This window comes from Manacus candei, unplaced genomic scaffold, assembly GCF_025592945.1.
Source record: "Manacus candei isolate 608988 ecotype Guabito, Panama unplaced genomic scaffold, ASM2559294v1 h1tg000023l, whole genome shotgun sequence".
Lineage (NCBI taxonomy): Eukaryota > Metazoa > Chordata > Aves > Passeriformes > Pipridae > Manacus > Manacus candei.
In genome coordinates, this window is record NW_026138071.1 from 13,671,549 (window position 1) to 13,815,000 (window position 143,452).

General features: G+C 38.0%; 2 protein-coding genes across 9 annotated transcripts; both read right to left on the reverse strand.

Annotated features, from left to right (window-relative positions):
• Positions 1-223: 223 nt before the first annotated feature.
• On the reverse strand, positions 224-47,323 carry ATF2 (activating transcription factor 2). Of its 8 annotated transcripts, none has more exons than XM_051787435.1 (14): positions 47,240-47,323; positions 43,442-43,474; positions 38,053-38,121; positions 37,357-37,426; positions 34,959-35,055; positions 33,136-33,254; positions 31,435-31,563; positions 25,897-26,075; positions 25,467-25,581; positions 25,202-25,288; positions 17,349-17,498; positions 15,299-15,505; positions 9,522-9,627; positions 224-2,892 (listed from the first exon to the last, which is right to left on the reverse strand). In XM_051787435.1, exons 4-14 carry the CDS (start codon positions 37,402-37,404, stop codon positions 2,666-2,668), a joined length of 1,464 nt encoding a protein of 487 aa, XP_051643395.1. In that variant the 5' UTR covers positions 37,405-37,426; positions 38,053-38,121; positions 43,442-43,474; positions 47,240-47,323; the 3' UTR covers positions 224-2,665. The 8 variants fall into 8 exon arrangements, with proteins under 8 accessions (XP_051643395.1, XP_051643394.1, XP_051643398.1 ...); XM_051787434.1 differs by lacking the exon at positions 47,240-47,323 and adding an exon at positions 46,963-47,214; XM_051787438.1 differs by lacking the exon at positions 47,240-47,323 and adding an exon at positions 46,722-46,910.
• A 4,029-nt stretch (positions 47,324-51,352) lies between these two features.
• Positions 51,353-54,774, reverse strand: ATP5MC3 (ATP synthase membrane subunit c locus 3). The gene is made up of 5 exons (XM_051787525.1): positions 54,660-54,774; positions 54,503-54,580; positions 53,450-53,527; positions 52,904-53,097; positions 51,353-51,594 (listed from the first exon to the last, which is right to left on the reverse strand). The coding sequence occupies exons 2-5, from the start codon at positions 54,539-54,541 to the stop codon at positions 51,480-51,482; spliced, it is 426 nt and encodes a 141-aa protein (XP_051643485.1). The 5' UTR covers positions 54,542-54,580; positions 54,660-54,774; the 3' UTR covers positions 51,353-51,479.
• Positions 54,775-143,452: the final 88,678 nt, after the last annotated feature.

Sequence of the window (143,452 nt, forward strand, 5' to 3'; positions counted from 1 at the left end):
TATGAACTCATTTGTCTGTGGATTACCCTGGGCTCCTGGAACTAATGATACAAGGTTTACTCCTCAGAAGCTGCTGGAGCTCAACTACAGAGCAGTGGAATTTGCCTTATTTTCTATAGAAATGTACATGTTCTTGTTTACATAACATTACTCTGACATTATAGTAATGACTTCCAGAAAAACGCTGATTATTGCAAGGGTGAAGAAATAAGTCTGAAGACAGTGCTGCCTTTTAGAACAATTATAATTTCATTAAAATAGGAACATAACTTAAAGATAGATTTTATTCTCTTTGATGATTTACTCATGCAAACTGCACATAAAAGAAAACAGTACAGTTTGTGAAACATGTCAAATGTAAAGACCCAAAATGCTAAGTACAGAAGTAGTGTGACATACGTCTCAAAACGGAATCCATGGTAGTACGGCTAATACCTTTTCTCTATTTGCTGAACACAGATTTTAATGGTTCTTTTTCCAGCCCCACTGTTAAATCCATTAACTGTTTACATATCTCCTATACACTTATGGAGACTTATTTTACAAGCGCAACAGTTTTGTTATAAAAAAACTCCACTTATATGATTTAAAAGCCTTTGTGTTTAGGAGAGCAAATTATAGTATAATCAACGAGGCCTTATCTAGTCCACCAAAATTACAATGAAAAGTGACTGTAGAGCTTTCTTGCAGAATTCACATTTTGTGCCTATGCAATTAATTTCGTTCTCACAAGAGTTCCATTGAATTTCCCCATCCTGGAAACATTCAATAACTGTTACAGCTTTTTATGTTGAAATTGGGAAAGTAAGACTGTTAAACACATGAGGTTTTCAACACAACTTTCTTAGATTTAAAATACAAAATATTTAGAATCCCTATTATTTTCATGCTTAAAGCCCTGCAATGATACATATACGACTTAGATACTTCTTTGTCCAGCTTTCATTATAGTATGGTTGTATATATATTGCAGAAATTATGATTTTCCTGTGGATCAATTACATTTTTAGACTTAAAACTGAACCAAACAGAAACTTGATGGCACTGACACTTAAAAACACATGGTATAGTGTGGAGAAGGAAGAGCAAATGAACTACACAACCCATTATAAATGCATTAAATCTTTGTTATATACATAATGGAATCCTGCTTTACTGCCAGTTGCTACTATGCATCTGTTTTTGCTATTATACAAAGTTTTCCGACCTGAAAGCACACATCTACTTTTTTTAAAACAACTTAATCTATTGTAAAATATTAAACTGTATTTTGACATGAGTACAGAATCAAAATAGATAATGGCACATTTAAAAAACTCAGTATCCTGCAGATGATTGGATAATGAGAAAAAGTGTACCTACAATCATCTCATCAGAAACAAACTACATCATGGAATGTTAGTTATCCAAGTTCGCACAGTAAATAACATTTTAAAACTGCAATCACCTATCAGCCAGCATCACATTGAAGGCATCTTTAAACATTCAAGCAAAAGACTGCTGGCATTAACTACTGAACCATTCTCACGCACACACCACACACACCACATTATAATTACATTGTTTCCAAGATACGGTAGATACTGATTTTTTTTTTCCACAAGAAAGGTATCAAAATTTTTGCTACTAAAAGATGACAGTGCTTACACAAGAATTAAGTACAAGTTAGCTTGCAAATACAAGACAATGACAAAAAAAAGTCGAGTTGTCTGAAGAAGGATTTTAGGCTTTTCTGGCATCCAAAACCTTGAGTAAACTCCTTAGTCTGCGACTCAAAAATCCACAAAATATCAACCTACTTTGGAATACTATGTATTCCATATCTGATAACCCTGTATTTTACAATATGCTTACTGATTTCAGCCCAGCATCAAGGGGTGGTTATAGATATCTATTCTGACTAGAGAAATAAAGCTCTTCTCCCACCAGAATGGAAGTGTTGGAGTGGAAAAAAAAACACCTGACATCAATTTAAACTTAAAAAAAAAAAAATCAAATCTATTTAGTAATGATCCTCATCTAGGATTGGTATGTGCATAAGAGTACTGTATCTCATATACTGTACTGGCCCTATTAAAATTAAGAACCCCAACAGTTAAAAGCCAACCAAAATGCTATACATAAAACAACCCAAATGTTTTTCTCCCAATGTTCTTCCTCTCATAATGTGCAAAACAACAAAAAGGCAAAAAGACTAAAAGCAAATTTACTGTAACTGTCTTTCTCTTGCCTAGTGCTTTATGACCTTGCTAACGTTACAAAGTCAATAGGGACTATGCAGAACTTTGGTATAAAAATGTCACATAATATTACTATCACAGTCTTGGGGATGACCTTCAGTAATTCACCCCAATGTTTGTTGAAATAATACCAAATTAAAAATGAAATAAACCACATTGTACTGTACACACACTTTACACATTAAGCACAAAAAATAACTAGTAAAACTAATACTTAAAAAAAAAAAAAGTCTTTTGCCAAGAGACTAGAACTGCTGTTCTGTCTCATCTCCACCTGCCAATCGTTAAAGCCTAATTTAAGTTGGATTTTTAAAAACGAGTAATTTTAAGCTACAATTTCTCCTAGATGGAGACTGGTCTTTTGTTGGTTTCCCTTTAAAGTCACAGGTGTGTATCTAAGAAACTGATGCAACGCAAGTTTTTAATCAACTTCCTGAAGGCTGCGACTGGGAGGGAGGCGCCATGACGATCTGGGAAAGCACGGGCTCCGTGCTCTGGTCCGCCATCTGGGTGAGAACAGAGGTGGCCACCGCTTCAGCCTTGGAAGTGGAGCTTACGCCGTTGGAAGTGCTGACAGAACTGTGCTGAATAGCTTCTGTGTGTGGACTGCTTGGCACTGATATGTCTTCCGAGCTGTCATCTTTCTCTGCAGCTGAAGAAGAAAAACGAATTGATTTTGTCTCCTGGAATGCACACCACCCCATCCCAGTAACAGCAATCAGTCCCTAAATGATTAAAATTCATGGTGTAACGCAGCACAAATGGCAAAACAATCTTATTTTCGTTTTTTAAAAAAGAAATACCACTTTGTAAGCAAAAAAACAGACTGCAGTATGGACTATTCAGGAAACCAGAACTGATTTTCACATCTTCAAAGCCATGATTAAAATTGTCTGATTTCTTCCTAGTTAATCAGCTGGTGGGTACCATGCCTAATTCTAATGATGCATGTTCACATCAATAAGCAATATTCACAGACTAAAAATGCTACCAGACCTCTCCCCTCTATATGAATTTGCTTTAGATTTTTAATATATGCTATTTACTGCATCTCCTTTCAGTATTCAGTAATGAATACTCGTGATCATGAATAAGACATCTGAAAAAATACTATTTAGAGCACTATATTAATTGGACAATACTTCGACAAGTTTTCAACCCACATTCTTCTAAGGAATGAAGTTCCGTATCTTCTTTAGTATACAAATGCCTCTCAACAGGGTTTAAAATTGTTAAAAACGGTTTTAAAAATATCTTCAGAATATCTCAGGTGTTCTCCACAAAACTGAGGTGAATTAGCCAGAGAGTTACACCATTTTTTCCCATGACAGAGATTAAGCAGGTTAAAAAATAATTTTCACTGTGCAAAATCAGAATTTCCGAAATGAACATAATTTTAAATGTCCTTCTTGCACAGACCTCCTAGTCATTCTAAAATCATTCTTTTTTCCAGAGTTGCAAATGTTTGCCAAGGCATTATGCAAACACTGTCAAGCAAAAAGCTGAGCTGAAGACTAAAAAAAAACAAAAAAAGAAAATAAGCCTACTGTTTTTTACTCAAAATTAGAAATACGAATGCTGAATTTCACTGTAACTTTTTTGTACCACTTTGTGTTACCTAATGTTTTCAAATATTTTTAAAAACAGTTTTACATGCCAGCTAAAAGCAGTACCCAGATGGAATACTGGAAGTGCCTTTTAAACCACTACTGACTATGGTGATATACACAGAGCCAGAAGCAGGCATGAACCATTGCTTTTGACTAAACAATGGAACAAAGCTTGACTTTCTCTAGTCTTGTCTTTGCAAACCCTTTCAAATTTGTTTGAGATTGGCCTATGAATTTAGAAGTGTCCCAGGGGAAGAGAAAGGTTGGGAAAGGATGACATGAGAAGACGAGCAGTGCTGTCATACCCTTGTTTCCACAGAAAGTCAGGCTAACAGCAGCAACAGAACACTAAGCATCAACAAACAATAGTGAAATGAAGTTCATGTTGGACTTAGGTTTATATAACATATCAGCTATGGGTAAGAAAATTTGCTACATTAGCAAGTCAAGACCCCAATATAAAGATCTTTTAGCAGCCCCATGCATACTATTAACACACTTCTCTTCAAAGCTTAAAATCAATTCTATTACTGACCACTGCTAGAAAATAACAATAAGGTCAAAAAAGATGGGTAAGCAAGAAAACTGCTATATTTCTTTCTAACAAATACTGCCTACACAATCAAAGTGGCAATTTCTCTTACAACTCTACTACAAGAGCATGGACATAATTGTTTGGAAGTTATAATGTTCTTACCCACAAGGCCAACTATTTTATAGATACCGCACTTTTTCAAAAACAGATCTTTCAAGCATTAAAGGAGAGAGGGACACATGACACTGAGCTAGATCTGCTGACAATTACCACATATCCAAAGGTTTCATAATAACTGTATACAGCAAGAGGAAGAAAATTAGGACATTTCAGAAAGACATTTGTGATCCTTAGCAGAGTTTGTCCGTTCAAGAACAGAAAGAACATGAACAAGTGTCAATTCAGTTAACAGTATTCAACAGGATTTCATCTTTGCTGTACCTCTATCAAGACGTACAAGATCTCATGTAAAAACAAGAAGGAGTAAACTTTGCTAAAAATAGAAACTCTAGTGTCACTTCCCCGAGTAGCATATTCTTCCCCTCAGACGGAATGAAATGGTAGCAAGTAGGATGACGTATCAAATACAGTCTCCCTGCTGTAACACCTGCTCCTCCTCTCCAGAGCTGCTGTTATTTTCCTATGAATCTCCATCTTCCTATCAAGCTTCTTGTGCTGATCCCCAATTTCCTTGTTGTCCAAATTCTCCTTATACCCAAGAAAAAGGGTTAGTTTTAAATGCTATGAGCCAGAGATAGGGAGGAAGTTAAAACAGATCATGAGATAGAGAGGAAGTTAAAATAGATCATGATCTTTCAGCCGGAGAAGGAAGGTCTTCCATTGTCATGTCTCCCTTAACATGTATGTTCTTAACTCAAAAGAAATTTCTGTAATAATATCACAATGGTAAAGAACATGAGAGAGATTTGATTTTCTCACTTTGATGGGCTCAGGAAGACCCTATATGCGCTGGAAGAAACAGTTATGAGTATACTTACGATCACCAATAGAAGTGTTCATTTCATTGAGCAGATAAACATACTGTGCTGAAGACACAAAAATACATGATTCAGGTATTTTCAGATGCCAGGGGCTAGAGAGAGGGAGCTTACAGCAGACAGGTCATTATATAAGACACAGACCTAACACTAGTTCATGGTAATAAATTGGACTGGAAGCATAAACCCTTGTAATAACTACAAACCAATATTTAGAAATGAGGTGCCACCCTAAAGAATAGCTATTTGGATTTTCTTTAATGTCCTTCCTAAGGTAGCCCTAACTTTACAGGAATAGTGGCCAAAAGCTGAATAAAAACTCCATTTGAGAAATGAAAACCAAACAAGAAAATCACTCAATGAATATAGAAGATACTTAAAAGTCACCTCATTACAGAGGTGACTTGTTTTTTTTAAGCCTGAAGACTGAGAATAAAGAGCAAAGGTTTTTAGAAGAATACAGGAAAGTCATACTTAAATTTTGATTTCTTCCTTTTTTCTTAGTGGACCAGAGAATTGCCAGACAAAGGACTGTGGTTTCAAGAGTGCAACTGATACATACCAGAATCATACTATAGCTAACAATGTAAAAAAAACTGCCAAGGCATTTTAGCTTTTTTCATGGCTCCCCCAGCTTTGCCTCAAATCAAGGAAAATACACAGTCCAAATTAGAAATTAATCTACAGAAATAACGTTTGCTGTATATTAGAAAGTTGAAAATTTACAGAGCTACATCACTTGACCTTTCCTCAAGGCCAGATAGTTCCTAGACAGGCTGTGTCATGAGAGGTGAGCCATTTTGGAAATGGAATGCAACATGGACTAGATGAGCTATAGAAAAGAATTAAAAAACAACAAAAAAGCAGAGATTTTTGAGGATGCACTAAAAAGTACTCTTTTAGAGTACTCAAACTATTTGCTTCTTAGCACTGCTTACCAACAGCTTTCATTCAGGCAAAGCAAACAAAGAAGGATTTCAGTCTTCAGAAGAAAAAACCCACCAAAACCAAAATGAGAGTGAGTACACAAGCACTGACATGCGATTCTGAACTCCTTCAGTCCCCTGATAATCACTAGAAAGGAAGCCTCATGGTAATTCTTATTAGGCCTTTCAAGGACTATAGAGGGACTTAAGCCTAGTAATGCTCATTTCCAGCGAGTTGGCCTTTGTGAATGTCCCCTGCAGTCACTGAAGAGCTGTTGCTTATCCAGAACAGGCTGCAGGAGCGTAGTGGTTTGAGAGGTTCAAATCATTCCAGTCCTGAAACTGGTTAGTCACCTTCTGCCATTTCTTTAAAACTAACTACAGAAAGAGCACAAACCCTCTCATTTAACATCACCTACACTGCAGCCTCTATTTATCTTCATTTATATTCCGTTTAGAACAAATGCTCTCAAATATTATGATGTCCTTGTCAAAAATATGAAAAAATACCTAAAAATCCTCTTACTTTCTTTTTTTTTTAAAACTTTGATTTTCACAATACATTTGCTTTTCACAAGTTTTCCCCTTTCTCCTACTATAAGTCCAGAAAAATCCTGAGAAAATATAGGGTGTACTGCAGAAGACTTCTAGAAACTATCTAGTATGGAAAAGATAACATGAAAAATAAATGAACAGCATCTGGATTTCTTCTATACACAGCACTTTCCCTGCCACAGCTTAAGATACATTTGGAACCAACAGCATCCTTCACTGGGAAATAAAAAAATTTAAGCTGGCTGAAAACTCAAACATTGCAACAGAAATTCATCCATACTGACTCAAAGTGCAATAATGATTTTTCTGGTTTCTCTGTCCTGATGACACCCTCTTTTGAAGCAGGAACAAGACTTTAAATAAAGAAAATATGATCCCAAGAACAATCTTAAAAAGAAAGAGGTACCTGCAGTTTTGTGCTTTTCATTTGGCTTGTGAAAAAATTGCCCGGAAAATTGAAAAGATCTTAAAAGGTATGCAAAATCAAGTGCCAAAATACCCTGAAGTGTGATAGATTATTTGTGCCTATTTAAATGCATAAAAATAACATGAAAACCATAAAATTGTGGACTTAGCTGTTAAAACAGCTGTGGTCTACATGGCCTAAACTATCATTTTTTCAGCAGTGCACAATACTCAGCACTGCAGGAGTTCTGTAAGCTGAGGTCTTCAATTCTTCCACAGAAACAAGACTATTAAACCACTCACTACATTTTTGAAGCAATTCAACTTTGATTACTTGATGAATATAATATGTTTATTTATAGGAACACCATTTTCATGAACATATTGACTGAAACAATGTTTTCCTCTCATAAATTGTACTGTGGGTATGTCACTTAGCCAACATGCCTTCCTAACATTCACACAGAGATAATGTGACAAAATCCTTTCAGAGGGATGGCATTACAACTATCATTCATGTTAAATTTTTACTTTCAAGAGACTTTTCAAGAAAGTAAGTGAGCTACACTTCCAATCTCCTTGCTAACTATTATTTTTTTCTAAAATTTGCTTTTGCCACTAATTAGTATTTTAGGCCTAATTCATTTTGCATTCTTCAGTAAATCAGAAGCATTATAGTCCTTTTCTGAGGGCAGAAAACCAGCATTCCTAAAGAGGCCATTTGCTAACTCTTCAACAAAGAAATCCTTACCATGTAACCAGTTTGTCAATTTATGACTTACGATTAAATATTTTTTATGGCAATTCAGGAACATGCACCCTCAAACCCATCAAAATTTAAGAAACCTACAGGGTTTTTTTGTTTGGTTTTGGTTTTTTTAAAAACCTTGCATGCATAATGCTATCTCCCTAGTAGCTTCCCTATGAAATTATCTCGTTCTGTCAGACGGGAGCCATAATGGCCTCATCCCTACAGCAATCATTGTTAATATAAATCCCAAACATATTTCTATACTGTTCCAATTTACTCCAAGATGCTATTTTCTGTCTTGTCAAAATGACTGGAGATCAAAGGACCAAGATTTATAAGCTCAAAACTGACAAAATCAGTATTCTAAATATATATGGCAATACAGAGTTGCTAAATCTCCTGAATCTTTTAAATTAAAAAATATTGCCCATTCTGATGAAATTGCTTACAATGACTACAAGTAAAGATGGTGGCCATTAAGTTTTATCGCAAGCACCTGAGGATCTGTTTGCATGCAATACAAAATGTTCCTTTATTCTCCTGAATTACTGACACTGGCAAATTAAAATGAAGTGGCTACATATGGCAGAAACAATCTTCACATTTACAAATATCTTGAAATATCACTAAATCATAAAAACGAAAGCTGTGGGTTATATATTATGAATGTTGCCTAATGCATTCCCAGCTCAGTTATTTGTAACAAATTTGTGTACAATGGACAAAATTGGCCATTTATTCTACAGCAGCAGCAGCTGGTTCTGGCACTGTGTATCACAGCCAAAAAGGAAGTTACAAGTCAGGAAAGCATAATTAACCTTTAAAATGCTGGAAGGATGAAAAACCAAAAGAACAATTTAAGGTAAAAATACGAATTAGAAAAAAACTGGTACTGAAAGTCTCAGTATTCCCGTCAATATTAGAACTCCTTTTAAAAACACCCTGTTTATAGAACAGCAGTCACTTAATGTGGAAATCAGAACAATCTAGAAGACATAGTACAGTAGGAGCCATGAACCTGCATCTGATTATTTTAATGGCTTGACTGATCCTGGATGTTGTGGTAAATGAGGACAGCTGTTATAGTACCTCTACTGAAATCTCATTATGATGAAGGAAAAAAACCCACAAGGACCTTTCACTGTACTAAGCTAAGATAATGTATAAAAGATGGTTTATCATGTGCTCTTAATACTTTAATTATATTTTCCAAAGCAGGTGTAGTAACCGATAGTCCTTAAATGCTAATTATCATATGCATTTATTAAGCCAACATAAAACCTTCAACGTTATGCAACAATTCAATTTCGACTTAAAAATACATTTCTAAATATCACATATTAATTTCTGTCTTCCAATAACCTTTGAGATTAAAAAAAAATCTCTAATGTAATATATGTAATATTAGAACTGCACTTCTCAATTTTAATGCTCATTCAGTTCACTTTGGCAGTATTTCATTGATGCAGCCTCAGGCTATAGGTAATGGAACATTACTCACTATGATAGCCAGATTTCTTCTGCATGGCAGTTACAGGGCAATCTTTATGAGCCAGAAGAAGCTGTTTCAGCTGTGCCACTTCATTTCTCAGCAGGGTGACTTCGTTCTAAAGGAGAAGAAAGTTATATACTTTACCAGGCTCAAACTACACACGTTTTGAAGGTAAGCATTAAGTTTTATAGGATTTTCAGTTGTTCATTTAGGGGTAGCTAAAATACAAGAAGTTTCCATTTGGCATATACTACAAAAATGTATGCATTTCTTTTATCTCAGAGAATGTAAATATTAGCTGAAACTTGGCTAACTTTATTATTTTCTACAACTAGGAAATGCTTTTTTGAAGAAAAATACAACGTATGTTTTTCAGTTTGCAGATGCAGAGTTTACATATAGTTTCATTCACATGATCCAGTTACTGAGAGGCTCTTCTGGAAGGTTTTGTGATGAATTCTAATCAGAGCAAACCTACATTTAGCTACACACATCTTAACAGATGTCACAGCCAACATTAAGAAAGGGGAAAAAAATATAAAATAAAATCCAAAAAGCCAATGCAGAATAATTTTTAGTGACTATATTTATACTTGGACTTCAAAAAAGAAAATCTCACGTAGTGGAAAATAATTTAGCAAATATTTGCTGATCTCCAGACCGATTTTTTCCTTTGGCAGCCATACATAAATGTGTTGTACGAAGGAATCATTGATAATAATGACAAAATCCTGAGATGTCTGCTTATGCCACTAAAGTGTAGTGTGACCTAGGAGACAGCACCTGCAAAATCTAGTGACTGGGTTCAGACTGTGCCTTTCCACTACTGGGTGACCTTGAGCAAGGTCATTTTACTGCTTTGTGCTTCACTTTCCCCATTTGTAAAATGGAAGACAGCAACACTTACCTTCCCTGTAAAGCAGTTTGGTGTCTGTAGATGAGAAGTGCTACATAACTGCATTACATGTGACAATCTAAATTAGGAATGGTATGGCATTTTGATAGAACCATTTTCACTTTAAATAGTAGAAAAATATTATTAATCAAGTTATCTGTAATGCTTTGTGATCCCCATATCTTGACACAATATGTGTTTTTCATGGGTTACTGTATTTTAAATATAAATCTTTTCCACTGACACTTGAAGTTACTTCAAGTATAAGAACCTTTGCACATTAGCATAATATACCACACACGTGACATAATTGTTTGGTAAAAGCTTATGTTTATGCATTTAGGAGCAAGTTAAAATAAAAGCAAACACAGGAAAACTGGATTGCAACTAAAATTATCTGGAAAAATAAACCACAAGAAAGTCAACTTATTTACTTGTAAGCTAGAAATAAGGCAATGCAGTCAGAAATGAGATGAATTACAAGTAAAACAATTCCAAAGAAAAACAATTTTTTCAGAACAGAACTTACTAGGTTTCATTACGCTAAGTAACTAAAATAGCAGATTGTTAAAAGCTCTTCTTTGTATTCTCTCCCTCCATTTAGAAGACAACAAATTTCTAGCCTTTATCCTTACAAAATCCTGTTAAACTATTAAGGACTCCTTTTCTATTCAGTCATTTCACTGTGTAAAATATCTCTTTTAGAAACTTTATATTAAAAGCAAAAGCTGAGAGATGCCAAAAATCTGATTTCACAAACATTTTTAACAAAAGAAAAATGTGACTGCAAACAAAAAAGGTTGTAACTAAAGAAACCAAACCAAAAGCCCCAAAATTCTCTACCAGCTGGCATTATGCATCCTGAAACCTTAGGCTGTTAAGAAAGGCCTCCAGCTCTCAGTCTCCCTTTAGTTCACCATGTTACTTACTGAGGAGACACAAACCTGGATGCAAGCAGGGAGCTGCACAGAACTGACATAGCTGGGGGGAAGAAAAAGCCTGTATTGATGTAGTTTAGAGACAACTTCTTGATAATCTACAGAAGTAGCAACATCCAAGACTATGAAATATACTTCTGTTTAGTTCAAAGGAACTTTGGCAAAAGAAGTGATCAAATCAGGAAAAGGCTTCCAGAAATTTTCTATCTCGTCTTTCACATTTTAAGGAGGAATTTTATACAGAAAAAGCACATTTAAGTATGAAGTTGCAGTTTATCTGTGTAAGTAAAATAATGTCTATGAAAAATTTTACAAGTTTATAGATTAATGTCAGCTGTATTAAAAATATTAAGAATGCTGCTAGCAAAAATACAAAGAGCAAATATATTATCTTGCATTAAAGCAGACTTGAAAAATTGGAACAGCATTCCCATATAAAAAAAAAGGTTGAGGTAATCTCAATAACACTGCTAGCTGTGTATTCCATAATATGAACACTTGTGCCAAGAATGCTATATGCAATGCACAAATCACTGCTAAACTAGAACTGAGTTATGTTTGCTAGACAAGTGGGACATGGAATGTCACAGAAAGGCAATCTATGGTTGCCATTTATATGGCACCACTTCTAACTGGTCAAGAGGGGCTGTTGAAACCAATTCCTATACACGTTGTAGTTACTTATCTTGTATGTGACAATGGAAAGTCTTTTTCATCTTGTTCGAAACACATTAACGTTAACGTGTGGTGGTCATTTAACATGTGGTTAACCTGTTGAAAACAGGCTAACAAGCAACACATGAATAAACACTTAAACAGTTGGTATGAAGAAAGATTATTTCAAGTTTTCATACTAGAAAGGTCCTCCTCTTTAATGAGTCTTTGAATCAAGTGTAGGCATCAACATTTCTTTAAATAAGCATGAAATACACCACACATGCTGTCTAGAAGAATTTGTACGTTCCCACATTTCAAAATGTGCTAACTTTAAAAAGCAGGTTTCTGGAGGAAAGCATATTGACTTTTACCTGCACTCCATCTTTCAAAAGATGCTCTCCCTTTTATATTCTTATGAAGATATACCACACAGTGTACAACACGTTCTTCCATATCGGCCTCTTTCTCCTTGCATCCAAAATGCATATGTAGTGGTGGAACCAGATTAACCCTTACTCAGCAAGGTGTGGGACAGTATTTGTGATATATATTTACCAGAATTACCATCAGAGGCAGGTAGATGTGACTTCTGGGGATAGGGGATTGTCTGTGGCTGAGTTAAACAACGCTCTTGCTGCTTCTTTTTGGACAACTTCCTATATGGGAAAGGATCTTTACTCACGGGCATACTTTCACAATTCAGCCTTCCTAAAGCAGCTTCTGCAGCATCAGTACAAACCATCACTTGATTGCTGCTCATTGAGAACCCACAGTGAAACTGTGAGGAAGACAGCCTATTCTTCTTCTAATACTGTGTCCTCTAAGATTCTTAAAGCAACAGGGACCAAACACAGTCCATATAATGCACTTTGGCATCTGATCCTGCAATACTGCTGAGTGGCCGCTGTGGACACACCGTCAATACCTTCTTAATACATTATACAGCACCCCATACCCTGCAGGATTGTGCAAGGCATACAAGCTAAACCAGGTGATGAACAAAATTTAAGATTAATAAACCACTCAACACATTAGTAGAACACTCAGTCAACAAAAATCAAACAGTAAATAAACTTTAAATGGTTGGAAGCATGAAATATTTACATAGCAGAGCCTAAAATAAAAACAGCCTGCCTAACCTATGTATGTTACTAGCGTGATGTAATTGATGGAAATTTTCCCTTAAGCAAAAATTTGAAAAATACTGCTTAAAAAGGAAATTACCTTCAAACATTTAAAAGAACTTGGCAGACGTTGATCTACAGAACAAAATACATACGTCAACTAAGTAAACCTCTTCAAAATCCATATGTACTGTTAGCAAGCTTTCAGCCTTAAAAACCTTCCCATTGACATCAGAAGCTTTAACACAGACATTACAAGAATGCTACTGTGTTGAAAGGAGTCAGAATTGTTATATGAAGCAATGCAGTGCAGTCATTTCGGTAGGAACCTGCTTTTGGAAATGCGACGTCTTGGTAAATTCAGCTGAGCAGGCCACTTAGATATTAAACAAAATATGAACTACTAACCCAAACACTCAGTCTATAAAACTGCACTAAGGCAAAATTCCAAACTTATTAAATTTTCTATTAAATATAAAGTAAGTAATCATGGGTCATAACTGCCCACTGTGCTGATCAGCTGTGTTAGCCTGTCAAGTGAAGAATTATTATGGAAATACAGGATTGATTAATGTTTTCACATAAAGTACAATTTAATTATTTCTCTGACATTCAATTTTCTTTACAAGTCATTCTGTTCTTTACAGTTAACAGTTTTGCTTTGGTTAGATCATAAGAAAACCTTCCTTGAATTCACTATTACTGAGTTAACTCTTGGAAGCCTTTTGGTACTTAGGTAATTTTTTGTTATAAAAATTGGTACATATAAGTGATAAGTTCACGTGATACAAAATATTACTTTCACTAAAAAACTGAACTATGGCCAATTTTTTTCATTCTCCTTCACTTGTTTCTTAGATTACTTAAGCTACAGTGCTACGTATAATTTTGTAATTATTGGATTTAACTGAGGATTGTGACTGCATTAAAGGAACAGTCTAAAAACTGTGAACAGATATGAGAACATATATTTGCAAGAAATTTAACTAATGCTGGTGCAGTGTCATGATTCTTGGAACACAGGAAACCATTTCATGTTGTGTGCTTAGGGAGGAATTTTTTTACATTTTAGGGTCTGGGATGCTGAGTATTTTTAAAGACATGAAGATGACTCATACACTGTAATTTTGATTACATGATAAAAAGTAATCTCAACATTCCCTACTTTCTTGTTAGTAAAACTATGATGTTTTCTTTACCAAACAGCATGTAAGAGGAGCTCCCATAGGAAAGAGAAGATATGTGAATTTGACTCAGTGGACAGCTCGGATGAAGAAAAAGAAGTGAAAGTTTAACATATGAAAATACATTTCACTACATTTTCTAAATGAATGCTTCATTTAGGAAATGACATAATTTTTCCTTTCAGGAATTTTCAAAATGAAGCTTTTAGACTTTTTATTTTGAAAACAATACTTTGTGCCAATTCTTCTGTGCTGCTGGAAAACATTAGGAAAGTATGCTTTAACATTTAAGAGTAGTTTAAATAAAAGGGTCATGGATTGTTCTGTAGGAGAAAAAGTGTGCCCACGTGACAACCTTCCAAGATTGACAACCTCAGATGAGGTGGAAAAATGAGTAGTAGCATACACTAGCCTGCCCTCTTACAGCATACTTCCATCTCTATAGGATTTATGCACACTGGGAGGGCAGTGTGGTGAAATTTGCACTGCCACTGCCTGTGTTGTACCTGTTCTGTGGACAAAAGAGGCCTTCAGTTTCCAGTGATGTCAATCTGGCACCTTTCACGAGCACTACATTCACTTTAAAGGAAAAAAAGTGAAGTTTAAAAGAACCACAGGAAATAAACTGAAAACTTATTTAAATAACTCAGGTTGTGAAACAAATTAAGAGCAAGATGTGTTCAAGTAAGACTATTACATTGCTAATAAGCCTTTACTCCAACACATCTTGTCATCTTTGTTTAGTATCATAGTCTGAAAGTTATTTAAAATGGAACACAGGATAAAAGGGTATGATCCTAAAGTTCACACGTTGTGAAACAGGAGTATACTCTTATACTCTAATTTTACTGCTATATGCAATTAGTGCTGAATTTTCAAGTCTGATCTGAGCCATAGTTACAAAATCATTTCTATTTCAGATTTCATGCAAAGTTTTAAGTTCCATTGAGAAAACTTAACTCATTTTGACTTGAAATAAAAAGTATACCTGTAACTGGCCATTTAGTGAGCTCAGGTCCTCGGCTTTTTTCTCCAATGACTGCACCCAGACTTTCCGTTTCTGTCGGCACCTGGAAGCAGCAGCCCGGTTTCTCTCCAGAAACTTTCTCCTTTTCTCATCAGGGTCTTCATTGGCAGCTCTTCTTCGCCGACCACCTGTATTTGGTGTTTGTGGCGTAGGCTGAGCTGGTGATGCCTGAAAACAGTAGAAAGTATTAATTAAGTTATCAGTATAATACCTCTCATGACTTAACCTACAGCATTGGTATAAACAGTCATCACATCTTGAGAAAAGCATTCAGCACATTTCTAAATACGTTTCTTCTATGGAAAGTTATGTCCATTTAACTCTACAGCTATGGTTGTAAAACTTCTACCGTATTTACACTCCTGATCATGTTACATTAACATATTACGCCCAAAATAGCTTTCAAATTACATTTAGTAGGAAATACATTTTCTATTTTTGACTCTTCTAAAATACTCTTCCCACAAACCTCGTCACAACTCAATTGCTAAAGCCCACCACACAGAAGCTGTTTGACAAATGCTGCCAGTGCCGAGACTCACTGATCCCTGAATCTCCAGATAGCAATTTCCTACTTGTTGATGTGTTCCCCATCACTGAATACCAATTTCCCTTAATCCACCCACATATTATGACAGGATCAAAAAATTTCAATACTTTAAATTATACATTATGCTCATTTCACAGCTGTATACAGAACCTAAATAAAGATTTAACAAAACATGATAAGAATATAATGGATCTTAAAATCCTTTAATGAGATAAGATAGACAGAACATAACTGTCTACATGACATATTCACAGGTGTACCTGCGCATTCAGTCTAGCACAGTAAGAAAGTTTTTCTTTTTAAATTAAAAACCCCAAATATGTATCAGTTGGCATATCAATTTGGCATAAATTCTAGACAGCTAATAATAAAAAAATCTAGGAACTCAAATCTGCCTTTTAAGAATGAAACACTTGCAATTTTTTATTAATACTAATTGTGAAATAACCATAAAATAATCAAACAGCAAGATTTCCACCTTGAAAATTCTGCTATGTGATATTACAAAAATATTCTTTTAAAAACTGACGGAAGTATGGGGAACAGCAGCCATAAAAAGGAAATCATTTTATGATGGGTCATCCTTTTCCTTCTTTTGTTCCAAATATATTTCTTTTGATACATTATCTGACTTTACTGGCCAGTCTAAGAATGTGAGGCTTTCACTGCAGACACAGGTCCTTCTGGTTCTGGATCCAGTGTGTGACTTTTATAAAATCAGTATTATGCTACAAATTCTGAAAATAACTCTTAGAGATTTTTTAAAGCATTCTGAAAACACATTTCAACTGTTTTTTTTAGACATAGAACAGCTGCAATCCTCCAGGATTCACCCAGGGAAGTCTGTCTTTCCTCCAGTAGCAATCCCACTTCCAGTCTGACTCAGAGGTCTTGCCTTTTACTCCCCTGTTCTCATCTAACATCCCAAAAGCACAGCACACTATACCTAAAATCAGAGCCCCTCTTTCAGAACCTGAGATGACACAGTACACTTAATCATAGAGCTGAAACTCTTCATGTGCCAGCCCAGAAAGGATCTTTCAAATAAATTAACAAAGTTGATACCTGATGGAATTTAAAAATTTCTAAGAGCATTTAAACATACAACATGTGCAACAGAAATACAAAATAAAGCCCCTTTTTTCCCCTCGTATATATATTGACCAGCTGTACAAATTTCAGCTACCACAGAATCTCCTGTTAATGAATTCCAGAAAGCAGGACTTAGTCCTAAATTTAAGAAGATAGATAATATTTATTTTGAAATGATCGTCTTGGATAACAGATTTTAGAAGCATTTAAGAACATGTAAGAACTATAAACACTTTACTGCTACAGAACTACTGACTCCAAGAGGAGTACATTAACATTTATTTCACAAATCAAGAGTAAAGAAAAAATATATTTATTTGCAAAATAAAGAGAGGGCGTAAGAAGTACATGTCCACTCTGTTGCCATACCGGTGTTTCAGTTGTTGAAGTTGCAGGCTGTTGTAGTGACTGTGGTCGTGGTTCCTCTGACTGAGTCCTAACCAACCCACTCGGATGTCCCTTGGCAGTATCTCCATTTGTTACCTGAGGGTGCTGCTGGGTCAAGGCTGCTTTCAATCTCTGAAAGCAGAAAAAAAAGAAGAGGGGGAAAAAAAAGAAATATTCTATCATGCTAACTTAAGCAAATAATTTTTTATACTAGTAGTTACTTCCATTTCGGAAACAAGAGTTCCACCTCTTAAACAGTTGTTTCTTTTTATAGGCTTTCAACAGTGATCTAGGCATATACCTACTAATAGGTAACAATTTTTGGCAAGCATGACAATAGCAATAAGGCTTACATAGGATCCCAGAAAGAAGGGGATTGTAAGCTGTATGGAGAAGTAAAGAGAAAGCCTCCTTCTTGATGAACTGTGCCCAAAAGTAGATTTCTGGAAGGTCATTAACAAACACTAGCTGAGACTGGTAGCGCACAAAGGTGTGCTACCACAGTAGTTACATGTGTAACCACCACACATGAAGGAAAATAAGTAAAAACCAGAATGTAAACGTCTTTCCATTTTAAAAATTCTGGTATTCTCTATCCATTTAAAATAGCTCGTTATGCCTCCACTTTTTCATGGTCTTTACAAATACTCACCTCTGAAATCCTTCCTATGGTAATTAGATGAAAGCCAAGATGTTTGCTGAAACATCTTAAAAATGCACAAAATACTTGTGCAGGTTATATGTAAAAACTATTTATGTAGAAATATGTGAGGTAACTCTTATGGCATGCTATTTTACAGTAAAAAACTGCTAAAAGGTTTGATGTTCTTCCTTTATTGTACACAGCCACTACAAAAACCAGAAAGTTTCCCAGAATGAAGAAGGCAGTTTCAGAAAAGTACACAAACCAAATTTACTGCAATTTCCCCAGAGCTCAGCTTTAACAACAAAAATTTAGGATAGCTGCAAGCATTAGGGCAGGGCTACAAAAATTTTCAAGATAACGTGTTCATAACTTTTTAGTATATGTACAGCATTCTGAAAGCCCATAGGTATTTAACACTCAAGAATTAATTTGTACTTTCCTAATTCTTCTTGGAAAACAAGTTAACCAAAAAGTTTAAGTTCCTGTCTCCAGCAAGGCCTAAGTGTTTTCTAATTGTCTAATAAAATTGCTAAAACCAAACCCTATGATCTTCCTGCAACAACTGCAAAGTTGACTCCTCTCCCTCCTTCAACTAATCCTGGTTTCTAAATGGTAAATTTTTCTAAGCAACAACCAGAACTACCAGGGAAACATCACTTCCAAGTCAGTTTGTAAAAATATTTTTAGAAGAAAGTAGCAAGTTTTTGACATTAATATGACAATATTCTTTCTAAAAGTTATTAACATACGATTTTTCCCAATATATTTTCATTTATGACCTGAATTACTCTAGAAATATTTCTTGTATTATAACTTACTGTTAGGACGTGACAAACTTTCACCAGTCATCATCAAGAGAGTAGTGACAGTAGGAATCAGTTGTAACAAATCAGTTACAACGTGTCTACTTTAACTTCTGAGGTTTTAAAGGGTATGCTCTCTTTTATTTCAAGCCTTCATATTAGGAAATTTTTCAACGTTACTGTTTCAAAAATACTTGCATTGGGTTTGCACAGCAAGATTTTGGAGGGAGTGGGGAAACCTGATGACAACCAAGGTTTTTTGGTATTATCTGGTTATAGGCAAACTAAAACTGGTATTTTCAGATAGCTTAATAGCTTCTAAAGTCTTGATTAGGAAGATTTTATTGTTCATGTATATCCTTGAAAACAAATCCTCACCACATCTGTCAAAATTTGGTAGGACCAGATCATTCCATCAAGAGCTCACAGAAACAAGATAATATACTCCAGAAACAATTTGTGAAAAACTCAGATCCATATTTCATATCTGCCACAAAAGCTCATCAGAGTAATAACCCTCCTTCTCCTGGGTGTTATCCCACCATCTGCTGCTCTATTACTTATCTTTATTTTGCAACTAATTAACAGCATAATCTTCTAAATTCAGCAAGTTAATTATCATTATTGTGGTCTTTGCAGCATCATCAGTCCTTATGAAGTCTTGTCTCTCCACCTCCAGAGAACATATGAAAATGAAGTAGGTTGTGAGAGGGTCTGTTTCTTTAGAGTAGGCTCATTAGGTGTTTGCTGATTAGCTCGGCATGCAGAGAGACAGGTCAGAAGAATTCTGCTGAACACAAGGTCCCATGCCGGGCTCCAGCAAGTTAATGTTGGTTTCTGAACATTTGCCAAGCTGCCCTCTGTCACTTCTCAGTAGAAACCTCCTGCAGAAAGTCTACTGGTTGCCCACTGAGCACAAGGAATTTCTCAGATTGTGACAAAAGGTTTTATATGCAAAGAAGGAGACTGAGGAAAACATCCAGTGTTAAAGCAACTTTTAAGTTCTTCAGAAACTTCTGCAATACACGCAGAAGGGTCTGAACATTAAGTCTGCACTCACAAGCTGTACACTCAAAAAAGGATGTTTTACAGTTGCAATTCAAGGCTCATGTTTCATACACCAAAAGCATACAATTACAGATCTTCTCACAAGATCAGAAGCAATTCTGCAACATTTAGAATCATGCATCCTTATCTTAGTGACAAAGTTTTTTTGGTTTGTTGGTTTTGGTTTTTTAAAGGCAGCTATTGCATCTACTTGTAAGCCTCTCTAAAATACCATAAAACTGACTTATACATTTGATTTTATTTAAGTATGTGAAAGTTTCTTTAGCATAACAAACATGGAGTCATTTCAGAAAAACTGACAATTTATATTAAGTGTGCCACAGAAATCTGAAACTCATTTTCACTTCTACTGAATGTCATTCTCAGTACAAGATGGAAGGGTATTTTCAAAAGAATAGCAGTAAAAGACAGCTTGTGTCTGAATAAAATCTCTAGTCATTTTTCACTTTCACAACTAGTAGGAGAAAGAGGATCCAAGAACATTCCAAACTTAACAGTGTCTTTCACAGGTGTGACTGGACCAGCTATATTCACTACAATAACTTCAGTACTGGGGCAATAAAATTAAAACACAATCTAATTTCATGTGATTCTTCCACAGCACTGAAACACACATAGCACTGTACATGTTTCTGTGGTGAAGCAGACACTAAGATTGTGCTTAATGCACTCTTCTACTAAATGTCAGCTGTTTCAGTCAAGAGCCTCTTGCAGTAATGTCACCAATCTAAGGATTTGGCTCACTGCATAGCCAATTTTTAAATTTCTGTCTGTCATCGTTTTATGATTTTTTTTTTAATGACTTTTTTTTCCTCTCAGTCATTAGTCCTTGCAGTTGACATATATTTTTCTATCTGCTATTTCACTCAGTGAACCTGTTCCCAAATGCAACTGTCCGTCTATGGAATTTGCATAATCATTTAGTGTCAAGCAACTTAAATAGTAACCAGAGAAAAGAACTATTTCAGAAAAAAAAGAACCAAGTTCTAGAGGTGACATCTCAGTAACTCGCTTTACATGAATAACCAAAATTGCCATGCTGAAGGAGTTTGATACTTCAGATTGAAAACTTTATCAAATACAGAAATAAATATACAGTTTGATTATTAAGTTTGGACACTCTAATCTTAAAACACTTACAAAAGCTGTAAGAGAGTCCATTTACCAAAAGGAAAAAGTCTCCAAAAGCTGCCCACAGTGGGAAAAATTACTCAGCAAGTATCTTAGTTCCCTTATCCTTAAAGGGTTTTAAGACTTACAACAGCTGGAGAAAAATTTTAACTGTGCTCTAGGAAGGCATCCCATGCCCATTACCAAAGACGTCTTCTACCAGTTATTTTCATTTCTAAAAGCTAAAGCTTAAAATATCAATTTGTTTTACTAAGGTTCGGTCATGAATTTATAAAAAGAATATACACTGCTCCTTGTACAATTTGGAACATGCAGCTCATAAAAAACCAACAGGTATTCATAAAAATAGAGAAAAATGTGTTGTTTTCATGTTAATAAAAATCAATAAATTATCCGAATTCATATTTAAATAATTAAGTTTCATAGCATTAGGAAATAATGGCACTACAATCTCTAATTTGACTTTAATTGGTTCCCAACTTCACTTAAAAAAAAAAAGTTACACAACAGTAGGCTTTTGTAAACAGGTAAGAGAGAAATAAATGACTGCGATAAGGAATGAAATCAGAGCATGAAGTGCTTTTCTTACTACAAAACTGCATTAGCTCCTTGAAATGTCATGCAAGACATGAACTGCAGAAATACCTTCTGCAAAGGAAGGCCCAAAGCACAAAAGCCTTTCTGGCCACCTGGGCTCACTGATGGCTCATATTCAGCTGGCTGCTGACCAGCATCCCCAGGTTCTTTTCCAAAAATCAGCTTTCCAGACACTTTGCTCCCAGCCTGTAATGCTGCCTGGGGTTGTTATGATCCAAGTGCTCATACAACTGTCCTCGGCTCATGCATCCAACCTGTCCAGATCCCTCCACAAGGCAGAGCCTGCAGATCAACACTCTTGCCCACACTGGTATCGTGTGCAAACTGACTGAGGGAGGGCTCAACCCCTTCATTCCGATTGTTGATAAAGATATTGAGCAAAACTGGCCCCAACACTGAGCCCTGGGGAACACCACTTGTAACTGGCCACCAACTGGATTTAACTCCATTCACCACCACTTTCTGGGCTCAGCCATCCAGCTATTTTTTTTACCCAGCAAAGAATATGCCTGTCTAAGCCATGGGCAGTCAGTTTCCCCAGGAGAATGCTGTGGCAAACAGGGTCAAAGGCTTCAGAAAAGTCCAGATAGACAACACGGACAGCCTTTTCCTTGTCCACTAAGTAAGTCACCTTATCACAGAAGCCAAGCAGGTCAGTGAAGCACAACCTGCCTTCCACAGATCCAAGCTGGCTGGGTCTGATCCCCTGGTTTTCCTGTATGTGCCATGGGATGGCACTCAAAATCATCTGCTCCATGACCTTCCCCAACACAGAGGTCAAGATGACAGGCCTTTAGTTCCCAGGATCCTCCTTCTGGCCCTTCTTGAAGATGAGCATCACATTTATATTACATTACTCTGGTCACCTGGGACCTCCCCAGTTAGCCAGGACTACCGGTAAAAGATTTAAAGAGGCTTGGCAAGCTTTTTCACTAGATCCCTAGTTGCATAACCTCACAACACCCATGTAGTCCTCCTGAGTTGCCTGCTCCTTCTTCCACAGGTCATAAACTTTGCCTTTTTTCCTGAGTTCCAGCCAAAGCTCTCTGTTCAGCCAGGCCAGTCTTCTTCTCTGCTGGCTCACTGTTCATCACAAGGGGATGGTCTGCTCCTGTACTTTTGAAATTTTCTTCTCAAAGGATGTCCTGAACTCCTTTGCCCTTCAGAATTGCCTCCCAACACGAGGGAGAAATGTGGCTATGGTAGGCAAAGAGATAGAGAACATGTTCCAGTGTTCTGCTAACTTAACCACACTAATAAATCCACAAATTGCAGTATACCATTAATGCACAAAACACACACTGTTCATTTATTAAATTTGTAACAGCTTGTATTTCAACACTATATGTGAACTATTAATGAAATAAAAAACAAACTGTAAAACTAAATATTAAGTCTTCTGTTGGCTTAACCAGGAACACAAGTGAAAAATAAACCTGGTTACCATACCTTTGCAGAATTGAGTATGTAGTAAGTAAAATTATTTTCAAGAGATACATGAAAAAGAAGGGGGTTGATATCACAAAGACTTAAATTTTAAAAATTAAATGGAACTTTGCATTTAATAAACCATCACATATCTGCCAACAATACATCACATGGCACAGAGACTTAATCTTCCTGTTTGGAAGCTCTTCTACATAAACATTAAGTTTCTCATTAAATTGCTTTTACTTTCAGAGTGATAAGAAATTAAGTTTTTTATTTTTTGCGAATAGGCACTATATAAAAGTAAATGAGCATAAGAAATACACATAATTCTGATATTCTTGAATTCTACTCATGCTTGATATTAAGTGACAAGAAAGGAGAGAAGAAATACTGCAAATACCCTTTTTACAGTCTCTCTTTAGAAAAAAAAAGATAAGCAATCACTGAAGTGCATATATTAGCTAAATTGTAATGAGAAGGCTAATGAGACTGTTAAAATTTAAGTCTAATGATTTTTGTTTTTCTTTGCATTTGAGTGATTGCTTCTTTCAACTTGACATCAAAGTCTTTGCCACATCCATGTATTTCCTTTCTGCCCTTAAAAGCTTTTTAAGAGTAAATCGCTCAGTAATACTCTTAAAAACCTAATTTCTTGCCCATCTGAAAAATTATTTGGAACCGATTCCTCCTGGATTTCACAAAGCAGAATTCAGAGTATAAGTTTCCTAACTCTAAGACATGCAGTTTCTGAGAAAACAGTTCTTGTTTTCACTTTCTTACATTCTTCTTTCCTGGATTTAAGGTAAACTCATTTCATCAGAACTGGTTACATTTAGATATCTCCTCAAATATTAAAAGATTCCTTTTCCCATTCCCAGGGGGACAAGGATGCAGAGAAATACACCTTCTTCCTTTCTGTCCCTCTCTATACTCTTTCAAAAGTCCTCAGGTTCAACAGAGGAGGAAACTGAAGGAAGACCTGACAGCATCAGGCCCAGTCAGTGCACCAGTAACCACCTCTTCTCAACAGCTTCAGTACCTGGTAAATGTGGTCTAGTGTGCCCACTCTACTGGAATCCCATTACTTCACACAGCAGAATAACCAGTATTCCCAGACTCACTGTTTTTCATATTGTGGATTGAGAAGAGAAAATGGGTAAGGAAAGACAGCCCACAGATTTAGGACAATAGAAATGAGGTATCAAAGAATGTTCAGGGCATCCTCACACTTACCAATATTAATGTAGAAAAATATATTTTATCTAGCAGGTGTTCCTGATTCTTTTTTTGCACAAAGTAAGAGTTGAAGGAAGACAAACACTATTTCAGAGGACAGATACTGTTTATGAAGGCATCTTGTAAATATGTAACTGGTTAATTATTGTTTAATAATAGGTTTTCTACTGCTTTAGAACAGCTGGAATAAATAAACAGACAAGATAGCAAAAAAAGAGAAGCAACTACCTAACGTTGCAGAAAATTTTTCAAGAAATTGATTAATTCAAACTACCATCATAAATGGATCACTACTATTAAGAAAAACAAACAAACAAAAACCAACAAAGACAAAACCTCCAAAATTTCTTTTGCTTGTTTTACTAATGATTTTTCCAAATAATCCTCAACCCCCCCAAAATACCCAACACAACAGAAACAACCTCCACACAGAACAATTTGTTAACTATGTCAGTAATACGTATCTAATTACAAAACTCTTGCCAGGTGGATTATATTCAGTTAAGATTCTGAAAACATTTTTAAAAAAACTTTTTTTTCCCTAGTTTTTTAAGCAATATCATGTTCTTTGGGAGGAAACGTACTCTGCTTTTCTGAAGGAAATGTTCACTGTTAAGATGCTACTAATCTTGTCTTTCTTCCAACTAATATTTCCCATCCTCGGATACAAGGAGCAAGAAGGAGTTTAGTTAAAATCTAATGAATTTAAAAGAATGTTTAAAAACAAAATCAACAGAACTAACATAGGCTGAAATTGGAAACAGCAGTAAAATAAATGCAGCTGTTATTATTCTGCTTTTATTAAACCTGTACTTGCAGAATTTAGACTAACAAAAGAAAACTAAAGCTGTTTTAAAAAGCAACAGAATTTAATTAATTTCTGAAGTTATTCTTCTTGAGGAATAATGGAGTTTTTCACTTACCAATTTAGCCTCAGACTGCACTGGCTGTGGGGAGGAAGGCCCTGGGATTCCTGGGATACTAGGCACCATGGTGACAGGTCTAACAAGCTGACCAGATAAAGTATAAAAATGAAGAAAACCTGAGTATGTTATCATAACAGAGAGCATATGACAACACTACCCTCTGAAGCCAAAACAGCTATCAAGGTGCTTATAACTAAGTTCTATGCTGCACTTATGCAAATCTGCTCCACTTTCAAATTAATATAGCATCATGCTTACTTACTGGAACGGCAGCAGGGACATGCACATTAGAATTTGTGATAGATGCAGGAATAGCAACAGGCATGGTTTGTCCATTAGGAAGATGTAACAGCAGAGGAAAAGGACCTGGAACTGGACTGAAAAAGGAATGAACTATATAAAAGAAAACTTATCCAGAGAAGAGAACAAGTTTACACATTATTTTAAATTGGTTTGTTTCTTTACAGGTGTAATGTAATATTCATTTGGAGATCAAAAATATGAACTTAGTGATGTGGAGAACATGGCATTATATCTCACATGTAGTGAAAGTTACATGTTTCATGTGTAGTAAAGCACCACATTACACCAAAGCATCTCAAATTCATACATTAACTGCAGAAACAGTAACAAAGTAAACAAGATTTTCAAATTCTGCAAGAAAACATTTTACTAAGATTTATGTAACTTACACTATTGGTCTATTAGATGATGGAGCCTGGGTAATAACAGTACTAGAAGTTGGTGATGGTATTGCCTGTTGAATAATAACACTCGAGTCAGAACTCGTAAGCAGTACATTAGGAACTTGTAGTGATGCTGGACGAACTATTGTTGATGTAGGCTGTGCAGTCTGCTGCAGTGACACTTCCTGAGAAAAAATAAAGGTTAATCAGTTTGTAAATTACAGTTAGAGACCACTAATTCCGACTGTTAAATGAACAGCAGCTTGAAGGAACAAATGAGAATTTCAGTAACATTATGCAAGTAGAATCAGTTATACAATTAAAAACATTCAAAAAAACCCTTCTAGATGAATCATTTAAACCATCAAAGTAAAATTTGTTCCAACGACAGTGATTTTAGCTTTATGACAAACCTGGAAATTTATGCTAAGGCTGCTATTACTTATAATTCAGTTTTGATCAGATTTTAATTTTTTTTTCCAACAAACCCATGGTGCTATCAACACCATCATGTTTACCCACACTCAAAATAAGGAAAACTTTTTATGGTGTCCTTATGTACATTTCAGTTTCAGTCCATTGTTCTGGCTTCAAACAAGAGAAACAAGAGTTTTATGGTTCAGTAACAACGAAAAAAAAAAATCTGGTTTTTTTTTAAGCTTTTATCCTTAACCCATGAAGCTCTCTTAACTAGAGTGATAAAAATACTTGGAGTGTTACATTCAGAACTCTGCAAAAATATATAAGTATCCTGATGCAGAAAAAATTTCGTGGGCACAGGACTTAAACATTTTTAGGTGCAAATAAAGAGTAGACAGAAATTACCATAGTTCTTAGTTTAGCAATCAGGTAAAGTACATTATCAATTGAATGTTGTACTTGCATTTGCTATTTCTGAAAAGCTAGAAGGCCTTATTGTAACCAAAGCCTTCCTTCTCAGAAAACCCTTGATATTGTCAGACTTCAAATTTACCTTCAGACTGGCTTTTTACAAGTTATTTATTCTTTTGACAATAGCTACTGCAATCAATGACACATAAAATCACATTCTTAAGACCAGCAGACTTTTGCTCTGCTGTTTCATAGAATTTCATAGAATCAGCTGGGTTGGAAGGAACCTCCGAGATCATCAAGTCCAACCCTTGATCCACTACCGCTGCGGTTGCTAGACCATGGCCCTGAGTGCCACATCCAGTCTTGTCTTAAAAACCTTCAGGAATGGAGAATCCACCACTTCCCTGGGCAGCTCATTCCAATGTCTGATTACCCTCTCTGTAAAGAAATTCTTTCTAATATCTAACCTAAACCTCCCCTGGCACAGCTGAAGAAAATGTTAAACCGTAATTCAATGAAAACATCTCATACCTGTGTCATACAGGTTGCACTGATTATTATTTCCTCTGAATTAAGCTAAAGTTTTGAAAATTCATCCACAAAGCTTTAAGTACTAAGGTCTTAGCTCTCTTAACAGATTGCTTTTCTTTTTGTACATTAATGTAAAATGTGTGTCCTCCTCTGAGCAATTTGTAGAACTGTAAGTTTGCTGGCAAACTGAGGCCTTCACAAAGGAAAGGACTTTCAATGAAATTTTCTCCCTCCAACAGCTGGATTTGTCATCAGGATTCACTAGTTCATTCAGTCTTTTCCCCATGGGACCTAAAAGACTATTCACAGCGAATGAAGTGTTTTTGGAGTCTAACAGTGAGCTGAGTTGAGGAAAGCAGGAATTTTTTTCTTTAGTATCAATCTGAGATATAATATTGGAACACAGTACCTAGAATTACAGATAAGCATTCAGTAAAGAGAAGAAAACATCCAGTACAGAATGGCAGAAACAGAAAAACCCAGAGCCCAATGCATACTCTTAGGACAAGATTAAATACTCCTTTGCAAATCAGGAATTTGGTAGAACAGCTGTGCAGCTCTTACTCAACAAGAAGAGTCCCAGTGAAAACATAAATGAGACTAAACTGTTTGACTGTGGGACATTAGAGGAAGGCATAAGGGGAAAACACTTGCCCTGATAATCTTTTGGCAATGTCCAATTCAGAAATTAGCATTGTGTCATTCTTCACTGGTTTCAGCTTACCCTATCCTGCCTGCTGTTACCCTTTCCTGCCACTATTACCTCTCTCATTACTGTGAGCAAGGAGCCACTAAAAAGTCCGTTCCTATTGTAGGATCTTGACAGAGGAACACCCATATTTGCCTCTTACAGCCAGCTGAGGTCTTTTCCTTGTTCCTTCTTTCATCTGAAACATCTTCATACATGGTAACCACATATATAAAAAAAGTACATGCGTCGTTATAAGTGCAGTTATATGAACACTCCAGAATAAATAGCTAACACAAAGAAATTCTGAATTCCATAAAAGAGAAGAAAAGGACAGTTGGTCAAAAGCAGCCATGGAGCCATGTAAACACAAACACTGTCAACAACAGCAATGCCATAACAGCCCCTTCTGTATAGGTTTGTCCCAGTGGTTTCTCTAAGTACCTCTGTATGTGGATGGTGAAACAGCTATCAAAATAGAGAAGGTCAAGAAAAGAAGTGCCAAGAGGCAGCATGTGCAAGTCTCTCAACAACAGATAAGCTCCAGAGAAAACCATCCTTGTAGCAATTAATGAACTCAGAACACCAGCTGAATCTGTATGCTAGCATGAACATGCTGTGCAATTCAGACAACATCCAAAATTACGGTGGCTCTTATATGCAAATCAGGACTACAGGACTGTATATACACTTGATAAAGAATGGACACTTGGAAGAACTTCCACAGAATCATAGAATGGTTGAAGCTGGAAGTGCCTGTTAAAGATCATTCCAGTCCAACCCTTCTGCCATGGCTATGAATATCTTCCAGTAGATCAGGTTGGTCAGAGCCCCAGCCAACCTGATCCTGAGCGCTTTCTGAAGACCTACCTAGAAGTCACTGGCATGTCAGCAAAACCTTCTACCTCTCAGCAAGCAGCTGGGATTGGTCTCTCAACTGTTGCTGCAACCAGGTAACAATGTACGAGTGAGCAAGTAAGTTATGGCAGTCTGTGAATAATTCTTTGTTTTTCGTAACAGTAACTTAATTAATGAAGTCATGAGACTAAGTCAAAGTGATCTCTACCTTTAGCCACCCATGTAAAATAGATTAAGCCTATTCAAAGGTATTAGAAAGTTACTGAAAGGACTTCTCCAACTCCTTTATTCTTGAAACTAAAGCTCACTGTATTGGAAAATACTTCACAGAACAGGATAGCTACTTAAATGTTTTCAGATGTACATATTTGAAAGTATTTTCTATTTAAAAGCAAATATCATGCAACAACTTTCTAATGCTATCAGTAAACACATGGAATTCTTTATACAGAAATGCAGAGGGCCAGAACTAATACATTACTACTAATTGACTATTACTGTAAGAAAACTGGTTTTCAAATAAATAAATTAGGCAATTAACTACCTGAAAACAACTAAGCAATTTTTAAAACTCTGTTGAGGGTCACCCTTTACTTTAAAGTACTGTTAATAAACAATTATAACATTTGAAAGCTCTCACTATTATTTTAAGGCTTAAAGACTTCATACACTTCTAATGATACCTTGGTCTATTCAAAGCATAGTATCAATTCTTACTGAAGCCTAATAGAACTCATGGAACTCTTTGAAAACCAGGAAAAGAATTAAGCAGTTTTTTAAGAATCTCCAAGGAATTCTTTTGACAACTACAAGGAAAATTAGAACTGCCTTGCACATATGTTAACAGGTTGTAATCATTTCAGGCTGTTAAAATATATTCAGCCAACGAAATAGTTACAGTGGTGTACATATTTTAAAAACAGCTAAGTCCTGGGGAAAAAAAATGTCTCCTTCTATAAATCTAAAGGAGAATACAAAATGCTGAGTAAACAGCAACACTGCTCACATTTCTCAACTTCTACAGGCCACATTTAGCAGCAGCACCACATTCCAAGCAGCACTCTCAGCCTTGCTCAGCTTGTCTCTACAATCAGACATCAGAACAGCATTGAGCAGCAGTACTGATACAGTGACACACTGAAATTACATCATGAATGAGACAAGCTTATAAATACTGCCAAGCATTGAGATATACTTTTCACTTGATGCTAATAGATACTGAACCACTACTGTATAAAGATATTAATATTATCTTCTGCCAAAATTAGACTACTGGGAATAAGTATTTGCAGCAAAAAAACCAAACTAACCTCTGAAACAAAGAACAAATGAAATAAAGACAACTTATGATTTGGACTATGATTCACTTAATCTAAGCAGTTCTTTACACATATTTCTTTAAACTACTTTTACTATTTTTGAGACTACATGATTGCTTTGATTACCCACGATCACTCATCCTTGCTAACTAATAAAACTGAGCAAAGCTTTTTAAGGACAAATCTGAATGGAAACTCTCTCTCAGTTTCTGTCACGCACTCCAAGCTGTTCTCACATTGGTTCCTGTTGGCAGTATAAGAGAAAGAGTTGAAATCAGAGAGGTTCAGATCCAAAGAAAAACACTTTCCTCACAGGAACAGCTGGTACTGGAGCAGGCTGCAGGGAGAGGCTGTGCAGCCTCTCTCCCACAGAGGTTTCAAGACCAGACTGTGTAAAGTGCTGAGTAACGTGTTCCGATGTCAGAGCTAACTCCTGCTTTGAGGAGGAAGTTGGACCAGGAAATCCTGCAGTCCCTTCCAAACTGAATTACCCTGTGATCCTAAAATATCCTGCTGATTTTTGGGAGTAAGGTATCTGAAGTAAGACAAGAAACGATTTCACTATTTTTGCTTCATTTTATGTTCTTCAAGAGAACTCCACATGATGAAAACATTGTAAGTCACATATCGAAGTGATCATTACTATTAAACCATTTATTTATTCATTAAAGCAACAGTTCTAAAACTGATTTGACTACAGCATCCTCTAGTGACAGACAATACCTCAGTCTTCTATGAGTATTAGGTAAACTCTAAATAAGCAAATGCCTGGGATCACTTTTAAACACGTTGCTATATCTCAAAGAGTATAACATTTGAAACAAAATTACCTGGTGCTCAGTTTTGTATACTTGTATACTTTGTATACTTTGTATACTTTTGTAGAACATCCCCTTCTGTTTCTACAAAACAATTTTTGGTAAAACATAGGCTAAACAAAAACATACACATGAAGGGTCCAAACTTCTGATGTTATTTAAAAGAAAAAACAGTAAAACAAAAAAAACTTTCTTTGGGTTTTTTTAACAAATGAGGATGCATAAATAGGAATAAAGAGCCCCTTTAGTGTTTTCTAACATAGCGTGAATCTTAAATTTTACTTCCTTTCTAGCTTTACTGGAGGGAAAGAAATAATCGCAATGAACAAAGCCAACTAAAGAACTGAACAAATGATCTACACTGGAATAAGGCAAATAGAAACTCTTTTCCTTTCAGCCACCTAAGTGGTGTGGCTATTACCACGTACAACAAATGTACAGATCATCAGAAGCTTTGAAAAATAAATTCCCAAAAGAGAAAAATAAAGGTTCTGACCTTTTCATCATTGGTAGTAGACTCTGGATGAGGTAAAGGACTATCTTGATGAGTTGTCTCTACAACCGAAGGTTCTTCAATCTTATTTCTTATAATTGGTGTTGCAAGAGGAGACAGATCTAGAGGCATCTGTGAGAAACAATGTAAACCAAAATTACTCAATCTCTAAAAAATTAAACTAAGCAAGAAAATGTAAATAACTAAAGAGAAATACCAGCCCATAACAACACAGGTGCTGATGTTTGAAAAATGATGTTTGCAGACGAATTACCAGTCAAGGTTATTTTACCAGCAGCTGCATGAACACCAATATTCAGTAACACCAACGCCAGACTAAGTATTTTCTTCTTGAGAATTAAAAACATTCTTAAAGTTTTCCTTTCCCAAGAGTCACAAGAAAATTATAGCTGAGGAAGGATTGTGTTACACTTAAATTACAGCTAAAATAAGGTACTATCCCTCTAGACTTCATGCCACAAAGCACAAAATCGTAACTATATTTTCAAATCAAGAAAAGCTACTATGGACAATTAATTTCAAGCTTATTGCAGCAAATAATTATTGAAAAAGCAATTTTTATATCACTACACAGGCAAAATCCACTGGGACATCTGAAATGCCACAAAGAAATTAAGTTACAAAAGTACTTAAAGCAATACTATAGATTTGAAAGCCTACACTCCTGTCTAGTCTGCTATCCAAATACTTTTGGAAGAAACTTTCCCCAAAGCTCATCTTCTTTTTGAGTTCTTCCAGATGCCTTTTTTTTCAATTCAGTTCCTACTTCTCCTATATAATATATTACTAATAGAGAGGGAGGACTGCAAGAAGTGGAATCTCTTCATACCATATGTGAACATGAAACACTTCAGAAAAAACCAAACTATCAATCCCCTAGGAAGTGTGCTATTTTTCCACACTGTGCTCTGATCGGTTATTATATAACTCATCCAGAGATACGGCAGGACTCTGTTTCTTCTTGTAACAGAGAGGGCAGGTTGGAAAATTAGTATCAATTAAAGAAATAGACAAAATGTTTAAAATACTTTGCAATACTTACAACCTCCCCCAAGACAGTGGTGAACTATACAGAAAACACAGTCTTAGTAAATTCAGAATCAGTTTTACCATAAGTCATGTTATAAAACCAGCGTATATCAATTAGAAAAAATAAAATTAAAAATCCATGATTTGATATATTTGTGGCAACAAAGCAAGGGTGAGGCTTATCTGGAATGGATAATAATCCATCTTATTCAGAAGTACCTCTAAAAATCTTTACTGAAACAAAGTAAATGAAGCCACTGATTCTACAAAATCTGTATAAATGAGTATAAAATTGTATTTTTTATCACTTCCTATGGAAGTCAACCAGGTAATCAACTAAAGGCAAAACTATTCAAAGGGGACATTGAACAAAATTTTTTATTTGCAGAAGTATTTAGACTAGATACTTTAAGAGCTAAGACAAAGTCAATGTGTCCCACTGTGCATGCTAACTATGCAAAATTAATCAGGTAAACTAACCTTCAGAAGAGTAATCACAGATTTGTATTCTCTCCATACAACATATGTAAGTAGTTAACAAATGATTATTGGTATAGTTTAGAAAGCAATATATAAATCCAAAGTTTGTTTTTCGAATGAAATTTCTGATATAAAAAAGTAGAAGCTTTGAGAAGAAAAAGTTTTTGAACATACTTTCTTAATGTCATCTTCAGAAGCCTTTTTAAACTCATTTTCAAAAGGACTTGCTAATTCATTGAATAAGCCCACTTCTTCACAGTTCTTCAAGAATCGAGTTGGTGTTGGTGTCTGATCTGAAATGAAGTGTATAAACCCCCCACAATTTTATTTTTAAAATACCATTTATGAACCTATTTATCATAAATACTTTTCAGGATACAAACAAACAGAAAGAGATGAGGAGGTTGGAAACTCTTGTGCCTTGCAGGCGGCTCGGTTCTGCCCTCCAGGGAGGCAGCCAGCAGGCACACTCCACCTGCTGGAGACAAATAACTGGAGCCTGCAAAGCAGTAAGCCCCTTACAATTTTGGGAGGGTATCAAAGCATTTCTTCTGCATCCACAAACCACAGGGAGCTATTCTCAAGTGCATAGCAGATCACTTCAGTGAGCAAGCAGGCTTTATTTTCAAATAAAGCCCACATGAAGGCTTTTAATAAAAAGAGAGAAAAGTGCACAGCTCACAGCCAGTTTGCTTCGTTCTTTTCACAATTTGACAGCAGTAGTGACTACTTTCCAGTGCATGGAACTTCTAAAGGGAAGTGAGATACTGTACACAAGATCATATTGACTCCTATGATGCCTGTATTATCAAGCTGGAATCATAAGACTTCTGGCATCTGGGTGCCCAAATGAAGCACTCATGAAGCAGTTTCAAAAATGTCTTTATATAAAATCTGGTACTATGTAAATTTGCCTTATTTTACTGTCATTACCAGGTCAAAATTAACCACATTTGCCACAGAGTTACCTGCATTTAAAATACTGTAATGTGGTATTATTATGTGTAGTTACTAACGTAACCTGGTGTTTCCGACAGTTCCTGCACTGGAATGTGGCTGCACAGAGACAGACACTGTCATGGTTTCATTCTCAAACACCTGATTATTTGACAGGTTCCCTTTCTTATGGTATAATTGCCAAGGAGCACATTAATAATTTTAAAATTTGTAACTGCTAGTTTAAGAGCAATATTTTTTTGTCTGCTTGTCCTAACAAATTAGGCACTTAAAAGGAAAACAAATAACCAGAAAACATCTGAAAGCCTTCGTGAAGTTCATTTAGGCTGCTCCACCACTGAAAAAACCCCCAGCCTGACTGTAACTTTAGAATACTTAGCACATGCTATCTACATTCAAAAACTTTAAAATTTATAATGCAATCAATCATCCATTGGTGATTACTTCTGATCCTGGACAAACGAGAAAATTTAGTTACAACTGACCAAAGATATATCATAAATTCAGAAGTGGAAATACAGTAAAAGTATTTTGAATTGAAGCTAAAATGAAAACAAAATATTTAATCTTTCTTCTACTATCCCATCTGAAGAATAATAATTACTGATTCATTCTTCTAATATCACCATTATATGTGTGATTAGAAGATACTGCATCTTCTAAAATTTAAGAGACAGGTAATATCAATCAATAATTAAAACTGAAATAGAGTTTAACCCCGTTACAGATTCTCTTAGCCATAACCTTTATTAGCCTGTTCTTACTGAATGCTTTTTACATGATTTAATCAATTATCTGAGTATTGATAATTTAAAAATATTTAGATTATATATCTGAGCCAAATAAAAGTAACTTATGGAGAATAATACTGGTTTCAAATGAACTATGTAAGAAAATATTACCTAAGCACACATTGTAGTGAAGAAAATGTTTCATATTCTCTTAACATAAGCCTATGCTTAATGTACACAAAAATGCATAAAACATATGCCCATTTCAGCAAAAAAGGGAACAAACTAGTTACAAAAGTATATACTAACCAGCCACAATGACACTATCATTACGAGCCGGACCAAATTTCAGTGTCATCTCATGTTTATGTTTATGGACAGCCAAATGATCCTCATTGGTAAAACGCTGCAGCAGAAAGTTTTAAGAAACAGTTGAAATTCTGAGTGTGAACAGAGTAAATGACATGCCACAGAAAGCAACTTTTACAACACCAAAAACTATCCTTACGACATTAAAAGACAACCCTTTTAGGCAGATATGTCTTGCTCCTTGGTCAACACTACCAAGCAGAAATATAAAACTCAAATGATGTTCACAGTAACTAAATATGATATCAGGGAAATTGTAGTATAAGTACTTGAATTCATTCAAATTGCAAGATAGAACTTGAGAGAGCTGCAGATTCCATCAACCATGGGCAAACAGTCAAATGGATCTTGACAATGTCTAGTAATTCATTACCACTACTTCATTACTGCATTGTGTGTATTATCACAATAATGAGAATTGATCTGTAATCACAAACTTCACTGTATTTAACAGCATAAAGACAAAATAAACCATAGCTCCTGCTCCCTGACTATTTACTACATAAAATAAGGGGCAGATAGAATGGGATACACTGGAACAATATCAGACAACTGAAATGCTGCGAACGAACTAAACTTACCAGCACTTTAGAAATCTGTCAGGTTTTCAAAACTATGCTAGTTTTGTGCATACTTTTCCTAAAATTCAAGGTATATACTATAAAAAAGCAATAAGCAGGCAAACTAGGTGCTGTAAAACAGATATTCTTACTTTCACTAACCTGAAATTTGCTATGCATCTGCAACTGTGGGTAAAGTTAGTGTTTCAATTGACATAATCTAAGAAAATGTTTCCCAAGATGCAGGTTTCCTAAAACTGAAATTCTTACTTTTCCTTGTGAACATTTGAGCCTCAAATTATGTTTCTGGTTATGCCTCACTAATATAAGTCACTCCACATATATCTTATAACAGATACAATCAGAAACCAACACATAAGGCTTAGTTGACCTGAGAGTACAGCCATTCAGAATGTTTGCGTGAGAAAGGACATGTGTATGCGGAACTGTGAGGGAAATCAAAAAATCCAGGATCTCTGTGGGACATGGTGAAACAGGCCAGGGACTTTTTTTTTGTTAGAACTCTGTTGTCCAGGGTTCCAAATACCCAGCTCTCCATAACTCCTGTACCCTATCTCTACATATGGCATAAGACAGGACATAAGTCTCATGCTAAAAGAGTTAAATGCATCTTTCTGTTTCCACTAAGCAATGGACAAGGTCTTTCAGAGGGAAGAGGATTTCCAGATCCTGACTCACTCTATTCTATAATATGAATTTTGGAGAATCCTATCTGTTCTGGAGAAGCCTTGCCCATTTACAGGGACGTGAACTTTGCTCTTCGCCTGCACTGCAATCCCAACTGCTGTAGCCCCATGATGTGTCTTCTATGAGACTTATTTACTAAAATACTTCTGACAGAGCTTACATCGCAATGAGATTCAAACAGGATGGGGACAAACATGCTGCTTAGGAGAAAGTAGTCCTCTTCTCTTACTTTTGATGTCTCTGAACATGAGACATAGTAAGAAATTTTACTCCTTCCCCGCTTTAAATACAGAAGGCTCTGTTAATTTAACATTAATGCTGTCATTCATCATAAGAACTAAGTGTTCAGAATAAAAATGAGAGTATTTTGAACTCAAAATCCAACTAAATGAAAGTGCACTAATAAAATGAAAAACATCTTGTTTAAGAAATCTATTCTATATAAAGACAGCAGCTATAATATAATGAAAAGATTCAGTTTATGAAATTAATTCTACATAAAGGATGTCCATCTTGTGCAGTAGATAATGCAAAGTCACTTACTTTCAGGTTACTAAATTAAAGTGTTAAGACAGCTTCCTTTTAAGCAACCATGTCCTAAAACACTCCATAACATTTTTACTTTTCTGCTCACATTCACCTCTATATATACTAATGCTATTTACTATAGCACATTAAAACTACAATAGGAATTGAAATACATTTTGTGGCATGAATAGTGTTAGCATCTTCCTATACACAAAAATATACATAAAACAAAATTATGCCATTAAATATTTGCAATCACCATAGCTGTGAAGATTAGTGCCAAGCAAGCTCCACACCAACACTGAAGTATTCTGGAAAATACAGGTTACCTGATACAAATTAGGTTGTTTCTTGATTATTTTTTTTAATGAAAGTAAATGGATAAACACACAATATGCTACAAATTCTTGCTGTCACCTGCTCTTCAGCAAAACATACTTTGTAGCAATTATCATCATCCCCTTTTCTTCAATCTCTAAAAATACATTTCACTGTTATAATTTTATTTGATTAATGTTAGTATCTTCAGTTCAGACCATTACCTGGCCACATCCAGGGGCAGTGCATAAAAAGGGTTTGTCATCACTCATATTCCACAGGTCGTTGTGCTACCTGTATTAAAATTAGAATTGAACAAATTTTACAAATACTGCAACAAATTATCAATACCTCAGCATCCATATTTTAATATTCCATGGGCAAGAATTTCTGCCTTCTGGCTATACTAATATTCTAAATACCCAGGATTCAAAGAGTATGGATTTCAAGCTATGTCAGGAAGGTACACAGAACCCAACAGAGACAGAGCAGGTTTTGAACACACACTCAGTCAGAAATGCAAGTGTTCATATGTAACATCAGTAACTGTAGAAAGTATCTGAAAACACAGTAGGACAACTTGTCACTGAAATCAAATACATTGTAATAATTATCCAATTCCCACAATTAAAAAAGTATAAAAGCAGGAGACAATAGCAAGTAGTCAAGGTTACTGTTCCAACAGAAGAGGAAGTGTTGATTCCTTAGTCTTTTCACAATCTTTATTTAAAGCTCATCTTTAAGGATAAGTTGACACTTAGCCCTTTGCATAAACTGTTACAAATTTAATTACAAAAACATGTACTTCAGTAATATTTCAGCCACTAAATTATTAACAGGCTAAAATATTTAAGAAAGAAGAGATATTAATTATATTTAGTGCTATTTTGCATACTCACCCCACATACTAATACACATACCTGCCAGATTTCACATATAAACCTGTTTCATAGGGCAAACTATCATATCCTCCTTTTCATGGCAATGAACTGTAATTAAAAGAAGATATTAATTATTATGCATGCTAAAAATCTAATAATGCATGACTCTGTAAAGATAAATGACAAAATGCCCACTATTCACCCATGAAACACAACAGTTTTTCAAAGAAATGGTTACTTCAATACATCCTCTCTAATTAGTTGTGGCATCTGTGGCTTTACCCTGGAGGAAATACATTCATGTTTAAATGTGAGTATTTGTATGGAGAACTAACAATGTTAGTTCTGAACACTATTTAGCTTGATGAAGCAGATAAATAAAGATGCCTTTATGATTAAAAATCATAAGCAGAATAAATCCATCTCTCCCCCAGTATGCTGGTCATGCAGAGTTGCAAGGCTTCTGGAACTGTCTAGCCATGCTAAGAATGCACACTTCTGGTACACCACTGAACACCAGACACAAGACAAATCAAGTACACCTAAGCAAATTTCACACTTATTACCTCAGAGATCTATAGTGAACATGTTAGCTCATCCTTTTGCCTGTACCTGTACAGTAAAAAACTGTACAGACTTTTTGGACATTACTTCAAGGAGGAAGGGATCCCAGTGTCCTTGGACATGTACACCAAACAGCAAAGAAACAAAACATGCAGCGGAGGAGATTCCAAACTGTCGCATCTAAATATATGTTTAACAGAATGAGGATACTGAACTGAGATCACAAGTCAAGAAGAGATGAATGGCTGCCAGAAACTTTAAGAGTCTTTGGCACTGACAGTTCAGGGAAACAATTATGTCCCAAAGGAAAGATGCCAAAGCAAATCAGGGATGGAGACTGTTCTGCTGTTCTTTGCAAATAGTTCATAACCTGTCTCAAGTTTCTGAAAGAGTATTTCTTGAACTGTTCAAACTATGAACTTTGTACTCTCACTAAGAAAGAGTATTAACAAGTTATGGGCAAGTCTCATGACTGTGGCTTCAGGGTAAGAGATAAGGTCTTTATCAATGAAGCTTTAAGATTATATCCTTATATTATGTGGAACTTCAACAGACACTTAAAAGCTATCCCACAAGCTTACTATCCTTCTTCAGCTATGCAACAGTCTCATTTTTTTAAACGCATTCTATCTCACTGAGATCTCAAAAGGAATTTTTTTTTTGTTTTTAAATCTGTGATCAAGGGACACCATAAAGTTATATATGGCTACATATGCCACCATATGCTAATATACACGTATGGATTATGAGCAGAAGAGTTACATCCATATCAAAAATGCCTGATGGTGTAAGAAACAATTCTGGTTTTGGGTTTTTTATCCAAACGATGAAGATTTTGATTAACCAAAATGCACGTAGGACATCTTTTCTGCTGTTACTGTATCTTGTTGTCAGTCTCTGAGAAATGCATAGTATCAGCCATAAAATCTACTCCATCCATACTGTTAGCATTTTTCTTAGGTGATAAGATGTAAAGGTCAATTTTTTAAGTCTGCTCATTTTCCCTTTTAAAGGAGTATCACCAAAGCATGTATTTGCATATGAAGTTGTTGTCTGGTTCCATGTGTTGGTTTGAGAAGCCTGTGAATTTTGAATGCCTGATATATAAATTAAAAATCAATCCTTGTGAAAAAGAAAAGCAGTGCTGTCTTCCTGGCAAACTTACTGGAAAAAAGTTGGAGATAAATTCATGTCCTCATCTTTGTAGCATTATTTGATTACAGGCCACATGGAATTTTGTGAGGTAATCCCTTGTAAAAAGATTCCAGCTAACATCTGAAGAAAAAAATTATCTTGAAGCACTGAAATTTTTGCACCTAAAAGAGTGCTCACATTCCAAGCATGATCTCTGACATTTTAAATCTAAATAAAAACTGGATCTGACAGGATGGAAAAACAAAGGGTTTGCATTCATTAATGTTGCCAAATTGATAAGAATTGTATTTATGTATTACAAAGACAAATGCAAAGCTTGCACCTAGAACGAAATAACTCCATGCAGCAGTGGAGGGTGAGGGTAACTGGCTGTCAAGCAGTTTAGGGGCAAAATCTCTAACTCCTGGCAGTCAAAAAACTGAATCATGTCACTTGCAGCACTGAAAGCCAACAGGCTACTGGGATGAATTAGCAAAGGCACAGCAACCAGATGAAGGGAATTGATTATTCCCCTTTATCTGGCACTCATAAGGCTACAGCTGGAGTGCTATATCCACTGTTGAGCCCCTCAAGACAGTTGATGAACTGGAGAGAAACCACCCAGGGCCCTATCAAAACAGGAATATCAAGAAGCAAAGTTTGTTCAGAACAGAGAAGGAAGGCTAAGGAAGGATATACTTGCTATCTGATACTATCTGATGTATTGATATAGACAAGACAGATCCAGACTTTGTGTATAGTACAAGAAAAGGATGAGATGCAACATTCACAAGGCACACCAGGAAAGTTAAGAGCAAGGTACAGGTTGCCCAGTGGGACTGTGGAATCTCCATCCTTGTCGGAATTCAAAATTTGAGGGGATGAAATTTTGAGTAACCCAAGATAACTCTGAAATTTAAAGTATACCATAGAGATATCATAGCTAGAAACAGAGGTGAACAACCGCAATAGACAATCCAAACTTGGGAAATGTTCTGACAGCTTTAGAAGAGTCTGCATAGTTAACTTCACAGCCCAACAACTAAAGCTGTTGCTGCTACAAAATACAAACAGACCTTTGCCTCCTCTTTTCCTTCTGGATTACACTGCCTGACAGGCACAGCAAGACTAACACACAGAAGGCAAATTTTCAGAAAAAAATGTTTGTAATTCCCTCTCTGATTTCAAGAGTCTCTGTTGGAAACTGATTGCTCTGAGTGAGAATATCACAGTAATGCTATCCCCCTGAAAACCAAAACAGCAACTTAAATGCCATCTTGACAAAAATGTTAATCACCCAACTAAATGAGAAACAAAATACATAAAGTGATTGCCCCATCAGTAGAGGTGAATTATAGACACCTTGGACTGTTACCCAGGCAACAGCAAACACCTTGACCCATAGAAAAAAAGATGGTTCCCGGAGGAATCCAATCTGAATGCGAAACTCCAGCCTCAACTATCCTCTTCAGACAAAATGAACATTCAGTGACGTGATTCTTACTACAATCCACTGAACTGCAACTTTCTTCTGTAATCTTCCAACCCTACATTCCTTTCAGTAGCATAAAGAAGCCCATACAAAGAATCTGAAGTCACACAGTAACAGGATCAGAGCTGAACATGGGAAAAACATGAAATAATCTTGGCAATATAATCACCTTCGGTACTGAAATCAGAAAATACTCTCGCTTTTTTGGTGTTTGCTCCATACTTTCAATGCAAAAGTAAAATACTTTCAAAGCATACCTATTTAAAATGTCATAAGCCTCTTCTATTGCTTTTGGAATGTAAACGGTGCAGTAAAACATATAAATAAGTACATATACATCTTCAAGATATATATAATACAGAGAAATAAAAACAAGGTTTGCAAGTAATTCACTAATATTTAGGATCATGTGCTTCTTTAAAAATAAAGATGTCTCTATACAATGCTACACTAATGTTTACCTAAATGTGCTACAAAATTAGCTTCAACAATTACTTGCATATTTCTATAAGATTTTAATTAAACATCTTGGGTACACTTTGTGGAAACTATTATTACATAGTCTGAGGCTTGCTTTCAAAATACCTTTCTGTAGACAATTTGTAAAAGAATAGAATCATACCATACACTGAGTTAAACCACGCCTTATTGGCTTATTTTACTGGTAAAGGTTCTTCTGTCTTCTTTTAATTTCCCACATACAGGAGCATGGCAAACACAACTTACACCCTGTTTCAAAATTTAGTTTCTATTTAAGTAGCTTTTTAAACTGTATATATATTGATAGTCCTTGCAAAAACCTCTACAAATTTGCTGAGAAAAATAATTCTTTGCACATCTCTAGTAAAGATTCATCAGACTTATAGCTAAAGCCTCTGCTTTACCTGTAGAAAGCAAGTTTTGTGCTGAAAGACCTCCATGCACAAACCTGCTCAGGGGCTGTGCAGTCTTACCCTGCGATTACTTATTTTAAGCACTGTAGCAACAGAGAGACTGCCCTCCTGACACGTCAGGGCTGACACAGACAGCATGGAGTAAAACTGCCAGAGCTGAACACAGAAAAGACAACTATAAACACAAATAACCCCCACAAACAAACAAAAACCTTAAAGGACCTTTTGAAGGACAGCATTCCTCTGCTGGCCAACCAGCAAGAAGAGATGCATATGCTCACAACTGTGTCACCCCCCAAACTGGACAGTCCATAGAGGACAACCTGTCAGTCTGCAGCTACAGTAGTTGCTGATTTATCTACTACTGCTCACATGTGAAGCACATCCAAGCTCTGCAGCCAGACTGATCATTTCCACGTGGCTTCAACTCAAGAAACATCTGTACATTCTGGTTTGAAAAAAGATGAAACTTGGACAAAAGCTATATTAGGCCACTGAGATGAGTTAGAATTACAGTAGTCCATCATCATTCAGTCTTCTCTGGGTCCAAACGTTACAAAGTGCTTATGTTACAGTATCAGTGACGTATTTTCCTACGGATGTTTGCATTTCCTCAAGACTGATCATGTCTAGTCGACATTTCCCTTTATTCTTTACATTTGATCTGGGACTGTGCCCCTTTTACTGCAAGATACAGTAGCCTTACTGTGAGGAGAATTATTAACTCTTACTAAGTTTTTCTATAAATCTCATCATAGTGTGTAGTTACTTTAGATAGTATAAAACTTTACTTTAAAGTTTCATTTTATAATAGGAAACTGAAGCATAAAATGATAAGGTCAATATTTCTAAGTCTTTGTCAACTTTAAGAGCTCTACTTGAGGTACTTACTCAAAGTGAACTGAACATATTTGCCACACTAAAGGATAACATTCTCTTACTAGTTACTTGAAGAGCTGAATTTCATGTTTTGCTTAGCTTCTTTGGATGAGGGGGAAAAAACCACCAAAAACATAACGGGCAGTTATTTTTGTTTTCCAAATTTAAACATCTCAAAATTAAAAGAGATGGTTTTCTCATGCAATCAAACAAATCAACACAAATCAAAATGAATGTGGTACCTTTATACTTTCAACACTTGCATACAGTATTCAAAGCATCAATTTTAATCACTTCCCACATTTGAGTCTATCCTTATTTCCACAATTTTCTGTAGAGGTAGACTTGCAAATTTTGAGTAAAAATCAGAAGGTAGGTAGAATATACTACTTAATAAGAAGTGACGTAAATTAAAAAAAAATAAAGTTTTGTATTTTAAAGGAAAAAAAAGCATTGCTCCACTTACCTGGAGGGACTGGAACAGCTATTTTTCTGTTTCCTATAAAGCAAAAGAAGAAAGGTAAAGCAAGCAGTGTAATTAATACTTGACCATCACAGTGCACTTTCAGAAGTGATCTGACTAACTGTATTTGTGTCACACTGTAGGATTCAGCATTTCTAAAAATTAAAACTGATCGATGAAGAAAATGGAGGAGATAAAATTTGAAAAATAAACACATTTGTCCTCATAATGAAAGTAAGATTGCCAGAAAGTAGCTCAGTAGATTCTGCAAGGAAACTACAACCCATAGTCCACAATATTTAAAGATTGTAAATATCAAAACCCGATGAACAGGAAAACAGGAGCTGCTTCTTCAGACTATACTGCTTAGTAGAAAAGTTGTGCTATTTTGTAGAAGACACATGATCTGTTTCAGAGAGTTCTGGGGAAGACTAAGGAAGACTGGAACACCTGTAGCATAATGCTGAGATTTTTTCTTTAAACAAGTCAAATGTTACGCACTTTGTGCTGATATTATTAATTAACTGCTTATATCTGATGTCCAGAGTTAATTCCATACCTTCCACGGTTTGTCTAAATTCTGTAGAGGGGAGAGCCTCTAGACAAGAACAGATCCAACAATCAACGATGATGAACTTAACAAGTTCAAGTAAGAGCAAGAAGGCCAGTTGGAGAGATAGTCACATATACAGAAACAAAGCAATTACGTTCCTTCACCTCTGCTGAAGGAGCAGGCTTCATCTACAAGAAGACACTTTTCTGGTAAAGAGAGAACAGTAAGGGCATTAAGAAAGATCCTTAGGCCAAATGCTTCCTACTGGCTGGATAGGCAGCTTTTAATTCAACCCTCTGGCTTCAGTATTTTTCAGAGGCACCTTGATCTTTCTTTAACTTATTAAAAATTCAGGCTGTGTGACTACAGCTCTTGCAGATAAATGAAAAGTCAATGAACCTCGAAGAAGAAATATAAAGGGGTTAATATTCCACCCATCTTTTTACAATTCGCTTACAGAGATATTAGGGCTTACTTTCCCCAGCTCATTTATCTAGGTTTGGATGTCTTCATATTGCCCATCAACCTAACAAACATTAGAAATCCAACCTCCTTTTTCTACACTACTTTCAACAAATTAAAAAAAAGCTTAACAAAAAGTTACTTCCTTTTCACATTTTCTCAGACTGCATCCCTGAATTATAAAATTGAAGACAATAATTAAGAATTTAATTTTTAAAAAATCTTTAAAAATATAAAAAATATCCCACTACAAGACTCTTCTTGCTCATTAAAACAGAATGATCTTATTCTATAAGATCATTATATACAAGTAATTATATCAACGACCATTGGCATTCATCTAGAAAGGGAAACACACAGTATTGCTTGGAATGCTTTACTGAAGAGAAGCTCTCATCTGAAGTGAAGCCAATGGAAAAGTTCTCAGGCTGCACTGAAAGTGACACAGAATAAAGTTGGAAACAGTACAGCCCAGACTTGAAAAAAATATTTATTGCATGATTATTAAATATTGACTCATATTTCTATCACTAACTATAACCAATGCCTCCTTAGAGTGCACATTATATGTGAAACAAATGCAGTTGAGTTATGCAGGAGGACAACGATAACTTGAAATCTGTTAATTGTTTAAAAAAAAAAGTTAAAATTATTGAATCAAGTTTGCTCCTTTGAGAATAGTTAATGCATAGTTTTTATACAGAAATTCAAGACTACTTTAAGAAACCATTAAAAATGTTGATATTAGACATAAGAAACTTTTAAAGTTAGTAAAACTCCTTGGAGTTAGAAATGTGCATTTGTAAGTTTAAATTTGTTAAGAATGGAGGAAAAAAACAGTTGATGACAGAAAAGGAATTTTTAGCACTACGTACATCTAGAATGTAATGAAACCATAACCAGAATAATATTTCAAGCTGTTCAACATTTTGTCACAAAAGAGAATACAACACTTAATAAAAGTATGTATGATCAAATTTAAGAGCTGAAAGCACCTTATGTTAGATACTGCACAGTCTAGAAGTTTCTGGAAAAAGACATACCAAACATACTCATATTTCTAGAATCCAAGTTAGGATAGAAACATCAGCTACATTGTGAAGATCAAAAGTTCAACTAATTGATTAAGCATTAACATGCAATATCAGTATTGAAACATAAAGTCAAAATGGATTTTTAAAAGAGTTGCTTCACTTTATGGACACATTAAGGTTTATTATTTCACAATTCTTTTGATGCACTATATAACAAGCAATTCTTGACAAAATTACTGTTTTGTTTTTTAACAAGACAACAATTTTGATTCTTGAATGCGGAATTATAAACACTTAAGAGAATTTAAGTGAATGCCTAACTCAACTACAGTTTGCCCCTCTGAAATTATGTCTGCAACTGGATGTCCATTAACTGAACAGCAACCTGTTTCAGAGGATGGCTGAAGAAATCCCATTTGGAACACCTGTATAGGACCAGGACCACAAGGCCTCATCCTCATCCTATCAGCTGGTGCTGAATTTAGCATCTAACAGTGTTATGACCTTAACTTCAGGAACATTTGTTTTTATTAACTTTTATCTGGTTTTACGCTCAGCCAGACCTGGGGACATGACATTCACCCCCATGAACACAATTTGACGAGAAGAAAACAAAAATATTATTTTAAAAGGTAGAAAATAAAATACACTTGGGTCATATTCGAGGTCACTATTTGGAAAGCAGAGAATGGTTCAGAATTTTCAGTTTTATTTAAATTTCTCATTCCAGTGCAAGGGAACAGGTGTCAGCATCACTATTTGAAGATAAACATCTATGGGAGACAGCAACGCAAGGAAAAGCAAATGACTGACACAGAGTGCGTGCACAGGACATGAAGACACTCATGGATCTCCCTTCAAGAACAGGGATAGAAAAAGGCTATAGAATGAATAAGACTGCAGAAGCAACATGGCAGCACGCACATGCCCTAACTACAAACATCAAGTTGCATCGTGGCATAAAACATTTGTGCCTGAAACACCGTGCAGCCATCACTGATTGAGAGTCTGTGATGGGTCTTTTTCACGTGAAAGCTTCACAGACCTTCTATTAGGCAACTCGAGAGGCATAATGCACAATAACAGGCAAAGTCAATGAGGCAACTAGTCCAGGAGGTCCACGGCCACGGCCAAACCCCAAGCAGGCCAAGACCTCCCTGTGGTGCAGAAAAGCTGTTCGCACCCCCCCGTCCAACGCCCCTCACACCCGCACCCCTCTCGGCACTCTCCGCACCAGCACAGGCTCGGATCGAGATCTCCTTCCAAAGCAGAAGATGGATGGGGAGGACGCCTCCTTGGAGCCGAGCCGAGGCGGAAAGGCGAGGCCTGGCCGCCCCCTCCTCCCGCCCTGTGCCCACCACCGCGGGCCGGGCCGGGCCGGGCCGAGGCAGGTCCCGGCGCTGCCCCCGCAGGGCTTCCCGCTCCCGGATGCGCCGCAGCCCCTTCGCCCACCCGCTCGCCCCGCCAGGCCCTACCTCCTGGCGGGTGCCGGTGTCCGCGGCGCCGGCCGGGCCGCCCCGCCCCGCTCTAGGGGCGGCGGGAGCCGCAGGCCGCGCTGGGGGAGGGGGCTGCCGCGGAGAGCGGCGGCGGCGCCATGTTACTGCCTCCCGGGCATCCCCCGCCTACCGCCGCGCGGGCCGCTCCCGCCGCGCCGCACCCGGTGCCCCCGCCCGCCCGGGGCCGCCGCAGCGCGGAGGGAGGAGGAGCCGCGGGGCCGGGCCGAGCCGGGCCGGGCCGTGTTTACAAACTCACCCGGAACGCGGCCGCACCGCACATTAAAGGCCGGGTCCCCCGCGGGCTTCCGTCACCTCTCGCGAGATCGCCGCTGACACCTCGGCGGGGGCGGGGTGGTCACGTGGCGAGCGGGGGCGCGGCCGTCACACCCATAGGCAGCGGGGCGGGAGCAGCGCCCGTCCTGCCGCGGGCACCGAACGAGGGGCTGCCCGGGGCTCCGCTGCCTCACCGGGGCAGCACCTCTGCCGCGACAGCCGGGCCGTGGCGGTGCCGGGCCCAGCGCGGTGGGAGGAGCAGGATCTGTGCAGCCATGGCGGACGGGAGCGCGGGATGGAGCGCCCGTCCCCTGCTGCGGGAGGGCTGGGAGCTGCTGCGTAGGGAAGGCAGCAGGCAGGGTCTAAACCACTGCCTGGCTGTGCTCAGTGGCAAGTCTTCACGTGCTTGTCACATCTAATTTTTGGAATCATCAGACCTCCAAAGCCCTGTACTGGCTACACTACATTGGTTTCCCCCTACGCAACTCGGGGCAGGAGCTTGGCATGTGCCTGAAGCCGTGGTTCTGCTAAACGTTTGCCATAGTTGATGTATCAAAAATGCTGCAGCACTGTAGAATGATGGCATGCACCTCTATTTTACACAGGAGGAACTAAAAGCATTTTGGATTAATTAAAAAAAATATAACCCTATATGGCAACACAGTTTAGCTAGTATGTGCTCTGAATCACAGATGAAGTTTTAATTCTGTGCCTGTGTATCATTTCAAACTGTCTTGTTCTGAGACTGATCCGAGATTATGAGACTGTAACAATAAAGTATTTCTAAAAAAGTAGTGTTAGTCCCAGTAAAATACATTTTGTCTGAGTTTCTCTGAACTTGCAAAAGACAATATAGTATGTTTCATTTCTTGTGTATTGTTTTGGTAGGCACTATATAGCACTTTTGAAAAGTTGAGATATGGTAGGAAAAAAAGCACTGCATAAAAGTATACTTTTCACTTAAAGGTGGTATTATTCTTTTATGTAGCATGTTGCAAAGGACTCAAATATGAGTGCAGAAGAGAGGAATAGAGATCTTAAATATTTCTTTCTTCACAGAGCGACTAAAAGCTGTATTGGAAGCAAGCATTTTTCAATAGTTTAGCTCCACCATCACATGGCAGCTGCAGTCCTGAGCCTGAACAAAAAAACCTGAACTGCAAGTGCTTTTCTTCACTCTGAAACCGGTGCAAAAAAACAGACAGAGAGAAACGAGGAAAATGAAAAAAACAGCAGCAGGATGTTCACTTTTACCTGCAGCAATAACTTAAGAGCGTAATTGCTAACATAAGCATTTCCTTCATTATCCATTAGAATAACACACTGTGCACACCACTGAGGTCTGAGCTACCTGAACAGCAGGAAGAACAGTTATTCAGAGACAATGAAGATCTCTGCTTCACTTAGCTTCATCTTCAACAATGAAACATGAACAGTGTTGGGAGTCTGGAGAACCTCTAACAGAAATTTTCATGAGTTGACAATCTCTATGGTCAGCATGGTCCATGTCAGAAGAAACCGTGAAAAAGGTTTCAAGAAGTGAAGCCTACAGTATCATCTCAAAAAACTTTAAATTTGGTTTCTCTGACTTACAGAAAGATTTCTTGATGTAAATTGTTATGGAGAAGATCGAGAGACCTTGGTCTGTTCCTGCTCTATCAATCCAAAGAGGTTGGATTGGCATTTTCTTTGGAAAAAAAAAATTAGTCTTTTACACATTTATAGTTGACACTTTCGTGAGCAAGTACTCTTTGTCAGACCACTCAAATTGACCAACTAAGCTCTGTTTTTTAAGAATAGGGAAACTAGAGGAATAGAGAAAGGGTTCAATGTGTCCTGTGATAGTTCAGCTGTCAACATCTGCCCATCACTCGTTAACTCTAAGCCCCTTATTGTCTATAAGGAGGATAATCCTCTGTGCGAAGGTTTGTGGCCATGTTTTGAAAGTCCTTGATTAATCTTTATCTGTAAAATCCAGATCCAATTCTTTCTCAATTGGCATAACCAAACAGCAATTTTGCTTGAGTTTGGCCTATGTTCATCAGTCTGAGTGATTTAAAAGATAACAAGCTTGGGGAGATGCTACTACTAAAACAGACTTCACATCCAGATACAGGATCACCCAAGATGTCCTGCTGCCTTTCAGGAAAGGCTGATCACAAGAAAAAGGGCACATGTTGACACGGTGAACCATATGGGAAAATATGGGATGTAAATCCAGAAATTATTATTCAAACCTGATTCAAGTAACTCATGGTGACTCCAGGTAGCTTTCTTACTGAGGTTATGGAGCAATAGCTCAGCCGGGTCTTCTATCTACACTGAACACATAATAACAACTCAGCATAAACATTTTATTTGCAAACAAATTCCTACGTAGAATTAACAGAGCCAGAGCTAGACTTGACTGAGACAAGTTTGAAGATGCCTGTTTGGCCAAATCCCAGTAAAAAGGAAATCTGAAGCTTGAATTAAGCTAGTCCACTAGACTGTCCATGATTTTAGGAAATGTAGATTGCGATATCAGATACCGGCAGACATCTCTGCTGTACTGAAAGAACAGAATAAAGTTCATCACCTACCAGGACAGCAGTACACATACAAGATTTAGTCTAGATTATCTACCTTTCAACCAGGGTAAATGCACTGCATGTCAGCTCTGCAACTCAACAGCTTATGAGAATGGGTAATAGCCAATTCCTAAAATCAACACTGCATGAGTGCAGACATGGAAGATACCTGCAACATCCTTCACCTCCTCTCTCCACAAAACCCTGACTTCCAGATCTTGTCATATAAGACACTACTTGTATTGTGATAAAGCTAATACTTAAAAGATGCTACATATTCTACACTCCTGAAATTCACATATATACAAGGATGTTCTCTGTATTAGAGATGCCTATTTTCTCCTAAGAACATGTGGGGAAAGCTACTTCTCATGCTAGGGCCACATTATGTTACATGAATCACAGAACCATTTAGGTTGGGAAACACCTTTAGGGAAAGGTCTCTTAGAACTTTAAGATCATCAAGTCCAACTAGTAAGCTAACACTGCAAAGTCCACCACATCTCTGTAAACACCAATTTGGTACTTTTTAGTTCAGATGAAAAAAATCTTACCTGCATCTTGCACTGATCTGAGAGTCAGTAATCCTCTCTCCACTTCCCACAGGATAGGCATTTATATTTAATTCAGTAATTACCCATTTAATAGGAAGATGACAGAACATTTAACAAGCTTGCTCACATTCCTACCAAGTTCAGCTTCTATTTGTCAAATGATCAGATTAATATTCTGAATAAAGTTTGAGATGTGATCAACCCCCCGACCAGATTACTGTAGTAGCACAAAGTATTTTGCTCCAAGTGTAGATGACACTATAAATGCATTTAGACTGTTACAAGACAGATACTATGAGAAGGACAGATAGATACTGCAGCAATATTTTTGTAACAAAAATGCTTTGATCCTAATGCTCTTAAAAGAATTTGCAAGAAAATGCAGGGCTGACTTTACAAAATTAGGAAACTGGAAGCTCTTCCTTTTAATTAGGTGGAGCCAAGAGTATAATATCAGAGTGTCACAACTAAATGATTTGGACCAAACTGAATCAATCATTAATTTAGTTCAATGGGGACACATGTCAGATCCAAGTGGAAAACTTTTACCATGGTAATCAAAATTTCTAATGTAGCTGAAAACTGACACAAAGAGAACTTTCTTAAACCTTCCATGGATTTGTGTTTAGCTCCTTCTATTAGGAGGTGCCAGAACAACTTATGCATCAGCTAGCTTGAGAAAAAACAAACTGTGCAGAGAAACAGCGCTGGACGTTTAAAACGCAAACAGGAGGGCAGCCAGCACTACAGCCTTTCACACTTCATCTCTGCAGCCTTTCATCTTTCAAAGATATGCCACGTGGATTTTAGCAAACAAGCCACATGACCATCTATATTAATGCTTGGCTTGAAGTCATTGTTTGAAAGGTCCTATGCAATATGTCATTATCAGGAGAAATCCACAGCGACTGAACAACAAAATGCCATCTTCCAGACATCCTAGTGAGAAAGACAATAAATGCAGGCAACAGGTTGACAGTTAAAGTTATCTTTAATGAAATGACTTTGGAAATAGCATCAATTTCCATGACACCAACATTTTGGGAGTCCCATAAAATGCAGTTACATTCCAATGCCAGTATTTCAGGCAGATCTCCATTCACATGGCAAATAGGATCAAGAAAGCAACCATCAGACAGAAGAGACCCATAGCTTCAGACAGGGCGAATCCCAGGATAGCATATGAGAACAGCTGCTGCTTCAGAGAAGGATTTCTAAAAGAAAGTGAAGGTGTAAGACCTTTTTATCTTTACAATTAAGATGTTTCTCATACAGTTTAACCTCATACTTCCTTGCTACAGAACAGGAAACTCCAATAAATCCAAGCAGAACTATTTTTTGCAAGGATTTCACTGAAGACAAATGAGTTGGCAATTAAGACTAGATTCAGCTTATGCAGATGGTACAGGGGTTTTCCAAATGGGCAGTTTTTATGACTACGCTCATATATACTTTTGAATTTGATTTCTCTACATCCTCCCATGCAGAAACTATCAGCACTATGCTTTAGACATTTATTTCACATCTGTGACATGAGAACTATACTCCCAAGGTAGTTTATAATGTTTTAAGCAGCTCAAGTCAATACAGGGGGGGAGAAATTCACAGTAATTTTTTGCAAAAATGCAATGAATATACCTTCAAGGAGTGAGAGGAAAAAGTATTCAACATAAAACCATGAAGTAATGTTCTACAACTGCTTATTGACATGTTCATGCCAAATTCAAAAACCAATGCATTAATTTTGTACTGAAAATACTCGTTTCTTCAATGGAAAGTGAACTTGTCTTCAGTAGGGCTTAAAAATCTTTGTTAAGAAATAAGACTTAAGTCTTAACTGGCTGAAAGAGTAATGAAGAATATGAAACCTTTTTTATGCCTGTATCAGTTCTGCTCTTTCATGACGCCATGTGAACTATTCATATAACAGGAATGTTGCGAAGTTATGTGGAAATTCATCCCTACTACAAAATCCTCACCCTCACCCCCTTCAGATTTCTAGAAGGAATGATAACTCATTTGATAAATTACATAATTTGAGTGCAAAGCTGAATGTGTTAGAAAACTGAATTAAACATCCATTTGTAAACAACAATCCTGACTATGAAGACTAAACCACACAGACTCACACTCCTTATTACCAGTTTTCAGTCCGTTTTTCTCTAGGACTTTTCCTCTCACGTGGGAAAAGACCCAGGATGGATTTTTAATTCATTTCTAGGCTTGAATGCTGAAACACTAGACTTCAGTGACTGAAAGACCAAGTAAGTCTAACGGTGCAATTTCTTTCACAGCTCTCCTCCAGGCAGAGTGTACAAAGTTCTGAATTTAACAGAGCTGTCCTGATGAATATAGCACAGTTTCATATGATTCTATTCAGCCATGTTTATCAGTAACAGTAATCATTAACAGAATTTATTACAGCGCCAACATCCTTACTACAACTTAGCTGATCTGGGGGTTCTATCTCAAGACACATCTGCATACAACTTAAGAGTTTTAAAAGAGAGAGAGATTGATTACCTGGCATAACCAATGATTAGACTACCGAAGACTGTTCCAATACCAGCACCAGAACCAGCCACACCTACTGTGGCTGCACCAGCACCAATGAATTTGGCAGCAGTGTCAATGTCCCTGCTGATAGCACTAGTCTGGAATTCTCTAAGTGCTAGTCGGGAGACAGTATTTTGGGCCCCGTTAACTGTTGAGTTGCCCTAAGAAAACAAAACAAGAAAAAGCATTATATTCAGACACAAGACCATGTGGCAGTGTTATTATCCAGTATTAAAAGTTGTATTAGATCAAATGTCTAGCTCTTTGTCCAAGTGATGACATTGTAAGAGTTAAAAACTTCAGAATGTTACCTGTTCCACCTGAAAGCATCAACTTTAAATGTGAAACACTTCTCAGGGGAAACAGCAAGACAGCAACAAGTATTATTAGGTGTTTCACTTAAGTTAAGTTTCACACTATAGGTATTTGAGTTAGTACAAGTGAACTCTAGGCTGAGGACATTTAGGCTCACCGGGTAATTTAAGAAGATACAGAATTTTGTTTATAAGGTACCTCTCCATTCTTGATCTCTGGCCTAGACAACACAGACGCCGAAAGTGGTCTGTACAAGACTCTTGATCCAGCACGGATCTGCAAGAGGAGGAAAAAAACTATAAAAGAAGAAACATTTGATCACAGCTGTTCCATACAATAGTCTGTAAGATTATAAGGCTATTAGCTACTAAGCCATTTGTCTTCCTGGAAAGACGGCCATCTCCGCACAGCTGGATATACAATCAATGATAGAGAAGCAAACACTGTCATGCAATCTGACAGCACCATTCTCAGCAGATGTTAGTGCAAACAGCCACATCATTCAACGACCCTGTACGTGCATTATGCTGACAATGTAGCAAAACACCAACAAAAAGGCCCGACAGATCAGCAGGCGGTGATATACGTTTTGAAATGAAAAAATAAAAGCCTTCAAAATGAATTTCAAAGCTGTTAAATGCATAGGTGTAATCTAGACTTTTAAATCTAGCGAGGCACAAATGAATGAATTCTCTTTCACAAGAGGCCTGCATGTGTCCTTGGGCTCCCGGCAGTGTAAGGTCATATAGGCTTTTGCACAAATCTCTCCCTGCAGGGTAAACCTGTACCTGCACCACGCAAAACCAGACGTTCTGCAGGCCAGAGAGATCGTTTTCATGCAGGTCACTCTTTTGTCTCCGCAAGGGCAAAAAGTCCCGGCCTTGCACAGGACAAGCAACAGGCTGGAGTTTGACCTACAGCGAGGCGCGGAGAGCAGCAGGCCCAAGAGCCACCGTCTGCGCTACCCTCCCCCTCCGCCGCTGTGTGTGGAGGCCCCTCACCTTGGCACCGGGCCGCGGCCCCCGCCAAGGAGGCGGGAAGGAGAACGCGGCCCTGCCGCAGCCCGACCGCCCCTCCCTCGCCCCTCCGCACTTGGGCGGGCGGCTCTCGCTACGGGCTCGTCCCGGAGCCCCGCCGCAGGACCCACAGGCCCGCCCGACCCGCGGGCGCCCCGCCGCCGCCACGGCCCCCGCCGCCGCCCGGGACGCAGCCGCCGAGGAGGCGCAGGCGCCCCCGCGGGCCCCCACTCACCAGGGAGGGCGAGGTGGCGAGCTTGGCGCAAGCGAACATCTTAGCGGGCGGCGTCCCGGGGGTCGCGATCCGGCGTCTCTGCGGAGAGGGAGAGAGTGAGGGAGCGGCGAGCGGGGGCGGCGATGGTTGCGGATGGCGCGGGGGGCGCGGGTCTCACCGTGCGGCTGCCGCGCTCGGGCCGAGGGCGGGCGGGCTGGGCCGGGCTGCGCAGGCGCGGCGGGGCCGGGCGGCGGAAGGGGCGGGGCGCGCCCAAGGTCACTTTGTGCCGGCGCCATTGGCGGCCGCGGGGGGCGCGGTGCGCGCGCGCGCGCCGCTGCTCCTGCGCAGCCGCAGTAGCATCGCGCCAGCCGGGGGCGGAGCAGGGGCGGGGCGAGAGGGGCGGGGCGAACGCTGAGGGCGGGTCGGGGATGTGGTGTTGGTGTCGCGGTGTCGCGGTGTTAGTGACACGGTATCGCGGTGGCTGTGTCGTGGGGTCGATGACACGGTGTCAGTGCCACGGTGTCGGTGTCGCGATGTCGGTGTCGCGGTGTCGCGCCCCCTCCCCGGGACTCGGGTCACCGGCAGGAGAAGGGGTCGCGTCCGAGAACACCTGCTGTGTCCTCGTATGCGGCTACATTTTAATTAGTAATGCTCAAAAAGCCCCTCCTGTTTAATGAGTAATTTTCCACCATGAGCAGGTTCACACCCAAGCAACGACAAAAATCCTTTTTAATCAAGCTTAGTCGAAACAGGATTATCATCACTGAGCTGGGCACGTGTTCCTGAGATTCCCGCGTTGATCACTCACACGTGCTTTGGTGTTTTTTATTTGATAAAGGGATCATCATTTTAATGGTCATTTTCCATTGTAAGTAGTATTAGCATTAACTAGGAAAGATGCAGAAAAATCCACATTTTATGTAAAACTTTGGGAAATGTATTTAAGTCATTGCACAATTTTCACTTGATACAATCTGTGCCATAAAAATAAATTCTAAATGGTCTGTATGTAGCGTACTGCCTCTAAGGGAACAAGTAAGAGGATATGTGCATTGTTTTTAGGGATGGGAACATAGCACAGTCTCTTAGGACTCAGCTGCTGGTCTCCTGCAAACTTACATGGACGATTTATGTTGTTGTCATGGATTAAAACACAGGTGCCACCCAGCTGACATGCTCCGTATCAGCAGCTTGAACACCCACCACCAAACATGACCAATAGGTACTTTCAGCAGCTGCGTACTAATGTAAATGATAATTTTCCTTTTATAACCTACAACACAGTGTCTTCTGATCCTCAGGTACAGTGGAGGTGTACTCAGTTATAGGCCTGAAGGTGAGAAACAGTACGGTTTGAATTTTCCAGCATTGTGCTCCCTGCCTCAATACAATAGCAAGCTTGGTTTTGTTCCAGTGTTCATCCAGAGTCTTAGTTACAGAGCAGTATAAAATCAGCCTGTAAAGGCCAGCAAAAGAGGTTGCCGGTGGTTTTGTATTTTTTATTTTTCCTTTCACAGCTTACACCCATTCTTTGGGAACTGAGGTGCACATCGGCAGACCTGCTGTGCCTGCCATGTGGTTCTTTCACAGTCAAACACTAAGAAATAAATATCAATGGCAAAACCCTTTAATGGTTAGGCAGAACTTTTCACTTAAAAAAAATAAAATTCAATTTATATGCTACCGTGGGAACAAATATTTCCGGCACCATTTTATTCATTAATAAAACCAGAAAGCAAACGCGGATGCTGTAGAGTTGGAATGACTTAAATGTGACATGCTGCTGTACACTAATATACAGAGTACACCATTTATGAAGTAGGGTACTTCACCTTAGGAAGTGTAGCAGTGAGCAGGCTGTTTACAACAAAGGAATTCACTTGTTCACGGAAGGAAGTACAGCACAGAGACATACTTTCTTCTTGGGAAAGTGGAGGTCTGGGCCTCCAGGTATGACACAGATCTTCCCCCAGCTCTCAGGAATGGAGAGGACACAGTATGCATTGTACAAATTCACATGGGTTCAAAGATGCATTAAATGGAAACTCTTCATTCATGAAAGTGCCCTCTTGTGTCACGATTCCCGCCCTGGAATGTTTTGCAAAAAAATGCATTCACAAGCTCTTTGTTGTGAATAACATCAGAACCACCATTAAACACTTGTTGATTGTTGCTTTTAAGGCATAACAGGTTATTCTGTATTTTGAATGTGACTCAGCTTTCACTTTCAGGAGGACTTAGAAGAGCAGTTACTGATCTCTAGGGGCCATGTTGATTTTAATTCAAGCAGATCATAAAGAAAGACTTGTTAATCTCACACCGTTTCCTATCTGGTTGACCTGCTGTTAGGTCCCCAGGGAAAGACATCAATGCACTAAAGACAGTGTAATTTCTAGTCACTCACCACGTTTCTTAAAATCTATTCTACTTGGAATATTATCTTAGGCTCTCAAAATCTCTTAGGGTAGATTCCCAGTTCTTCAACTGTCTCCCCCCGTCAGGACCAGTTATGCGTGTGCACAGTAGCAAAGGCTGTCAGAGGAGATTTTCTCCCCATTTTGCCTCTGGTGAGGAAGATACTTGAGCAGTACAGATGTTTGAGTAGTACATGGTGCCTGAAGAGCCAGTTCACTCCTCTCCCACAGCTTCCTGCTGCTTAGCCAGGTTTGGGACAGGGCAGTAAGAACAGCAAATGACCACTAGCTGTGGTTCACTAGTCTGGCCTTTTCCTTTCCCAGAAAGGAAAGAGAAAAGATAATCTCAGATTTCACTTCCTACGAAACCATAAAGATTCTCCCAGTCCTTTTGTCCTTATTTTTAGAAAAGAAGCAGTCTTTTTCACTCTTGCTGCCAAGCAGCTCATTTCTTAGGTACACCATGTAATTAATCAGTCCTATAGTGACATGCAGTTTCGTTTGTAACCCTGAAATGAATTGGTATCCACACATATCAGGCTCTGAATGTTACGACACACAAGTATCAGCAGAACAGATATTGCATTCAAAAGGCATTTTTCTGGTGACTTCTTAAAAGAGAACTGTCTGAGCCTTATAGCTGTCCAGAAAGCAGATAATAAGGAAACTGGGCACAGTACCCTTAAACTGGAAAGCCTGCCTGGTAAATATGGGTTGCTTTTCCTCCAGGTACAGACAAATGATGGCAGTTGCATATTGGTTCAATTGAACAAGTAAAATCCTGTTCAGTGCTAAATAAATGAGCGTGTCGTAAGTGCTTTGCACTGAAGGGTCTGAGAAAGTTCAACATTTATTATTAATAACTTATAAAAGATGAATGTCCGTTCTATATTTGCTGAAGGAGAAATCTTGGCTAGTCAAGAGAAATCCCATTGTCCAAAGCCTAAATAAAATGTTCTCCTTCTACACTGAAACCTGTTCTTCCAGGTTAAATTTATCTCCCAGCAGAGGATTATTAACTCAAAACATGTCCCACACTCACACTAGTCTTTTTTTTTTAAATCTGTTTTGAGGAGGAGATGTGTCTGGAAAACCAATCTATTCCAATAACTCTTAATTGTTGGAAGACCCCCAAGGAGGACATTGGATCAAAGGCCTCCTGAGATTCTCCTAATGTTTGTGAAATGTTTTAAAACTTAAGGTGGTGTTATTACCTCAGTGTTAGCCTTCTTGAACACCCAGATTTATGATGTACTTTGCAGGGCATTGATTGATATTGATTTACAAAGTCAGGGTTTTTCAGCATTTTTCACAGCTTGGGCCACGTTTCAGTTCTACCTCTTCCATTCACAGCCGTGTAGTTGAATCTTCCCCTTCAGGACTGCATAGGTCCTCTCATACAACTGGAGTAATGGCCTGTAGAAAGAAGGTATATAGAGCAGAATTAATACACTCCAGAATATTTAAACCATTTTAGATCTGGAAAGAAGAAACAAAGCCATTATTAGATAGCTCTACTTTAAGGAGAAATTCTCTTGGTAGCACACTCTTAATACCTGTTTACTTTATTGATTATTAGTAGATAGCAAATTTTGATACAAGTAATGTTGCAAGTTTTAACTACAGAGTTGACTGAATTGTAAGAGATGCTTTATAGGAATGCAGAAGATAAAGTTTTTCTCTCCATATTCTAAACTTCTCCTTTACAGGAGAAAGGTAGAAACTGTTTCTTGAGTGATCTTTGTCCTCCAGACTACTTACTCAAGCAGTTTTTTTTCTAAAATTATTTTTTTATAGTCTCAACAGCTCCCTTCGGTGGAGAGCGGAAGGCAATTAACCAAGTAGAGCTAATTTAGGCTGTAGAGCATTCTGCTCAACAGTCCATTGATTATTTTAACACCTGAGTCCCAGAAATGGATGACATTAGCCACAAACATTATACCATGTTCATACTAGGCAAGATCTGCAATGTATGCTAATATCGTTGAGAACATTAATAAAATTTGAATCCAAAATCATGATAATCCTTATAATGTAATTTTTGAGTCTTTAAAATCTGCTTTAAATAGCACAGTGATTATATATATAGGGTCTGCTACTACAATAGCCATTATACATCAAAATGGGATGTTGTCAAGAGGAAAAACATTCTGCTATAGCAGAAATTCAGCATGGCAAAGAGGCGTTCTCATTCCCATCCTAGCTATTGGATTCTGGTGGAAAGTGAGATCAAGACTCCAAGAAATCTTGCCAGAAAAGACTGGTAGAGCTGCTCTCACTCTGGATAACAAGCCCTATTGTCTACATTCAGGTTCTGCTGGTTACCTTCAGGATGATGTACAGCAGTGTAAACATGTTTTACCCTACTGTAAAACGCAGCATATCACAAGGTAGAAGATAATCTTGCATTTTTAAAATTAATTTTATATGTCAAAAATTATAATTTGTATATAAAATTATGCTTCCCTATTTTAATGTAACTTTTATTTGTATTTCACAGACTAATAGAATTGTTAAAGTTGGAAAAGACCTCAAAGATCATTGAGTCCAACCATTAACCTTCGCGATGTAACTTTAAGTTAAGGAAGTTTTAGGTTCATGAATAGTCTCAACTGATGTTTTGCATCTATTGCACTGTGTGTGTCAGGATTGCCACATTCAGAGTGAGCTCTCATGTGTTTAAAAATCATTATTGTGTGTCTATTCAATATTTTTCAGAAATGGATCTTTGAGGAAAAGCTGTAATAAAACAATCCACTGATTTTTAATCAAAGTAATTTTTATAAATGCACAGAAAATTCAGGACATTTAGAATGAATGTATCTCTTCATGTATTACTTTAGAACATGAAATCTATTAACTAAGGTTTCTTATTGAGATGACTCGTGATATTACTCAAGGTTGTGTTGCAAAAAAGAGCTGATACCTGAAATGGTCAGTCAGTTCATTGGATAACACACATATAGATTTCTAGTCTACAGAATATCACTGGATTAAATGAAAATAAATTCAGCAATGCTTTTTATTCCTACTAATAGTATTAAAACTCTTTTGAAGAGAAAACAGGGTTCAGCCGTAAGATGACACTATTAGCTGCACTGGTTAGAACACAAGATCGGCAACCCAGTTATAGTACCTTTCATATGATACACAGAACAGACAGCCATGAATTGGTCCATATTAGAGCCAATATTTTTTTCAGAGGTATCCATAAATTTTGGTTGCTGAAGTTGAACAAATCCAAAATGGAGGGATGTTTTGTTAGTAGGCTCTTCTGGGAGTCCAGTCATTTTGTGCAGTGGGAATTGCAACACCAGATTCTTAGTTTTTGAACAGAAGTACCTAAGCAATTTTTGTTCTTCCTATCTCTCAGAATCACATAAATGATCATAGATAAGTCTTTTTGGGTGATATATTTTGGCTGTTCAAAATCTGAAAAGAGAAATAGAGAAAGTAGCTGTTCAGTGCGCAAAAAACCCCATAGGATTTAGTAATTCTTGTTTGGAGATTAAGTTAGTGTTTTGGATAACTGATCTGTTATGGCTGTTTGTGCCATGTAAAGAGAAAAGCAGGGCACGCATATCTGTCAGGACTGTGGCAGAGGGATTTTGCCTTCCTCCACCCTCTTCACAGAGACTACAGTTCCAGTTTATGATCCCTGGGGGGAGAGGAGATGGGAGATAGGACTATAGCCCATTAATACATGCAAGATTCATTTGCTTAATTGTAAATGACGTACCTCCCAGTTATAACTTTACATTCTCATAAACTTGCAAATTGCTTTGGGCTCACAGCCTGAAAGGCAGTATATAAATGAACAATACTCATTATCATCCAAAAGCTTTTCAGTGCAAACCACTTAGGAGAAAACCCGTGGAATCCTTTTCACTCTGATACACAGGTTCTACACTCTAGGACCTGGTGCCAATCTGAATCCAGAGAAAAAGTTGTTCTAATTCAGCTGACTACTATCATGTTTTGCATGGCACAGATAAGCTATTTTTAAATGACTATAATTGATTTTGCTCGTAGTTACAAAAGAGATCATATATTCTTATATTTCGTACCTCAAGTAGAGAAAGTCTGGACAGCCTGCCATTTCTAAATTCTTGGAAAGGACTCTGTCCCTAATACTTAGACTTGACGAACATCCTGGTTCTCTGGCATGCCTGTATTCATTCCCATCTGTCATGCTGGCATTCTTCCCACTTGGAATTATCTATGCCAATTTCAACAGGGCATAGGTGCTAACCAAACATGGTTTTAGAGGGACAGCTTTCATAACACAGCAAGTGCCATCTCTTTTGCCAGGAGATCCTGCTGTTTGCAAATAATTGCAGCTTAAGGCCACATGCCTCATTACATGGGATCACATCTGTAGATGCTTGTGGGCATCATAAAAAAAAAAAAAAATCAACAAATGTCTACTGTATTTCTCTTTCAGCTTGGCTTAATGATCCGAATTTTGCATGTGGAGAATGAATGCTGTGCACCTTGTTAACAGGAGTGAACAATAGGCTGTTATATGCCCTGAGCAGTCTTAACAGGTTGCTGCATCAAAGCTGGGACAACAGACTGCAGAAGTTTACCACAGCTGCACTGCTTTTTCAGGTGGCTTTTGACTGCTTGGTGTCTGTGGTGTATTCTGAGGAGAGAATGATAGACCATTGCCTTTTTGCACCACATTTGGCTTTCCAGGTTCTCAACAGATTTGTGTATAAGGCATATTCTGTCCCCACACAATTGTAAAGTGGCATATATGTATAACAAAATTATACTTCTTATTAAAATTTTTAGTCTATATAAAGCTCTATATAAGATACATTTTAATAGTATCATATAGTAGATCATTAGTATCACCTTAGTATCATATTAATATGTTATAGCTGTACTTGACTCCTGTTTTACTCCACTGAACACATTACTTGTGTTAGCAGAATTATTCTGTTCTGTGTAAGGCTAGAAATGGCTTAGAAATGGCTTAGGAAAGAGTAAAACCTGTTCACAAGCCTCAACTGGACAGCAACCTGTGCTCAAATTTTAAAATATAATTTTGTAGTTAAGCAAAAGAATATTTTGCCCAGAATATTTCTTGAAAAACACTATTTGAAATAAAGTAAGATTCAGGGTAGATAATTTCCAGCCATATATTTCTAGTCATAATTAGACATTGTGCTGTTTACCCAGGATCTGTGGAAAATAAACCAAAAAATGCAACCCTCTTGACACCCATAGTGTTTTGGCAGTACTACACTCGCAGTATAGCACTAGGAAGGACCATGTTCACATGCCCTGCATAAAAATGCAGTTTTGCAAATCGTGAAAGGTATTTTCAGTCGTTCTCTTTATCAGCAAAAAACACTTAAGGCTGTCTTTAGTTATATTTTACCTCTCTCTAAAAGATTGATGAATTTAAGAAAGTTCAGAAGAGTCAGATGTTTTTTAGAGTCCTAGCATTTTCAAGGATGCAGAGTGACAAGTAGACACATGAATATACTGAAAAATTCTGTTGGGAATCAAGGTCTAGGATTACCAAACATTTATGCTGACTGTACATTTCAGAACAGCACTGTGTATATTTCTGATAATGTTGTTGCTGTTTAGCATGTTTGTCCAATTGGGTACAGTTGACAAGATATCATAAGCTGTGAAACATACTTAATGTGCTTCTCCTATGCTATTGAAAAGCCCAGCTTCAAAATACTGTATTGAGCTCAAGAAACAATTTCACAGTACATTATTGTATCAATTGTTACTAATCTTTGCCTCTTCTCACCTGTCTCTGTCCTTAGTCTTTTTGGCAGCTAACCTGACCTTGTGGACTATCAGCACTGATTTTTGTCCCATACCACTTGGACTCAGAGATATTCTTTTTTTTTTAATTTTCTTTTTCTTACCTTCCCCTGTCTCCTAAAAGTGCTCCCTCATAATAATTGTATACCTTAGATATCACCTGTTCCTCAAGTAAGGGCAGCAGAGTGGCAGAAGAGGTGTATGTTATTAGTGCCACAGAATAAAACAAACCTCAAGGCAGATGCTTGAGGGAGCAGGGGTTTTCCAACCCAATAGCTCATGAGGGGTGGAAACAAGGTTCTACTCCAGCACAGTCAGACCAGGAGCTGCCTCATGCAGGGGCTGTTGGAGTTTTGGGTGAGTAGTATTTTGATTGTTTCTTACCAGTCACAACAGCAGAGTTATAAGGCTGCCTGGTCAGTCTTAGCTATGATATGTTGCAGTAAACAGCCAGTCCCTTATCTCTCTGTACAAACCTCAAATTTTTCCTGTAAAATATGAAGTCAGATGTGGTACTCTTGTTAGGGAACACCTAACAGCAACATTGCCAGGGCAGGCGGTTGAGTAGTTGTAAAAAATGACCTGTGCACGTTCAGGCAGCTTGGAAGCTTTGGCTCATTGAACTGCTATCTCAAGAACACCAATAATTAAAGAGAGCTAATTTGAAAAAGCCATGTCTGGATTGCTCCAATTCATGGCTGGATTGTGTTTTTAATGCCTCTAAAATGAGTAATAGTGTGTATAAATAGTGACATCCAGTGTTCAGTTAGATCAACCACAGGTTTGTGTTCTGTAAGGTCTTTCAATTAAAAGATTTATTACAGACCCTATTTAAAATGCCTATGTAAAGATAGTAGGGTAATTTGAATATTAACTACCTGCCAACTGCAACACACCTCCACAATAAAAATTTCCTTCCTGGCTTGTTGAGGAACAACAATGGTGTGGCTCTTGTATAATGCTTTAACTTTCTTTTTTATGACAGCAAGCGTCCTATTATACCCAGGTGTTCTTGATTTCTTCTTTCTCTGCTCCTGTTTCTGTGAATATGGCCATTAGGGCAGCAGTCATAAAGGATGTGTTCACCACTTCCTTCTCTGTCTGTCTCTTAACATAGCCACAAGTCCACCATCTTCTATCCACATTAATTCCCTGAGGTATCCACACAGTATTTGTGTTGACTGCCTTAATTTTGATCTTCTCTAATCATTCCCTGCCAGATGGCAGTTAAATTTTAATGATCCCTGTAAAAATAGTTCCCTTTCTTCTTTTAATCAGTCACGTGTGTTTGCTTAGCTAACTGTTAGATGTTCAGAAAGCACGAAGGGACCACCAACGCAATTACTTCAAACTACACATCCGTATTGTGATTTCAATGTTACGTAAAAGTGAAGGGTTATAGGGTAAGCAAGATTCCTGGAAATTAGCATGGGCTACTTGACCTTAAATTTTCTTTATTTCTTTAGATTTATTAAAAAGATTAAAATAATAATTTGTGATCTTTCATATAATCAAATGTAGTTTATTTTTAGTATCTTCTAGGCTCAAATGTTTGTTTTCTGTGCTAGAAAGTGTGTGAGTATTAAGCTCTCAGGGACAAATTGAGCAATAGACTTAAGCAGATGCTTAGCTTCAAGTACATGTGTATGGTTATGATAGATAATACATCCTTGAGCAAGGTACTTTGAGGTATTCTTAATGTTGGGTCCCTAAGTAGTTCCACTGAAATAATTTACCTTCTTGCATGTTTAAGACTATGTACTGACACCTAATGACACAGAACCTGAAATTCTCCAGTATGTGTTTATTTGATTGAAGCTTATTAAAGGTTTGAGGGTTTTGCTGAATTGAGAATTTAATTCAATTGCATATTCATGATATGCCTAAGTAGCAAATCCCTTTAGAAGGAAATGGTTTAAGCCATATCAAGCACCTATGGAGCAGGTAATATTGTACCTCTGAGGAATATGGAGAGCCTGGGAAAGTGACAGGCTAGGAGTCTAATCCAGCTCAGAGTACTGCTAGAGAAAACCATGCTGTGGAATTAAATGGAAACTGGATCAGGCCCTGAATGCCTTGCCTAAAGCAATACAGGAAATATATAGCAGAGTCACTAACAGAACCCAGATCTCCTGATTCAAATTAGTCTTCTTTTGTATCTAACATCTGTGTATGCTGCAACTGGATGTGTCATCACAGCCTGTGCAGGCTGGCTTCTAGATAAAAGCTCACGTGATGACTCTTACACATACTGCAGGAATCACCCCACCTACACATCCCAGTAAGATGAGGCTGGCAGAAGTACAGGCCATCCTCATTATCCTCCCTGGTAGAAGACTGAGAAAATAGGGATACTTGTACCTTTCTCCAAGTATGCTTTAACAACCATTTCCAGAAGTTATCAGACTTGACAAAGTGTGCACTGCAACAATACTCTGGAATTTCTGATCACCTTAGTGCTTTTTGCTTTTGCCATCAATGCCAGTGAGTTGGACAAAGAGGGTTGCTTCAGCTCCAGTTTTTCCTGTTATGCCTTGATTAGCAATACACAATTTGGTTCTAACATAATAGAAATTTTTACCTGAAAGGAAAATTCTCTGTGCTCCATCTAGGTATTTTTCCTCAGCTTCTTTTTATATACAAAATTTTTTGGTAAGATTTAGGCCAGAGAGCAGAGACATAGATGGGACTGTTTGCATTATGCTAATAACCAGACGACATCATTGAGATCAGGGCTTCAGGGTACTGAATGCTGCCAAAAATGTAATAAGTCAATCCCTGCCCAAAGGAACATGAAGTCTAAATACACAAGCTATTTGGTAACTCTGGGACAGAGAGATTGATTTGCCCAGTGTCAGACTGTACCTGTTGCTAGTGACTCACTCTTGGTCTCTTGTGCCTTAGCCAATGGCCTTAACCCCAGCAGCACTCTATTTATAAATAATTAAAAGCAGAACCCAGCTTTGCTAAGTTTTGGTATGTCTGAAGTGTAAAATCTGTCAGCTGTGTAAGAGTGGACGTACCTTTATCTTTCTTTCCCTTAGTTTTCTCTGCTGTTTCCATATCAGAGAAACATACACTGGTTCCTTACTTGCTTGGCTAAGGATTACAAATATATAAATGAGCTAAGCAGAGCTTGCTGAGCTGATGATGGCTACTAGCAGGTGTCGAAGTGAAGGCATTCCTCTATGGACACAGCCCATCACGGCTGGGCTGATGCCCAGTTCATGGGAGGGAACATGAATCTTCCGAATGGAAAGAGAGATAAATTACATCTAAACACTCTAATGATGATAATGTAGAGAGACAGATGTGGTAACTGAGTGTTAGAATCCCTCCATACGCTCTTTACTTCTATGATACTATCACATCATATACTACTGACTGATATAAGCCAGATGCAAAAACAGAATGTTGAGTTTATCCTCTCGACTTCTCTGGATTTGTGCACCTTTTAGCTAGAAATATTTTTCCTTGGCAAATTGACACAAAGGTCATTTTTATGAGCTTTTATGAAGAGTGAATTGGAAAAAACTCATTGGCATTTGTTTCAGCTGCACAACTTTTGCTAAAGCATTTTTTCTATAGAAATCAAGACAAGCACAGCTCAGAAATCCAGAATCTGGGCAAGGAATTTTGTGTCCTTGTTCGTAGTGCAGCTACTCACATCCTTGCAAAGATGGCGCCATTCAAAGACTTGTAATTCAGAAGTGGTTGGGATCCACCTTATGTAAATGGAAACGACATAATGATTTCACAAGGTGAAAGGCAGCAGAGGAGGAGAAGCAGAGCACTGCCAAGTGAGGTTAAGTGTGGAGAATATGCAACAACGATATGCAGAACGTTTATACACCTGATATAGTACATGCCAGTAGTTAAGGCAGAAAGCCAAAGGTAATGAGCACTGTGAGAATTACAGAAGCTCCTTTTTGGCCCAAGTTCTTGCTTGTAATTAAAGCGCTATCCTCTACTGATCCTTCAGGTGTTATTGGAATGATTTTTTCCAGGCTTCAAGGGAGAATCAATCCCTACAGAGTGAAGGAAACTTACTTTACATTATAGCTCTGTGCTAAAAACAAGCTATGGATGCGACTCATGAGTATTCTTAATTGTTTTCAAAGAAAGTGAAATTCCTAAGTGAAGTTTTGATTTTAATTTAGAAAGTGATTTTTATGTGTGCTCCAAGATGAATAGGAAATAATAGGTATGTTAACATATTTATGTTATTAGAACCTATAATGAAGTGTACATTAAAGTGTCTTTATTGTATTTATTAGAATTTATATTTTAAAATATTTCTGTACAGTATTAGGAAGAAATAAGGTAAATAATAGCCATCCAGAAATATTCTCCATTGGTCTGTACTCTCCATCAATTTTAAAAATAGGCAATTTATTTTTCTTTAACCAGATTCTAATGTATTCACACACAAAGAGTGGTTATAAGACGTTGTAATCTCATTCCCGGATAACAGATTTTAGCTTTTATATATCTAGTCAGCTCCTTCTTACCTACAATATTGAATTTCAAGGAGTTTGTGGCTACTCTGTGATGCTGAAAGTGTTTCTTTCTATATCTCTTTTAGTTTCCAGCCTTGAAATCTTTTTGAAAGATAATCTATACTTGAAAAATAGTCAGACTGAGAAATCAAAGACTAACTTGGCAATCTCATTAAAGTGCATGTAATAGTCACTTAGCTTTCCTTGCCTTCTCCCCTCTTCCTTTGTATGTTTTTATTTCAGTTACAAACTTGTTTTTACTTATGAAAAGGGATCTTGGACAATTGTGTGTTTTCTAAATAACCAAATTTATTTTTATTCTATTCGTTTTATGGGTATGGGCATCTGAGTTCAGAAGCATCCTTCAGAAATGTCCATTTGGGAAAAACATCCCAAAACTTTTAAAGATAAAGCAGTAAACATGGGAAGCACTGAATACTTAACTGACAATTCAGAAAGATAAGCAAAATAATTATTTGAGCTGAGGAAACTATGCAAGTTTACAGATAACTATCATGCCAAAATTGTTTGCTGATAGATTTTTTAATTTTATTTTTTAATTTTTTTTTCTGGGAGTGCAATGATGTAGCATAATGAAAGGGAGGAACTGTTAATTTAATTTGAAACTGGAAATTAAAAAACAGTGGACTTAACCACAAATTGGAAACAATGGAAAACCCCTGTGACTCAGTCATTGAAAACCATATTGAGAAAAGCACTACACTTGATTGCACACCTACAAGGATGAGGCAAAATGCCCTCTCTGTTTGTTACTGCTGATATTGGTCTGGAAAGACACATACTTCATAAGTATCATTAAATACACCATTTCTGTTACAGGGTAGTGCATGTAGTTGCTAGTCAAATTATGGAAAGGACTTCCCCTTTGGCTGCCCATAACTGATTAAGAGCATCACGTAGTTCCTTTCTCTGCTTATCAGTAAGGTATTCTTTGAATCACACAAAATGAGTACACTGATAGAATAAAAAACAAAACCACCACAAACAAACAAGAAAAAGGAGATTATACTAAATTACACTTCAGCTACTAGTGGAAGTAGACTAGCAAGTCTAACATAAAATAATCTTCCATACTATCTCCTATCTTTTTACCTTGTGATAACAGTAAGAGGTGGTTTTATTAGAAGGACATTTGCGTCTTATTTAACGTAGAAGGATTTTTTGAGAAACAGAAACCCAAATTATAGTAGTAGCTCAGAGAAATTCAGGAAAGAAAATTCATCTTTCTCAGAAGAAGCAACATTAAAGAAAAATTAGTGGCAGTATAACGTATCACTGCTTCTGTCAGAGTTCCTAAGTGGAAGATACCACAGTATATTAAACTGGCAGCTTATCCCCTTTGGCTATACTGTATCCACCTAACTCATGAGGAAAGCACAAGAACATTAAAGAACTGCTTTTGCACCTGTTATATTACGCTTCACATTTTTAATGCTTAGCAGAAGCTGTTGGTGTTTAAAAATCTTCACCAAATATCTCCATGTGGCATGGCAAAAGCTGAAGTCATTAAATCGCATATCATACAACAGAATCATCTTCCATTTAAGTACCAGATTTCTAAAGCAATTACTACTAAGCTTCCTAATCCATAAAAATATGAAGTAAGAGGGAAACATATTTTTTTGTGACCTAAAGGCCACATATTTTTTGGTGTTCTGCAGTTTAGAGAATAATGAGTGGGAAACATGCATGCCTTGAGTCTGAATGATCAACACTTTCACTGCAGTGTGCTTTCCTTCTTGTGTAAAGGTATAAAATGTGCACTAAACACTAAATTGAGGCTCAAATTCTTCTTCCAGATGCACAAGTGCAACTTCTATAGAAGTCAGTGAAAGGTGCATACACAGATTAAATTCTAGAATAATATGGCATTGCATCCATTTGCCTTGGATGAGAATTTTTGTTTATAGAATTGTCAGCATACTGTAATTCAGTCCTTTGGCCCTTTAGCATATTTATATTATGAAAATAAGGAGACCTTTCATGCACATGGTATTAAATAAAGATTTAGTAGGAGGCGTGGAGTGGTCTTAGCTGGGAAAACATATGAATGCTATGCACATACATCTCCTGAGTAAGCTGTTTATTGTTTCAGTTATTGTACTCCTGAACAATTTCTGTTGGCAATGGGGTATCGGCCATACATTCACAGAATCCATTCTGTATGCTAGTTTGCATCCTGATTTTTCTCTAATGATTGTTTCAAAATGAGGGGTTTTTTTTACGTGAGACAGTTTAGTACTTTATAAAAAGAATCACGGTTGAAAATACATGAAATTGCAGTAGCTAGGCCACACTGAACACATCAGATAAATCAGAGCTCAATTTTACACAAAAACTGTGGATATTAGCTAATTTACACATATAAACTGGGAATATCTTATGTTGTATTATGGAACAGTTATAAATCCATGGTGTTGATTGTAATTTCATCTTTCACCACCAGCAGAGGGAGCACCAGCGATTATGCTGCACAAACGTGGGGTTTCGAACACTCAATAAGCCAAATTCTGCAACACCGTGACAAAATTTCTAGTGCTGTCAGCAGGAACCAAGGAAAAATGTCTGAGGCTAGAAATAATCCTTGAATTTAAATAGTTGTAATTTCTTATAAATAAACTCTTGTCTGTTCTCCAATTAAATCAGTAGCATCATATCTACAACTCTGTGAAAAATACACGGCACACAAGTGGTATGTGGAATAAGATCAGAGACCTGACTACACAGGCCATGGCCATCACATCTTGTAAGCTGAAAGCATGTTCCAAGGATGTTTAGCAAACACTGTTTCTGATTTTGCAATTTAAACCACAGTTCTGTGGGAAGATGTATTTCTACTATCAAAACTGTTGTTACTCAAAACCTAAGATTTTGAAAGATGTTGGAATGTATTCTCAAGTTGCCAATTGTTACAGTTCAGTTTCGATGTTTAAAAGTGTCAGAATTATTAAATCAGTCTTCAACAGACATTTTAGCATTTTCATTCCACCAGTCTAGCAGAAAAATGGAAATTCACAGCTGTTAAAAACACATGTAAGAGAAGATTGGATATAAAGCAGTGTAGTTCCTCTCCAAAGCTCTAGATTTTAACACTTTGTCCCAGAGAAAGGAGTAGAGACAACCTCTGCTAAACAACTCCTAGTTGAGTCCTAATATGCCAGCGAATATGTTAGTTGGCTCTTTGACATTTTACCCATTTCAGTAATTATCTTCACCAAATATGAACACCTATATTGTTGTCACTTCATATGAAGTAATACAAAGTTGCACAAAAAAACTCTATATATCAGCTTGGATTTAAGCTCATTCTCCCATATTTTCTCATGAGACAGAAGTATTTAATAGCAAGGAATTCGAGAGATAAACCAAAAACCCAGCCAACATGACCCTAACAAAGACATTGTAGACTAGATGACAAGGCCGTGCACATGAATTCTGTTTTCCTTCCACCCTATCAGCTCCTCTAATGGAAGATACTCTCACTACAAACCTGACATGCTTATAAACACAGCAAAACAAACCCAGAAGCTCAGTTCCTGCCCAGGATCATGTCAGTACAGCTCATCTCAAAACCAGCCATCTGAAACTGGAAGACTATCATCATCAGCCTTTTAGTACATTGTTTCTAATGAATGTAAAGCAACAATGACATTGGGGGAAATGGCAGTTATGGAAAATTTATCTTACAGGCAGAGAAAAGATTAAGGGTTTTGCTGGTGGTCTTGCTTGAAAAGAAATGAGGGATCTCAGAGTTGCCCTGGGTTTTCCATCACTGTGGTATCACACATCTGGCTGTTGCAGACAGTGCCTAAGGAAGCATTACTTCAAGTTACTCTCAGTCTGTCTAACTGGCTAAGGATCCAGCCAGAATGCCTGGCACGTGAGAAGTGGACACATGCAATCTGAAGTGTTCACAGCGTTGTATAAGTAAATTATACTTGGTCACCAAAATCAATTTCAGTAATCCACTCTCAGTTTCCTTACATGTCGCTGTCACTCCTCTGGTCTTTTCTTAGCTACTGGTGTCAAGAATATGACAAAATTAAATCTTCTTACCTTGGGTGGCTTTACAATAATGACAAACTGCTCTTTGGAATCCAGATCAGTATAGTTCTCCTAGTTACTTATTTGGTTGAGGGCTGGGCATTGACCAAAGATTTTTAATACCTGCAAAGAAGGAACATTCATATCTTTCCTGACCAAAAGTTTCTCTGATAAATATCAATGTTACTGTGTCCAAATAGCTTATTCAGTAGTCTATACTACCATATGAGCTTAAAAAAGTCACAAGGCTTTATTTTGTTAAACAAACATTATTTTAGCCAGCTTTGAAGCAAAGGCAGAGGATGAATTACAAATGTAACTATATCATGTATTCTGTTTATCATCCTTACAACACCTTCCAGTACTTAGACTAATTAATTACGTGTTCACACTTTTTCAAAAAGAAATTCCTGAAAACAGCAGTGCAGTTTGTTTTGCAGCATGTGATATTACTAATTCATATGCATTAATATTAATAATCCATATTAAAAATCACTGTCATTGATTTTTACCATTGGATTCCTTGAAAGGGAATTTGAAGCACACTTTCACTGTATATTTAACAGTTCATTTTTCAATTTTGTTATATGTGATTCCTTTTGAATTTTTAAAATAATTTTTATAATTGTCTACCATGTAGGAAAAGAACCAGCAATTTCAGAATTCACAAGGCTGAATAACACTATTAATGGTGATACTAATAATAATTCAGTAACTTAAGTTCTGAGTATATCTCTTTCAGATAGCTCTAGTCACTGGATGTTAATGAATTACATGATATTTACTAATGTAGCTAAAATGGGTCTGAGTTGTTGGATCCATAAGCTAATTTTTGTCTACATTCTGCAAAGGTGACTATATGTCTTTAAAAAATTACTGCTCTACAATGTTGCTTTCTGATTACTGCATGTGTCACTACTCAAATCACAAATATTTTTTGCCACTAGTACTGAACAGTTACAGCTTCCATGAGCTTTAAGTGCATGCATATTCATCAGCAACATGATGGTTTACTTTCCTATAGCTTAATTTGCCCAAGTATAGAGAAATCTGCTCCTATGTTTTCATTGAAAATGACAAATATGCAGTGATACTGTAGACTGTCTGTTTTTGGTTGTGATCCATAAGTGTATGTGCCATTTAGCAACCAATAAAATATGACAGGCATATACAATTTTGTCTGAGCAGGAAAGGAAATTTTATTGCTCAGGCTTTAGTCACATGCCTTACATAAAGTTGTACAGTCAGGTCAGTATTTTATTGTTACTTACCATATACGTTACACCCCTTAGGCATAAAAGAGGAAGTTAGAAAGCATTAACCTTATCTGCAGAAAAAGAAATTACTTAAAATAAGATCATAGTCAATACAGTGTCTCTTTAGGAATAAAACAAAAAAAACTGGAAACAAATCTACATCTCATAGACCTCACTCAGAGAAGAAAGGAACCAATCTTACAGTCTTTGTTTTATCAGCTTCTTTCTTATGTCCTCTTACACACCAAAATACTTCATGATGCACTACCACAGATCACTGAAGTCAATAAGTAAACTACTATCTGCCATCTCCATACCCACTGTATCCCCACAAAACTCCTGATATTAGGGGTCTTGGCCTCACACAGAGAAAACATTCCTAATCTTATAACAAGGCTATGGGCGTAAATTTTTGCATAAATTTATCAGAATCACCAGGTGTGGTGTTCAGTGGTAGGTCAGTGGTGAACAGAGAACTCAGCAGAACACATCTGCACTCTGTTCACACTTCTTGGGTTCCTTGTACAGCTCAACAGGAGAGGGAAAAAGGAGAGGTGATGATTTTGAGGCACTTCTGCAGTTACAGAAGAATTTCAAAACAAATTCCACTGTCTTGTTATTTCAGAATATGCAGATTATACAGATTATATTTTATTTAATACACATGTGAACCAGAATTTATTTTTACGATGTACTACCGGAGTTTATCTCCACAAGTTGAAGAAGTATGCTAACAGCCTGCAATGCATTAGAAGGGCAGGATATGAACCCACACAGGATATGAATTTATAAATGCCAAAGGAGTGTAGCAGTAGCAACATGTAAATCAAAGTTCAGAAAGCCAGGAAATCTTACTTTAAGATCAGCTGATGCAGAGTTGCGACATACTTATTTTTAGGGAAAACACAAGTAGTTTTGTGGCAGCAGACTGAGGGACTGGATGATCAGCAGGCAATGACCTGACAATGATTGACTCGTGACAGAAGAAAGGGAGAGAAAATAAGCTGTATTTCAGACTCCAGCATGCAGTGTACCAAAAACACTGAGAAAGGTCTCTGAAAGCCAAGTAAGGAAGCTTGTCAGCTTTTCTATTTCCTTGGACACTTTATCTATCAAGACAAACTGAAAAAAGGAAGAGCTAAAATACCTTAATTTAAAATGTTCCAGGTAGCTGTCTAAGATATTTTTAAGCAACACTGGCAGAAATAATGGAGGAATGAAGAAATAGCAGCAAGAATCTTTAAGACATTTATCCTGGATAAAGTTGCCAATCTCGAGCTTCAGATAAACTAATAAAACTAATGTGCTTGCCCAAGCAAAACTTCAGTACAAGTTCCTTAGAAAGCAGAAAAAAGCGTGACTTTTCTCTGCAATCACATATGCACACAGAAATAATGTATTTGTATATGTAGCTAAGGCTTGATGATTTTATGGCTGACTGTAGATGTCTGAAGATTGCAGAACCTTTGTCTGAAGAGCAAACCCTTGAACTTAGACATATTAGTTGCCAATATTTTTTCTGATTCTATTTTTTTCTTTGCATAAATTAATTTTAGGTTTGTGAGCAACTACCCATAATAAGAAACAACCTGTTTGAAACACCGGAGAGTGTAAGTAGAAGGTGTTAATTATAGCTAAATGCTCAATTCCCCTCCTCCGCTTTGGGCTAAACGTTACAGTTTTAGGCTGCTTTCATTTCAGTAACCATTTGATCTTTCCCAGGAGAGGATTTTGTACTATTTCTTTTAATCTTCTCTGCATGCAGTTCAAAACTGGCTTGCTGAACTCAATTTAAATTACTGTTTGCGTTTATGGGCAAAAGATCGTAGGGTCTACAGCAAAACAAATAAAAATAATGTTTATAAATGTCAGTTAGAGAAAACTGTGTGAAGTAAAGTTAGAAGCATCCATACAAACGTTAGAATGATGCTGTTACTCCCTCCACTCACTATGACCTGCAGCAAAAATATAATTTAGAAATATCAGACCTTTAGAAAGTACAACAAGCTTTTACCATAATGCCTTTTCAAGTAGTGAACAATTTAAAAAGTAATTTTAGCAATATGTTGAAAATAAAACACATTGATATTTCACTCTATGCATGTGAGGATCTTCAGTGACTATAAGTAATCAACCAGACAGAAAAAGTTAAACAAACACATTAATCTTTTCAGGGTGGACATTCTATGCACTAAATAATGCAACACGTCCACTGTCATCAGATAACGTGCACTGTGCTAAATTCCACTAAGCCAGATTTTGGAACTAGCATCAGTGTCAGATACATATATCTTGTAACTTTTACCTACTATGGATCAAAGTCTTCAGAAATCAAAATGGCTCCATTGAATCAAACTAGATGGGATTTAAGTTAAAGGGGGCCATGCAGTCAGCTAAGAAATTGCAAAATTTGTTTATCCACCTCAAACTATTGCTCCATATCTCATTCCTTTTGTAATAATGTTTATAAATCCACAAAAATGATTTTCCACATCCATTGTTTTAATAAAGTTCCAAAGAGACATTCATTTCTCAACTTCCTGCTAGCACTGCAATAGCAAAATACACTGCTGGTGCTGGACATAGTTGTGTCCACAGCTGGGTTCAGACAAAGTGACAAACCAGCTGTAACCCAAATGCACACAGAAGTCACAGCAATATCCTAATCATGCTTACAATAGAAAAATACACTGCCAAAAGTACTGAATAAATACTTTACAAATGAAGGAAAAATCAAGACATAAGGAAAATAAAAATTGGAAAAAAGAAGAAACAAGAAACCTAGCACAATATGTAATGGTCAGGAGCCCACAGAATAAGGATTTCCAGGCATTAATGTAACAAAAACAGTTGGTAACTTCATTCAGATTGCCTCTACCAGTCCTAATAAAACTTAGCAAGTCAAATTTATACTCAGGTCCCATTAAAACTGACTAATTTCAGAGTTGTTGAATTTAGGAGCATTGTATCATATAACTGGAACCAGAAGATAATATACTGAGTGTTGAGTTTCCTAAGATGAAATATTAATTCATGTTTATTATGAATGTTGATTGTTTTAATACCCTGAATTTAGGTACAGAATATTAGATGTAATGGGTTGCTTCCATATGTCACAAGTAACCCAGTTGCTCTTTTAACTGTAAATTCTGAGAGCATTTGTTTTGTTCTTATCTGGAAACTCAAGCAAATTATTTAAAATTAAACAATTTTTCCAGCACCTGTAAAAACGTGCAAATGATAGAACTGGCAGTATGATGACTGCTTTACAGATAAGCATTTTCTTCATCATCTTCAAGGACATCCAGATTTACGATCTAATCATTCAGCCCTTTAACAGGATGCATTTGAGTTTGATTAAAAAAGAAAACAAACAGCAGTGCAGATTTATTAATGAAATCTAGGTGACCTTTTCACATATGGAACTCTCTCAAAATAGCAAGTTTAAACCCGAGTATGGTCTCCTTAGCTCCTTTAGCTTTGCCTATCCCAGTGTGCAGCATGTTTTTGGTGTGCTTTTTCACATCAGCAAGTGCAAATTTTGGAAAACCATTTCCCCCTCCCCCTTCTTGAACTTTAATTGCTTAACCTACATCCTAATTCAAGTTGCTCATAAACCTTAGCCTTTGTTGTAGGTCCGACAGCTGCATTATGTCAGTAGCAAGTAAAACCTTCACAAAGTTCCGGAATGCTGCAAGACATTTTATAGGTGCTGCAATAAAAGGCAAATTGAATTTACAAAAATGCATTTGTCACTGATTAAAATCTTACAAAGTTAATTGGAAACACAGTGTAGGTGTTGCCACACAACTAGAGGTGCAATTGGTGGTTTTAATTCAGTTGAAGCACAGGGAAGAGTAGCCGTTCATGTAAGTCCAGCAATCTTATTCATATTTCTTTTCACTTGAAGAAACAGGGTGTTTCTACTGGAAGACTTGCGTGAATGGTCAATAGCAATAAGATGTTAGCTGAGGAGTAGGGACAACTTCTGTGCTCAGCTTTCAAGGCTATATCAAAGTAAAATTTGCAAGTACCACTCAGTGCCCATTAATAATTGCAGGCTCCTTTGGAAAAGTTTTGCAGGCCTTTTCTCATCTCCTTGTCTTAGACTGGCAAAGCTGACACTACTGTAACAATCACTGGTTCAGCAAGTGAGGAGGGGAGAGGGAGGTAACCAACATCTCTGGCAATCAGCACCCTCCCCCTGGAGCTGAGTGAATTATCTCCACATAATCCACTTAACCTTTGCCATTGTGGGACCTGGGAAGCTGAAGGTATTTTTAAACTTGGGTCTTTTAATTGCCAGTTTATAGTGTCACTAGTCCAGCTCAGCTGGAAGGAGGATGATTGGAAAATAGTTCCATGAGGCAATAGCTTTTCACCTCGGCTAGGAGTCCTAATTATTATTAGTTTTGTGGCTCACTGTCCTTTAAGACTATGGGGACAGTGATCTACAGTGAATCCACTGATGATGGAGTTTCTTTAACGTATCACTACTGCTAAACACAGCTAAAATGTCACAGATTTTAAACCATTTACAATATTGAACTTGGGTAACAAACCTAATGTCATCAATTGTCAATATACAGAAAAATCCAAACTAACACAAAATGTTGTGGAAACAGCTCTGTAACAGTAAGGTTGAGTAACATGAGAAAGCTCCTTTGCAATTTCTACTCTTGGGAATCTCCACTCTACATAAAATTTATTGTTTGATTATTTACTTAATATTAAATTTATTAAAATCTCATGTATTTCCCCTATGAGAAAAACAAAAAAACACCTTAAATGCCAAAGGATGCTTCTAGGTAGTTTTCCAAAGACAAACTATGGAAAATTTAATTAGGAAGTGATTAGTTCAGTAGACTGCAATAGTCTGTGAGAGTCTTCTGATACATTTTTGGGCATGGCTGCTTAAAATTTAAATAGTGCTAACCTATTTTCCTGATAAATATTCCACTGTGCTGGACTGTGTGTATGTCCAAATTTCAGCGATCATCAAGTCAGGCAAGGAACCATGCGTGTGTTCTTCACAGAGACACTAAGAAATGGAAACTGCACCTTTTCCTTGATCTGGAATTTTCAAAAAAGCCCCGAAGAGTTAGGCATTCAGCTTTGTAAATCTAATTCTTAGTATCACTGGATCATATAGGTCCATCTTGTCCTTTCAAGATCTCTGGGTAGAAATAGGACACAGATACCTTTTATTAATACTCAGCAAATCCTCGGTCTTATAATTTTTCCTCCTTATTCTCTTCACAATTTTAAGTTTCCCACACACTGGTAGAGGCAAAGGGAGCATGTGAATGTCTTGCACTGCTGAGTGCACTCATACTTCACTGTGCAAGAATGTGGCAGACCTGTAATGTTAGTTACTCTTCAGCAATCCAGATAATCAATGTCTATCATGGTGGTGCTGTATATAGCAATCCAAAAAAACCCAAGTGGTGCACACTCCCAGAGCTCTTCTGAAGAGGAATTACTAACTCAGCCATCACCTTCATTAACTTTCTTTGGCGCACACTCAGCCAATAGAAAACCTCCCTATGTGATACCTTAGCATCAGTACAGAAAGAGAATTATTCCAGGAAATTTGTGCCAAAACAGACTTGCTGTTTCTCACCACGGTCTCTGTGTCATCTCCTTTATCTTTTATTAATGATAAGGAAGCGAACAGCAGTAGTCAGGATTCAGAAGCAACAGCAGGGATGATCCAAATATTCCATTCCTACTCCTGCTATTCTAAAATTCAGCCTCATATGTGGGAAAGTCCATATTACGCTATTTTTCACTTGCAATCTTTGGAAAGAAACATAGACTAAAATAGGAAAAACAAACAAACAAACAAAAAGATTTCTAACTCTAAATGTATACTTTTATCCAGGCTTACTGAGCAAGAAAAATACCCACTTTCTTGGTATCCCTTTACATGTTCATATCTCATGCTCAGCTTTTTAAAGGACTTAGAAAACTGAAAGAAAGAGAGGATGCCATGGAAGACTGTAGTCATGTCTTTTGCTTAGCTAGGTCCTCCATTGGGGTACTTCTGGCCTAGATTTCAGCACATTTTTGGGGAAATTCATTCTTCTTCACCCATATACCAGGATGACCAAACATATGTTGTAAGAAGGAGTAAATCGGATTAAATAAAAGAGAAAGTATTTAGTTTACTTTTCTAATTTCTCTGTTATTTCTGTAGTTAAGACTTTAATGGAATGATCAGCATTAATGACATTTTGCCATCAAAGGATAGGCAGAAAGAGGGGATTACTATCCTTGTTGCAAAATCAAATGAGCAGTCTTAAGTACCTTCCCCTTGTTAAAGCCAAGGAAGAGCATGGAAAGAAATGGAAACTCCAGTCATGTCTGCTGGGACACCTCAGTGCCCGTTGAACTCCCCTGGCATTAATGAAAGGGATTGTACTACTACACAAACGAATATTGGTAACTGATACTGAGGGGTTTCAACTCTGTTTTAAAAACAAAAAATGGACAGATTTCCTCCCAAGTGTTACAGTCTCTATTCTGACCCTCTGTATTATCCCTAACACCTCCAATGGTCTCATGAATGGGAGATGTTTTTCTTAATGGAAGTGGTAGGTAAAACATGGTGCAATCAGCATGGTGAGGATTTTGTCATGGCTTTCAGCTTCTCATCTTTCCTGAACAGCTGTGAGCATGTAAAATATCTTAACTTCATGCTTCCTCTTGTAAAAATGGTCACAGAGACAGAGAGAGAGAATATGCTTTCCGAGTTTTACTGGTAGCTGAATACAGAAGATGATGTTATCTGAAGTGATATTTTATACAGCTGGAGAAAAATTCCTTTTACATATGTGTTCTCCTTTACCAGCTTTACTACACTTGCAGCTGATGAGATGGATCTTTCAGAGTCACAGTAAGATTTTTATGATTTCAGTCATATTTCTCCCCACAGAGGAAAAACACCTCTCACAGTTAGCTGAAGGATTTTAAGTCCAGATTAAAGATAAAGTGAAAGAGCAGAAATGAAGCCTCTGTGAAGGAGCATGGTGTTTTCCTCCTTCCTGTAATCAGCTGCAGCTGACTGAACAGCAGACAGACAGCTCCTAAAATTGTACATGTGCATTATACCATGAACTAAATTGGAAGTTACATTCTCATATACCCACCACTTTCATCTCCACCATGTAGGTGCATACATTGCTGCCTCTTTGAGCAACAATTTTTGACTTTGATATGATTGAAAATACCAGGATGGTGTAGCACACTGTTGAACAATTTAGCCAATTTTGTTTATTCATTCATTCATTCTCCTGAATATGAGACATGATATTACTGCTATTAATTTAAAAATATTATCCAAAGGTGGTAAAATCGTCATCATTGTTGTCTGATCTCAAATTAGGGGAAAAACAAATCACCCATTTCTTACATGAACCTTATAGTAAATTCAGGTCAGGGTGCCAAAAAAGACCTTCATTCTGCAAGATTGCATGGACATGAGCTCAAACACTTTTGGTTAATGAACCTAAGTCATGAGCTGCCATCTCCTCTCTGTTCCCACCACCACTATCATTCACATGCTTCTTTCATGTTTGCAAATACGTGTGTGCTGTGATTGCTCATCTCGTTAGTATAAAATGTGAGGGAAACGTGAGGGAAAGTGTCAAAACAGAAAAAACTCCCAGCGTAATTAAGAAATGAAGCATTTTTTCCATCTCAAGATATATTCCTTGTATCACACTACCTTCTCGACTGGAAGACATTGTTGTAGTGGTGAAGAGAGATAGAAATTGTGATTACATTTCAACAACTAAGGGTAGATATCATACATTCACATATTGATTTATTTTAATTTGCAGGAAGGGTTGGGTGTTTTCTCTTTTTACATAATATTTACTTGGGTATAAGAAGTAAGGGAAAAGCGAAACAAAGGAAATAATGAAGAGCTGTGGGTAATGCACCAGCTGTTAGAAGGATGGAAAACGATGATGCTTGGAAAGTAGGGGCTACGAAGATTTGGAAGTAATGGCTGAAAAGCAGCTGGAAAAGATGTCACAGAAGGACAAAGAAAGACCTGATGTGATTCTTAAGATGTAGATGGAAATACTGGGAAAAATGATAATAACAATCATACAAGTGAAATCAAATCTATTTCTGAGGCAGGGTGTTCGGTGTGGGATGCACCCACACTTTGAAAGTATGTTGACATATCAGAAAACCTCTGAGAAAGAAAAACCCTGAGAAATGGGAACCTAGCTTTCAACAGAGATTTGGAATAAACTCAATCTGTTTAGTTCATCCACAGTTAATTAAGACATAATTTGCTCATGGTCCATAATTATCTACAGATGAAGGCATCTGATACCTATAAACAGACACAAGTACAGGAATATCTAATGATTGGAGAAACAACAGCGAAGCATAGAGTGAGAATAAAGTGCAAAGGGTACTTACACACAGGAAATATTTCCACATGGCAGATTCATCTTCATCTGAAGATTTTACATCAAGTTTAATGTCAGTCTGAAGAAGCAGGCTACCTCACCAAGAACTTTAAAGCTTGATGCATGGACCATGAGTTGAATTTCTGCTGCCTCTTTTATCCAGGAGGCCAGGTAATATCAGATCAATGCAGGGATTAATAGCAGCTTGTGATCATTGCTGATACAAGTGAGCTCCTAGAGAATAAGTATATCTGTCTACCCATATAAAGATTAAAAAAGAGATTTTGAGGATGTTTATTGGTTTGTATGAATGAGCTGTTGTTCAGTTATATACCACAAAACTTCATTTTGAATCAGAAAGCAAGGCATATGATAATCCAGTTGCAATATCAGTGTGAAAGTCTATTGGCAGGAGCCAGTTGTCCATGAAGTACAGCGTATTAACTAAACCACTAAAAAAATAATTATCTAATTACTTACATACTTTAGAATTCCTGCCTTCTAGGTAGCTCTCTTGTTTAGCCAGAGATTCTTTGGAGTCTTCATCTGGGAAAGCTGCTTCAGTATGCTGAGCTCCTAATACAGGGAAACAAAAGGAGAAACATTCATTCTAGAAGGAAAGCACACATTAATGTATTTTTATGATGATTAGAGACAAGTTGTGGAGTAACTTTCTACTATACTCTGATTAGAACAATATCAGAGGTCTAATCAGTTCAGTATTTTCTTTGAAAGTTCTTTCCAAATTATTCTTGACATAGTTTGCTTTATGAAAACTAAGGAATACCAAATTAATGGTTTTATAAAGCAACCCAATCCAAGATCTCATCCTTGAGTGGCAGTAGTTTGCTTAGAGTTGATTTCTTCATACTTCTTTTTGCCCTTATTGACATGAACCTCAGCTACCATTTTATTGCCCAGACACGTATTATGACAGCCATAGACAATTTCTATTTATGGTTTTACGTTTGACTATTCTCAATAATAGCATATCTTCAAACTTTGTCCTTTGATAATATGTATCCTTTTCCCAGATTAGTTCTTAATTGAAAAAAGAGAGAAATAAAGATAAATATCTTTTTCTATATGCAAATATAGAAGCATGTACATTTAAACACAATTTCATCTGCTACTTTTCTTCTTTTAATTTCCCTCAGATTTTTTTCTGGTTTGTATTATAAGAAAGTTCCAATCAGTGTGGAAAATTAGCAACAAATTATGAATATTTCTTTAGTCACAAATTCTGAGTACTGGTAACAATATTTCTAAGGTATATGCTATCTGACTTACAAATCTTACATTTTATTGGCTGTCTCATTTTGTTCTCTTTCATATTTCACATTTATGATATGTTCAGATGCCCCTGTTTTGTTAAGTAGGAATCTGTGTGGTCTTTGATATAAGGCATAATTTATTTGACAAGGAAATATGAGATAGTGCCCTGAATCTGCGTTTAATAGATGGATTGAGAATTTTTAGCATTGCAACAAGACAGATTCTTATCCAACGTGTCATGGAAGGAGCGTTCTCTTAATCTGTTCTACTGTGAATTAAAATATATGTATATATATTTTGAGGAGAAATTTTTAAAGTTCTTTATTGAAGGTAGTTAGCAGGTTTTTCATATGTATCTGACATCCAAATACTAAAAGTGATTGATGCTATTATCTGTTCATAAGGGTATTTTTATATCCATGAAAAGTGAGTGCTCCATTCTGACAAGTCTTCAGAAAATATCACTAACATTGCAAATGAAGACTAGCCCTTGGTAGCACATTAAGGCTGGATATAAATATAACCCTTTATCATCAGTGCAAACTTGATGTGAGTTTGTGCTTGTGATTAAACTTTCTGCCATCTAATCATCAATCAGCCCCATTAAAAAAATTATTAATCAGTAATTGCGTTAGTCTTCTTCATAGTTTTACATAGGCTGTATAGCACACCAAGAGCTCTCTGAGACTTCAGTAAAGTGTGATGTTCTTGAACTTGCCATCTTATACAGTCTTCTCCTCTTTGCTATTTCTGTTTATCATCTTCATAGCTCTTCCAGCGATCACTTAAACTTATGGGATGCCCTCAATCTGAGACAACTGTCTTTTAACATTTATTTATTTATTACACCAATGTAATCCCTGGTTACTGGTAGTTCTTGGGAAATTTTCATATGGAATACAAGGACAGGTTTTGGGTCACTTTCTTTCCTGCCATATTTCTGGTTCTTAAGTATTAAAAAGCTATTTTAGACCTGTGGGGATGCTGGCACCTAACCAGCAGGTTTACAGCAGATGTTTGTTTACTTTTTCTCTTAGCAAAAGAAAATTTTATGCAAACTGTACTGCCTTCCTTACACTTCACCGAGCCAGAATTAACCAAGGAAACACTACTATGCAAACTATTGTTTCTTGACTGGCTCAGTCTTTTGGTGGTTTGGTGGATTTTTGTATTTGGTTCCACCACACCACCACCCGATATACAATTTTAGCTGTTTATAAAAGACCAACTTTTTTGTCCGGTGCTCTGACATGGTTATGAAGGCAAGGCAATGAACTCCAAACCAGAAGCAGTGGTGTTCCTCAGACAGTGCACCATGAAAACAGAATGTTATACCAGAGAACAGTTATGGCCACTTCAGTGGCACTGCAGCAGTGGAAAATCATTATCAATAGTCAACATCAGAAGGCACTCACTCACTAGCTAAACATGGAAGTCAAAGGAAGAGGCAGAAAACCTTTATTTCCCTACAAGACAAATGGCAACAAACTCTTCCAATATGCCTTAACAGAACAATGGCAATCTGTGTTACAATCAGTATCAAGTCTGCACACGTAAAAACTTCCTGTAAGGCAAATTTTGTATTTTCATGACACCTTAGAGAGCCTCTAGGGATGGGTCTGGTAATCTAGAAAGCCTGTCTTTTTTTTTTTTAATAAGGATTGCAAAAATCAAACTGTATATTCCAAAATTAAAATGAAAATAAAGGGGAGGTATTATATTGCAATGGGTTCCTTCAACTGAAGCAACCTCTCTCTGTTTTTTACCTCACCTGCAGATTTGTGCAATAAAATAATTGACATTTTCCATCATTATGTCTTTCATGAGAGAACCACTCAGCTAGTTATCTTTATTCACTGCAAAAAAAAAAAAGAAAGAAAAAAAGATAATATCCCTTACTTCATAAAACAATGCCTTTTAAAAGCTTTCATTTTAGAGCTAGTGTTAGGCCGTGATGAATTGCTGAATGGTTGATTTCCTGACACTGTTTCTTACTAACCTTTCCTGACAGCTTCTGGATTACTCTACCTGGTAATTTGCACTATAATAATGGCTACAGTGAGATGTCTCCTAACTATTTCCTTTATTTTTAACAAGATTCTTAACACCCTCTGTAGGTGACAAAATGCACTTACAGACATGAAGTGTCCCCCTGAGGATGGTTGTTCACAGATGTCACCAGTACTTTAGTAGTGCAACTGTTAAATGAAACAAAAACAAAGAATCAGATTCTCTAAACATTCAGTTCAAATAAAAATTTAATTAAAAGTTATGAAGGCATTTTATTGATTAACAATCTTAGTAATTAAATAGTGTCGTTGACATTTTTTTTTGTTGGATTTGTTCTTCCTTGGAGATCCCTAATTGTGGTATGGTTTTACATTTATTGATAACTCTTTTTGATGAATACAGATGCCACCTTTTATGGCAGTCGTTGACAGAGTAATCATATTGTGAGAAACACCAGGCTTATGTAGTAACAGGTGTTGCAGTTATACATGCTGATATCCACTGGGAAAATGTGTTTGCTGCTATCATGGGTACACAATAAATGGAAGGTGCAATAAAGCACAAGCTAACATTTTGAAAATCCTTACAACTCTAGGAACTTTATTGCATATTACAAGCACTTTGATCTCTGTCCAGTACTTAAGTCTTAATTATCAGACTAATTGCACAGACTATGTTCATTTTCGGTGGTAATTCTTTTGTAAAATGCTATGTAAAATGATGTGCTATGGAGGAAAAGGTTCTGCAGTTTTGCCCAGGGCCGCTGCAATCCAACTGTTTGAAAGACTACAAAGCAAATCCAGAGTTGTCAATGCCCAAGTGTGTAGACTCTGCCAAAAAGCCAGATGCTGCTATGGGAAGCATTATGTATCTTTTCTAGCTTCGCATCTGGGTCCTGCTATGAGCAGCCATGTCTCATGTCTGCCTGTAACTTAAGATTCTGCTACTGCATTAATAACAACCTTTTTGTTGGTAACATATAAAGAATCCCTTCTAACACCTCTTCCCCACTGTTAGTCTCAGATTGCTTCAAAAGCAAGCTGTGTGCGAAGTTCTAAAATATGCACTCCTTGCCAGACACACTGGTAGTGTGGTATCTGTGCTCACTCCATATATATTTTTCTGTTTCTTCTGATTATGGTGAAGGAACATGATAAAACTAAACTTCTTGGAGACACTCTTTTTAACTGAATTTTTTTTATTTTCTATACAGTTAATTTGAGGTTAAGACTTAACTATTAGTTACCTGCCGTTAATGAGGGCCAATAACTAATAACCAGGTACTCAAAGGACTTACAAATTGAAGAGAAAGACTTATTATCTCCCACCCATATCTAAGGCAGCAACAATACTCCCATAACTTCATTGGAATTAATATCTCACTTTCAAAGAAAAAAAAGTCCTTCTCTTTTTCTTTTCCCCCATTCTAGGAATTAGTATAAAGTAGCACTGCCTCTGTCTAGGAGTTTCCTCCAGTGTGTTACTTTTCTTGTATTACTCAAATGATGTATATAGTGAGGGTGACTAAGCCAAAATCTTTCCTGAACGGAATGGATGGAAAAGCAGCATTGTATTTGAAATCAACAGAAGTAACTTGTGGTCTGTGATGGGAGTGTCTGGCTTCAGAATTATTATCTGGTGCTAAGTGCTGACAGTGCAATAGGATCTTTACAAGACATAAATACAGCGAGGGATTTCCAAAAGCCTGTTATACTGGAAGAGGAGACTGTTGAGACTGCCTGTATGGGGTGTGATGGGAAGAGACTCACATCCACACTTTTCTGAGACAAATGAAGAGCCCAAACAGGAGCATCTCCTGTCAGATGGAGAATGAAAGGCTGAAGTGCTCTGCATTAAATTTTCCACATACTGTTCTAAGCACTTTAACCAACAGCAAATTTGACTGAGTTCAGAAAGCTGGGAGTGGGCCAGGGATTTGGACACATTTTCTGAAACTTACTGACTTGCATATATTGGTGAATTTGGGGATTACCTTGCATTTAACTACAGTACTCTGATGATTTTTGGTAATTCCCTGTTTGGTCTTACTAGTCTTGTTTGCACTAACACTGCTGATATTCATTGTTGTTTACACAGTCATAGTTAGCTGATTTTTAACTGCCTGCTAAAAAAAAAATTGAAAACTTAAAGGGAATTGTGATGCCTGGAGTAGTCACTTAATAATCTGAAAACCAGGAGCTGTATACAGAGGAGACCTTTCCCTTTTCACTGACTGCAGAGAAAGATGAGCCTGCCTGCATTAAAGCTGGTATCTCTCCACATAGTAGATGCATAGAGCCACTTCCCAGGGAGGTGCCAACCTGGGCAGGGAGCCTGTAGGTTTCTTTTGCTACCCACAGGGAGATCTAGAAGCAGTAGGAAAACCATGACGTGGCACAGTGGTATGAAGGCCATCACCTAGTGTGTACGTTGAGTCATGTCAGACATTAGTGAGCTCCAGTTACTCAATTAGGATAAAAGAATCATGGATAGAAATGAGCACATCCACTTCACTGAGGGACAGTCACGGATACAATTACGGATATGAAATGCTGCCAAAGCTACCTGCTACTAGAATTACCAAACCACAAGAGCAAAGAGATCTAGTATAGCCTCCAGCTACAAACATACAGATAAAGTAGCAGAATGCCTGCAGTCAGGGAAACAGATGCTGTTCTGCCATCTTTTTCTGTTGATAAAGACATAGAGCACCAGGCTACCCAGTACAGCTTGTTCAGTCTCACTAACACCATGTGCATGATCCACAGGAGTAGTGGGAACACAGGAAAAAAGAACACTAAAGGAAATCCTGACAAAGCAAAGGAAGATGATATTAAATAATTACTCTCCTTAAAATCACAATGATTATTGAAGGACATTCTTTATTACTGCACTGTGACCTTCCCAGGGAAATATTTTTCTCTCTGTATATTTGATTGTACCTTCACTTCTTCCCTCAATCTGGGACTGGAGGTATATAAAAAACATTTTATGCTTGAGCATAAAGGAAAAGCCTTTTCTTACAGAGACATTTACCTGTTTGTGAATGGTAAAAAGCAAACATTCTCCACAGGTGTAGTAAGACCACCACAAAAAACCACGCAATGTTATTACTGAAACCGAAATCTCCTTTTATACCTGCAGTCATCACAATATCTGCTGCACCTGAGCGGCCCTGGACTGACCTACTGCAGTCTAATCCTCACCTCATCTACTCCATAGTAACCTGCAACTTTTGATAATGCACAGAAAACAAACTTGTAAACAGAAAACAGCATCCAGATTTGTTTTTCTTGTTTTCTGTTTGGGTTTTTTTGGGGGGGGGAGGAAATGGTGACCAGGATAGAAGCCAGAGGAGGTCTGCTGGACTGGCAGATCACCTAAGTAACACAACTCAAAATATCCTTTTCATTCTCTTCATAGCCAGGGTATGATTACACAAGTATTGTGTTCTATGTGATCATCCATATCTCTTACCTAGTTGACATCCATTTAAGTATTTTATTCACTCTACAGCACTATCCAAGTAATCAGCAGGCAGAGTTATGTTTCCAAGACCCCAATTCAGTATGGTACTAAGACCATGCTTAACTTTTACTATGAGTATGAATCTACTAGTTAAGCTTTGCTACAAACCTAATAATATTTCTATACTGAGTGAAGGCTAACATCTTGGGAATATTAAAGCATTTCAAGCGATAGTACAAGAACCCTAAATTCTTAAGAGAATTTTAAAACCACCCTGAAATACAGTTGAAGTATGTCAGTGCTCACTATAACCGTAAAACTGAATAAGGGAATTAAAATGAGCAGGGAGGTTGTTATGTGGAAGGAATTATTGAAATTCTGTACAGAAAACATGCTTAAGTTCCACATTTAAAATAGGAGATATTGATAAGCAACTGCGCTATTTATCTACTGAAAGTGGAAAATAGGTTTAACTCCATGTTATAATAGATGATATTCAGACATTTTCATCTGGATGCTCCCACACTGAGAGAAGCTTCTGGACAAACAGGAGTTTTTGTCTCTGACTGAATTCTGATTGTCCATTTTAGATGGTTGGGATGTGGCTTTCTCATCTGCACCAAAGCAGATGTAGCAGCCTATCATGTTCCTGTTGCTGCCAGCTCTTTGCTAATTTGTACAATGATAAGCACATATTTCCATTGCTCCTGGTAATCTTGTCATTTCCATGATGTCATCAGTGCAAGTCAGAAGAGAAAAGGTCAGTGGTACAATGATGAACTGTATATAAAATGAGCCCTTTAAAAAAGAAAAATGGCTAGACATTTAAAGGCCCAAGCTTGCCACAGCACAGTAATAGCTATCCTGACCATCTCAGGATGTATTTATTATGTTATTCCCATCATAAGCAAAGAAATTCCCTCCACACTGTATTTTCCCACAGTGGTACAGTACTGCATGTACTGCACAAGGGAGCCCAGCTATGCTCAGGGAGACCGGTATGATTCTACATGAATATACTTTTAATAACAGCCCTTATGTGTATTTACTGAATTTTTTGAGCATCCATGTTCTCCTTTTTGTTTTATCTGGTGTCTATACTACAGAAATATATATTTAAATGTGGGGTACAGATTTTTACTCCCTTTATGTAAAGGAAAGAGAGCAACCAAAAGCAGTGTCACAAAACCTTTGTGTGCCAGAAATGAAACAGGAAATAAAGTCAAAATTCAGACAAAACACAGTGTTATAAAAAATTCTGAAATCAAGTGACTATATTTATGCATAATGGAGGAGAATAAGGGAGGGGAGGGGGAAAAGAGGGAGACAAGGAGCCACATTGAGACACTCCCACTACATTACTAGTGCTGGGTTACTGCTCAGCCTGCAGCCAGACCCCATGCATAGGCATTACTCAAGGAGGCTAACATTGCTCTTGTGTTACTCTATTGTCAGTGTAAGCAAAGCTGGAGAAAAAAAAATGATGGTAGGTGCTCATTTCAGAAGGTAACCAGCTGCAAGATTTTGGCTAAACGTGAAAAGCTGGGGATTGAAGTAGGTGAGCTGAAACGTTGCTGTGTCCTCGGCTGCAGGGACAAGATTCAGCAGATCAAAAACGTCATGTGCAGGACAAGATAAGCGCCTCTTTGTCAGAGCTTACACTTACACATTGGTTAGGAACAGAAAGCTCAAAAAATTTCTAATATTACTGGCTACCTTTGTTTGTTCTTTCTTCCAACCTCTCTCTTTAGAATTATGATTCATGTCCTTCCAGCTAACTTCAGAGCACATCACTCTGCTCCACTTAGGCTGCAGTTTTTTCCAAACTGACAGAATCAGCAGGATTTGGTATGCATATAGAAGCATATTATCAGCATTTTAAATTCATGATAGTCACAGTACTTTGCAGATTTCCATCACTATTGCTTACAAAACTGGCGATAAGAAAAATATAAGATTTAGTTGTCCTCAAGTAGATGTTAGACTCACTGATTCATTGCTACGTTTCCATGAGATGCTGTTGCTGAAGTTAGGAAGTGAAAGAGTGAACAGCATAGTGCTGCTCTATGCCAGGACTGAGGGATGATCAGCAATATGCTGTGGATAACTGTGAACAGACGCTTGCTCTCATGGCTAATGCTGGCACAGCAAGGTAGCAGATAGTATGGTTTGAATAACATATTTTATTGCTTTCCTTATTTATCACTGATCTTTGACCACAGGAGAGCACTGAGGTGATAAAATGCACAAATTACACAGATAAAATGCACTAAATTATTCAGCTAGGTAAAGACTAGGGAAAGCTATGAGCTTGAGAGGAACCTAACTAACCCAAATAAAAGATGTACAACAGTGGCTGAAATCCAGTGCCAACACTGGATTGCCAACATATGCAAGAAAGGATACCCCAGGTTTCTTACCATTTGACTCCAATCACCTAGGAGAAGGGCTTGGGCATTACCTGGGTGAATGTACTACTGACAACCTGATTCAATGTGAGAAAAGCTAAGGGACCTCCTCCACATGGGTGTTTTATCCTGTGTTTCTCTGAAACTCTAGGTTTTGGTATCTCCTACAAGCTGGGTATTGGTAAATGCAGCAAACAGTTCCTTTTAGAAGTGTGGTCCTTATATTCTTCAAGTTAAATATAGCCAGTTTCATATCACAGTTTGTACTGCACATCTATAATTTATTGTTTTCTTTTTGAAATGTGGGGAAGTCACGTGATTTTTATGAAGACCACACCACCAGTTCTATTTGTATTGTATTTTTAGAGACATTGCATTGATTGAAAGAGAATTGACTAACCTGAGATGTAAACAATGACTGGCATTGGCCTTAACCCATGTGGTTAATGTCACTGATTTGTCATGCTGAGTGATGTGAGAAGAGGAAAAATTAGTTGCTGATAATTGAACAGCTCAACACAGGGCACATTTGACATGTCAGAGGAGAGACTATTCTAATGAGCTAGCACTGCTGCCAATTACTTAAGAGCCAATGCCTCTTCTACAAAAGATTTTGTACATCTTCAAGATGTTTAACTAAATTCTAGCTCAGTAACAGATTGCAAATAAGATGATTAGATTTGAGGCTCCATGCATATATATTCCTTTAATATTGTCTCACATGCCCCTGCGTGCTAACGGAGCCTTTCATTCCCTGATGATGACTAATTAACATACCACACAGCAGTCAGTTTAAGAAATGTTTTGTTCTTTGTATAGTTTGACAGACTTGTGTAGTTGAAACATCTCCTTGTACTTTTTATTTAATTATTGGATTCAGGAATGAAAATTTTACCAGCCTTGAAAATTGTTAGAAGAGCAATTTTCTCTTCTTTCTGGGAAGAGACATCTCTGATCGTGTATGACCCATTATAATTGACATAGTTTACTCTCAGGTCAGAGCTGTAGGTATTAGAGGAAGTATGACAACGAGTAAGGTGTGAATATTATATCCCTGATTGTATCTCAGAACTGAGCATGATGATCATAAATATCTGTAGTTCACTATCAGACAAACCTCCCATTTTATATTTTAAATTTTTCTTTTTCCAGTAGCACAAACAATATCCATGCTCAGATCGTCTGTAAACCTGCCTTAAACCAAAAAAGTACTCCAGCCAGATCCATTCAGCTACTCAACTACCTTTGCATAGAGCATACATGAAGATGTGTGGTCTTAGGATGCAAACACATGGTTCAAAAGACTGGGATTAACAGCATTACCCTCAAATATTTTTAGTCACTGCTGATCAGGAATTATTTTAACTGACAATTGACAACTAGCTAGTGCATTTCCATTTCAAATATGATTAAGTCACTTAAAATACCCAAGTTTATCTAGTCTTTTTAGAGCATCTACTCTACTCATATGAACATGGACCCTTGGCGGTAACAACCTGCACTATGTGCACAGGAGTGCACACTATGTGTGCACAGGAGAAAGTGTTTTCCAATTTCCCATGCATTTTGTTGGGTCAAACCAGTAGCTTATAGTAGTTGTCATGGTACATGTTAGTAATGTTAAAGAAGCAAAATCACATGATGATATATTTTTGACAGAAAATATTACTGAAAAATATACATGATTAATTTTATATTGATGTTGGGACACATACCTCTTCTAGTAATGGGGCCATGAATTTTGTTTAAATAGATATTTAAAGTTTTATTTATTTATTAAAATCTAGCAGAATCAGTGTACTTGTCCAGAAAGCTCCAGAAGTTACTTTCTTTGTAGTTTTACTATGCTACCTAGAAAGTCAAAACAACAACAAAAAACAGTCTTCATTTAATTTGTGGTCTATGTTGTTTACACTTTAAAGGTTCTTTATAGAATCTGTCTGTAAATCAAATATTGAAGAACTGTGAGTTTTGTGAGACTGATGGACCTATATAGGCTCTGTGACCAAGAAGTTAAGGGTGCTTCAGTATTATGTCTGTTCTGGTCACATATGCAAAAGGACATGCTTTGTGGTAACCTGCACAAAAATTCTTGCTGACTGCTTCCTTCCTTTGATGAAAGCTAATATGTATTACAACTGAAAACCTCTCTTAGTGAAATCTCACTGCAAATGCAAGTCATCTTTGGGTACAATATCACCATAATTTGTGGCTATTAAAATTAATAATTTTCTTTTACTTTTCCTCTAGATATATAGGATTAAAAAGTATCAAAAAAACCCCCAACTGTTTGTGATAATTTGTTTGGGGTTCTGCCATTGAAGCACCTTTTTTATTTTTTCCTCATGAAATATTTGCTGCTTTCAATCACCTGGGGAACACTACCTTGATGAAGCCACTGAAATATGCTCCATCAGTCTCAAAGGGTTTTCCTAGCCTACTTTTCACCCTCTCCTTGCCAATAAAGCTGCCACATTATGTATGATAGTGAGGGTCACTTGTTTTTTCCAAGTGTTATTCTGAATTGGTGAAGATGACAGAAGCATACTGGTCTAGTGAATAATTAGAGTGTCTTAAACTCCCAAGTCTCCACCTTGCACTGCCACATACCATTTTTAACCTCAACTCCTGTCTTCTAGCAGGTTACATGCATTTTTGCCAGGAAAACCTAATGTGGTATTCTGTGCTGCATGCCTATATTTTATACTAAAGATCTACCAGACAAAACTAGAGAGATGATGTTGAAAAATAGAAAACATTTGAAGTAAATAAATATGCAATGCAGAGCTTACCTCCACAGGGCAAAACACAACATTGCTCTAGGACCTCATAGCATTATTTATACTATATCTGTCAAATATCTATAGGCAATCCTTCAGGTTTTGAATTTGCATACACCAGCTTAAATATGGTAAAAAACCAATTCTTCTCAATGCTTTAAAACCATGAAGTGCTATTCTAATAATGCTAAAGCAGTAGTCTCCACTGCATTCAATCAGAGTTTCATACCCAATGGCAGTTTTTTATTATTTTTTAAAATAACCAGCCCAAAATTTCTGCAGAGCAGTTTTGCCACTGCACAACCTCAGAACAAACTGGAAGCACAGAACAGGATTTAGTATGCTTCCTGAAATGAAAGAACTTTATGAGCCTAAACCAGCCTTTCCAAAATGGAGACAAGTATCTTAAATGTTCAGGCTTAATCCACTGCCCAAGACGTTTAACAAAAAGGCTTAAAGGGAGAATTACTGACACTGGGTGAAGTTTTTAGTGAAGGAGCAGAGATGTTTCCCTCACATAGCTATTAACAAATTTTACTACAGGAGTGGTCACCAAAAACAAAGAAGAGAAAGGTGCAGTAACAAAGGGCTGAGTGACCTTTCTACCTCTTTCCCCTCATTTTTCAAGTTCGGGCAATGATGTCCCAACTCCTTAATTGAGCTCTAATTTTGTACAGAGTGTGAGAACTAGATTTGCAACGTATATCAAACATTTAAAACAAAAATTAAGTAAGATTAGCCACCAGGAAGTACTCAAGTGGCTTTTAGTTATCTTTTTCTTTTAAAATGTAGCCACACAAGTATAACTTCCTCAAACCTCACCCTCTTCTTTGTTACATTCTCCTCCTGAACCTCAACTCAAAGTAAGTTGTTCTGGAATTGTTAATTTTTCTTAGTTTACCTAGCTCTGGCATAAAAGGATGTCTTATACTGAGAGGGTCCCTGGACTCTTATCTCAAATACAAGTAAATTTCCATAATTTAATGGAGTTGTTCCTCTGAAGTGCACGCAGTCTGTGATTTGTTAACCAAGAGGCAGGCACCTCATGCTAAGGCAGAGGACTAGATTCCACTTGTCTTATACCTTGGGTCACCTTGATCTTTCAGCTACAAGAAAACACCTTCTTCTTAACTCTATTGGAAACAGGGCTATTTGTTACTTGCAAAAGTGGCTGGAAAGTGGAAGACAAACAGCCCAGTTTACAAACTGAGAGATTCTGGGTAGCTGACAGCAGAATTACATCTCAGACCATGGTCTATGCCTCCTTCTAGCTATTGAGGGCTCCACTAAGTCACCCAGCCCCAAATATGTAGGTGAAAAGATCCTCTCAGCTTTTAGGGTATAGCATACCTTATATTTTAATGAGTTTGCCCTTTCCCCTAGTACATGAAATTATTTTCAACTCAGCATCCTTCCAACGAGGAGATTTCAGTACTGGTTTCTATGTGTGAGTTTACCTTCTCCAGCTAGGATTTCAGCTGGCAGTTCTGGTTTTATTTGTTTCTCTTCCTCTTGCTTAAAACAATTTGAAAATATACATGGGGCAACAATACTAAAACAGAGTACAGGCAAAAAAACTCCCTATTCAACAAATCCACATCAATGTTCATATTTTGATTCTTTAAGATATTCTGAAACAGCATAGTAAGGGCAGTAGCAAGCAGGTAACTTGGATATAATGTTTATTTTAGAGTTAGCGATAAATCACTGTGAGATAATAATGGGAGCATATGTCTCCAACAGCTTTTCAGAAAAGGTGTTCTATTCTAAATGTAAACTAGTGGACCAAAGAGATAGTGAAGATTTATTTCCTTTTTCTTGGCAGAAATAGATTTCATTCCTTAGTATATTAATGATGATACATTAAAAATGTTTACAAAATACCATCACTTGAAATTATGAAATGAATGTAATTAAATTGCCTACAAGCCCTTAGGGCTGTGAACACCAGCTTAAGCATTAGTGAGACAGATTGCAAGCCAGGATTCTAGTTGTTTCTCTCATGCTGAGGAGAAATGGAAATAGTATTGCAACTGAGAGCTGCACCACTGCATGAAGTGTAACTCTGGAATATGGCAGTGAGGAAAATGCCCAGCAAAAGCTAGCACCAACCTGAAAACCTACCCAAATGAATAGCACCAGCAACTTATATCCCCGATCAAGGTTATCTAGGAGAACTGGAATTCACTACCATCTATCTGCTAAACACCTCAATTTGGACTTCCTATGGTTAGACTGAAAATGGCTTTATTGGGGGGAAAAAAATAAAATAGGATGCAGACCTAAAAATAAGTCTGAAAAATAAGTTTTCCCAATGAATGTCATCATCCTCTGGCATGAGGACAGAGCCAAGCTCTTCCAGCAAGAAGACCATGTGACTAGACTAAGAAGTATCTGCTTTTACAGGTTCTGAAGTCACCACTCTCTTGTGGCTCCTCTGGGTGCTTATTGTCACCAGTGTCTGACTCAGCTTCTCTATGGGTTGGTATTTTTTTGGGTGAATGGTTCCTTCAAAGTGACTTTTCTGTGGACTAGAACGTAAGGTGGGAGATCCTCTATCCACTGCTTGTCAGACATGATTGCTTATTAGCTTTGGCTATAAATAATGGAAACAGCAAAGTGTTCCAGTCACCAAAGAATAGAAGGTGAAAAGGAAGTCAGGAGATGAGATGGGAATGGGGATGAATGTTTTCAAAACAGGATTTAACTATTAAGACCTTATTAATAAGTCAACTCCATCACTTACAAAACAATATTCTTCCGCTTCCTTAATTCTACAGCTTTGATAAAGAATATGATCATCCATATTAAAAGCTCCTACTAGTTCTGGCAGAACAGGTTACCTGGTGAGAGAGAGGACACAGACCTCCAGTGGCCCCCTTGGTTTTAGGTTTCCAGTATTTCCAGACCTGCTTGGACCCAGGCAGCATAAGCCCCCTGTGTCTGTAGATGATGTTGAGTGGGAAGGGAAGAGAATCCTTCCTACTTCATGACAGCTTGGCACTCTGGACTTTTAACTGTTGCAGTCCCTCTCACATCTAGATGTCTGACAGACCACATGCCTCCAGTGTGAGTGTTTGACAGTGGTAGGCTTAAAAGCTAAAACTGCATGGAAATCAGGAAACAGAAGCTGTTTGTACATGATGTATCTAATTCTGTATACATTAGAGTCTCACTGAATGCACCAAATTTTTCTTTTAAATCTTACAATATTTGGTGTTTAAATCAAAGAAACATCTAGCAGAAACAGTCCCTATACTGCTTAATTTGTTGAATAGGATTACTTTTCTCCTTATTTCTGTTCTCACTTGAGCATTTATTATTGGCCCATCAGAAACAGGTCATTTCTTTGACAGTTCTGTACTTTTGTTTTCCTCCAGCTTTCACCCAGAATATTTTGGAGAATATCATGGTGGAGAAAAGCTAAACATTGCTTGAGTTTATCTTAATATGAAATAAAGAATTTTAAACTGGTACTTATGTATGTATTTGTACTCTAAGACATCTCTGCAGAACTGCACGGTAGAGAATATTCAGAGGATCTCTCATTCACTGCAAAGTCTGAATACAATTTTCTAAAGATATTTTGGGGAGAATGGTCTCACAGTTAAGACTTACCTATTCCATCTCAATTTGATGGTTGTCTCAGCAACAGCACAAGTGTTGAGCAATTCATTGACGAAAAGAATTTTCACAAGACAGCACAAATTGCCGACCATAATTTCTCTTTTGTTTTTTGTCCCCCAGTTTGGCAAGCATGCGTATTTCAAATGTGTTAGACATACACACAGCTGGAGTCAAAAGATCTGTAAAAAAAAGGGTAGGATGGGTCAAGAGCTGGAAGCCCCAAGTTTAAAACTGAGCTTTTTCTTTTTGCTATGTACTCCTCTCACTAAGTCTTTTTTTTCTTTGTATTCTTCATATATAAAGTGATGAAAATAAAGCTTATAAACCTGTGCTTCAGAGTTATCTTGCAGTTTAAAAAAGTGATGCTCAAGCAGTTCTTTAAAAACAGACTCAGTCTTTCCAAAGATTTGCTAAAAGAAAAGTGCTCTGCATTTCCAAAAAAGACTATTTCAGAAGTGTCCAAAATTAATTGAGATTTAATCTCCCTTTTTCAGCTTGCCTATCTGCCTTTACAGTATAAAGGCAATTTCTAAACTGAGTATGTTAACAGCATCAAGCTGTAACTCTGCAAAACCCCTATGGCAATGATTCCTTCATTAAGCACTTGTCCCAGCTCTTGGGAAGCATCCATTCAGTGGGATTGCAGTTTTGTGTAAAAATTAGGTAAGACAATGTAATGAAAGATTCTGTTATATAGGACATGTCCCAAAAGGGTCAGATTTGAATATAAATAAATTATCAGTAATAAGTTATAACTCTATAAAATCCCTATGATTCCTTACCTAGGTCAGGAGGTGAACATCAACCAGACTGGCATAGACTTACACAGCAAACAGAATTAAAGGCCAGACTGAAAAGTTGTCTTGCTTCTTGGGGATCATCCATCCAGCGAAATGTGGGCTTTATATAAAAGGTATGTAAGAAAAAGTAATGAAATGTAATATCATGGATTATTCTAGTACATGATAAAGGCTGAAAAAGGGTCATATTTAAAGTGCAATGTGAACTTCCAATTTCATACAATAATTCCAGACATATATGAGTAATTAAGTACTGTAGACAAACTCCCTAAACAGGAGAAGAATAGATTCCTTTAGGAGTTACATCTTGTGCAGTAGGCTTTTCTATGCCCAGTGCACATCACAAATGTGCAGGAAACACTTTTGAGAAGAGGTTGCAAGTAGCTTTTCTTCCATCAGGCTGCAGAGGCTGTGCCCTTGGACTGCCTTCTCCCTAGACATCAGTAAAATGGGCACCTCGGTGTTAGACATCATGCCTTGTCCAAGTCTGGATTCTAAGTTAGATCTCCCTGGGTACTTAACTGCCTCCCAAGCATGGTCTGGTGGTGTCTTCACCTGATGCCTGTTTGCATGGACTAAACTCTAGAAATAAACGGAGAAGAGCAGTCAAAGGAAAGGTGTGCATGTGACAAATAAACAGACCTCTCCTCCTCCTGATGTAAGGGAGGGCCTATTCTAATTGAACACCTAAAATCCCACCTTCTCAACTCAGAGTCTTCTACCTCAGTAACTAAAAGAAGTTTTAACAAGTTTGTGACAACTGCTGAGATACAGAAGACACATGACAGGTTCTACATCCACCAGGTCAGCATAGATCTCATCTGAAATTGTATTCATTACTGCAAAGCCAAGCATCCAAACAGAAGCATTGAACTTCATGTGAACAGTTGCACACTAAGTCAGTACTATCGTTTCTGTATTAGATGTCCTACTATGGACAGCCTGAAGACAAAAGCTGAATATCTCACCATACTGAGTTCACAGACAAATCAGTGGATCTGAAATGCTCTCCCAGAACCTGCGTCACCAGCATCTTATCTTATGCTGCTCCTCTTGGATGCACAAGAAGTACTTTCACCACATATCAGAGGGTTCATCTAGCTCAGCAGCAAAGTCCAGAATGGAGTTTCCTTGGACTTTCCTTGCCACCTTCCTGAAACATTTTTACACTTAGTTAAAGCCTGCCTCAAAACCTAGAGCTCTCCATACTGAGAGAGACAATGGTACTGAGAGCAGGTCCCAAAAGGATTCTTTTCAATTAGCATGGATAGCTGCCACAGCACTCCAAAGGAGATGGCTTTTTCTTAAGAATGAATGCATCAGCCCACAGTTAGTGAAAACAGAGCTAGATTAACAGTAGTATTTAAAGGACTTCTCATGTAAACAACAAAATACAGGGTGAGGGAGTCACTTCACTGTTAATCCATTTTACTTTCTTGTACCTTTGTGGATTGCAGGAGCACTACATACATTAACAATGGCACTACGTTTATATTCTGTGTTACAGCAACAGTACCTCATCCTCTGATGTTCTTGTAAAAGATACATTAGGGTGACTAAATTTCTGTTATCTATATAGCTAATCTCAGTGTGGCTATAGAAAACCAAAATGAACAGAAAAAAAGTATCAGATTACTAGCAGAAGTTAAAAACCAAAAAAAACCCCACCACCTTACCAGTTTTAGTCCTTTGTAATTAATGCATTCTCAGACTCTATCAAATCTGTTAGAAAAACTTAAAAGTACTTCTCAGATACCTGAGAAATGCAAATTGTCTCTTCTGCAAACTCAGCACTGCAGAAATGGAGCAGGAAAAGCTCCATATTACACTTCCAAAATCACTATTGTCTTACTTTAATACAAGGAACAGCTACCCCACTAACTTCTCTAACATGAGCTTCTTAAGCTACTATTACCCATTTGGTTTTGTTTTGAGGACTAAATCCAAGGTGTTGGGTCTGATTTCAGATGTCAGTGCTTAACCTGTAATTAAGAAGGTTTCTCCCAAGACCAGGTTTTACCTTCACCTCCATGGAACTGGTACAAAACTTCAGTGCATCATGTTTCAGAGAACAATCTCAAATACCCAAGGTTTTCACCTGTACAAAGACATGTGACAAACTTAGTACAGATCCTGACTGCTAATAACACTAAAACAAGAGATTGATGAGCAAGCCCCAGTCTTCCTTCTCTGATCCAAAAGTTTATCTAGTTGACTAGGCCAGGAGAAAGCCATAGATTTATGGCCTTTGAGACTGAGCTGTATAAACACTTCGTATCAAGAAAACCCTGGGAAAATATATTCATTTAGTTGTTCCAACAGAGAAAGAGATCCTCTTGCAACAATACAAATTTACCTAGTTTCAGATCAAACAATTCTTTATTTTTGTGTGAGGTTCTTTGAGGGAAGTCAGGACACCCACTCAGAGCACCAGCACCTGACTCTGTGCTTCCCTCAGGTGATTGTTTCCTGCAATTTATGTTTTCCTGGCCATAGGGATTCAGCTTCGGCAGCTGTAGTGTTTCAGGGCTCAACTTTAAAACTATATGAAATATCCAGGGTAGCTTAGTCCAACATATGCTGCCTCCTGTTGGAAGTTCCTCACTTTCCATCTTCATACATCAGGATGCGTTTGGCCATCCCTTGTACCCTCCAAGGAAGGCAAGTGGGCTTGGCTGGTCCAGGGCTCCCAGCAGCAAAGCTGCTCTGAGTCTCCTCTGTTCTCTTTGGAAAGTCATGTCTCTTTGTGCCTTGCAGTACCACAAGTTAGACTATCGAGTGAGATGTGGAACCACTAGACAATAGTTATCTCTTGATGAATATGGAAATATGTGATTTGGAGTAGAACCACAGCAGTAGAAAATACTGACAGCAGCTCGTCTTAGAATAACCTTATTGTTGTGGTTTCCAGGGAAATATTTAGTTCCTGCATTCTAACAAGGCAACCTAACTTAGTCTCCAGCGAGAACTTTATATCTCCTGGTTTATAGGATTAACAAAAAAAGAGAGCTCCTCCTCCATTTTATGAGGTTAAAATGAAAAACATGGCCAGTCAGAAGTATCAGAGTACTTAAAAGCACTCAAAGTGTTTCAGTTCACCTGGAAAAGCTATTTTAGGATATAAAATAATTTACAAGAGCATAAAAAGTACTCTATCCTGAGGGAGTGACATGAATTACAGTTACGGCATATCTATATCAAACTCTGAAGAATCCATACAGAGGGTCTCTGTAAGCAGATGTGTATATTTTGTGAGCCTTTGGACATAGATTTTTGATCAGTTATACTTTTTTTCATTTTGTGTTCCAACACTCCTCTGAGGCTACTCATGTACCATACTGGCTTGAAGTGGTACATCTGTTCCTTCATTATGCTCTGCTCAGGTCTTTAAATACCTGGAGCAAACCCCAGACTCCAGATTTACCTGCTATTTTAATATAGCTGAACTATCTTTTCTCTACTTGGCAGTCACTGTTATTGCACAGGCTATATAGTTGAAGATCATAAATTTTTCTTTGTGCCCAATAAATGCGTTCTTTCAGTAGGCTAATGTTTGTATTCTGCAATTATTCCAAACAGGTGGGCACTCTGACACTTGCCATTAGCCAGTCCGCAACACACAAATATATTGATCAGGGCAAAAATGCACTTCTAACTTGTGCTAATCAATGTATCAGTTCTCCAAGGGTTTTTACAGTGTAATGAGCAGGAAATATATATACCACTGCTAAGTTTCTCTCTCTTCAGGGAGTCACTGAGTGCACTTATAGAAGAGCTGAGGTACTGATATGCAGTAAAGTGAAACGACATCTCCAAATAAAATTTTAATCTTAAGTATGTATGTAAAGTTTTGAGGAAGACTGATGGGCAAACTTGCAAAGTTTGCAGAATTATAGTACTTAATATACAGCTATGGAGCTCCTGTGCAATTGTACCTTTTATTGTGAGCTTTCCAAAGTTAGCTAGAGTTCAACCTGCTTTTAGACACCCCCAAGGAAGACAAATGACACAGGAAGTGGGGTTTTTATGAGGAATTAGTAGTTTCTGTTCCCACTAAGTTGGAAGTTCCCACATATTCTTCAGTGTGTTCTTCAGCTTTTAGCTTTTGGAGGTGATATTCTGGAACCCTGTATCAGTGGCTGATCTTTAATTTACCACGTTTCACCTTCAGTTTTGGTATTGTGTCTGTGTGCTAACAGTGTCAGGCGACAGCTGCACATTTTCTGTTTATTTGAACAATTTACTGAAATGAACAAATCGGTTCTCTGTACACAGCCATGAGATCCACACTCGCTCAAGACTGGCACTGTAATTCAAATTTACACCTAAGATTGAAGACCTCTTTTTCACATGAGATTTGTTAAGTTACTCTTCACTGGCTCTTTCATTCAACGTTCAGAGAATAAAACAACTTATCTCCAGTTAGTGGTGTGATTTGCCACCTCCAGTAAAGTTTGATGTGCTGTCTCTGATAAAGCTGCAGATAAAGGGTCAGATAAGCTGCAGTCAGGATTCTGAGTCAGTGTAAACCAGTGCTGACCCTGAGTGAGGTCATGAAGAGTATCTGAGGTTAACTAAGGTTTAAGTAGCACAGCAAAAAGTACAGTGAACCAGTTTACCTGAAATAGATGACAAAAAGTATACCGTAAGCAATCCTTGCAGTTTTTACTTTAGTCTCATATTCTGCTCATATTGACAGGATGGGAATTCAATAAGTGTTTTTGCCTGGATCTTAAAGTCCATACACCAAATATGCATGTTTGGCTCTTAAGTATCTCTGAACCAATGTTTTTATAAAGGCTTTTGATCCTGAACTTATACCAGCTTTATGTAAAAATACAATGGAACACTGTTACCAGCTGACCCATTTCTCAGAGGGTCTTCTGAGAGGCACAAAAGGAACCTAGGAATTCTTAATCTCAAAATTCAATGTGTAATCCACCAGCACAGCATGAGTCACATATTTTAATGGCCAGTGTACACAGACATAAGTGTACAACTGCAAGCAGCTAATGGGTTTACTCTTTTAATGGAGGAAGTCGGCAGCTAATCTGAAGGCCTGGGGTTCAAACCCTACCGATGACCCAACTTAAATTATTGTTTTATTAAGCAAAGACTTAAATATGATTGATACAGTTTAAGCTATTTAATCTTCCATTATAGAATGATTAAGATTCATCCATCTGTTCTATAATCAAAGATGTTAATAAAGTTATGAAGCTAATAGTATAACAAGTGTTTTTGCTAATCCCAAATTGTTGGGATAGTTCTCATCTGGGAGCAGTGAGGGACACAGCAGGGGTAAGAGTCCATCTCTATTAGGAGTGATTAGTACAACTTTAAGCTATAATTACTTGGATACGTTCACACAGGAGACTGTTACCCCGACATTAAGTATCCTTAAGAGGATGATCTTTTGTAACAAAAGGTCCAGCAGTTTTTCTGACTTTCTAAGAGTTGAAAAGTTTATCTCCACCAAGTGCCTGAAGAGTGACTCACATATACAAAGTGCTTCAGAGGTGGCTGACAATTAAAAAAAAAAAAAAGTTGATATATCATCTCTCTAAGCTTGTTTCTCTAAGGGGATGCCCAGCAGTTATGCGGCATGAAGGTTTTACTGAGATGAAGGCACCTTATGCAGCCTACTATCTCCACAGTCACCCTGGAGAATTAAGAACAATCCTGGCTGTTTGGCATTGCCACTTTTGCAAATGAGCTAGAACAAAACCGATAGAAAACACATGAAATCTCAGGGGAACATCTTCTACCCTACAGTCTGAAAACCACAGTGTACAACCACAGCATGCCACTCTTGGGTACCTGCCAGGAACAGCTCTGGGCAGTATGGGTCTGGCAGCTCATGGATATCTATTGATAAAGCCAGTGAAATATGACACTTCATGCTTTCTAAAGGCAATGCATTCTCCTTCCACGGTGCTGGTGCACTCTCTTCCTCGACCATTTCTTTCTTGAAGTTAATTTACCTAAGCATTCATGAAAAGTACTCTGAGCTCTAGAAATCAGGAAAACTCTCATTTCTCTGCACAGATATACAAACAGAGGATTCAAAAGGTAAAACTTGTATCTCAAGAACTGCATTTGTGAGACTGTGAGTCTGCAACAAGTTAACACCACAGTGTGTAGAAGAAAGAGTTTCAACAGTCTTTTCTGTATACTGAGTTTACTGGTCAGTTTTGATGGGAGGTGAAGATGCACCCTATGAAAAGGTGCTACTGCAAGGTAGTCAAAGTGTTAAATGAAGAAACCACCACAAGGGACTTTGGAGCCATAAATAATCATATCATTCTAAGTGATCCCCCTTAAAAATCACACGTTTCCCACACTCTGCTTCCCTTAAAACTAAAGTTGCTGGTGAGTTGAATGGATTTTCCTTTCATTTTCCATTTAAACTTTCAATTGGTCTGAAATTAGTCTTTTTCTATTTTTAAATGCAATCTTCTTTCTCTTTGTTTCTATTTCTTTGCTATATGCAAAACCAGAATCATATATCCTCCTCAGCTTTATTATTAATAGGTTACACAAACCTTGTACACCTGGAGCATACCTATATTCTGAAATATAGTAATGTGCAGAAACTTAGAGGGAGCCCTGAACGTTTGCATCTCCACTAGATCTGTTGCACTGGTGGCTTGGACTTGTATATGCTGACTGATTAAAGATGACTTTCACTTCATCTGATACTTCTAATGAAATTTCAGATTACAGCCAGAGTTCTTTTTACCGTTGCATTTAGTTTTTTTATATTTCAAACTTTTTTCCCCACTAAGCTCTGCCTATGTAATATTCCAGACACGTTCCAAACCACTAGTGCCTTCCAAAATTGCACGATCTGCAAATTTGCATCATTAACACATCTCTTTTGTGTCAAGGTAGTCCAAAGAACATTTTTCAACCCTTTAGATTTGATCAGCCTTTGAACCAACCTCTTTCCAGTAGTTTCCTCATTCAACTCAGCTAAATATCTACTGTTTGGCCAGTTTCTTGCCATCTTATTCTTTTACCAATGCTCTATTAACATTTACATGAGACACTTCACCAAAACCTTAGCTGAACTGCTGGTTCGGTACCTTTAACTCACAGTGCCACATTTGACTTTTCTGAATTTTTACCTTCAGGGTTCTCAATTTTTCTTAAGACTGTATTCTACTTCTTGTGCATTAACAACTGAAACTGAAGGAAAGTGAAAGGACAACAAAATCATGCTCCTCTGGAAAAAAAAAGAAAAAGAATAAGATAGAGAATATTTACTGTTTCTTCAAAATTCTGGAAGATTTTAGAACTTAACTCAAGTAGAGATGCTCAAAGTAGAAGTGTAGAAATAAAGAATAAAAATTAAGATATGAAATGAAGATATTTAAAATAGAAGTATTAAATTTAGAGTCACCTAGAAACTTCTCCAGTGTCTTTCCAAGCTTGTTACCCTCTGTTCATGTCCTCACAGACTTTATTGAGTATCACACTTAGTCCCTGCTGTGATGCTCCAGAAGTTGTTGTGTCCCTCTGCCCTAGAAATTTGGGCTGACCTGGAGCAGTTAAGACTCACAGTCCTTTTCAATGTTTGTTAGTCAGCCAAGGTGGCAACTTAATACCTGTTCTAAAAAGCCAAGTGGTCAGCTACAATGCCCATATATTGACAAAGCAGAGTACTGTGGCCTTCTAAAGACTAAATCATACTCCTAACAGTGATCAAGAACATTTGATTAATTGTGAACTTGAGAGTCACAAAACAGTTAATGATAGATATTGGTAATACTGAACCTGTTCCCATTTCTTCATCTTTCAGCAGAAAGACTTCCCATTGCAGTGCATTACAATATGTGAAATAAAAATAATTCCTCTAAAAACACAGCTGCATAAATATGTCAGAACCACTCTGAACAGGAAAAACTGCTAATCAGCTCACATTATAAAAACTAAACATTGGACCAAACCTGAACACTTTGCAGAGTTTTCACTTTTTTTTACGAAAGAGATTAACTGGATTCAAGGTGGGCTTGCAGACAGGCTATTGTAAATTGGACCAGAAATCATCAGCCACCTACAGTCTGAATTTGACCCCATTATATTAAACAAAGAGCCCCAAGAAATAATTGAGCTGGGAGCTGCACAACAGCCTAAACCCCTGCTGGCTGACAGTGTCCAGCAGAGAACAAATGAACCCACTACTAATGGTAGTCAACAGCTTCTTCAGAAGACTGAACTTATCAGCCTCTAAAGAAAAAACATTATTCTGCATGGTCTTTAAACAACCAAAATGATGTAGAAAACTAGCCAAGTTCTCAGCTACTGTAGGTTGTTAAAGCTCTTCTGAATTAAAAAATATCTTTGAGAATTTAGCTTATGATCTTGTCAACTTCTTCTTACCAAAATAAGTATATGAAAAGAGTAACAAGCAAGCTGCAACATTATTCAATGTGTAGGACCTCACTTACACAGGCATTATAGATGGGACGATCTCTCAGCAGTCTGGGTGCAATGACAGAGTCCCCAGAAGCACTGATGCACAATTATCATACATTATCACGCACATGGGTTGACTGAACAGGTGTGCTCCTCTCCAGGTGAACATGTAAGTCTCTAATGTGCCAATAGGTCATCAGAAAACGCTGTCACAGGCTCTGAAGTTAGTCTTTCCCCAGTGACGGCAGCTGTTGGAGAGATGGAGGCAAAATCAGTTTTTTTCACTTTTGCATTTTTAACATAGTTAAGCATTAAGTAGCTCCTGCTCTAGAATAAATAGTGTGGATCCACTGCTATGTGTTTTGCAGGCATAATAAGGAGTACCGTGAATCTACAAACATAAAAGTGTTGGTGACTTTCTGGCAGTGGTCACTGCTATCAGCTATGGTTGGTGACATTCATACTGCAAGTTAATGGAATAAAAACAAGCATCCTACCTAAATTAGTTGGGATACGAAGCCCAGCTGCTATGTGGAGAAATGAGAAGTAAATAAACCATGCCCCACTTAAACTCCCCAGCACACCATGATTTCTCTCTGAAGTCTCACCTCTCAAAAAAATGCTTCCATTCTCCTGCAGAAGTCAAAAGAGCAGGTAATTAAACTAGAACCTGAAGGTGCTTCCTCAAGCCAGGCCTGACCTGCTGCTCTTGTGGTACTCAGGCAGCTTCCCCTGGGGAAGGACAGACACAGACCTGGTGTGACACTACTCTCTGCAAAGCTCTTGGCTGGGGACAAGGCAAACCCATTTGTCTAGTCAAATACCATGGTGGGAATAAGGTCCTTCTTTCCCACCCAGACCAGTTTCAAGCTTCAGTCATTCCTCCACAGAGGCCTAAACTGTCTGTAGGATTCAGCTTTGTCAGGTTTTATACTGGGGCAGATGCTGGCCAGCACAGAAATCTTAGCTAATCCATGAAAAGAGCTTGTAAGTGCTGGGAGTGTCTTGCATTCTGTGAGAAACTTGTTTTATATTTAAAGTTTAACAGTGAAAAATTTTTACTTGACAAATTGACCGGTTGATGTCTTCTCAGGTTCTTACAAATGCCCTTCTGAGTACCGGAACTTGTGGTGAAGGTCTGAATTTCAACACAGTCTGATGCAGAGACAGTATATCATCTGCAGCATGCATATAAGGTATACTGATGATTCTGGTGCCATGTAGCAGGTCAGTCTGATTAGAACTCTTTTGCCATACTCTGTGTTTTGTCTTTTTTTTCTGCAATTGATCAGGGAATCTCAGAATTAATTAAATTTCTTGATGTACTCAGACAGTTTGTGAAATAAGTGGTAAGATGTTAGAGATACTGAACTTGTTCATTTGATTTCATCTCTGTAACCTGAGCTCCAATTTAATGCTGTACTTCTACCCTCTTGAAGATTAATTACTGCACTAGTTAGCAAGTCGTCTCACCAGCTTTCATTTGTGAAGAGTGTAAGTCAGTGGAAATGTAGCGCAGGTATTACTCTGGCTTTGTACATGACCAGTGAAAATTCAGTTAAAGATTTAACAGTTAAATATATTTAACACTACAATGCTCTTTCCTTGAAGCCAGCTCTAGGGCCAACTAAAGCATGGTTATGTTACAGATGAAGGAATATGACTCACATTTAAATTCTGCTTTCAGTACTCTCAGTATAGACAAAGATGCTCTCAGTCCCATCTCCCAGTATAAGAGAAGTTTTCAGGATTTACGCTTGTGTTAGGGAAGAGATGGTAATTCTGTAGATTTTAGTTGTTTAAAAACATATCAAGGCTTTGTAGAAATGACAGCCTTAACATTGGCAGGAGCATCACAGGACTGATTTTACAGTGATAGCACATGACTCTCCTGTTCCTGCTGGCTCTGCAGTGCTGTGGTGATGCAGCAGAGATCTTCTCCATATAGTTGATTCTGTGATTCTGAGCTACAGGGTACCAAGGCATCCTGTTTGCAGGTACCTCTGCTCTGGACCCTTCATCTGTCTAAACAAGATGAGGTACACAGAGAACTTAATGAGACTCCATGTTCTGATAGCTCTTCCATGAGAAGGCTCCAGCACAAGGTGACCAGCTAACAGCAAGTTTGTGCTTGTGCCAGGACAGGTAGGCTCTTCAGCTCAAGAATGACACTTTCAAGAGGTTTTCAGTTGCTGGGCAGTAACTTCTTTGAAAAGTTCATGGCCAGAATAACATTAATTTTAATTTCTTGGATGCTCAGACAAGATTTTATTGTAAAAATGAAATCGATTCATTTCCATCCATTTTCAAAATGGCATAATAGGTGGAAATCTACCCTTAAACACAACTGGGGTTTCAGATAGTCTTGGTTAATGTGTTTAAGTCCAGCAAACCCAAGTACTAACCACACACAGAAAGATGTTACATGCAAGCCCTAGCAAAGCTAAGGATGCATCACAGCCTCCCCAAATGTCCTTTCCTTGCTCCCAAGAGTATAGGTAGCTTTGTAGACAACCACTCCTTGTAATCTTAACACTTGTCACAATTATACATGATACAAAAAAATTCTTCTCCAAACCTGTACTTCCTTATGTGTCAAAAACCGCCCAAGCCCTAGTGGGCACTTTTTATGCCAATGAAACAGTTACCCACCCCTATGATCACTGCATCTCTTAGCATTACTGTTAATATTGTCATTGCTTCTTGCAATGCCCACTAACCTTGTTGTTCTGCATAATGGCACCAACATTCCCATCCTTGGTATCTGACATATGATACTTACACAGTCTTTTCACGACACAGACACTAGTTATTCTTTCCAGAAGGCCTTGTCCCAGGAGGGCCAAAGGTGGCTTCTCGATTTATGCCCTCATGGTTAATGGATTTTTCCGATGGACTGTTACCCCCAGCATCCAATCTCTGCATTGTTTCTCCACACAGCTTTGAAAGGATTGCTTACGGCACCATCAAGAACCCACAACAGTTGTCTTCAGGAATAATCTGACTAGTATTTGTTTTCTTAAGTTACTTTTAGGTTCGTTCAGTTATACACCCTAGAAATGCATCCAAGCACAAGCATCACTGTCTGCTTTAGCAGGGCACCAGGTTGCCTGTTACAGACAACATGCAACAAGTCTTGCATTAATTCAGACGTCCATCCCTTATCTTGACATCTGAAAATGGCACCTTCTGGCAGCTTCCCCTTTGGTATTGTCTTTCTTTTAAGGATGATGTATAGGGGCAATTTTGCTTTATCTGCTAAGACCACCAGCAAAGTGACAAACCTGGTTTTTTCATTGGCAGTGTTTTTGATAAGTGATTTGGGCTGTTTTAGTGCGCAGTAATACGATGTCTGAAAAATCCAATGCATGTCTTAATTAAAAAGGGGATGTTTGATTTGTGTTGCCTTTGTGCATTGGTAAATATTTGTGAATTTTCTATATTGCTGCACAGTGTTGAAATTCTAATATTTTTTCACACAGTTAAAACAAACTTTATATCTCAGTGTTGTCTTACATCTATCATCTTGATTATTGCATTATTTGTACATACCTAAAATGCACGGTTTGACTTTCAGTTCAGCAAGATCTGTGCTGTAAAGTAATCTTTAATTGTGATGTGAACCCAGAAAGGACCTCTTTCTAAAACTAACAAGAATTTTTTGATAGAAATTTCCTAATCTGAATAACTTATTCTGTAGAATAATATTTTTCTTCTTTGTATAAAACTTAAAAGAAGAAACAGTCATGAATCTACAAAGAAGTTTTCATATTTCTCATACCATGAAACATAAGGTTTCCAAAGCCTCTTCAAAAGGCACAAATCTACTTCTTCAAGTACTCAGTAGCAATGGTAATCGAGATGTTTTCAGAGACTAGGGAGGAATATACATATATTATATAATATAAACTATATTATCTGCAAGCTAGGAGTAAGTAAGCAGTAGAAAGAGTTCACTCTGTTCTCACCTTTGAAGAAGCCAGCATCTTAGAGCAGCTGCTTTGGCTGCCTTTGTTTATCATATTGAAGAGGAAGAGCAGAAAAGCAGGAGCTCTCGGAGCTGTTCTTCCCTGGGGTAAGAGGTGGAGGCTAATTAGGCAACATTGCTAGTGAATGGCTATACTGGAGTAGCTAAGGAAGATGTCTGTCATTTTTTACCATCCTAACAATGCATCTTCTTATTTCATCTTTTGTAACATCTGCCTGCTACTGTAAATCTATGCTTTCAAATGCAAAAGGAATCCTGTAATATAAAATCTCTACTAATGTTCAAACTAATAATGCATTTCATTTTCCCAGTGTTGACATCCTTAAATTGGGATGATAGGCTTCTCCCTCAGTATCCAGCATCCTGGTGTATTCCTTCACAGTGCTAAGAGATAAGAAGACTAAAAGGTCTTTCCCCCTGAATGATATAGCCCAGTTTGTGAGCTGGAAACATATGAAAAGCAGCTTTTACCTGCCATCATCACTGTTGTGCTATATGATCTCACTCCTGGTCTGCAGTGTCCTCCTTGAGCGGAGGCAGAGAAGGGGATTATAATTTTTTCTTTTCTGAAAGAAAAAAAAAAACAAACACAGTCCAGCACTACATCCTTGCTCCTCCCAGCCTGGCAGCCCCTTTGCTTCTTCCTTTGGTGCCAGGTTAACTAATGATACTTGCCTCCCCAGGCTGAAAGGATCCATGCGGCTTCATCCAAGGATCTTGTCTGGTCTTTCTTACAACAACACAATTGTAACAGGGGCCGAAGCAGAAATCCATGTTTGGTCATCATATTGAGTTGTCTGTGTTTCTTTGTCCATGGTTTCACCCTTCAGTCCCAATACTCCCCAGGGATTTGCAAAGCTTACTTCTCTGAGGTTGTTCTACCACATATTTTCTTACAGCATCTTTCACTAAAATTTATGACCCAAAAGATACTACTTACAGTCTCGACTTATTTTTTCAGACCAGCAGCAGTGAATTAGACAGAAAAATAATCTTGATAAATCTATTTTTATCTTCCTGTTTTTTCATTTCAGTAAGGAACTGAAAAAATCTCAATTGTCTGAATTTACTACAAAATGGAAATTCTGGCTCCCCACTGACACTCTAAATGAGTGTTGAGACTCACCTTCCTGTCAGCCAAGTAGCTTCAGATTTTTCTCTTTAGATGTGTCATTTTGTGGCACTTACGAGCTGATAATAATCAGAAGGTATCTATATTAGCCATCCCCACACCTGTGTTTTTGGGAAGTTTGAATTTTTATACGGATCCAAACTTTGCACCTGAGGCCCACAGCTAGGAGATGTAAGCAGGTTTTGGAAAATAAAGCTGTGCCATGATGATGAACATCAAATTAGATTGCCCTGGAAAGTGTAGCAGCAATGACTTCAGCTGTTTAAAGGTATGAAGTTTCTGAGCACAGACAAAAGCCAAGGCTGGAGGACGTCATCCAACCTTACTAGAGCTGAGTAAAGGCAGGGTGCTTGCCGGGGTCCCAACCCTGGAGCTGAGGTCATTGGGAAAACCATCTTTACTAGTGGTGTTACACCCCTCCAACCTATATCTGACACAGAGGTGAGGTGATAGCCAAGCTGCTCAGTAAAGTAAGGCAGAGGCCAGCAGGGAGAAGAGGGAACTCTGCAAAGGCTGCAAACACTAGATGACGTAATCTGGGTGGGAGCCCTGTCCCACCCTGTCAGGTGCTCCAGGCACCACTCTGAAAAACTGGAACCCCATTACAGGGTACACCCTGCAAATAGCTGCACTGTCCAGTCCTCCAGGCAATAAGCTCATTTCCCCAAATGTTTCAGGCTCAGTTTATCTATATGTGGGAGGAAGCACTTGCCATCAGGACTGCAGTAATGCTAGCACGAGAGGACTGGACTAGTGTAGAGGAAGGGCTCCAAGACTCCACCTTACAAGGCCGGTACTGTAGGGATGTGATATGCCTTTAGGTGATTACAGTTGAGAACCATTTGTATTTTAATAAGGGAAGGACTACACAAGCTGGCACAATGGGAGTTTTGCCTGAAGTCTGAGAGACTGAGGGTCCTCAGAGCACATGGTATGCTCTGTCCCACTGCCAAAGCTCAGGGGAACTAAGCCCCTCGGCCCAGTTAACAGGTACTATTGGGAAGGCTCTCAGGAGCCTCTTTTTTTGCAAACAAATATGCCCCCACGCCCCTTCCACTTAGGCAACGCAGTGCATGGTTGTTTTTATTATGGTTCTGTCACTTCACACAGTCCAATTTTATTTCAATAATAAAAATATAGAAATATAATTAGCATCTTTGTTTTAAGGCTCTGAGTTTTTAAATTACCATGTGTGAAAACTGTTATGGCAGTGAAATCGTTAAAATCATGTAAATACTTAAACCATGTAGGCCTGGGAGATTATAGTTTCATTAGAGAAAAGGCTATAAAGTTAGACCTAGGTAATTACCTTTCCCATTAATGCTCGAAAATTCTTTGCTCCACTGAGAAGTGATTGTGGTGCATCATGCCTTCTGTGCTTTTACATTCTAACTGCAGGAGCTTTTATTTCATCAGCACAAACTGCAAGGAAACAGCGGCAGCCTTCCAGGTGTACTTTGCAAATTGGGGTTTAAATGTGGAACACATCAAATTAAAATTCAATATTAATTATTTTGTCTTGCTAGGAGCCTGAGTAGTTTAAAGCAGCAAGGGTAATTGTCTAACTCATTGTATGTGTCTACAGCGAACTTAATCATTATGTCAGCTTCCTAATAAAAGGTTATTATAGAAACAAAGATCCCAATTTTACATATGGTAGGCAAGGGAGAATTCGAAGAGCTAGTCTCCAAGGTAGACTTGAGGTTCTTGACAAATGATGCCCATGCTGTGATCAGATACTTAACAAGAAATCTCGTTATTAACTAGGTCTGTACAGATAATTAGCACTTGAGCTTCAAATTTTAAATCTGGCTTGAGATGTATAATTTATCAAAAGCTCTAGCTCACTGTCAAAGTCCTATAATAAGGCAGTGTTATTGATGAATTGAGATTAAGAGCAGATTGAAGAGAAAATTAGGCCACTGGTTAGTCTGAAAGGTCTGATTTCAATATTTGCAGTACTAATTTGGTATTATTTTGGTAAATGGATGTGTTCCCCAAGTGCTAGACAGTATAAAAGAATAAACCGTAAGTCATTATTCTAACAAAAAAAGTATTGTTTACTGTATGCTGAATTTTGCAGCACTAGCAGTCTGCTTAATAAGCTTCTTTAGAGGATAAGTGTAACTATTTTTATTGCATTAATTTATTATAACACATAGAGAATGCTGGGCTTTTATTTGGGGTTAGAAAATGTAGCTTCTTTACATTAAAGATTATATTACATTAGACTAATGATGATAGAGTATGCCAATCGCTAGGTTAGCGGTTTCATTTATATCTTTGAATAGTCTTTGAAGCATTCTTTACAGTGGAATGCAGATAAGTAGCATTTTGTATATTCGAGCTACATAAAAAGAGCAATCTTTTTTTAATGATCGCCGGTAGCAATTCATTGCAAGTAGTTCCAAGTAAAAAAAATGAAAGATCGACTGTATGCAATCTATCTACAGTTGCAAAGGTGTTAGATACACATTCATGACCCTTAGCATACTAAATCTTTTCAATATACATAATAAAATGGCATTTAGGGCAGTATCTGATATCCAGAATTATATTACGTAAAAATGTAAGGTTGGGAAAAATTCTGTTTGGTTTTGTCAGGGTTTAATTCCTAGCCAAAGCACATGGATTGTATCAAAAAAGTGCTGTTATACTGTATATCCTGTCAAATATATATCAAATGCAACCATGTATCATTGTATATATCTTATGTATCACATCAGTATCCTCCAACAAAATAATAACATCAGTCACTGCCTGTTTCCAAGAAACTTTGCACCGACAATCCCTTGTAACCCGTTATTGGCAGCAGCTCCTTTCCTCTCAGTTTCCAGCTGTCCAGTGGGGTATGCCAAGTCACAGCAGGACCTGAGGAGTGTTTGTATTCAACTGTGGCACCGAGCTTTATGGAGATTTGCCTTGTATATTGTGCACTTGCAGACAAGCGGGATTTCCAGGACCCAGCGGGGCTCCCCGGTGTTTATGCTGAGGTGGTTAGCTAGTTGGCAAATTGCTTTGGGCCAGAAACGTGTGACAGAAGAAAATGTATTGCATTAGCTTTTCTATCAATAACATCTTAACGCTGACTTATAGCACAATTGCTTTCATGCTGATCCAGCCTCCTAATTTTAATTTTAGGACTGATTGAATTTTGCAATCAGGCGTCTTTGGCTATACTGGAAAGAAAAGCCTTTTCTTCCCTCCTTAGAAATAATATGCCATTAAAAACATAAGCAACAAAAATATAAACAACTTCTACCACTCTAATAAGCCACTGACTAGTGCTCATTTACACGGGTCTGAAAAACCTCTAATCTTTGATATATACATTATAATCATTTTAGAGAAGACTTAATTTATTCTTTTAGCTGTTACTTATCTATATGCACTGGAGCAGCATTTTGCAGGACTGCTTGAGTCTTAGTAGATTTGTAAGAGATCCAAAAAAGGAGGGTACTGCAATTCTCAGCAGAGAGAAATGCTGATTTGGACTTTCGTGAGGGTTTTCATTTAGTCATTTACATGTATTACTCACCTATTATTGACTGCTCCCAATCTTGTTTATGCTGATGGTAATGGTACTTCTGCAATTTGAGATCAGAAGACTTTCCTGGTTGAACTGAGACTTACATTAGTGTAAGAGGTAAATCTGAAGAGATTTAGGGGTAATTTAAGATAAAAATAATCAATAAGTTACAGTTTAATGTTAAGGAGAAAAATAATTTAGGAAGTATTTTATAACTAAATGGCATTTTCAAGAATACTCAAAGCTAAAAATATTTAGATATTTCAGAATTGGGGAGAAAAAATGAATACATATAAGCCAAACAGAAATATGAGGCACATCTTAAGGCTTTGCCAATTTTTAGGACACTTTGAAACACCTCAGAAAAGGCTGCTTTCTAATAAGCTTAGCTACCCAGCTACCCAACTTTGAAGTCCTTTCACATGAAACATTCACACAGCTTGTAAGGGGAGCTGTGCACACAAAAGAGTGGGAGTAGAATGCATGTTTCTATACTTGATTATATTCGCATAGTAAATGTAATAACCATATAACATTGTTCATTAATAGAGGTGGGAAATAACAGCTACCAGTGATCACCAAGTAAAAGAATAGAAATGCTTATAATATGATACCTGGCATCATGCACTGCCTCATTAAAAACAAATGGGTTTGGTACTCAGGTGGTTTGTACTGTCGTTCTTACTTCCCCTTTTTTAATGATTTGGTAGCATTGGTGTAAATGCCATTGACGTATGAATAGTAACACAAAAGAGAACTGGGATTGAAGATTCCTATTTACATAATTACAAACTGTGACTACTTAGTGCAGTGTGGGATAGCAAACCAGGATTTTGCCAAGACACAGTCCAATGTCTTGGTAGCCCAGGTAGCCCAGACACGGTCCAATGCTATAGGTACTATTGTCATCCCAGTTATAAGATTCTGGGAGGAGAATTTCCTGCGCTTGGAGAGCGTCAGAAGAAAGGCAAAATTGTGTCTCTACTCAGCGTGTTCCCCTCCCAGCTCTTAAACACCAGCTTGGCGTTACCAGCTCAGGACCGGGGCCCAGGAGCAGCGGCTCGAATGGGATGGCAGGCACGCACCTGAGCTGAATGGAACACGTGTCCAGAGGAGCGCGGCAGCTCTCGGCGGTGCTGGCGCGGCTCACGGCTCGGTCTCTCCCCCGCGCTGCCCGGCCCGCCCTTGCGGCCGGTGGCCGACAGGGGTCCCCAGCGCACCGCGGAACCGCCCGCCCGGCGGGCGCGGGGCGGCGGGGCCGGGCCGGGGCGGCGGGGCCGGGCCGGGGCGGCGGGGACGGGGTCGCCCTCCCGCTCCTGCCGCTGCCGGCGGCGGCTCTGCAGCTTGTCCGCACCAGGCGGAAAGGAGCGCCATGCGGGACCGCCGGGGTTTGGCTTTTTTTTTTTTTTCTGTGAAAAGGGCGAAAGCGGCCGCCCGGGCAGGAGGGCTGGGGTACGGTGCGGACCCAAACTTCGGCAAAATAAAACAGCGGGGACACTGAACGGGGCAGAACAGCGCACGGCTGTCACCGAGGGTGTCCCCTTTGGCTGGGATCACCCAGCCATCTCCTGTAGCCCTGGCGCTCTCCGGCGCGGTAGTGCTGGCAGCAGAAGTCAGAACAACCTAGTTCGGTACAGGCGATGGGAAAGAACAGTGCCATGAGATTACAGGAACTAGACATTCACAGTCAGCTTTTAAAACACACTCAGGGTTTGAATTCTCTCCTCCCCCCCCCCCTTTTTTTTTTTTTATTTTTCTTTGTTTGTTTGTTTGTTGTTGTTGTTGTTGTTTTTTAATTAAATTATTCCCGAAGACAACTGTCCGGGAAGCTCAGGGCATTTTCCAACCAGAATACAGCTCTATAGCCTGTGACAATGCACGGTGGTTGATGAGTTAGTTCTAGAGGCTTCTGAATTTTAATGATGTTGGAGATGATATTGTGTGTCCTTCAGCTTGTTAGAGTGACACTAGCACTCCATAAATCATAATACCTGTGTATTGTAAAATCAATACAAAAGTGCTATATCAGCGCTAAACCTTAATAAGTTTTTCAGTGCTCTAACAGCCTAAACTTTGCTGTAACGCCATTGGACCTGCAGGTTGGGATCAGAGCATGCTTAATTTATTTTGTAATAGAGACTTTTCTTTAATGAAGGACCGATTAGTAAAGCTTTGGTTGCCACTCTGGTGATCAGTTGGCAGAACAGCCTCTGCAATTAAATTCGTGTATCTCTGTCCTGAAGCAAAAAAGCAGGCTTAAACAGTCAATAAATGTTAATCCAGTCAGAACCTGTCTGTGCCTTTGAAGGCTGCCCATGAGGGGTTTTTCAAATCACATTTTTTTTCATCCTTTTAAATATGGAGGTCCCCATAGAGCTGGTACGTAGTGTACAAGGCCTCCCACAGCTCTGTAATAAGATCTGGCATACTAACAGCTCTCTGTACAGATCTGTCATATTTAGATTTGTTTGTCCCTCCCCATTCCAGCATACCTGTCTGTATAGTTACTAGCTCCAAAAAAAATCCCCAAAAACATTTTGCATTTCTTGCACATGAGAGTAAAACGGCTGCTTCAAAAATCTTCATATAAAATATATCACTATGGATGCATCTGATTCTTATAACTTACAAATATGTCCTCAAACTTTTTCCATCATTACTTGTTTCTTTGTGGGATGCTACTCGGGGAGGAAACCTATGTTCATGCATAAACTGTAAACTATACATGGGAAGTGTGGAGCTGCCAAACAACTGTCCTTAAATCAAGAACAAAGGAAAGCTGAACCTTATCTAGATTGCTGCTGCTCTCTAGAATATGCTTCTCATGAAACTACCAGATACTTATCTAACTCTGCTTTCCATTCTTGTCTGTTCGGTTTCTTTTCTTATGAACAGCATAGCAAAAGCAAGTTGATAACTAAAAGCAGAGCCAGGGTTAGCAGAAAGTTGTCTGATAGAGTTGGGAGGGAAACTCTTTTAGAGTGAAAGAATTAAGCAATTCCCAGTATTTAAATGCTTTGGGTTGGGGGAAACATAGTCTTTGCTATGAACTTAATTTTCTCCCCTTTCCCAGACTATTTTTCTATCTGTTGCTTTAGCTGCATGCATGATGTACACAAAGCATTAACATACAATGGGAGAGTGTGTTAATTTTAGCCTAATCATAACTGGCATCTCCCTTATGTTGTTTTGTAGGATTTAGCGTTTGTTCTTCGTTGTGAGATTGAGAGCATGAGACAAAAGGGTGAAGAGATTTGTATGAGACATTGGATTGGAAATGAAAATTTCCTGCTGGAGAGAGATAGAGAGGAAAAAGAGGGGTATCAGTCTCTTTTTGCAAAGGGGCAAATTCATCAGTAGCACAACATTCTGACTTCCCCAAAGTTACTCTGTTCCATGCCAGCATGACCTGGGAGGGTTTGGAGAACACAAACTGATGAGGAAAACTTGTGATGACCTTCTGGACAATGCAACTGGTACATTGCAATCATATAAGCTTTTGGTAAAGGCAGTAAGTGCCAATTCTGTGATGGGATGTTCTCTGCTCTTTCCTGTTGGCTGTCAGAATGGTACAAGCCACCAAGTCGGCTTTAGTTTAGAATTTCCCAAGGAAGTAATACCTAAGTGTAGCACTGCAGGCAGTATTAACTACATTCATATCACTTACAAATATATATATATATCTCCACCATATTTACTGGTTGGTTTTAAATTATTAGATTTTGATGAAGAATACTATGAGATTTTTAAAAATACAAATATATACATTTTAAAAACTACTACTCTGCCTTCCTGTTTTTCAAATCCTGCCTTACTGCAGGACCAGGCACAGGCAGTGACAGAAGTCATGATGTAACCATGCAGTGTTGGGTCAGGTTCAACCTAAGGTACACATTTACTGACAATTGAGAGCCAAAATGCAATAGGAATATATTTTGTGCTATCATTTGCTGTGTTTCCCTTTTCATTATACCTCATTTCCTCTTTAGTTTTGATCATTTAACTCAGACTAGTTTATGACACAGGTACTTGCCCTGACTTACCTCTTAACGCCATCTCTGATTTCAGTCCTCTGTATGTATTTCCTTTAGCAGCCAGCATTGTGCAGCCAAGGTCTAGCTTGATTTTTGTCCTTCTTCACCCTCCTGTGATCTCAGCAAAGTCACTAGCAGCAAATCTTTGGTCCCCATTCAGTTGGGTTGTATGCAATGTTGCAGAGATCACAGAGGAGATTCTTGTAGAAATAAAGAAATTGAAACTGCAGGAGAAAAAGGAATCAGACAGTGTCTTTCAGGAAAAAAAATAGAACAAGCAAAGGGATTTCAAATAGGCAAAGGATATCTTTAAATATTAGGAAGTGCTTATTCAGCACATGAAGCTATAGAGGCCATACAGTCCTAGGCAATGACAGCACAATAGCATGGATATTGATGGCCTGAAAATCCTACTGATCCACAAAAGATATTTGTAAATTTTCTTCCTCTACTATAATACATTAATTTTTGCACGTAAAAATAATTTTTGGGTGGTTTTTTTCCAAGTGGGATGTGCTAATAAATGTTTACATTCCTTTCTTTTAATTTTCCAGCATTCCATCATGAAGAGCGGGGCCACATGTTTTTGACTGCATTTGGTTAGTCACATAGTTTAGTCAGCACATCCCCAAATTTAAGACTTGAGTCTTAAGACTTGACTCCCAAATTTAGGACTTGAGCCTGCAAGCTGTTGAGTAGTGCCGGAAGGGAATCAAAGACAACAAACACCTCTTGAAGCAAAACTGTACATGAGATATTTACTATCACAGAAGATCTACTAAAGCATAAAAAAACACATACACCATTTAAAGCGGGAGAATGTCTTCATGCTCAGCAGTTCTCTAATAAGACAGACAAAAGTGGATATGGGAGACTAGCTGTGGTCTTGGTTGGCTGTCTATAAAATCCCTCTAGGTGTTCTCCAATGTGTCTGCTCACCTAGCCCTGCATCATATTTAAGTATGAACTAACCTTACCAGAAAACAAAGCTCAGATGAGCAGAACTGATGTTGATTTCTTAGCCTGGGTAAGTGAAACTGGCTTCTGACAACACAGTCACAAAGCTGGCTGTGTAGGGTCAGTGGAAAGCAGCAGGCTTAGGGAGCAATGCATACCCTCGCTATTCCAAAAATTCAGTTTATTTGGTTTCATTGGTTCTGGGCCAGCATGTAATTCTGGAGAATTAGACGTGTTTGTGTAAAGGTGAGTTTTCTATTTAAGCTGGGATTGCGGGGGTGGTGGTGGTGAAGGGAGACACTAAGCACTAGATTTTGTTTGCTTTCCACTGGGTGCTAGTCTTGCTGAACAAAAACTGCACAGTCACAGCCAGAGCATTATCATTTTTTTGTAATGGGAAAATAAATCAGAAAATTTAAACCAGTCCTCAAGGTGACAAATGGTGCCACATGCATTCCCACTTGCACACTCTTAGGTTGCCCACAGGTGTAGGCCAAAGTCATACCAGCTATTCCGAGTAGGTGCTACCTCAGCAGCTGGAAAGAGTGAAGAGAAATTTGGAGCAATTCTCACATTAGCCACAGTGGTCTGGGCAGCCTCTCTAATTGTGAGACACTCAAAGACTCTCCCAGGAATTTAGGAGCCTCAGTCTGTTGTTTCAGTGGACTCCCAGGGTCAACCATGAGTGGCTGCAGGAGGTGAAACTTTAAGCAGACTACATCCTTATAAAATATCAGCAGACACATACTTGAAAGCCTAATGATCAGTTTAGCTTGGCTTAATTGGGTTTATGTGTTCAAGGATATCCTGGCAGCTACTCTGGGAGAAAATTAAAGCTGGAACCAAATTCTGTTGATTGATGGAGAGCCTGAGCTAAGAGGCAGCTCTCTTAGCTGACTCCTTGTACTTGGGGAGATGGCTGAGCCCAAATATTTTACTGTTCATCAGTCATAAACTCTGCTTTTAGGGAGTGACAAAGCTCTGTGCTTGAGAACCTGGGGAGTTGGCTCAGTGCTGCTTACTCACTTGCTTTCTCCCCTTTTCAAGTCTCATCCACTGTTTGCAAAAATGAGTCCATGATGAATAGACTTTTGAGTTGGCTTATAATTGGTTATTCTACTCTATAATATTAATTTTCATCTTCAACTGTTCATTGATTGAAAAATACTGGATGTGGATTGTTAGTTTTCTTCGTGACACTTATATTGAAGAATGATTTGAAGAGCGTGTTAGTGCATATTGATGATATTCTCCCTCTCCTATATGTTTTCAGAGTATTTCTCTTATTTTCTTCCTTGGAAGAAGCAAATTTAGCTTCCAAGGCTTGCATATTTTACCTATCTTTTTTTAAATAATCAACTATTATTCACTTCTAAAAATGCTGAAAAAAACCCCAAAACATGCAGCAAAATCTAAACTGCACTAAAGTAAGGAAAACTCAATGAAAAAAAATTGGTCAGCTTTGCCCACCTTACCAGTCTTTCTGATTTGCTTTCAAATACTTCCACTTCTCTTTCTATACTGCAGTGTTTCCAGGCGCATAGTAGTGTCCTGACTCCTTGAGCATTCCTACAGACCACAGTGAAGCTGAAACAGAAGCATTTGCAGTCAAGATTATTTATGCTTGTTAGCTCAATGCAAAATTGGTGGATATAATTTGTTATGTGAACACTTCTGAAGCAATAATGCACTGAGGTCATCCATAATACGTAAATACAACAAACAGTGGTTTTGTTTCTAAAAACTTTAAGAGATGACTTACTCTGATCTGTGACACTAGCCTGGGAAAGGCTGACGTTGCCACTGTTACAAGCAAAGTGGAGAAGAGCCTTGACGGCTGCTCCACTTGAGCGTTTAGTGACCTGGACACTTCTGCAGCTCAGGGGACACTGATCCTCTCTTTGGCACAGCTGTTCCAAGGGCGTCAGGGGCTATGTGCCCTCACGTGAGCTCCTTTTTTGAACATTTTTCCATCAAAGCTGCTTGGTGTCTTTCTTGGAGTCAGGATCACACCCTGTGAAATAAATTCATCATGCAAGTGCAATAACTTGTTTTCAAATTTCCCTTGAGATGATTTAATTTCAAACAAAAAAGCATCACAAGGTTCTATGCTTCACACCTTAAACCTCCATACTTTTAACAACTTGCTTCAAGAGCCTGCCAAAGAATGTAACTATGTTAATTTGAAAATTCATTTATTTTATTATTGTCTTCCAAGAAGTGGCAAAACTAATTTTAATAAAAATTTGTATTTAGGAAACAATCAACAAACCACACACATAACCACACGCACAGCATGATTTGCTGCTGGAGCAAACCATGGTATGCCAAGCTTCAGCCTGAAGCTAATTTTTTACAGCCAAGTTATAAAGCCCTGAAAAGGGGGGTTTATTGTGGAAATACTGAAAGAACCATAGTGGTGCTACTAGCTGCCTCTCTAATTAGTCTGAAGAATGGAAAGTTATATTTTGCCATACGTGGTAAGCACTTTTGTTCTGATATTGCTGATTTATGCCAAAACTAAGGGATTAATTTGATGTTATTACAAGTTTGAAAAGATGTCTTTTGCTGTCATGAAATTTTAGCACTTTCCAGCAGCAAGCAGGATTTGTACTTTCAATTATATAAATATTAAAAGGTGTAGTTTGGATTTGGTTTTGGTGACAGTAGGAGATCCCCACTGTGTTTGCTCTACTTTGAAGAAGATGTGGAGTCCACATGGTGTTTCTTGCATGTTTTCCAGAGACTACTTTTAAATTCCTTCAATAAAAGTTACTTTTATTCCACTTCAAGTGTTTTGTGGTAATGTTTGCAGACAAACATCCTGCCAGCAGACTAAAGTAAATAAAAGACAGGACACCAGTAACATAAAACACATCATTTTACTACTGTTCTCCTACCACCTGCACTCCTTCGCCAGAGCTCCCACGTGTAATTACACCTACCTGCTCCTGCTTCCACTGGTTTCTGCTTTTGCAGTGTACAATGAAGGTGGCAGAAACCATTTACCCGCCACCTTCATTGTCTACTGCAGGGTTGCTGTAGTATCACTGGAATCAAGCAATGTCTGTAATTTACCATCTCTTCAGCAATAATTAGTTATTTTTTAACTAAGATTTTGTGGCTGTTCGTCTATTGCAGTGTTTACCAGCTCTTGCTGCAAGCCCACACCTCCTGTGTCAGCTACCCATGACCAGTAACAAAAGCATATTATTTTCTCCAAAGGTAGGGCAAACATAAGGGAAATGGATAGCTGCAATTATAAGATTACACAGTCTTGTGACATACCAAGCACATCTTAAAAACATGCATAATTATACAAAAATGAGTGAACCCACTGACTTAAATGAGACAACTCTGTGATTAAGTGCTGTGCTATGCTTTCATTTCGCTAATTTGTTTGCTTGGTTTTTTTCTCCTTATACTGTACCCACAGTGTCTTGAAAAATGTTATTCACAGTTGCTATATAATTGCTGTTTCTGCTATTGTTAGTGTGCTGGAGCTGGGCACAGATCTGTGCATCAGGGGAGGGCTGTAAGTAGGGTTCTAAAAACTCATGTATATTTGTTTAAAATATACTCCTCTTTCTTCAAGTACCTACAAATCCTCATTAGTTATTATACTGTCAGAATAAAGTGTTATATTTACACATGAAATCAAGCCATTGCAATCCCTCTCTCCTTTTTAGATAAAACTGTGAATTCCTAACAGTCTCCTCTTGTAGTCCACATCGTGCTATTTGGCACAAGGATTAATTGAAAGACGATAGGAAATTAATCTATTCTCTTTCTTCCAGTCCCTGCTTTCTACTCCCATCCATTTGCAAGGAGTGCCTATGTCTGGTACTTGACAGTACCTGCAAGGGCTTCGACACTGAATTTAGTGTGTCTGCTGAGATTACACTAAAGGCAAGAGTGGATTATTTTCTAAGTGCTAATCCTCAATGCAGAAATTTGTGCTTGTTCAGCAAAGCAAGGTCTCCAATTCCCTCCTTCTTTGTATTTTATTTGCTGCCACCTAAGTGGGAGGCAACCTCTCAGGAATGACCAGATGGGCTGATGCATCGCAATTTGACTCAACCAGATCTGACCCAACAAGCAGTGCTCAGAATTAGATCACAGCCTCTGCATGTATTAAGATCTACCACCTACAGCAGCTCCGTTAGTCTGCTGAGCAGCGAGACTGGCTCTGATTGAAATTACCATTTTGATGCTCTGACCTTCAAATCTCTTAATAAAGCAGAAAACGACCTGTCCGCTTGTCCTTCTGGCTGTGGGGAGGCAGAGTGGCACCAGCTGATTGAGCCAATACAAGATTTAATGCATGCTTCCAAATACAGCATCAGGGTAAGAAGGAAAAAATATTTGAAGAGACTGATCCTCATTTAGAACAGGGGCTGCTCCAACTGCCACAAATGGAACTTCTGCCCCCCAGAGAGGGTCAACAGTGGTCCTGCCAGTGCATGGGTAAATGGACAGTAACAAACACCTCCTGCTTCAGCTCCAGCACCTGGGTACATTTTAAAATCCAGAACCAATCACACACTGCAACATTCACTCCAAATACTTCTTACTTAGATAAGCATGTACAGATGTCTGGCCAATGTTGAATTATGAGCTCCTCTTCAAAGCTCAGAGGAGCAGGAACCGAAATGGGGAGTTTCTTCAAAGGTGGTGGTGGTAGCTAAGGGCAATAACTCTTCTGTGCTAATTTGAAGATCCTATATAAGGTAAATAGAATCAGTGATACCCATCCTAGGGGAGTTGTACCCCCTGAAACCTGGAGGAAAAGACAACTTTATCTTTAAAAAATGAATTCTTCCTTTAAGAGCTGTGTCATCATTTGATGTTAAGTAGTAGGTATATAGTCTAGTATAAGCAAGAGAGAATCCAATGAAATAAACTGTATTATTTTATATCTGTTTACATTGATTGCATTTCCAGAGTAAATACATGAAAATATGAAGAAAACAGCTTTCAAGGACAGTAGATTGCAAGATTCTTTTTCAACCAGGAGATATAAAAATAATTATGTCATACTATATGCAAAAATCACTGAAATAAGCAACACCCATTTCTCTGCCAGACTGGCTCACAAAAATAAGTAACCTTTCTGCATGAAACTATTCATCCTGAAATTCAAAGGAAAAAGAGTAAAACAATTAGCCAAGGTCTATTGTAAAAAAAATTAATTAAATGAACTGGAGAAACAGTAAAAACAAACTGAGAAGACTGGTAAAAATAAAGATGAAATGCACAGATATGTGAAAAAAGATTTTATGTTGTATTATCCATGAAGCTGATAATTGGATCTTATTTATTAAACACTGTCATTATTAAAACTAAAATATATTGATATTTTTCATGACAATATACAAGTATTTTTATAGCTTTGTAAAATAGTATTGAATTTTACTCTATAAATCTAATTTGTGTATAGATTGTAAGAGTGTTTGCTCACACATATTTATAAGGATGCATAATTAATTTTGAACTCTACCTTTTTTTATTTTAGTAAAAAACAAATCTCACACATTGCTGCTGACCTAGTTTTGTTAATAAAAAAATTTGTAAATTGCAACTAAATTGTATCTAAATAACTTTGCTCTGGAGATCTTTTAAGAGTAAAACTTGATGTTGGACTTACAGTTATTTCTGATTTCAGGCATGTGGAAATACACTATGTATCTTTCCTATGCTATATACTCTTCCAGATTAAAACAGTAAGATTAGTAATTAGCATTTTTATTATAGTATATTGTCAAAGTAGATGAAAAGGATGATTAAGTAAGCACTGAAAAATTGTCTGAAACATACCAGCGTTCCAAAGAGTTTGATTAGCTGTTGAGAGAGGACCTGGTTCAGTTTGGGTTATTTTCAATAAAGGTTCAGCTTCTTTTCACCGACTAGAGATAAGCCAGTGATGAAGACCTGGTAGTTGCATATTGAGACTTTCTGTGTTTGTTGAAATGTTACCCACCACCATTTCCCTGGTAACGCAGGAAGAAAAATGACCAGAGAACAAAAAGTCCCTCTAAGGGGTGCAGCGTTTTTTTGTCACAGATGCAAAGAGCATCACAGATAACACAGAACATCCTGAAGGTGACATCCATCTGGGTCACACTACACTGATAATATCCTCGGGGAAAGGGCTCTGTGCCAACAGATGCACTGTACCTGAAGGGACAACAGAAAGGAAGCACCTTATAGCCATCACTCCTCCTGCTGCCTAAAACTACCATGAGCAGGAAAGGCCAGCAGTGCTTTAAGGGCAGCCTGGGCATCTTCCCCATCCCTTTGCAAGGTCCCAGCCAAGGAGGTCTCCATTGCCTGGTGCTCCTGCTGTGCAGCATTTCTGTGTCTCCTGTTGCTGGGGCCAAAGCTGCATCACAGCTGGGCTGTGACTTCACCTGATCTTTGGCAACACCTTTTGGGTAGGAAACTGAAAGAGAGGAAAAAATGATGTGTGGGGAGAGCACTAGACTCACCTGAGATGAGTAAGGCAGCAGTTCGCCTCCAGAAATCTACTTGGGTGACAGTGCAGGGAGGTGGCCAGGATGGCTTCAGCTCCAGTCATCAGCAGCTTTGCTCATGTGGGTTCCCAGTCATCAAACCAGCAGTATGCTGGGGCCAGCACAGAAATAAGATGTTTTTTAAAATGCTCTGATGCTTTGCTCATGGAGGTTTATTTTGTTTCCACTGATATCAATCACACTTAGCAAGAGACTTTTGTGGACCCAAAATTAAAGCAAAGAAGGGCTGTTATATGCTTTTCTTTTCCCCCCCAGAAAAATTGTTATATTCCTGAGACTTCTCTCAGGAAGAGAGTGCACCATAAAAATTTTATGTGTATATTAGTGTGTTAAAAGCCCTGTGTTTTAAATAAAGTATGAATACTGAATCCCATATTAGAAATGGAGACTCAAAGGCTCACTCTAAAAATTAAGAACCACAAACTCTAAACCCAAATAAAATCCAGGGACCTGGGAATACCAGAGTGATTAATAGCAATGGTGTTGCATCTGCAATAGTGTTGCATCCGCGATGCTGTTGCATCCACAATGAGTTTGGTTGAACATAGATGAAAAAGATTCACCCAAACACAGCTGGGATTGGGAAGCTGCATGGGGGCCAGCAGAGCAGTGGAATAAACTAGATTGAATGGCATCCTCATCACTGAATGCAGCAGAGGAGATGCAGACTTCCTGTCCCTCTATCAGCTTCTTGCTCTCCTTATGTGTCCCTGCTTGTCCCTGTGTCACCACTCACCCACGACCCTGTGTCCAACCTCAAAAGACTCTCCTTACTCACACTGGGCCCCCTCGCAGACAGAGGGGACCAGAGCAGCCTGCAGCCTCTTCCCCAGTTCTCCGTTCTTCCACCACTTTCACAGAACTTTGTGTCAGATCCCTTCAAGATAGTGCAGCCAGTTCCCAGCAGGGGAAGAGGCAAGAATTGGTGCTAGCTGCCACACGTACTTCTCACTGGCATAATAACACTCCAAAGCAATGCCATGGGTTTTACTGGTGTTATTTTTGTGTCTCAGAGGTCAAAATTTGACACAAGTGAGCCTCCGAGTGTGCTATGCATAGAAATATTAAGAACTGCTTTCGAGGCAAGTCTCACTGGCAATGTATGTTAGACCTGTAGCTGCACAGTAGCTGAGAATTTAGCTCACTTTTTGTAACTGGACTGACTGTTGTCTAGTGTACTGGTACCTACAGCCTGACTCTCCCAGTTTACCCTTCTCCCTTATTTATCCCTCTGCAAAAGAATTGCTACATGGATCTAGACGCACACCATTCTAATCTGATAGGCTTTTATCTCCCTTTTATATTCTTTCTCCACAAGCACAAACCACAATTTTAGGGAGGCAGGTTTATATGGAATACATATTCAGTGCTCCTCAACACTGCTTTTACTGAGCACTATGATAACTGCTCTAGTTCTTTGTTAATCAACAGGGAAAGAAAAACAGGCAAAATATGCTTCAATAAGCAGAAAATTCATTACCCCAAAAATGAGTAGGAAGAAGAAAATACTTATTATTATGCTTTCCTTCTGTTCCTTTTGAAAAATTCTAATGACATGTTCCAAATGTCTAAAACATTTACAAAAAAACATGGGAAGCTATAATCTGCATACTGTTCTTTTAGGGCTCTTTAACACACCTTCTAAGAAGTCCCAGAGATGTTAGCCAACCCATTATGTGTAATGAATCTTGGCATGAAAGAACAGCACAGCAGCAGCTACACATGAAGCAGCCTATACCATAAATTATCTCAAATACAAACCAAATTCCCCTTGTTTATCATGTTTATAAAGCACCAGCATTCAAGATTCCCTCCAGAAGTGCTGGACTGTGTGTAATATTACTCATGGCATAACAAGGTCTAGTTTTGTCATTGCAATTGCTTCTTTCCTCACATGATAAAGTGCAGACATGCAGCAATAGGAAGGCTATCCAGAGAAATAAAAATGTCAACAGGTTTAACAAAAACTCTGGGGCAAGTGCATGAAGAGGTGGAAAAGTGCCACTGCAGATGTCTTTGAAGTATTTAATTAAGTCATCAATGCTGACTGAAGTTCTTTGTTGGTGCAGCACAGTGTAGCCCTGTGGACTTCAATGCTGAGAATGGGTTGATTAAGAGTAACTCAAGATCAGAATATAGCAGAGTGCTATATGCAGTGGGTGTAAAACTCACCATTCTGCATGGAAATAAATTTATATCACAAACAATGCCCCTTAGTACCAATATTCAGATGCCTGTGCTACCTCCAAGAAGGAATTTGTCCCACGCTTATTTGCCTGGGACACTGCTAAATCTGACTATGAAAACAGCCCATTTTAGCACAACCCTACCTGCTGCATCAAGGATTAAGGGATGATCAAAATCTCTATGAACCAGAATCCAGGCCTGGAGCCTGTAAGGGTACAGAAGCAGAGAGGCTGCTGAGCAAGGAGCTCCTACCTTGATTCCCACAGGCACATATTTTTAGGCAGGCAGGCAGGCAATGCTGATATGATGCTCTGCCAGAAGTTTAGCTATGGTTTGTAAATGTATTTACTTAGAAATGCAATGGAAACCTCATCCTGTACATGTTGCATTTGCACATCAAATATCATTGGTTTGGTGAGGTCTTTCTGTTTTTATTTCAGCAGTCGAGGTTTCTCTGCCTTTTTAAACAGCATGACTGGCACACTGTAAGTGGTGATTTCCCCTAAACACCTGAGGTTATGCAGGTGCAATCAGAATTGTATGCTCTTCTCAAGGAATGAGGTGAAGCCAATGTTGTTTGAGAAATGTATGACCCTGCAATTATAACATTTCCTGTGCTTGGGTGATCAGAGTTTTATACTCTGGATGCACATTACACTTTCGATGACTGAAAAGTCAGCCAGAGACTCTGGATGTGAAACTGGCCATCAGGGCAGGTGGCTCCTCTGGAAGTCAGTTATACAGTGCAAGGAAAATGAAAGCATTTATTTATCAGGTTTCTTGGGAGAGAAAACTGTAATTAATTGAAAGCTCTTGGAGGTTTGCAATGTTGGAAACAATTCCCAGAGAGGAAGGTATTAGTCCATAGTCACAAAAGAGTTGCTAATAGATATGTATCGAAGGTTTCTGCAATATTTATCTGCCAGTAGTGCAATAAAGTGTGTGAATTTGTGTTTTTCCTACAGGCAAATACAGTGTAGTCTTATTTAGTGTATTTATGTGTACAGAATATCCATCTCCTAATAACTATCATCAGTTTAAACACACACATATAAATGACATCCTGTTGTAATTTAATTACTGTCAAATTTGAGCGTCTGCAACATCTTTTTCACTATTATATGTTTCTTGAAAAGAATTCTTTTGTATGATTATTGCCAACCCTTAAAAATAATCCCATGGAACAACAGTCCATGAAGCAGATGCAGCAAATAAGAACACAGAATATTTTAAATATTTCCACAAGACTCATGTTACTTGGAAATTTGTTACCTCTTGTAGCTGAAAGATTCTCCAAGAATTTGTGTATAAGCCATACTAGTTTTCTGTATCAGGATTTGTACATAACAGCAAGTTTCTGGATCTTGTTAGGTCAGGGCAAAAAGTTATCTTTGGAGCAGTTGCCCCAGCTGGAGGATAAAAGATGATGGTTGGTAATCACATCAGGTTTGCACTGTTGAGCAGAGATTCTTGCAGATAGATTTTGGATGGCATTTGCAGAACATTGCTAGTGAATCCCATGATAGCATTGGAGGAAGGCTGCTACAAGTGGATGGAGCTGCTTCTAATAAAGATTTTGAACAGAAGAAATAAAAGAAAATAAGAAAGGAATGAAAAGTGTACTGGATAAACTACCTCAAAAACTGGTTTTTCTTCTTTAAAAAGAGTTAGACTTAACTATGAGTAACCTGAATGTGGCCCAGTCAGTTGGACCTTGGCTTAATAAGCTATACATGGTACCAGCTTTCAATATCCAGAGCCCTCTGCACAGGGCCAAAATTAGAGAAATGGAGGGAGATTCAGGGGTGGAGGGTGGGGCGTCAGAGTAACAGAAAGGTAAGAGTACCACTTACCTGCCTATGGCTGGCAGCAGTTTGAAGAAAATGGGACAGCAATCAAAAATTCAACATAATTGTTAGAAAGAGAACTCAGTTCAAATTCCATGACTGACTTTATAGTGATAGAAGCAACATAGTGGGAAAAAGGATTGTGCTTACATATTTGCAGGCAATTCCAAATATTTAAAAATGTTAACTACTTATAAACCAACATGATTCATCCTTGGGATGGAGAGGCATTATTTCCTTCACTGTATGTTTGGAAAATGAGTTGTTTAAGCCCATATAGCAACTTGGCTGCAAAAGTGTAATTGCAACTCAAGGTCTCCCACTCTCAACCCTGTGCTCAGTTTCTAGATAGGTTTATGAACAGGTCCTTTTTAAATTAAGCTCAATGTAAAAGGTAAAACAGTGAAAATATTCCACAGCCTTGGAAATGCTCAATAGTTTTACCAAAACAAGCTTCTGAAAACTGAACACATCTTTAAATCAACCAATTCAATGCATAACTTTCTACAAATTTTTGTACATTGAATGATGGAAATATGATATCACAACTGGAGCAGGACTCCAAATGATTTGACTGTGCTGTGGGCTGCCAGTATGTCTGTTAATGGAAAGATTTATTGACAAGAAGTGTTTTAGAAACAGGCCATTTACAATTAGATTAGAACCATTCCCCTTCATTCTACCTATCCACAGGAATGCTGACTTTCAAAATCCCCTCTTTCAAAATCCCCATCGTTGGGTGAATGATGCTAAAAAAAGCTACAAACCTGTCCCTACTGGCAGGCACCAGCTTGCAGAATCAGATAAGTGCGCTCCACTCACTTCTATCCTGAACAGGGCATCAGACACTGCAAAAAGTGTCAGATGGAGTTTCCTGTGCAATACCAAGGCTGTTGGGAGTGATAAAAGAGACTGTGTGGTTACCATATGTTTTGCTTTTAGCTCCGGGTTCCAAGAGGGAAATTTTAGTCCAACAGTCAAATTACAATAAATTCACAAGATTTCTTAAGGCATTTAATGCTAGTGCATGCCTTAACTGTAGCTAAAGATGTTGCTTATTATACTCACTCCAGGACTCAATTTTGCTGCAGTTCTTCAAAGTGAAGAAGAACTGTGTTCCTGTCATGCAAAAGATCTGAATAAGAAGATGACTAGAGAGAGGTTACTAGGAAAAGACAGTATCTAGAATGGGTAGGAGCATACCAGCAAGTGTTTACCTATTAAAAACTTGAATTTTAAAAAGCAAATAAAAAAATAACCCCAAAAGATCTCTCTCAGATTATCAACTTTTATTTCTTTCTCCCAGTTGTGAATTGAACTAGAGAACAGACTTGCTGAGGAGTGCATTGCCTCAGGGTCCACCCTGGGGCCATGTTGATGCAGAGGGCTCTAGTCAGTATAGATTTCTAGAAGGAGAAACCAAGCCACCCATCTGGGTCCCAGATCTGTAGTGTCACTGCTCATAATGTGTATATGCCTAAACAGCCAGAAGAAGAAAGAAAGCATTTTCTCTCCAGTTTTAACTCACACAATAAACATTTCTTTTTCAAATGCATTTGATTCCTCCACCTAAGGGATAATTTTCTTATTCTTAACACTATGCTTAGCCTTTGCAGATGTAAACCACAAAAAGGAATGTAGCAACTCACATGTGTAGTTCCTAATGCCGCTATTGTTCTCTCATGGTGTCTCCTGTTCGCTGGCAATGTGAGCTCATTCTGTCTCGCTTCTTTTCAATCCTCTTCAAGTGCACTGAAGTGCAACTGGTTTAGTTTTCCTGGGAATCTACAGTCCGAAAAAGAGGAAGTGCAATTCAGGGGTACACTTCAGGTGTTACATGGAAGGACATCCCAAGGAAAGCAAGAGGATAAAGGTCCAAAAATCGGAGGATAAAGTAGGGGCTGGAAATACCTTGCTTCAAAAAGATAAAATGAGATCACCTTGGTTATGATGAGATCCACACAGTGTGTTCTTGACCTGTTTTGAAGAAATGGTACTCAATACACCATATCATCACCTGTATTTATAATAAATCAAATGACAGAAGAACAAATGTCACTTATTAGAACATTGAGGTTTACTGTTCAAGTGATTAACTGAGAATCATTTGTATGATTAAGTGCTGGAAAACAATTTGATTTCACCATGAACCTATAGCATAGTTCTCATTACACAGAAGCCCTGCAGATTAGCTGAAGCAAATTAACATTCAAAGACTTTCTGGAGTGGCTGCTAATCACAGGCTGTTAATTACTGTCATTACATTGGACTGCTGAGGCGACTAACTGAGGAATCAGTCTCATGATCTTGGTATTTGAAAGTGATCTTCACCAATAAAAACACGTCAGATATACAGAAATCGCAAATTGCTGAATGTGCTGATGCAGTGGAAAATTCCGCTGACTATAAGTACCCATCTGGTGATAGATGCATTCTTGACACAGTTTCAGTGTTTGGACTTAGGAAATAATGAGTATCAATGTCCTAGCTAGGGAATATGCAAAGATGAAGGAGCCCTTTGTATCGTTAATTAAGGAAAGTAGTAGCAGAGCTGGTTCACAGATAAGTGACTGTACATAATAATCATGTATTTATGTGAGAGACTGTTATGCTATATTACTATAGCAGCAATTAGGTTTTCACAAAGTAGTTTTAATAAAAGGCATACTTATGTAATAAATAAACAATTAATTTCCATGGCAGATTAATTATACACGGCTTAAAATGGTCACCGTGCTAAGGCAGAGTCTTACAAATGCAAATATACAACTATATGCTTACAAGTGAACGTATTCCTCACCTGTAAATCAAAAACCTACATGCATGAATTTCAGGATAGATGTCTCTGTATAAAGCAGACTCATACATGATTTTTGCACGAAAGACTCAAAGTTACTCTACTCAAGGAATGTGCAAGGCCAGCCTACAGACAGCCTCCAGCAAGAGAGGAGAGGGCTCTCTTGAAAATGTCAGACGTCCCGCTTAGAATGTGTAACCTGATGATGTGAGACATCTTTCCTATGGGGTCTTCTAACATCTCTTTTTAGCTTGGTCTTTAGCTTACAGTAAAAACAACATGGAAGGGATAGCTCTATTTTTATCCATATGCAGGCAACCATCAACATGCTTTCTCTGATACAGAATAGTCTGATAGAATTCAGAATTAATATATTGTCTATATAATTTCTCACACAACTCTAAATTATATTCAAAAGATTGCAATGATATAGCAAAGCCAGATGCTGTAGTATATTAATATTTCATAAAAATATGGTTTAACTCTTTTTCAGTTCATGAATTATCTGTAAACATACAACTGCCTTCTTGAGTACATTCATTATTGGAAGTTATTGTACTATAACATAAGGAAATAATTCCTGATTAGCTGCTTTTTCAGAAAATAATTTGTTGCAGATACTCTATATTCCAGTTGACGGCACGCTGCAAAAGCCAACAAGCTTTACCAGACAGAAATAGGGGTTACTGCTCTTCTGAAATAATGGTCACCTACAGACAACATATTGAGGGAGTTTTTCATGCTGCAAATGTTTAGGAATTCAAAAAACTCAATTACATTTAAAAGAACTGCAATCTCTTATTGGGTTTTATCAGTAACCTTCATGGGAAGAGGTACACTGGGAATAAAGACTTACGAAAATGTGTGCCAAAGTAGCATATAAATTTAGTAAGTTATCCTTCAAAGTAAATGAATGTTCTGTTTTGTCCATGCTGAATTGATGAACAAAACCAGATTAAGGTCCAAATCCTGCCTTCAAATGTGCACAAGAAGCACCTGTTTTGCCCTAGTTTAATGAACACTAACAATTTTCTGTACTTGATTTGAAATTTCTTCAAAGAGATTCTTTGAAATGATTCTTACTTTACTGGATACAATGGAAACCCTTTACTTCACCCACAAATGGTGCTCCAGGACTTAAGCTGACATACCTACCTATTCTGAGGTGGTGGCAGCGTTTTGGGTTTTGCTTTTGTTTGAGTCCCCTGCCTGTACTCTCCAGTAGATTTGGAGTAATACATAAATAGAAACTTTCAAATGATCTCGGTGGAGGTGAGTCAGGCATGATTTGACACCACACCTGAAGAACTGTATTATCCAGCAATTTAATGAAATTTGGCATCTACATCTTTTCTGATGGTTCTAACTTGCTCTAGAACACAGAGAACTAGAATTCATCTTAGCCTGGTACGAGCCAGTACAACTTAGTTAAAGCCCAACTTTGAGTTGTGTCCACTGTAGAAATGTCTCTATATCACCAAAATAAACCATTAAAATAAAAAAAAAAAGGACAGATATAAACATTTTTTTCAAATGTTTTATAGAATGAGGATTATCCTTGGCTTCCTCCTAAGGAAGTCTGAATTACTGTCCTCGGCAGGCTGCCCAAGAATGACGATGTCAGTAGACCTGAACAGCAGTTCTGAGTTGTCAAATTCTTTGTGCTTGTACCACAGCCACAGCACTGCTTAAATAATCACAGAAAATTCTCTGCAAAGTAATGTCTTTTTCCCCATAGGTTCATTGGACTAGTGCTTTTCAGGTCCACTAAGTCACTATTAGAGATGTTAAAAAATTGGACAAAAAAGGGATGTTGTTAAGCAACATTTTTCCAGTTCTTGGGTAGCTCTATCTGCTAAGTTTATGGATTTGCCTTTGTACAACATCATTATGTTTCAAAGTAGAATGCAAAGGTATAGGTAAGTGTCTGAGGCATGAAGTCATTATACAGGAAGCCCTCTCCCTTTAGCATTTCACAGGAAAATAAAAGCAGATTAAGCAGCCTCTGCCATCCTCTTTTTCCCTACTGGACACCTCCCACAAGCCTCATCCTGAAAGGTATCGGAAAGAGAGAACTTTCCACCTGCCAAGTCTCCACCCAGTTTACAACCCAAGTGGCTGGAGAAGTCTCCAAAGCTCCAGTGTGGAGTTTTCCTCTCCTGAAACATTTCCTGCAGGATTTCCCATAGCAACTAGGATTTGGACCACAAAAATTTGGTAGGATTTTTTTGCTGCTGCTGCCACCAGTATTTAGTGCTATTAAGAAGTTACAACAGAGTTGAGTTATAAAATCACATACATGAGAGGGGTTTAAAGCATTCTGGAATCTCACTCCCCCACACTGAGGCCAAACTACATTTAGCCACAATGGTATCTAAACAGCTTCTGTATTGGTAACTGCTGAGAATCCCTAGGCTATGTAAAGACCTGCAAGAGACAGCAAAGACAAGAAAGCTGTTTTATCAGCAAGCTGTATTCCCACCATGAGGGTCCAAGCTTCTATCAGGCGATCAAGGCTTTTAAAAGTTGTAAAATTTTGGAAGTTACTGCTCTTGATCATCCCCAAGAGATGTTTTTTCTCTCTTTAAGAAGTATTCTCCTGAGAAAAACTCCTACACAGTCAAGTCTACTGTTTTTCTGTGTTTGGAGCTGTAAATTTCCCTCCCTAGTATTTAAACATTCCCTGTACAAGTGAAATACAAGATATTTTTCTATAATCTAAGCAGATATTGTATATTCTGTACTTGTGCTTTTAATTTTTTCATCATTAAGAGTAACCATTAAGATCATATAATCGTTTTAGTAGATAGATATTCAAAATAACTAATTAATTTTTCTCTGTTCTTAGTGTTTCCTTTATTTTGTTGTGTTGCCATTACTGACAGAAATAAGATCAAGCTGCATTATTTAATATTTTCTGTGGATTTAAGTAAGCAATCTGAAATATCTGCTAAGATTTTCTGCTACCATAGAAGATGATGTAGCAGACCTCAAAGTTGTTCCAGCTCTATTTTTCAGTAGAAGGTGCCTTTGGCAGTCACAATTCCTCTCGAAATGTGAGTTACTTCTGGCTCCTCTTATTGATGTAACTGCTCTCCCTCTTGAACCTCTGACCAGTGTTTGAAGCCAGGCTCTGCCCATGGAGGCACAAACCAGCTGATCCCTTCACAGCTGCCTCAACCAGAGAATTATCTGTCACCACAGGGGTGGCACTGTAGGTGATCAAAACAAGACGGTCTCATCTAAATTCCCAGTAGTGCCTTAGCTTACTCAAACTGAATCCTAATCATTTCACATAACTAAACTACCCATCTTCTTGTCTGGTTTACAGCTCTGCTGTGGGGTGCCTATGTTGTGCAAGGCTTTGTCCTTCTAAAGATCTAGCAGAGACAATGACCCTTCTTTCCAGGTGGTGGAAGTATGATCAATCAGCCCAGTGTCACCAGGACACATGATATTTGGAAGAAACCAACCTTGCTGTCCCTTTTGACCCATCCTTTATTTGCATGGAAATTTTGTCCAGTTGACTTACTTCATATATCAAATCAGCAAAATACCAAACAATGTCTGAAAAGCAGCAACTTTCTTACTAAACATCAAATTATGAATTATTGAAATGCCCAGAAGATTAACTGTAAATTAAAATGGCAAGTTTCAAGATGAAATATATCTGCATGTGTTAAATGGTTTCTTGATTGCATTGGAGCCTCTACTGGAGTAGTCTCCTCACAGAGTTCAAGCAATTAAACACTATTTCTTTCAGTACAACCATAAGTTTTATGTCCTTCTGGTTAAATGTGATTTTTGTGGGATGTGGTTATCCAGATTGTTCTCAGTAATAAATCTTTCCCTGCATAATTGATTAAATATCTATTTGCCAGTTTATCATGTTAAAATACGTTTGCTCGTTTTTATAAGCATGGATGACCATGAAGACTGAAAGCCAGGAAGAGGGTAATGATGTGACAGTCAAACCCATGGACAAAAGGGACCTGCCTCGTGTAATCCTTGCATTGCAAGCAAAACCCTACCTGGAAAACACAGAGGTGTTGCCCAGAAAAAGCTTTCATTGAGGACCCTGAGGAGAGCTCTTGGAGGACTGCAGCACAGGCAGTCAGCCACAAACACAGACAAAATGCTTCAGTTAGCTCAGGGCACCTTCTGAACATACAAATCAATGACAATTAAAGTGGATTATGAAAAAGCAATAGTAGATAGTTAGATCTTTGTGTGATTAAACTGAGCTGAAGGTACAGGGCCAGATTCTTCCCATGGGTTAGAGGTTACTGTAACTCTAAGGGGGCAAAGTCTCTCATTTCCTGGGGACCTTTGAACCTGCTCCTGATGGGAGATCACATAATGACTGGGGGGGCGGTTCTATTATTGAGACTCAGCTGTTGCTGCAGATGCAGTAACTCAACTGCCCATCCTCAGACAAGACATATTGCTGTAGCAATTCTTGCAATTTTTTTAGGATAATTTGGGTCAGATTTAATGTGTCTTTGATTAGCCTTTTTCTAAAAATGATCTTACACAAGAATCAAAAGGCCACAAGCATTGCCTGAAAGTATAAACTGTGTTCGGACAGATGTCCTCCTGTATCTGAACTTCCTCTCCAACAGCTATGGTTCTTTAGGAAGAGAGTAAAAAACATAAGATGCATGCAGAGTAATTTCTCCTCAGCTATATTAAACTAGTTTCCAGTAACCAGCTGTTTTATGGACTCACTGTGTTGAATGTTACCTTGGATCACTTCATTTAATTATTACCATATAGCTCAAATATCTATGGATTTGTCTAATCATTTAAAAAACCCATTAAGAATTTTGGTCTCCAGGATATCCTGTGTCAATGAGTTCCTCAGAACCATTGCTATTTGTACTTGACAGGGCTCTGTCAATCCAAACAGTCTGACCCATTGACTTGAAGCAATCTTTAACACAACCACAAGAATAGAGAGCAGTAATAGCCCTAGAGAATCTATCATATGAGAGCAGTGTGTTTAAGAGAGGTGATTTGCATAAAGAGCTGAGCTAAAAATAACCAGAGAGTTTGCATAGAGTTTCTAGTGTAAGAATTATATGTACACTTCAGGAAGTAAGAAGAGTGAATTTTCACATTTATGAATGAACACAACTGTGCAAAACCAGGTATAAAAGCAAATAAGCTTAAAGATTCCCTGCTGCAACACAGCAAAATTAGTGAAGTGCTTTCAGCACAGAAATAATAAACATGCCCAAGGCTTTTAGCTGCAGGGAGAATTCTGGTTCTGGAGGTCTGCACAAGCTGCAAAAACTCAAAGAATATCACAGGGAAAATGAATTGAAATTAACAAGCTAGAGATTATTTTAAAGCAAAAAAAGGTCTGAACAGTTCCATAAAGATACTGAGAGAAAACTTGAGAATGACAGGGTAGGTGATAATCTGAAGAGATTGGTACTATGAGATGCTAACAAAGATTTCACAATAAATAAAATCTTCAGCTGGATATACAAATTCAACAGCTTCTTTCTACACATAAACTCAAGAAACTGAAATAGCAGAAATAATCTACAAATCAAATAGATATAGTGAGGGTGTTGTTACTGCTGTCTATTCCAGTCAATAACTACTCCCTCTAATCACTGATCAAATTATTTGGCAATGCATTAAGGAGCCAACACAACTGGAGGGATGTTGTGATCACTAACAGCTATGTCATTTTCCACTGGCACACAATTGAAAACCTGAGAAAGAATCATGCCACGAAGGAAAACTGGATCTGGGGTGTGTGTGTTTGAATAATCACTGAGGCAAAAACTTACGTATAACCAATATTATATCAAAACAGCATGGACAATGCATTATGGATTAGGAATTGGAGTTATATAGACTGCAGGTCAGTAAAGAACTACCAGCAACTGATGCCAGGAGAACTCAAAATCAAGTGGGAGTACCTGGGCTCAAGTACACTGTTTTATTAAAGTGTACCTGATTGTCCTGGGTTAGTGTCCTCTACAAGCAAGTATTACTATAAATTGGCAATCTACCACAGTTTGTGTCACAATAGAAAAATACACCTGTGTATGGAAACGGTAGGAAAGCCTCTGTTGCTAATAAAGGAACCCAAGTTACTAAATTACCTGAACTTCAGAAGTAAGTTACAATGACACTGAAGTGCAGTGGCAGCTGAGAATGATGGGAGAGGAAAAGGCCAAAGCAGGGAACAAAGGCAAGTGCGAGTTTAGAGGATGCAGCAACAGTTTGTCAACAGCTCTGTCAAATTTTCAAGATGCAATTCTACATCTTCATAATCAGAAGCAATCTCAATGCATTGCATTTTCTCTGTGGTGGGCTCACTCTTTCTCCCCAAGTACTTCAGTGCCCCTCATTCTGTCAGTGGAAAGCTACCAATCTGTCAGTCACAGCCCCTGATGTCTCACCAGTAGTTCTTCCTCTTCTTTTCCAAAAGCAATTGCTGCATTTGCAGCACTCACAGCAAATCAATCTCCAGATCCTGCCAGATCACCAACTGCTTCCAGCGCCTCCCAGCCCAGCTCATCCCACGCTGCCCTCCACTCACTGGTGACAGCCTTTAGGAGTCCTCTCTGCCAGTGCTGCTTTGCTCTTAGACACAGGCTCTTGGATGGAGCTTAATAAAGCTCTTCAGTTGCTATCCTGCAATCTTAATAGCACTCTTTCCCATCAGCACTGTATAAAGATTGAAAGGGAAAAACATAACAAATTTCACTGCCAGTGTGAAGGGTGACATTTCAAAGAAGTCTATGGTAGATATTTGTATAACAGATACCTGACAGTTGTTCAGAAATCTCCTTTACTCTCTGGTGCAATTATAGCATTTTTATGGAATTATTAGGAGCAATTCCATATAGTTTTGCTGCCTGCAGAGTGCAGCAAAAACCACACTGTGTGAATCCAAGTTGGGCTAGTCCTTGCTCACTTCCGTAATCTGTGGTCACTTCAAGCAGGAAAGGAAAACTGGCTCACTTCATCCTGCCAGTCGTTTTCCCTTCATTTTAACTCATCCTACTGAGCCAATGTGCTAGGCAGAGCAGCCATCCCTCCCCACCTACAAAGCAGTGAGAATAACTTAAGCCAATGGAGGGATGTCAGCATGTTTTGCAAAGAAGGGCTGGGTAACTAGAAGGAGAATCCAAATCACAAAGTTCAGAGAAAACTTGCCCACAGTCATGCAGATGACTGTGGCACAGCAAAGCCCACAACTCCAGACTTAGACTCCTGGACTTCCCCCAGGACATCAAAGCACAGCACTGCCCTTGTTTTCTTTTAACTCTCCATGGCAAGTATGTGAATAAGGTGACAGCAACAGGGAAGTACAAGAGAGTTTTCCAGCTCCTTGTTGATCTTGATGCACATTTAGAGTGAGTAACAGTTCCACCATATGTTTGCAAAATCTAGAAAATATACAGCTAGCAATTTCAGGCCAATATGAACAGTACAAATACCCTTATTTGCAAGAGGGCATGTTGCATTTATCAAGATTACTTCAGTCTTTGGATTTTTTGTATAACACTTCCCCTTGCTCTCTTTTTGCCTCAGTAATTCTACTGAATGTGAGTGTGCAAGTGTAGGGGATGCTATTTCAGTCTTACTACAGTAGGTAGTGTTACAAAGGTGTACCCCTTTCAAAAATCACCAAGATGTGTGTGGTACCCCTTCTGCTTTGAGAGACAGCCTGCAGCACTGAGCAGCTAAATGCTTTCTGGTAGGAACAGTATTTTTCCATGGCTGCGTGCTGCTGGAATGTTTATCTTTGCTCGAGTTGCCTGGGTATTGCAAAGCTACTTGAAATGATTCATGGGTCTGACAGATGTCTGGTACAGCTGGATGTGTCCTTGATTATCCCAAAAGTCTGGACAATGCTGTCATTCACCATTGCCCAAATTATCTCTATATTGACTGCAAAAGCCTCTGTGACAGTACTGTAATGGCTAATTACCCAGGATACCTTTGATACTTACTTTATAGTGCTTCAGAAGAGTTAAAAAGAGAGAGTGAAAGAGAAAGGGAAAGAACTGAAGCAAAAACATACCAGTGAAAGCTATACTCTTATATGTTCCAAAACAGCATATACTTTAGTCTGCATGAGAATATACTGGGGTAGTTATATCCAGGCTATCCTTTGAAAATGGTCAGATTTCCAGCAAAACAGATAAGAAGGAACTGTAAAGAATCCTGACAATGATAAATCATGGACAACAGAAGGAGCTATTAGCCAAGAGAGAATTGTATGTACATTCTTGAAAAGAGACGATGAGCAGCCTGCTTTATATGTTGCTGGAAAAATAATAACACGTTCTGCTTAGTAGACAACAAAGAGTGTCATGGGTAGCAATGCTAAATATGTATATTGCTATCTTGTAAAACTGCCTATAAGGAAGTATGAAAGTAAAGATCTCCTTTTCCCATGATATTATTAGTATGCTTTAAAAAAACAGTTTCTGCAAAGTACAAGTATATCAAGAAAAGGGAAGAAAGAAGATAGAGTACAAAAATCTCATTTTAGTGAAGATGGGGTCTTAATGACAACTCATGTGAAAAATAATAGCAAATCTCTGTTTTCTAAGGCTGTCTCTCTCCTCCTGATTCAGCCTGTGTCCAAACTAGGTGTCAGCTAGGTTTCTTCCCGAGTTTCAAACAATTCAGAAATTGTCCAAGATCCACAATGGCAAGGTTGTTCCCATGAAGTCAGTGCTGATAACGCTGTTGGCTTTGGTGGAGGAAGAATTTACTTAGTAGAACCAAACCTTGCAGTTCAGGCTTATGTACCATTTATATTGAACTGGAAGATGCCACCCCAGTGTCTTCTGCAGTGGTAAACTGCTGATTCAGTTCAGACACCAAATTAGAATTAGGTGACCCAAGTACCTCTCCCTGATACTGCTTTTGCAACATCAATATAGAGAACAGAAAAAGAAAGATCAGACTCCTGACCATGTTTTCATTTTGCTTACTATTTATCCTTACCTCAGAGTAAATAAAGTATTTGTTAGAAGATGATGAATTATTGACCAGAACATTTGAATATCACTTCAGCTAAAAATAATAACTCTCTTGGTAACTCAGAACTTAACTGTCGAACTCCAGTAAAATAAATACTTATAGAAAGCTGCTTTTTCCTTGTTTATCAGATCCTTCAAAGACTTTACATTTTTTGCAGGCATATCTGTTACACAAAGTCACTCACTAAAATATATCTATTAATTAAAAAAAAAGCAGAATATTTACTGTTTAAAATATACTTAATAAATAAAATACATTTTAGTTGTGTAGAAGATTACACGCTGTTATTTACATTTCTTACCTTGATGGCATTATTTTTAAATTTAGGATTCTGCTACTGTTACTTAAATATCAATTTTTTTCTTTTTATGGCTAAAAATTTCCTTACCTTTCAGTAGCATCAGAAGTCTCTATTTGTTGATCTGCTACAATACCTGTAAAAATCAAGAAACAGGGTTTCAACATTTGTACTAGAGGAACTAACCATAGACAATCACAGGAAAATACTGTCTACCTCTTTGCATGGTTATGGCACTGCAAACAGAAAGACAACGTAAAAAATATGGAGCAGAACTGAAATATTTTTGTAGTCCCACTGCTCAAGTTCCTGGAGGCTCATACTCAGTTGCATGCAGACAAATTAAATTTCTAGTTCTTGCAGCGTGAACTAAATCCCAGCTGCTGTAAAATCTTGCAAAACTAAGTTTGTTACAAGACAAATATTTGGTAGCATAGGGCAACTGATCCTGTGCAGCAAGGTGTGTGTCAGCTAAGGACCTGACCTGGCAACATATATTTGAAACTTGTAAATAAACATTAGAAAGGTTTGGCTAGAAAAACCCATATAATCTAAACAATCACTTGTGTTTATTTCAGCTTTGATTTTGCAGCATCTCGATACCTTGAAGACATACATGGGAGCTGAGTGTATAAATGAAAACTGCCAGAGAAATTACAAAGGAATTTTCCTCTGCTAGAATACAGACTCTTTCTCATGCAGTCCCTCTGAGCTGAGTGGTCAAGAACAGAATAATTTCTGATACTTGCTTTTTCAGCTACCTAAACAGGACTGTGTGATGCTGGGAATACAGAAAACCCCAAGGATGTTTAACACCAATTCCATTTGGTGACAGCTTTTGCAGTGCATTAGATTTCAGCTCTGAACTTCCCAGTGGTTTTTGATCACATTGCATGGTACAATTACTGATTACTTAATATGAGACCATACATACAAACTGTCTGAGATGAGTCTAAGTCTTGCAAGCTGTCCCTGAACTCAACAGGTAGGAGCAAGATGGTATCCTGATGTCGAAATGTTGAGGCTGTGTTTGAAAATGTGAGCTTTAACTGGAAATTTCTGAAAAGATGTAAATTTAAAAAAACAAAACCCATACAACAAATGCTCTTGAACTTTACATTTTATGCAATTTATCAAGATCACTTATTGCTGGGGCTGGATGAATCAGCAGGAAAGGGCGGCACACAGCAGCACTCTGCCTGTCCTTGGCCCTTAAGCAAGGTGGTGGAACAGAGAGATTTCCATAACAGGTATTGCCTCTCATGTTTCAGTATCTCTTTCATTTGTTCTAAATTGTGGAATATTTTTAGGATGGATTTTACATTAATATTCTATGCCTGTGGTACTAGCAATGAAGTGTTTGATAGACTCGCCAGGCAGGTACCCAAGGAGTGTATGTT

What these genes read in the sequence shown, in the direction of transcription:
- ATF2 (XM_051787435.1), bottom strand. Translation starts at nt 37,404, where the DNA reads ATGAGTGATGACAAACCCTTTTTATGCACTGCCCCTGGATGTGGCCAG. An exon ending in TCATCTAATAGACCAATAGT is followed by an intron (nt 25,582 to 25,896) that starts GTAAGTTACATA and finishes TTCCTTTTTCAG; the next exon opens with TCCAGTTCCAGGTCCTTTTC. An exon ending in ATGTCCCTGCTGCCGTTCCA is followed by an intron (nt 25,289 to 25,466) that starts GTAAGTAAGCAT and finishes TTATCTGGTCAG; the next exon opens with CTTGTTAGACCTGTCACCAT.
- ATP5MC3 (XM_051787525.1), bottom strand. Translation starts at nt 54,541, where the DNA reads ATGTTCGCTTGCGCCAAGCTCGCCACCTCGCCCTCCCTG. An exon ending in TCGCCACCTCGCCCTCCCTG is followed by an intron (nt 53,528 to 54,502) that starts GTGAGTGGGGGC and finishes CTCCTCTTGCAG; the next exon opens with ATCCGTGCTGGATCAAGAGT. An exon ending in CAGAGATCAAGAATGGAGAG is followed by an intron (nt 53,098 to 53,449) that starts GTACCTTATAAA and finishes TTGTTTTCTTAG; the next exon opens with GGCAACTCAACAGTTAACGG.